This window comes from Nycticebus coucang, chromosome 13 (assembly GCF_027406575.1).
Source record: "Nycticebus coucang isolate mNycCou1 chromosome 13, mNycCou1.pri, whole genome shotgun sequence".
NCBI lineage: Eukaryota > Metazoa > Chordata > Mammalia > Primates > Lorisidae > Nycticebus > Nycticebus coucang.
In genome coordinates, this window is record NC_069792.1 from 70,700,479 (window position 1) to 70,844,657 (window position 144,179).

The window sequence follows — 144,179 nt, forward strand, 5'->3', positions numbered from 1 at the left end:
AGCTGGGCACATTGGAAAGTGGATGTTGTCACTTGAGTCTCTGGAAGTTGTACAGTCTTGCTCCCACCAGCACTGAAATGGGTTTCTGGAGCACCTGCTTCTTTGCAGCAGTAGTTTCAAAATAATGGGCTTAAGTCACATGCTGGACAAGTTGAACACAGCAAAACTCGTTGTAATTTATGTGAATGCCATCTTCTGAAGTTGTGCCGAACGAGTATAAAAGTTTGCAGAAGCCCTGGCACATACTGAAAGGTCAATTTCTAGATTCTACCTTCAAAAGGTGTGGACCCCTGAAGTGGGAAACTCCTTAAATACAGGCAGGGTGTTTGACAGTGTTGGGTGTCTGTTGTGGACTGAATTGTGTCCACCTAAAATTCTTATGTTGAAGCCCTAAACATGCTCAAGACCTCAGAATGTGACAGTAATTGAAGACAGAGCCTTTATAGAGGTGATTAAGTGAGAATGAGGCTGTGAGGGTGGGCTGTAATCCATTCCACCAGGTGTCCTTAGTTGTTATACGAAGAAATTTGGACACACGAAGAGTCACCAGGGATGCGTGTGAGCAGAGAAAAGACCATATTAGGACACAGCGAGAAGGTGGCCACGTGCAAGCTGAGGAGAGAGACCTCAGAAGGAACCAAACCTGCCAGTACCTTGACCTTGTTGAACTGGGAGAAAACACTTCTCTGTTGTTTAAGCCACCCAGTCTGTGGATACTTTATGATAGCTCTAGCAAACAAATACAGTGGCCAAAAAGCGTTCATTGCACCTACTCACAAAAGGAAAAAACAGAGAACAAAAATTACCAACCAGCACTGATTAGCTTTGGAGAAGTTTGCCTTGCAGGGTGTTGTAAATGATCTACATTTTGATTTGGGTTGTGGATACACAGGTGTATGTGTGTCTATGCACAAGTATAATTTCACTGTGCTGGGTATTTTAGGTTTAAGCACTTTACCATGTGTATGTTTTGTCTCAAATAAAAAGTAAATTTTTAAGAACCACCACAAAAATGATAAACGCCAATTTTACTGGAAAAATCTTTCATATTTTCAAAGAGTAAGTATTTCGCAGGCAACACAAACCATTACAGAGTTTGTAAGTCAAGTTATTGAATTAATTGTATGAAATTAGCCTCACTCTGAAACTGAGACTGGATAAAGAAGTGGACCAATTTCATTTAGGAATAAAGATTTTTAAGTCAGTGAATTACTAGCGATGCATTACAGCAGTGCATTAAAAAATAAATCTTTCACAAGGACATGGCAGGATTTATTCCAGGAATAAGGATGGCCCGCTTTTGAGAAATTTATTAGCATATTCTACCACGTGTATCAGTAGATGTCAAATGGCATTCCTCACATCTAAAATCAGATTTCTGACTTCAGAAATAATCAAACAAGAAAAAATAGAAGTAGCTTTTCAAGTTAAAAAAAAACACATGTGGTAAAATAAGGAAAGTTAAAGGATGCTCCCTATTCTCACCACTGGTAAACATTGCATCATTCAGAGTGCAGAACAGTGAGACATGAAATGAAAACAGAAGTAGAAAGAATTAATTGCCAGAAAACAAAAGAAAATCAACTGTACAAAGTTCTAAAATTAATAGGTTTTCAGCAAATTAGCAAAATCTAAGATAAATATGCTGAAAGTAATAGCTTTCATTTCCATGCACTCAAGAAGCAATTAGAAAGAATGATTCTTAGCCGGGCGTTGTGGCGGGCGCTTGTAGTCCCAGCTACTCGGGAGGCTGAGGCAAGAGAATCGCTTAAGCCCAGGAGTTGGAGGTTGCTGTGAGCCGTGTGAGGCCACGGCACTCTACCGAGGGCCATAAAGTGAGACTCTGTCTCTACAAAAAAAAAAAAGAAAGAATGATTCTGTCTACTTCAGAAAGAAGAAACATAAAATAATCCTAATGGAAATTAGGTAGGGTTCATAAAACAAAACAATAGCACTTTTTTTATATAAAATTCCATTTGAATGCAGAAGCATACCATGCTCCTGAAGAGATGAACTAATTTTGCAAAAGTATCATTTCTTCCCAAATTAACTTAATATAACTAGGAAAAAGTACCCTGTGTTTCTGTAAATAAATTCCTCAAAACAAATAAAATAGCTGAAAAACTGGGCAAAATATGAATTGGTATGTTAAAAAAAATTGTAACTAGCCACTAGACATATGAAATCAATTTAGAATCCAAATTTTATTTAAAGTAATATAAATTTACATTTAACATTGCCTACATGATTTAACAACTATACTTTACTAAACTGTTAAGAACCAAGGTCTAATTTCACATACTGTTAATGAGAAAGTAAATTGATAGGTGGTTTTCACTGGTCAATTTGGCAGACATAAGAGTATCAAGAATCTTGGGAGGCTGGGTGTCGTGGCTCATGCCTGTAATCCTAGCACTCTGGGAAGCTAAGGTGGGAGGATTGCTTGAGCTCAGGAGTTAGAGAGCAGCTTGAGTAACAGCAAGACCTCGTCTCTACTAAAAATAGAAAAATTAACTTGGTCACTGTGGTAGGCACCTGTAATTCCAGCGACTCAGGAGGCTGAAGCAGGAAGACCCCTTGAAACCAGGAGTTTGAGGTTGCTACAAGCTAGGCTGACATCATGACATTCTAGCCTGGGTACCAGAGGGAGACTCTGTTTCAAAAAAATAATAAAAAGCAAAAGAACCTTGGAGAGAATTATGAATTCCACTTCTAGAAATCTTACATGGGAATAAGTTAGCATTTGGATAATTAATGATATATAAAGATGTTCATATCTTTATATATACATAGCAGTATAACCTATGCTAACAAACCATTGCATAAACAATTATCTACAAATATGAAATAGGTTAAATATATCATGATATATTCATAAAATGGAGTCACCTCCATCAAAGTTACATATTTGAAATATTAAAATAATGTCCATAATATAATGCTATGTAAATTAGTCATGGTGGCCCACAGCTGCAATCCCAAGTCTTTTTCTTTCTTTTTTTTTTTTATTAAATCATAGCTGTGTACATTGATATAATCATGGGGCATCATTCACTAGCTTCACAGACCGTTTACCAAGTTTCACATATACCCTTGTAAGATGCACCGCTGGTGTAATCCCATCAATCCCCCTCCTTCTACCCACCTCCCCCCTCCCTCCCCTCCCTTTCCTCCTTCCCCCTATTCTTAGGTTGTAACTGGGTTATAGCTTTCATGTGAAAACCCTAAACTAGTTTCATAGTAGGGCTGAGTACATTGGGTACTTTTTCTTCCATTCTTGAGATACTTTACTAAGAAGAATATGTTCCAGCTCCATCCATGTAAACATGAAAGAGGTAAAGTCTCCATCTTTCTTTAAGGCTGCATAATATTCCATGGTGTACATATACCACAATTTATTAATCCATTCGTGGATTGATGGGCACTTGGGCTTCTTCCATGACTTAGCAATTATGAATTGGGCTGCAATAAACATTCTGGTACAAATATCTTTGTTATGATGTGAATCCCAAGTCTTTGAGAGGCCGGAGTGGGAGGACTGCTTGACCTCAGGAGTTTGAGACCAGTCTGGACAACATAGCTGAGATCTTTTAGGGAGGTTAAGTAACTTCCCTCAAGCCACACAATTTATAAATGCAAAGAAGGATTCACACCTACTTCTAAATCATTAGGGGGAAAAACCCCAAACTGTGCTTATAACTGTGTAGGGAGGATAAGCAAAGGGACAGGGAAGGGACGACCCAGGGCTGGCACATTAGAAAGAACAGAATGGACAGTGATAACAAATAGGGATTGGAGTGGGGAGGAGCATGGGAGCAAAACGAGAAGAATTCTTTGGTTTTTGTATTTATTAAGGCAATATCTATGATACTAAGTAAAGAAAATTGGGAAACTTAGACTATACTAAATCAATTTCTCATCACAGAAGAATCGAATGCTGAAGGTCAATAACAATACTTATGAGACTGGTCACATTCTCGGTCCTTCCTGGTACTTAATTCTGCTTTCTGGGAAAGTTACATCAAACATGGAAGGTAACAAGAACACTTTCCTTTCTTTGACACCAAGGAAATTTTCGAAATTTGGTAACTTTAAAAAGGCTAAGGGTTGGCTCAGTTTGATGAAATGAAGTTTAAAAATGAGAACTGACTATAACCAGTATTTCCTTAAATTCATCCATGAAAATACACCGTTTGGGACCCAGTGCAGCAGAGGGACTCAGAGCCTGATACTGCTACACAAGGCTTCCCTCTTGTTGGTACACACCTGATTAAAGGCTGCAGGATCAAAGAGCAAACCACTTACAACAGCAAAGGGCTGCAGAGCTAAAGGCTCATCCTGAATGGAATTACTTAAAACTATTTTAAAGGGTCATCACAAAGAGGGTGCTTATTTTTAGAAATTAATTTTCTTTTGATACAAAGAAAAATGTTGGCCATTTTCCTTATGTTTATAACAACATTCCAATTTAATCTTCAGTTTAAAATTCCTTAATTATTGCACAACAGTGTTTTGTTGATTGCACAACACTCGCATCTCGGTTTGATACTAGAATCCAGAGTTTCTATAAGAGAGAGTGTGTGTGTAAGTACATGCGTGCGCATATATGCTCCTTCTTTTCCTTTATGGTAATGATACATGTTCAAACTATGGTTTATAATTTTAATTCTGCTCTCAGGAGACAGCTATAAACATGAATGATAGAAAAAAGTCTATTATAAAACATTTTTAATCAATTTATTATTACTTGCCCAAATCCCTTTCTTTTTTTTGAGACAGAGTCTCACTATGTTGCCCTTGGTAGAGTGCCGTGGCATCACAGCTCACAGCAACCTCAAACTCTTGGGCTTAAGCAATTCTCTTGCCTCAGCCTCCCAAGTAGCTGGGACTACAGGCACTCGCCACAACTCCCGGCTATTTTTTGGTTGTAGTTGTCATTGTTGTTTGGCGAGCCTGGGCTGGATTTGAACCCGCCAGCTCTGGTGTATATAGTTGGCACCCTAGCCACTGAGCTACAAGCACAGAGCCCCCAAATCCCTTTCTAATAACAGCAATAGTGCTAGAAAGGAACATGTTATTTTGCAGGTATTATTTGATGGTGCTCTGAAAGTTTATTCTTCTGAATTTCATGTCCCTATTCTGCACCATTAAAAGTCATTGACATGTATACACATAAAGTCTTCAACCAAAAAGAACCAGTAGGTGTTGGAATTTTTCTTAGGGTGTGATTAGAATCTGGTACAGAAAAAGACCTTCCAATCTAAATTTCTGTTGTTGGTTATCATGAGTATCACTGAAAAATTTGGAAAAACATATGCCAAAGCATACAACCGCATGTTTTTTTGTCCAGTCATACATAACAATCCAGCATAATTATTCTTGAATTAAAATCAAAATCAAGTTTGTAAGAAGAAATCTATGTTCTTTTAAACATCGAGACCTCAATTGCTATTCAGCTGATAACACTGTACTTACTTCACTCTTCTAATAAAACTAAAAGTTGAACGATTTTAAAAAACCCTACCAATTTAAATAAATTACTTAGAAAGAAACCCTGCGTACCACTTTGTACCTTAATATTCCTTTGGCATTTCTATTTTGAGCAAATCAAATACTTACAAACATTTAAAGTTCTAATATAACTTTTTCATTTTGTCTCATCTTATCTTGCTTTATAAAATGTAACAGTGAGCTTTTTAAAACAAACAAGCAAACAAAAAACAAAAGGAGTTTGTTCACTCCTAGAAGACAGAACCAGAAAAAACATTGGGTAAATTTAAAAAAAACACACACACATTAGTTTTTCTTCTCTACAATTTAGTCATTATAGTAGAATGTAAGTTTCAAACACACAAAACCTCGAGTCTCCTGGTGCATCTTGTGTTACCATCTTTTGTTCCACTGGCATTCCTATGTTAGAGCAGAGTGTTCTTAAGATAATTTAGCTAAAACAAAAAATAAAAGCTACAGTTCTTCCTTGTTGTCTATTCAAATATTCAGAGATGCCAAAGGGAGTTCTTTTACTTTCTTTCATTAGATGCTCTAGAAAAGAACAAACTGTTTCAATTATTTTTTTAAATACTGATGGTTGATATCCCACCCAAACTTTTACCCTGTTTTCTAATAAAGAATGTAGCATCTTATAAAAGACATAATTTTGTGAGTATGGCATTATATATGTATTTTTCACTTTATAGTCAACTGTTCTCAGATTTCCTTAAGTCGCTAATGGTCAGATGAGGAAAAAGTTGCCAAATGGCCAACTAGGTAAACCTTAAGATTAAGCCCAACATATTTTATAAGGTCGTTCTGAAACTCACCTGAAATAATGTAAATCAAGACAGGTGACTGTTAAGTAAAAGTGAAATTATAAAGCAAAAAAGCATTATTGATTGTTAGTGAAATCTCATTTGAGCCCTTCAAATCCTCAAAGAAGTAGACACAGTTCCAGGGCAAATCCCAGGGGGAGAGAGCTAGACAACTAAGAATATCATCTAATCACGTCATCTATTAACACACCAGGCACACTGCTTATGTACAGCTCTTGACGATTTCTGAGTCAGTGAAATTATCTACATTCCAACCACTATTCTCTAGTCCTGGTAATAGTCACTTGACAGCAGAAATTTAACTTCGTAGGTAAATTACAGCAAAATGATAATAAAAATGATGAGAAAAGCTCCATTATCCAAGTTTGTCACAGTTTCTTCACTTTTGTTCCTATCATATAGCAGCACAAGTGGTACAAACGCATTGACCTTCAAATACACAAACATAATACTTTTGATCTGCCATGAAGGGTTCATGCCTTATGCTTTACGTTGCTTTAAAAAGTTGTGCTGCTTTTAAATGGATCTATCTGCACTCTTTTGAGGTCTCCCTCTCCAAGGGCGTGGACTTAGGAAACAGCTGGCAAAGGTTCAAGGTGCAAATCTGTGGCGCAGAGTGCAGAAACACTCACTGGCTTATGCAGAGAGGGACCAATAGCTCTGGCCCAACTAGCCAAATGAAGAAAGACCTTTATAGCTATTAATAATAATGTGCTTCCTTTTCATGCAGACCATTTGTTTTTAAAATGAAATGAAAAGCTGCATACTCCCTCAGTAGAGGGACTCAGGCACCATTATTGCTGTGTTCTTTCTATCTTACTGGGGCTTTAATATTTCACAAACATCACCTCCCTACCTAAGCAAGTAGACAGTGAACAAGTAAACATCTACTATATATCTCTTACAATGCCTTCTGTTTAGGGAATACAAAGTGAACAAATTATACTTACTATGCCTAACCAGCAATGTAAAGGCAAGATAAAAAATATCCACAAACAAATGCAATCCAATTGTTTTTTATTCTCCTAGGAGAGCTGCCAGATTTTAAATCCTGTTTAAACAAGACTGTCTTTCTGGGATCTAATTATATTTTTTCCATGTCATTCTGTACATAAGCCATGCCTCTGGTCCTCAAACTACTGCCTTCCAGCACCAATCAGAGTGGAATCTTACAGGTATACTTCTAAGCAATTAGACACACAAACACATTTAAGTATACTTAGCTTATTTACCTGGAACACTGCCTAAGTATCTGAGCTATTTCCCAGTTCAAAATGTCAACTTCAAACAACATCTCCTCACTCCTCAATTGTCTTCACAACACTTAAAAACAAAATGAATCAATCTGGCACAATTCTTCCAATCTCATCAGACTAAATGGAAGTTGGCACAAGAGTCACAGTTCCAGAACCAAAATAGGAGATGCCTTAGATTAATGTTATTTCTTACAGATTCTAACAGTCAAACAGTTTATTAAATACATGAGATGAAAAATTAACAAAACATAACAGTGTTTGTGCTACCCCTCCAAGAAGTTAGCACTCTTTCAGAGGACGGCTTGATCACTGAGAGAATTAAAAATGCATGGGAGTAAATTATGCAAGGGAAACAAGGAATCGTTCAACAGTCGGCTGTCTTTTTGAAGAGTCTTTTTAAAGCTATTTGAAGCTTTAAACATTTCCCTCTTGCAGATAGTTTGGCCTTGACCTTGACTACTCTTCTTACTGCTGGGCAAACCCGATTTAGGCTTTCAATCGGTCCTGTTGTTAGCAGTGGCATGAGAACCAAAAGGGTTCACTTCCCAAGTGACCTCTTCAAGGTACTTCAAGGGCATTTGAGGATACCTGTGCCACTGTGCTTTGTTCACATATCCACCCGCTGAAAAGCAAGACAGCGGTCATATTTGGGGATCAACCATAGGCTGGCAAACAACAGGCGCTGGGAGGATTATGTTTTGTATGCAGTCCAGCTTTGTCCTGACAACTGGGTAGGTGAGTGGAGGGAGGACATCCAGGATCATTAGTATATCCGCCTCTCTCTGTTTTTACTTCCTTACCAAGACAGCATCAAGACCAAGAGAAAGATAATTTTCATGAAACTTTGCAAAAATTGCCATATCTTGATGATTTTATCAAGTCCTCAACTGATTTTAACCGTAAAAAGAATGTACCTTACAACAGCACTTGCTGATGTTTTCACGTATGGTGATACTTATCATACTGTTATATGTGTGTGTCTGTCACAGGTTTATTTACTTATTTATTTTATTATTTATTTATGAGACAAAGTCTCAAGTTGTCAGCCTGGGTAGAGTGCCACGGTGTCATCATAGCTCACAACAACCTCCAACTCTAGGGCTCAAGTGATCCTCTTGCCTCCGTTTTTCTGTTTTAAGTAGAGACGGGTCTTCCTCCTGCTGGTCTCAAACTTGTTAGCTCAAACCATCCAGAGTGCTAGGATTACAGGCATGAGCCATTGTGCTCCACCTCTGTCACAGTTCTAAACTCAAGGAGTGAAGTGAGATCCGAGAGGGAAGTGGTGTGTGGGGCTTTTTGTTTCTTTATTTACTTACTGGTGCTTAACCCCAAATAGCCAGGCACCAAAGCAGTAAACATTGTCATTAGACAGATTAGGAAATCAGGGAATAAGAAATATATAATTCTAGTCAAGATTACCTGACAATAACAGAAATTAAAGTTTTCTGACAAGTACATTTGTTTTTTGATCTTTTACCTTCAAGTCCACATTTTTTCCATTATACCATTCCAAAGATTCAGTCATCGATTCACTCAATAATTTATTTAGGGTCTAAGATAAGCCTAAGGGCCTGAGATTAGCGATTCAGTACTGAGTAAGACAGACACCATCCACAAACAAATGAAAATGACAGTGGAGAGCAGGCACCAACCAGCTACAATTGATCTTTAAACAATGTAATTTGAAAAAACTCAAAGATGAACCACATAGCCTAGGAAGATTGAAAAAATTAAGAAAAAGTTATGTTGTCAATGCATAAAATATAAGTAGATACTAGTCTTTTACTACTATAAAATATACACAGATCTATTATTAAGTTAAAATTCATCAAAACTTAGAGACCATACATTGTGCTATTTGTGATTGAGAGAAATGTAAACAAATGCAAAGATTAAATAATAAACTTAACTGTAGTACATTCCATACTACTCTGATAATTTTGTAGCCACCTCCTAACGCTGGTTTTTTATGTACTTCAAATGTCACGTGATGCTAATCATCTAGTGCGCAGTCCCACTAAGTTGTATATTGCAGTCAAAAGTGATCTCCTAGGGTTCTCGCGTATTTTTCATTGTGTTTAGTGCAATACTGGATACCTCAAATAACACCATGAGCAGCACTATATAAAGTGCTCCCAAGCAGAGAAAATTCATGACATCACAAGAAAAAGTGGAATTGCTTGAGACAGGCCATACATAGACTGAGGTGTGCAACTACGGGTGCCCACCATTCCCAGATACATTAATCCATTGGAAGGACCACTGTGAAAAATGTAAATTCAGAAAGCCATCGTTATTACACCAGCAGGCTGCAAAAACCTGGCACTTTATGTAAAATAATTTTTTTTTTTACAGTTTTTGGCCAGGGCTGGGTTTGAACCCACCAACTCTGGCACATGGTGCCAGCACCCTACTCCTTTGAGCCACAAGCACCGCCCTACGTAAAATAATTTGTTATCTCATATTGAAAAGACAGCTTTTATGTAGGTGCAGGATTGCTATAAGAAAGGCATATTCCAGAAAAAGCAAAGTCATTACATGACAAGTTAAAACATGAAGGATCTAAAAGCTGGAGAATTTAATGTCAGCAAAGGATGGTTTGATCATTTCAGAAAGAGGTTTGGCTTAAAAAGATGTCCAGTTAACAGAAGCAGCTTCTGTCAACCAAGCAGCAGCAGCTGAGTTCCCAGATGTCATTAAGAAAATCATTGAAGAGAAAGGGTATCTGCCTGAACAGATTTTTAATGAACAGGTTTTTAATAAAAAGTGCCTTATTGTGGGGGGGAAAAAGTCACAAAAGGATATTTGCTAGTGAGGAAGAGAAGTGAGCACCATGATTTAAGACAGGAAGGCTGAGGTTAACTACTGTTTTGTGCAAATACAGCCTGGTTTATGATCAGGACTGTCATTATCCATAAAGCCACTCACCCAGAGTCCTGGAGATAAAAGATAAATGGCAGCTGCCAGCCTTTTGGCTGCATAAGGAGATGTAGACAATTTACACACTTTTTCTGAATTGGTATTTTGTCCTTGAAGTCAAGAAGTACCCTGATGGTAAGGGTCTGCCTTTTCTTTTGATATGTAAGACAATGCCAAAGGCCTCCCAAAAGTCTTTGCGTTAAATACCAAAGGCCTCAAAGTGGTCTACTTACCCTCCAACACAATGGCTCTAATTCTGCCTCTAGATCAGGAGGTCAGAAGGACCTTTAAGGTTTATTAGACATAATGCTTTATGCAAAGTATTGTCTAGCAGAGAGAACATCATGAAAATTTGCAAGAATTACACCATTGAAAACGACATTATTGTTACAGAAAAATCCGTGAAAGTCATCAAGAAGCTGAGAAAAGTTATCAAGCCTGAAGCAGTAAGTTTCTGCTAGAGAAAATTGTGTCCAGATGTTGAGCACAACTCCACAGGATTTATAGCAGAGCCAATATGGCAAATCATGTTAAGAGATTGTGGGTACCGCAAAAAAGGCAGGCGCTGGGGTGAAGGGAGGTTTCCAAGTTATGGATTGTGGAGAAATTCAAGAGCTAATAAGCCACAGTAGAGCAATGAAAAGAAGACAACTTGATGTTGATGAGTGCTTCCGAGCAAGTACCAGATGAGGAAGAGTGACATTCCAGGGGTCTCCAATCTTTTTTCCTTCTACTGCACAGGGGAAGAAGAGTTGTCTTGGACTACACATTAAAGACACAAACATTAATGAAAGCTGATGAGCAAAAAAAGGTGCATGCCCAATTTTCACAATATCTAATACCACTGATAAGCAAAACACGCCTCATATAACCTGTCTGTGGCCCATGGGCTCTGAGGTTGGACACCACATGGCAGAAGGGTTCTGATTATTCAAGAATCTTTTGACTTCTTTTATGATGTAGACCCTTTGGTATGGACACTGAATAAAGCACATAAGGAAGGGCTGGTACCATCTATTAATAAAAATATTTTTAAATAAATGAAAAAACGAGTCAGAAATTACAATGTATTTCTCTAAAGTCACACAAAACATGCCTGCCTCTCTTACCTCTTCTGCCACCTTGCCCCCGACCCCCCCAGGACAGCAAGATGGACCCCTCCTCTTCCTCCTTCTCCTCAGCCTACTCAACATCTAGATGACAAGATGAAGACCCTCAAGATGACCCACTTCCACTTAACAGTAGACATATCTTCCCTTATTTATGATTTTCCTAATAACATTTTATTTTCTCTAGCTTTATTCTTAGAATGCAGTATGTAAAACATATGACATACAAAACATGTTAACTATTTGTTACTGGTAAGGCTTCCAGTGAATAGGCTATTAGTAAAATTTGGGGGGAGTCAAGTTATATATGGATTTGGTAGCGTACGACAGCATCCGTAACCCCTGCATTGTTCAAGTGTCAACTCTGTGTGTGTATACATGTGTATTTGTGTATTAAGAAAAAGCATAAACATGTTTATGAATGCATTAAAAAAATAAAGACCACAACTTTTTTTTTTTTTTTTTGTAGAGATAGAGTCTCACTTTATGGCCCTCGGTAGAGTGCCATGGCATCACACAGCTCACAGCAACCTCCAACTCCTGGGCTTAAGCGATTCTCTTGCTTCAGCCTCCCGAGTAGCTGGGACTACAGGCACCCGCCACAACACCCAGCTATGTTTTGGTTGCAGTTCAGCCGGGGTAGAGTTTGAACCCGCCACCCTCAGTATATGGGGCCGGCGCCTTACCGACTGAGCCACAGGCACCGCCCAAGACCACAACTTGTTTTTGAGACAAGGTCTTGCTCTGTCACCCAGGTTGTAGTGGTGTGATTACCAGTCACTACAGCCTCAAACTCAAGCTCAAGTCATCCTCCTGCTGCAGATTTCAAACAGCTGGATTATTGGTGTGCATTGCAATGCCTGGCTAATTTTTCAATTATTTTTAAAGATAGGGTCTCATTCTATTGTCCGGGCTGGTCTTGAACTCCTGGGCTCAAGGCATCTTCCTGCATACCTCCCAAACTGTTGGGATTACAGGTGTGAGCCCCATGTCCGGCTATAGCAACTTTTTAAAAATAAGCTTCACGAATGCTTGTTCTTTGATGTGCTTGTAAAAACTTGTAAAAGCTGCTGTCACATAGAAGAGTCTCATTATTTACTGAAGGGAAAAAAAAAGAACAAGAAAATTATGAAGTACTTATTTTGTGCTCCATACCTTATTGGAACATTTTACCTGTCATCAAAACTTAATGTTAACCCAGAACCAATTAGTTTTTAATATAGACTTCAAAAGGTCATTTTAGATTGCTAGAGGGACTTTACCTAATAAATACAATAAGTGTAACCTGGCTTATTGTACCCTCAATGAATCCCCAACAACAACAACAAAAAAAGTACCAAACAAACAAAAAAAAACCAAAATGTCATTTTAACAATAAACTGAACGGCCATTAGTTATATGTGCATTTTTTCCAACTGATACTAGTAATCCATAGTGGCATCACCTTTCAAGTTCAAAGGGCAGGAGTATGTGAAAAACAAAGTGGCAGAAAAAGTGAGCATTACTTATTCATACGATGGATGACCTTGAAGGAGCAGGATATAAACAGAAAATAGTAAGAGATGTACTTCAGAGTTTTGTGTATTCTAATAAGTATCTTTGTAGGGTCACGGTTAGCCAATGATTATCATCAGTAGAAAAAATGGAGTACCCTTTGCTTTCATGGGAAGATAATGGCTGAGACCAGATGAGTTTGGTAGATAAACATGTTCATTCACAACTTACTAACAGGTACCCCCTGAATCTTTGCAAATTTAATCTGAAAGGATTACAAACAAAGCAACAATGATGTGAGGGGCAGCGTGACATACAAGAAATCATTTTCTATTCCTTGTTTTAAAGTTTAGCAGGTAGGACCTTGGGCAACCATGTGAGTATGCTTTCTCATCAGTCTCATAGAAATAACATCAACCAACTTTCAGTACTTCCAGGCGTTAAGTAAAACATCCAAACACAGTTCGGTCTTTCTCTTTATGGTCACTCAGAAAAACAGAGGGCATGAAAATGCCCAAGACATGGTAAATGTTTACTATTACCGTCCTGTATTTCTTACCTGGGTTTTTCCTAGTCCATTAGGGCATAATTAATAACCCTTTTAAAATGTGGTCTAAGTAATCATCTAGAAATCTTTGTTTGCTATTAATGTGGCTTGGTTGAGCTATAGTCTTTAAAAATAAACAGTGAATATTAATCATACCTCTATAGAAGAACTTTTGGCCCTTGGGTTATGGAAGAGGGAATGATGGGGATTGTAACATCCTTCTCATTTCTACATCACCTTGGTAATGCATGACATTTTACATAGTTTTGTATGTAACTATAGCTCTATTTGTTATAAATTGGGACTACTGATGCATAGAATTAGCTCCTACACATAACAAGGGCCTACCTTGTTAGTGAAGTCACTCTTTGATACTTTCTCCATAAATCTTGGCCATTTTATACTACCAATACGCCTCTTTATATATCTATGTATTTTTCTCTGCCCTACACTTGGCATTTTTACAACACTGGCCACAGAAGAATAAGTAATTATCACTTGGCTTACCATGACCAGTCATTTTTCCTTTAGTTTCAGTACTTTTGGACTATAGCTTAGAAGTACCAACACCCCAAGTCGTTGGAAACCATAGCAGGTGAGACAAATCTGGCCCTTAGCCTGTTTTTGTAAATAGTTTTATTGGAACACAGCCACCGGCATTCATTTACATACAAAGGCTGCTCTTGTGCTACAGGACAGAATTGAATAGTTGTAACAGAGAACATATGGCCTGCAAAGCCTAAGATACTTAATATCTGGCTTTCTACAGAAAAAGTTTGTGGACCCCTGCTCTAAGTTTAGTACTGGGAGGTCTCTATGCTTTGTCAATGACAGATACAATTTAACTACTGCAGTCTCTAAACTTAACTGTACAATGAGGGTGGCACGACATGCATTTATCTTTGTACCACTTCTTGAAAGCAGGAACAGAAATTTCTATTATCTGACTGGGTTGTAGTTTAACCAAAGTGAAAAATCTAACCACTTCTACATTAAGAGAGAGTCTATGTATGAAGACTTTATATTTCTTAAATACTGTAGGTTACTAGCAAACAGTGTGGATGTATGTAACATTTAGAGAGGAATTTGTTAAATTGAAATTATATTCCTATTTAGTCTCTGTAACTGTACAGTAGGTGACTAAGAAGCCACTTTAAGAAAATAAGGAACAACAGCTGTATTTGTAACAGACCCTAACTGGAAACAACTAAAATAGCCTTCAACAGGTACAGGGTTAAACAATGTGGTACATCAATACCAGGGAATATTCAGCAATAAAAATGAACTAACTGCTGATGTACATGACAACTGAGATCACAAGGACATCATGATGAATAAAAAGAGCTAATCTTAAAAGGTTACATGTTGTATAATTCCATTTATAGAAAATTCTCATAATGACAAAATTACAGAGATGAAGAACAGATTAATGATCGTCAGGAGTTAGACCTGGCAGGGATGGGTGTGGCCACAAAAGAGTAGCATGCCAGAGATCTCTGTGATGATGACAGCTCTATCTTGATCAAAGTGTTGGTCATGCAAATCTACATGTGATAAAATGGCACAGAACTACTACACACATTGTATGGATGTCAGTATCCTGATTTTCATATTGTACTATAGTAATGGAAGATGAAAAACTGGGTAAACTGGGTTGGACCTCTCTGTATTATTTTCATAACTTCCTTATTCTAAAATAAAAACTTAAAAAGAAACAACACACTTGCACATATGAGAAAATTCATAGCAAAATAAAATGAATCATAGACAATTTTATTCAAATTCTCCAAATTTGTATTCAATATTTAATTGTTTCTAAAATGTATGTCACCCCTTACTATATAATGGTTTTATTATTTCATTTTCTTTTATAGAATGTTTTTATCTTTTCTTTATAGTTCTTCAGTAGAAGCCAGAGTCTTGAGTTGCCCAGTTAGGAGCCTAAAAGAGGCAGAGAGAAATCGACAGGGTGAAAAGAAAATACCTTCTGAAACAGGTAACAGAAGAAAATGACACAGCATTTACTTTAGCACTACTCTGGTTGAACCAGCTTAAGATCTTAAATCCTACAATTACTAAATGTCAGATGTTCCACTTAGAACAAATGAAGCACATCAAAATATATACTTTTAAACCATTTACAAAATGTAACAATTAGTTATCACCAAACACTGAAATAATAATGAATACAAATTGATCCTGAAGCATAAAGAAAAAAAAAAACAAGTAAATGTTATTTTCTGGGTTCAGCTATTCTAGACTTGCATCTTTCTCTTTTGACTATTCTAAGTACACCAATCTGTCCCTAAAAGTTCCACAACTGCTTCCTAATAACTTTCTACCCTCTAGTTACACATAATCATGTATAAACAGTATATTAAATACAGTTTAGGATTCCAAAATTATAAGGCCATCCAAGTTCTTCAGCATCTAATATGCAGGATCTCTAGCAAAAGGGGGGATTATTTTCCATATGAACATCAGATGAAAGAAATGAAAATTTGTATAAGATCAGCACTAATAGATATAATAAGATCAACATTTTTACAGAACTATTTCTTTAGTTTTAGAAAGAATACACATTGCAAGTACTTGAAAGAGGGCTACACATGTAAGTTATCATCTGCCAGTATCAAAATGATGTGTTGAAAACCCTGAGGAAATGAGTTAATGAAGTCACACAGGAAGAGTAAAAGGAGAAAAAAAAGTTAAATAAACTAGGAATACAATTTTTTTTTTCAGTTTCTTTGACTAATGCATAGTAATTCATGTAAGAAAAAACTGATATCAGTTTAGTAATCTTAAACAAAACGTTCATACCTTTAAATAGCAATAAAAATCAGATACAACTGATACTGATTATGTTCTCAAAAAAAGTTCATGTAAGAATTATGTTTCATTGTTCCTAAATCCCAGACAGAGTAGAAAATGTATGGTTCTTACCTCCGATCTACTATTCTGATTAAGTTTCTTCTCAATATTCATGGCCAACATCTGGCTTCTAAAAGAAAGGCTTTTGGTCTTTTCAATCACTTGCTGATAGGGTGAGACTGCGTTGTTACCCATAACCACATGACCCTGAAATGAAACAGAGGGAAATTGATACTCTAATGTTAAGGACTAAGCTTCCCAGATACGCAATGAGCATGATATAACAGGCTGCATCACTGCTACATGTATTTTTCTATGCTGTATAGAGATGACATTACTTATCTAGCAAGAAAAAGGGTGCTGTTGCCTTCAAAGAACTATTATACAAGATAAATCTAGCAAGAAAAAGGGTGCTGTTGCCTTCAAAGAACTATTGTACAAGATAAAGTCTTAATGAAAACTGTAAATGCCCTAATTAAAAATTCCTAAAGTACAAAATAATCAGCAATTGTACTCACTAATTTAGAATCAATCTTGGCATCAAGTCTTGCATTTCTGATCAAATTCACAATCCACCTTTCAGCTTCTTCTGGAGTCATGTTCAGTTTATCTGCCAACATGCTAATGAAAACAGTAATGTTAATTAATGGGGCTTAAAAACCTAGCTTTTATGTACATGTTTGATACACACTCTACAAAGAGAATTTCAGGTATGTCTGGGTCACCCTCAAGACTCTCACTAGCTCATATGTTTGGACCTACTGTCTTGCATCACGCATGACTCATATCGCATTTCACCAACCAGACTGTAAGATCCTTGAGGGGAGGGTTCCATATTCTACATTAATGAAATTCTTTCTAGTTTCTAGAACATAACTTTACATTTAGTAGGTGCTCAACAAATAATGATCTAAAGGAGAAAAATGTTTTACAATGCACCTTCAGCCTGCTGAATCCACAGGTCTGCATTCGTGGATTTAACTTACTGCAGATAGAAAATATTGGGGTGGGGGGGTACCCCGATAAAAAATAACACAATGGGTTGGATTCTGTGGCTCAAAGGAGTGGGGCACCAGCCCCATATGCCAGAGGTGGCAGGTTCAAACCCGGCCTGGGCCAAAAACAGCAAATAATAATACTACTACTAATAATAATACAATGATAAACCCAATTAAAAAAAAATACAATGATAAAAAAAATAAAGCGCCAATAGAACATAACAACTACTTACATACCATTTCCATCATCATTATTATTATAAGTAATATAACTACTTACATTATAAGTAATGTATTATTATAAGTATCATTATTATGATCAGGATAAAGAGGGTTGTTGCAGCGCTCAATTTATAGGACTAAAAAGCAAGCACCAGCCTTGGTAGGTAGGGTAGGTCGGTCAGTCAGCTAATGGAAGAGCATCTATTATATTAAATATAATGTTTAAGAGTATCTTATAATTAAAAGTATATGGTACATATGGGTATGTATATATGATAGCATATATGGGTATTTATACACAAACATCAATTGTTCTTTATTTTCACTAAAGATGTCATATGCCATCCAGCATTTTAGTGCTCACTAATTTGATGAAAACAACTAGAATATCATCAACAAAATCCTTCTTTGGAATATTATAAACTAAAATTTCTGATCTGCCAGAATTCTCAACTTTAAAACAGCCACTAGTAACTGCATAATTAATTATATAATTCCTGAGCTTCTGATCCTAATATAACCAATCTAGTTAATAAAAATATCTTTATGGACATAATATAATTGCAGTGCTATCTCTATTTATTGACCATCGTTTCATTAATAGAGTTTTGTTCAAAATGTAAAAATAAGTTAAACTATCGACAAAACAGACTAAAACTAAATCTATGAAGATAATTATTTTAAATTATAAGAAGTTTGGAATTAAAAACAAGATAAATATAGAATAAGCCATAACATTTCCTAGATTTACATGTCAAATTATGTTTTTTCCTCCTTTATCAGCATTGTTTTAATAACCAATTTTGTTATAAGTACACATTCATAGCAAGCATAATCCAACAATTATCACTTTGCATGGACAAACTTTATTATCTCTTTATCAGTGTTATCTAATCCCAGTTTTTAAAAGCCACTAAAAACAGAGAAGCATCCATTTTACTTAATTAGTCCTTTTTTAAAAAATTCCTACAACTGGTGTTTCCTATGGCTTCCGGAAAAACTCCTTGTGTTTCTTGCTGATGTCCGACTTATTTTAGAAACAAGTACATTTCACTCTCATCAGTGCTAACAAAGGAAGTATATGTGTCTGTCACTTTTACCTGAAGCTGCTAATTGTAAGAACAGATTTTCCAGCACATATTCATGATTTTACTGATTAGCATAAATAAAACAATCTGTTAAAAAATATATATTAAAATCCCTATCTTCAAGGTCTCTAAAGCTCACTGCAGCCTCAAAGGATCCTCCCATCTCAGTCTTCTGAGTAGCTGGGACTACGGGACTGAACCACTGCACCTGGCTTTCTTTGTTTGGTAAAGATTGGGTCATGCTATGTTGCTTAGGCTAGTTTTGAATTCCTAGCCTCAAGTGATTCTCCCATCTCAACTTCCCAAAGCACTGGGATTATAGCTGGCCAATTATTTCTTTAATCATTGCTTTAAAGTTTCTTACCAATCTACTCTTATCTTCAGAGACTCTTCTCTCTACCAGCCATACTAAACCCCTCTGTTCACCAAACACACCATGTTCTTAACCACTCAGGACCTTTCCATATGCTGCGCCCTCTGTCTACAAGGCTCTTCAACTCTGTTTTTTCATAGTTAGTTAAGTTGTTTTACTGACTATCAGCTTCCACGGTACACTGTATACAAGGACACAACCAAAGAGCATGTACTGTCTTCCTGGTTCACGGCCATACATCCAGTGGTAAGCAGCACAATGCCCAGCACAGAGGAGACGATTAACATTTACTGCCCAATTAATTCCTATTCTAGTTCAGGCTCCACTGCTATTTCCTAGTTTTCTAACTAATTTACCTCATAAGTCTCTCCTTAACATTTTATATGGTTCCCAGTTCAGTTCTAAAACCCAACTATTAGTAGTCACTCACCCCCCTCTTGTCTGCAGTTCCAATTCCTGTGTTTCAGTTACTCGTGGTCAACCATGATCTGAAAATATTAAATGGAAAACTCCAGAAATAATCCCTAAGTTTTAAATTACATACTGTTCTGAGTAGCATGATGACATTTTGCACATGCTGTATTCACTCCTTGCCTGTCAATTATTTAGTAGCCCCCTCAACTGTCATATAGATAGTCCCCCATCACAGTTCTTGTTTTCAAGTAATGCTGATTTTAGTTAATAATGGTCCCAAACTGAAAGTGTAGCGATGCTGGTATATTGTTATAAATGTTCTATTTTACTATTTGCTGTTAATCTCTTACTTTGCCTGATTTACAAGTTAAACTTTATCATAGTATAAGAAAGCTGTGGTATATGCAGGGTTTGGTACTACCCTTAGGTTCAGGCATCGGGGTCACGGAATGCATAAACCTTGGAGGCAAATATTGTAACCAGTTCATTCCCAAATTCCTTTCAAAACTTTCAAGGAGCAATTATACTAAAAGAATAAAATTCAAACTTCAAAATTACCATTCCTGACTCTACAATTTAGCTTCAATTCCAAGCTCCCGCCATTCTCATAAATGCCATATACCAGCCAAAACAAAGCAATTCATTTCCTTTATTGTCATTCACTCAACAAAAATATAAACTATGTTAGATGCTGCTGACAAAATATTGTCTGTTGTCAGCCTTTAAAGAGTTTAACTCAGGGGTAAGGGTGGCAGACAATCACCTAGTGTCCAAATACATAAACTAGTGTGTGTCTGATGAAGAAAAAGTAGAAAGAATTATGTGAATTGCAAAAAGTTTATCAGCTCTAGTCTGGGAGTTTGGGAACAGCTTACATAAGGAAATAATATTTCTTCCCACATTTTTAAGAAAAAACATAATTCCATCCTATACAAATACAATGAATAGAAGAATACTCTATCCCTCTTTTTTTACATCCACATTCTAAGTCTCACATTCTAGCATGACTAGAGCAATTTGGCAATACACATCAAGACTCAAAAATGGCCGTGTGCTTGCAACCATAATCCTACTTTAGAAATTTATTGTCTGCACTGTGCTTGCAGATTTTTTACTTACTCAAGTAAAAAATAAATAAATAAAATAAAACTTGAAATAAGGTCCAAGAAGTATTAGTAAATTACTAGATGGCACCTCAGGCTATCTAAGGTAACAATCGCTCTAAAGTTAAAGAATGTGGTAATAGTCCAGTTTCTTTAAAGTAACATAAAAATACAGTAAAAAAAACCTAAATGAGTAACAAAAGATATCTTCAAAATCCATAATTCTTTGCTAATTGGGCAATTTTATGCAAAACAGTATAAATTTAGAAATAAAAATGTAATCCTACCAAAACTTAAAAGATGAATAGTTGGTTGATTAAGCTATTCTACAATATGCTTATTTCATGTTACTGAAAAAAATGCAGTTTATTCATGAACTTGACAAAATGCATCAAACACAGAATTTCTGAGAAAAATTTCTAATTTGATCCAGATTTTAAACATAAAATATAATTTCTGGGTGGCACTTGTGGCTCAAAGGAGTACAGCACCAGCCCCATATACCCAAGGTGGTGGGTTCAAACCCGGCACTGGCAAAAAAAACTGGAAAAAAAAATATTAATAATAATAATAATTTCTAATAATTTTATTATAGATTGTATTAAAATTCTTAGACAAGGTAAAGGATTTAAATATTTTCTGTAAATCCCTTACATACATCTTTAAGCTCATTAGTTCTGTTCAATTGACACAAAAACATGATATTGAGTATGTTAAACAAGATGTGCACAAAATCACATACTGTTTCCAAAAACATAGCAAAATTAAGTACTTCATCTTCAGTTCACTTTCTTTAAAAAGTTCATGTTTCCAGCACAAAATGGTGTACTTGTTTTTTGTTTCTGACCAGTAAATAGTACCAGTGGTACCAATTAAGGACACAGAGGGTTTCACTGGCTCTAGGTTGACTTTCTTCTTTTTGACACTTTTTATTATTTTAAGAGATGAAGTCTTACTATGTCGCCCAAGGTGGTCTCAAAACTCCCAGCCTCGAGAGAGATTTCCTGTGTTCTTTACTAGGTTTCTCCTGTTGGTAACGTCTTGCAAAACCACTGTGCTGGTATTACAGGTGTAAGCTGTGCCCAGCCAACTTGATTTTCTATCAGTTTTTTTTCAATCATAATGTTTAAGACGTTGTTCCTTCTCTGAACCCTTCCATAGCCACCTGCCATCCTCTCCCCACTCTTCCATCTAAATAAATAAAGATGTGGGAAAATAAGGATTTGAGGTCCTACATTTCGCATGTCTTATTATTACCTCTTTAAATAACTTAGTTTTCCAAAATTTATTTGACAAGAATAATTTATTTCAAATACTCATTTAAGCATTAAATATATGAGAATCTCCTTTGGTCTGGTTTTCGCTGAAGAAGATAAGCCAACTATTCAGCGTATCCAAAAAAAAGTACTCCAAATCTTTTCTAAGACTAAGATATGTTTAACTGACGAGAGTATGAAGAAACAGGTACGAAGAAGAAAACAGGATAAAACAGAAAAACCAAATGCTGTGTGTGACAACTGACAATTCTCAGTATATTTTCTAACATCTCTTTCTAACCTTATAGTTAACATAACCTCACAGTTAATGCAGAAATGCAAGATGATGATGGCCTTTGAAACTATTTATTGCCATCTGGAAACACACCTTTCTATTTCTCTCTACTATTGTAGTATAATTTAGTATAATATAAATATAATTCTAAACATAAATTGTTATGTGGTAATAAGAACCTTAAGACAAATATTAAGATTTTTGTTACTTAATAAAATAATCAAAGGATAATAACTTCATGACAAAGAAATGCAAAAGTAGTTGGCAAATACCTTCTTCTATAAAAAGCCAAACCAATTCCCTACAGGGAAATTATATTAATGTAAGCTTCAATGTGTTTATCATACACATCCAAAATATTACTTCCATACTGTTTTTATCTGCAATTGAAAACTGGTACAAGAATTATTTTAGAACAGCTTTTAAATTTCAGATACATACTATATCTGATAAACTGCACAGTTATATTAAATTAAGCCCCACTATAGTAATCTTTTTTGACTGATGTTGCACTTTATGGTAAACAGATTTGGAACTTATCCTACAAATCTACAGGGTTGTATATAAACTGTTAAAAACATTCTCGATGTGCATTTTTATAAAAATGTGGCTATAACATGTGCTTACAGCCATTTAGTTAGGAAATCTGTTAACAGAGAATGTTCCTAATCATAAATGAAAAGACTTTAGTTAATAAATAATCATGGTTTTATTCAGCATTTGAAATGTATCCTTTGGGGTCAGAAAACAAGGTCAGAGATGTATCCTTCCTCTTCCCTCTCCACAAAGATAGAATATCAATTAATTTTAGACTAACTAAAGGCAGGGATAGGCCAGCATAAACTAGTGAACAGGATAATTCTTCATAATTATTATAATATTCAGTGGAAAAAAATAAGTTTGGAGCTTACGGTTATTCCATTTAGTGAGTTGTCAGGGTTCACTGTATCATCTATCTAAATTACTTCTCTGGTTTTCTATATACAAAGTATGCCCATGTCATTCTCTCCAGTCATTCTGCTTTGTACTTCAAAACAACTATCACAATTTGTAATTTTATATTTATCTGTGCACTTATTCGATATGTTTTCTTCCTCCAGATTTTAGCTCTTTGAAGGTGTCCTCATTACTTTCTAACTAATGTTTAGCGAGAAGAGGCGCACGGTTACATTCGTAATGTTTTCTTCTTTAGACAGCTGTACTACTATGTTGCTATTAATTAATTGCATCTTAATTATGACATGTAGCATTATTTGCCCTTTTTTTGAAAACTGGTCACTGCCTTTGAGAAAATATTTTGCACTTTCCTGAAGTGATAAAAATACAGAAATGAAGAACAGATCATGTGATTGGTTGCTGGGGATTCATGAGGGTGAATTCACTGGCAGGGAAGTGGGTACAACTATAAAAAAACCAACCTGAGGGATTCTTGTGATGAAAATGTTCTGTATCTTGAATGTATCAACATCAATATCCTGATTGCTATATTTAGCTATGGTTTTGCAAGACATTACTAATGGGAGAAACCTAATAAAGAACACAAGGAATCTCAATTATTTTCTAAAAACCCATCTATAATTATCTTTAAAGTTTAAAAAATGGTTCTCCATCACAATCATGTACAGGATTTTTTAAAAAAAAATACAATTGCTGGGGTCTCCCTTGGGAGAATGTTTTTGTTTTTTAGGGATTAGACTCAGTTATCCATTATTTTTGTTTAGTACATTTTAAAGCTTCCCACTAGATTCTAATGAGCTGCCAGGACTATAAATCACTAATTTGGAGGAATGATTCCCCAAGGCTAACTGCAAAAGAATCACCTGGGAAGTTTTAAAACCAGATTCTCAAGCCTTGATCCCAGAGATTTTGATTCAGAAGGTCTGGGGTAAAACCAGGAAATATATTCTTTTTAAGTTCAAATTGTTGTTTAACTTTTCCAGATGGTTCTGATGTACACAGCTAGATTTAAAACCTCTGGATTAGAGAACAATTATTTATCTTCTACATATTGTTTAAAGGTAATTGTTAAGCTCTACAGGTCATTATCATGGATTCCAAGCTCCCGGAGTCTGAATTAAGACTGTGTTAATAAAATCCCAACATAAATACTTAACATTTTTTTCAGCCACTATCGTACTAACCCATTAAAGCAGCTTTAAAACACGAAGAAGTTTACCTTCTTAATTTATTATATACTATAGGTATTTAGTCACTGATTTCACCTCACCACTCTAGAAGGCTATAATTAGGCAACCTAACAGAGTGGCTTCTGATTATAGCTGTGCTTTGGAATAACCACTCTCAAGATCCAAACAGTGCAGTAGCCCTGCTCCACACCACAGGATAAGATTTACTCAGTAAATCTGGTTTGGAAGTCTCAGGTGGCTACAGGAATCTGTATTTGTAAACACACACACACACACACAAATCACAATGACAACAAAAAAACTCCACAGAGATTCTGAGACACAGAACTGAACACTGATTTAGGGTTTTCATCATTATTCTTTGGCTCAATTGATACACTAAATAATAAATTAGTCAAAATCTAATATTTATGAGAATATAAATTGTTCACAATAAAAAGGAAGGAATTCACAGTAGGACACAGCACAATGAATGTTGGACACCTATTTGTCCAGGTTTGGTCATTACGTATGACCCAAGCAGTTTAATAATCCCAAGACTCAAGTTTCCCAGTTACAAGATACTAGAGTTGTTCTGGGTCAATGGTGTGCAGAGCTGTGTTTCCAGAAGTCTGAGGGTTCTAAAGAGGTATCTTAGTATTCATGAGAATAGTTGAAACAGAGCCACAGGATACACAGGGTGACAGGGCTCTACTTAAATACACACACTCATATATACTGATAATTATAATTGTAATGATAATTGTAATTATATATATATAGATATATATATATAATCACATTTGGAAGTACTACCATATACACGTGCACCCACACAGATTTGAAAGCCACGGTTTTAGATCTTGAAATGTGAACCATCTTTCAAGTATACTCTACTGAATAATATAGAAGGTCCCTACTTCCAGACTGAAAATTCTATCTTAATATTTAAAGAAAATATATTACATTTCTAATCTACATATTCTAAATCATCTAAGTAAAACATTCCACAAGTAGTCAAAAAACGTTTAAACCACCTAAGTGATATGAAATGCCACCACTGAAAGAAAAAAAAGATTTCTAGACTTTGGAAAACCATTAGAACTTTAGTCTGAAAATGCTTTGTTGACTTTATCTAGCAGAAAATTGGGGGGGGGGGGGGAGGTCAAAGAAAAAATAACAGTTTATACCAAGGTAGGTAGTAATGTCATATAAAAGTTTATGAAGTATTCCCACTCCATTAACTTTGACCCTCACATCTCTTGAGTAGGCATGACAAATACTTAATCTATTTTACTGTTAAAGATAAACTGAATCCTAAGAAACAAAATAATGAATCCATGGCCCCAGAGTTAAATAAGGGAAAGAGCTAGAATTAGAACAAATCTTACTGATGGTAACTCAGAAGTAAATATCAAAGTAAGGAAGTATTATCATAAATAAAAATGCAAGTTCACTAATACTAAGGACAAAAGAATTGTATTTACATGACAAATATTTATACTATATTCATACTATACTGTACAAAGCACATCAGTAGTAAAGTTAGCATACTAGGCACTAAAGATACAAAAAAGAGAGCCCTCTTTCAAAAGGCATGACAGGGGCAGTTAAGTAAGTTCGGAACCAAGAACACATAAGTGACCATATTCTAGTGAGAAATGGGGAAAATTCCAAATGAGAAACCAAAATACTAACATCCCTCTTTCATAAATCCTAATTACAAATCTTAAAAACAAAGAACAATGCAAAAATTATGACATCTATTGTCCACCAGAGCACCAAATATGACGTACCTACCTCTTTATTTCAAAACCAACATATATTAAGAATTTGCATAGATTCTTAAAGAGAATCAGGTTTTTAAAATTATGTCTGCAAGCTACAGTAAATTACTAAGAAAACTGAAGCCAAGGATTCAGTTCTCCTAGGTTTTAAAAGTCCAATGATTACACTACACTTCTGACTCTAGACAATCACTTCTTGACAACCCACTAAAATTAGGCAAGGAAGTATGAATGAGCAAAAACAAATGGCATTAAAGAAAAAGGATTTGGGGCGGCGCCTGTGGCTCAGCGGGTAGGGCGCCGGTCCCATATGCCGGAGGTGGCGGGTTCAAACCCAGCCCCGGCCAAAAAAAAAAAAAAAAAAAAAAAAGGATTTGTTCTACACACAATTCCTCAGAGGCAAACATTAAAAGTTGTAAGTTTTTACACACCGGACTTCATCTGTGACCAAAGGATGCTAGTTATTTTTCAAATTCTAACATGTAAAATTCGTTTCTAATAGGTTATGCACATTTCACAACTTTTTCCCAATAATTTTCTCACAGAAGAGAGAAAATTTCAACTGACATTCATAATTGTTCCATGTTTCAACATTTTAGGATTTCAGAGGAGTTTACTATAGATTTCAAATATGTAATTAAATAAAACAAACTCAATGGAAATGATTACCAAATGTAGCAGTCTTTCAACAGAATTTCTAATTTACTGGCTATATCTTTATTTGAATTCCTGTTAAAAACCATTTTAAAAATGGTTACTTCAATTTTCTGAGTAATGGTATAATATTTACTCTTTAAAAAAAAGTTAACTGACAATCATATACTGCCCTCAAAAGTAGGATTTTGAAAACCCATGCTGTGTCACAGACCAAAGTCAAAAATATTTGCATGTGTAGCATTTCAAAATTCAAAGAAAAACTTATTGTTTTTAAATAAATCATTATCAAATTGTTTCTTCTTACTTCAAAAAGCAAAAGGAAAATCTAGTTAACTAGAATTCTATTAAGTGTAGCTTTACGGTAAATGGAAATTTCCATGAATTTAAGAGCACAAAAATACAAATCAAATTTTAGTGTTCTTACTTAATGCTGATACACTGGTGGATACGACAAAAAGTCTCAAATATGAAGAGACGGGCATTTTCAATGAAATCCTCAAGACAAGCCACCAAGAAGAAGTCATTCACAAGTACCTATATGTAAGATAGAAAAAAGAAAAAAGTTATGACACTGACAATTTTCAGAAACCTGACTCAAATATTTCGCCTGCTTTAATGTTCCATTCAGTATAATTCTGCCATCTAGTAAGAGTTCTACACTACAGCACTTTCTAGAACACTATGTTCAAGCCTTTAAACAATTTACAAAAGTAGTAAGAGTGCTACCAAAAAATGACCTAAAAAACTACGTTTCCCTGTTCCAACCTGTCCATTATTCTATGTTTAAGTGTTCTGTCGACAACATTATCCTTTCCAGCTATTTAAAATAAGCAGTTGTAAATGGACTAAAGACATGAGTATTTCTGTGACTTAAAAAATTACAAAGGAAAAGAACGCAAGAGGTGGTTCCTATTCCACAGATGTCACAACTATAAGAGAATATTTAACTTTAAGAACAGCAATCAAGTGCCCTCTGACTCTTCTGGATTCACAGCAAGGCCTATATACTGAATGCAATGAATATATACCAATGTTTACTTTAATAATGTCACATGACAGCGGCACCTGTGGCTCAGTGAGTAGGGCGCCGTCCCCATATGCTGAGGGTGGCGGGTTCAAACCCAGCCCTGGCCAAACTGCAACAACAAAAAAAAATAGCCGGGCGTTGTGGCAGGGGCCTGTAGTCCCAGCTGCTCAGGAGGCTGAGGCAGGAGAATCGCGTAAGCCCAAGAGTTAGAGGTTGCTGTGAGCCATGTGACGTCATGGCACTCTACCCGAGGGCGGTACAGTAAGACTCTGTCTCTACAAAAAAAAATAATAATAATGATAATAATAATAATAATGTCACATGAGCACAAAAACATTTACTACTATACTGGATTCTAATTTTCTATTTTGCCTAATGTTTGAAAATCAACTCTGAATGTGTATTTGCTTGATTATTTTTTTCTTAGAAAAATAAGTCTGTCAACAACTTTGCCTATTTTGTGCCAAATTTTTTGTTCAAAAGATTAAACTGATAACTAGTGACTTGTGAATCTGGTAAATGGGCTACTTTCAGCAGATAGATCCCTAGTTATTTAAAACTTCCAAACTAACTGTTGAAAACAACCACAATTTATTAACTCTCTGACTCTGAAAGTACTTTAGTTTCTACTAAACAGAAAGCATTACAGTTATAAAATTCATAACTACAGTGAATTGCCTACTTACTGCAGAGCAAGTAGTTCTCAAGCTGTGAATCACGACCCACAGGAACTGTATTAAAGGGCCGTGGCATTAGGAAGGTTGAGAACCACTGTTCTGGAGATAAGCTCACCTATGATACTAAACTTGAAAATCACAGCTGTGATGTGCAATTTGGTACCCAGGCCTGTATGTTGAAATATTTTAAGTATTTACTCATTCATGGTAAGACATGAAATTACTGATGTATCTCTGAATTCAAATTATCACCAATGTTTTAATCAATTGCTGTAACAAAAGGGATACACGCGGCAACATAAAGTCTTCAGCCTAACACATTCCCAAACAACTTATGTAAACATTTCTGATTCAACTATTTCATTACTTTTAAGCCTTCCCGAGATAAACTGTACAACAGCCAAAATGTTAACAAATAAGTAAAAATTCATACTTACTGATTCACATTCCCTCAGCTTTTTCTGTGCCCCATCAAAGTCAAAGTTAACATATAAACATTCAACAAATTCTGTAATTGGGTCTTTGTATGTATAAGATTCCTGTAAAATTAAGTCAAAGTTCATGTTAGATCTGGCTCCAATTGTTTAGCAGATTGCTCCGACAATAACCCAACCTTCCTATTTTTTTTTGCCATTAATTTCTAGCCAAACTACCTAAATTACCAAATTATCTTTTCAAAGCAACTGCTTCTATCCTGATTCCATACTGCATCTTGAGCTTATCATACCTTTCGAACCAAGTTCTCTAAATTCTCATCCCTGAATCATTCCAACAGTTTTCAAATTCCCCTGCTACCAAAAGTCTCCCTTAGCCAATAAACAGTGATGTACTTCCCCAAAGAATGACATCCCTACTGAATGACAATTACTTCTTTGTATTTTACTCATTCTTAGATCAAATAAATATTGTTCTTTCTTTAATTTACAGTTTTTTTGCTGAGAAGCTCACTATATATTAACTGGCAAGGCTGCAGCTTTGACCCAACTTGGGAACTATTAATCCTGTATTTATGAAATGGTCACCCCTCTGGAATCATACAGGTAATGATCTCCCCAACAAGCAGCCTCAGGTTTCAGATCTTCTTTACTCTTTGCAATAAGAGCAACACAAATATATAAAGCATATTAAGTATCCACCTAGCATACATCAATAATCATTCACACACATCTCACGTAATATGTGTCTTGGACTTAAAGATGGCAAATGTCCATTTGAGGCTCTTCTGACTTCTAAACTTCAGTATACCCCCCATTTTAAAAAATATTTTTACCTTCTAAGAGTCTTACTTCAGAAAAAGAGGTTACACCTAAAGTTTAGGTGCTTAAAAAAAAAAATCAGTACAGACTTTAGTATTTACCTGTTGAATAACTTTGACAAGATCTTTTAGCACCTGACGGCGTTTTCGAACATCCTTGTTTGTTATGACTGCTGTAGTCAAATAGCGAAGGATATGTGGACACATTGTCTGAATTGCATTAAGATACCTAAGGTAAAAAAATATAAACTCTGTGAGCTAAACACTTGAACAGCCCATTTATACTGCACTGTTTCATTAGCCTAAGACTGTAAACATTTAAGAAGAAATATTATAAAGGCATCTCCTCCAAATAAATAAATAAACAGAATCCAACTTCAGGAATATATGTAAGGAGAATACCAGCCAGTATCCCCCAATTTATAGTGAGGTGGAAGACTCATTTAAGAATGCTATTATGACTTTTGAGTAACAAGATTTTGGAAAGCTTTTCTATATGCTGTCAGTCTGTTCCTAAAGACTAACCAAGCTATGACTTTCATTCATCTATGAGAACAAATAAATGTGTGAAAACCTTCTACGTGCAAAGCATTTCTCATAATCAGAAAATGAGGCACTTAAATCAGAGGATGGAAGACTGGAAACAGGGAAAAGGAAACTATTACAAGACCGTGGTTAAATAGACAGCAGTGGTAATTAGAAAGGAAAAGATGTCAGGTAAATGTCAGTAGGGACTTAGCTAATACTTAGCAAATCTTGCTATTCTGATGACAGACATCAACTCTCTGTCTTTAGGTGTTTATCCTATTATTTCTCCTCAATTCTCTTAAACAGTTCTCTATAAATAATAATCGAGTACTTCTGAGTACCAGACACTACCCCAAGCTCAGAATTATCTGTTAACAAAGTCTATTTCTCTTAGGTGGACAGTAAGCCTCAAACTAACCACCCACCTCCACTCACATCATACCATTATTGATTACTTCCTGGTTTTCTTCTTAATGCTTATGCCACATGGATTGCTCTCCCCAACACATACCCCTGAAAGCCTAAATCTTAGTCATCCTTCAGGGTCTAGCTTAGATACTTGGTTTGCCAAGTTCTTCCAGACTATGATTAATAAACACGTAGCACAGCTAAGGATACAATAAACAAAGAAAATGGACAACCTTCAAAATGGGAGAAGATATTCTCATATTATGAATCTGACAAAGGCCTAAGAACGAGAATCTACAAAGAACTTAAGTAAATCAACAAGAACAAATAACCCAATTAATCACTGAGCAAGAGACAAGAACAGAACAAATATCCAACAAACACACCAAAAAATACTCACCATTCCTAACCATCAGAGAAATGCAAATCAAAAGTACCTCAAAATACCACCTAACCCCAGTGAAATACCCCATATCACAAACTCCCAAAGCTGCAGGTGCTAGCATGGGTGCAGAGGGAAGGGAACATTTATATGTTGTTGGTGGAATTGCAAACTAATACAACCTTTTCGACAAAAAGTTTTGGAGAATCCTCAAAGAGCTAAAAGGAGACCTTCCATTTGATTCCACAATCCAATTACTAGGCATCTACCCAGAAGAAAAAAAAAATCATCACAAGGATGTAAACTCGAATAGTAGATCCATTCACAATTGCAAAGATGTGGAAACAACCCAAGTGCCCATCAACCCATGAATGGATTAATAAACTGTCATATGTACACCATGGAACACTATTCAGCCATAAAAAGATGGAGACTTTACATTTTTTGTGTTTATGTGGATGGAGTTGAAGAATATTCTCCTATGTAAAGAAGTATCTTAAGACTGAAAAAGCAAGTATCGCATGTACTCAATACTAATTTGAGACTAGTAGATGAACAATTATAAACCAACAAGAGAAAACACAATTAAATTCAAGAAGTGGGGGGCTTGGTAAGCTCTCACCTAATGGGTATACTGTAGGGGTATATAGCTTATATAGCATACAACCTGGGTGAAGGACTCAAGTACAACTGGGACTTTACCTAAAAATGCAAACAACGTAGCCTAATCATGTGTCCCCTTATGTTAATCCAAAATTAGAAAAAAAAAGAGAAAAAGGAAAAATAATCTATTTTATTGTATTGTAGATTCCCACAAAATGTTGCTCCAACTCTTTAGAAGATCCTAGTATCTAACACCTAATGCTATCTAGTCTCACCCTATCTTGAATGCTCTCTAAAAAAAGTTAAGGTATACCCACTTAAGAATAAAACAATTTCTAAGAAAAGATACAGCACCTGTACCACAGTGGTTATGGCACCAGCCACATGCACGAAGGGTGGCCGTTTGAATCTGGCCCGGGCCAGCTAAACGACAATGGTAACTGCAACAAAAAAATAGCCGGGCATTGTTGCAGGTGCCTGTGGTTCTAGCTACGTGGGAGGCTAAGGCAAGACAATCACTTAAGCCAGCGGTTCTCAACCTGTGGGTCACGACCCCTTTTAGCAACCCTTTCACAGGGGTCGCCTAAGTCCATCGGAAAACAAATATTTCTGATGGTTTCAGGAACCGAGACACCACTCCCTCTATCCATCTCCAGGCAGGTCCGCCCACAGGCAGATAGGCCCACATAAGAGTACCTGGCGTGATGACATCATTGTGCCAACCCCATCACATACACCCCGTACAAATACAGGCGTATGTGACAGGGCTGGTGCCAAAATGTATTTATTCGGAACAGTCACACATGTGTAGAGAGCAGCTACTGTGTAGAGAGCAGCTGCTGTGTTAAAAGCAGATACTGTGTTGAAAGCAGCAGTATTGGAGGTAAAATGACACTTTATGAATTATAATTATTGGGTAAATGTAAAATCTTGTACTATAAAATCATCAACTACTGCAAAAAAAAAAAATATATATATATATATATCTGTACCATGGGAACTTAATCTGGATGCTAACAGGTCTTTTTATATTCGGCTGTGGTTGATGTGAATACTGCCCCCTTGTGATAGTAAAAGGTATGTAAAAAAAAAAACAGAATGGTAAATCATAGGAAACTTTAATGAACTACATTGACTGAACTATGCCATGTATCATCTTTTGTATTATTAAAGCTATTATCATATATTTTCATTAGTAAACCATCCCATGAAAATGAATCATGTAGAGAAGAACATTAAGAAAAGAAAATATAGTGAGGATTTTTTACAGTATGGTTTTACCTCAATAATTACAGCAGGAATTGAGAAACCACAATGTGCTATTTGTTGTGAAGTTCTATCAGTAGAATAAATGAAGCCGAACAAACTAAAACGCCATTTTGATAGCAAGCATCGAGCTTTGCCAGCAAGGATACCAACTTAGAAGCAAAGCTGATGGACTCAAGAAAGCCAGACTTGATACGGGTGGCAAGTCGGCAAACAAAGCGTAGCAGCCATTGAAGCTTCAGATTTGCGGGCACTCAAAATCTCCAGAGCTATGAACCCTCACACCATTGCTGAGGATTTCCTGTTGCCAGCAGCCAAAGACACTGTTCGAGTTATGATCAGAGACAAATTTGTTACGAAATTGAGTGCAATTTCCTTACCTAACAACACTGTCTGCAGAAGACCATGTTTCCAGGTAATCCAGGAAACTAAATCTGCTCCACTTCCAATGTTTAGTGTCCAGCTTGATGAATCTACAGACGTTGCAAACTGTTCACCATTACTGGTTTACATGAGGTATATTAATGACGGCGACTTTAAAGATGAGTTTCTTTTTTGCAAACCTCTTGAAACGACTACTGCACGTGATGTATTTGACACAGTTGGCTCATTTCTGAAAGAGCCTAAGATCTCTTGGGAAAAGGTTTGAGGTGTTTGCACAGACGGTGCTCCAGCTATGCTAGGATGTAGATCTGGCTTTCAACGTTTGGTACTGAATGAGTCGCCAAGTCATCGGAACTCACTGTATGATTTATCGGCAAATATTAGCAACGAAGACGCTGCCACAAGAGTTATAAGAAGTAATGAAAAGTGTCATAAGTTCTGTCAATTTTGTAAAGGTGAGCATTTTAAACAGTCAACTGTGTTCACAACTGTGCAACGAGTTGGATGTGCGGAACAATGCTCTGCTATTTCACACTGAAGTGAGATGGTTGTCGAGAGGAAAAGTTTTAAAACGTGTTTTTGAGCTTCGTGACGAACTCAAAACGTTTTTTAATCAGAAAGTAAAACCGCAGTTCGAAGCACTTTTCAGCGACAAAAGTGAACTGCAGAAAATAGCTTACTTGGTTGACATCTTTGTCATCTTGAATGAGTTAAATTTATCACTGCAAGGACCAAATGCAGCATGCCTTGATTTGTCTGAAAATATCTGATTATTCCAAATGAAACTACAGCTGTAGCAAAAAAAATTGGATGGAAATAAAATTGACATGTTGCCTACCTTATCTGCTTTCTTTGAGGAACATGACATTAAACCAGACAAAAGGATTACGATGATAATTTCTGTGAAAGAACACTTGCACATGCTTGCAGACGAAATTTCATCGTACTTTCCAAATCTACCTGACACCCCATTTGCACCTGCCAGAAGCTCATTCACAGTCAAAGTTGAAGATATTTCTGAGACAGCACAAGAGGAGTTCATTGAACTTATTAACAGCGCACGATGCAGCGAAAACTGATTTCTCTACAATGCCAATTACAAAATTCTGGATCAAGTGTTTGCAGTCATATCCTGTTCTGTCTGAGACTGTGTTACGCTGCCTTCTTCTATTCCAGCAACATATCTTTGTGAAATAGGGTTTTCCAGCTTGTTGGTTATCAAGTCTAAATACAAAGTAGACTTGTTGTGGAAGATGATCTTCCTTGTGTTCTTGTAAAGCCTGCCCCGAAAATTTCTGATCTAATGAGAAAGAAGCAATCTCAACCTTCACACTGATGTTGGCTTTTTATGCATACTGTTACAAAATGTAGCAATGTAGTTTACTGTTATATTAAGACTGTTACCCATGCTACACCATGCTTCAAGACAAAATTTCATTTATTTGTAATTAGAAATAAATATTTCACAATATATAATTACACATTTTTGTGATTAATCACTATGCTGTAATTATGTTCAATTTGTAAAAATGAAAATACATCCTACATATCAGATATTTACACTACGATACATAACAGTAGCAAAATTACAGTTGTGAAGTAGCAACAAAAATCATTTTATGTTGGGGGTCACCATAACATGAGGAGCTGTATTAAAGGGTCACGGCATTAGGAAGGTTGAGAACCACTAGCTTAAGCCCAAGAGTTTACCAGGGTGACATAGTGAGACTGTCTCAAAATAAAAAGACACTTAAAATGTATCAGCTAAAAGTTTTATCATCTGAAAAATTAAGCCAGAGTTTCAAACGGAAACTTTTTAATTGCAATACTATAATAGTTCACAACAATGATTTATTTCAACAATATCTTGCAAGAGACCTCATGTACAAACACAGGAGAGCATGACTGTTTTTCTTAATATCAGTTTGAGTAGATTATTTTAGTAGCCATGTAAGGGACTTATTCACAAATTATTTAAAATTATACATGAATAGAAAGCTCTATATTTTTTGTATAGAATTTCCTTTTACTTATCCTAACTTTATACTACTGCACCATATATATGTTCATTAATTTTACTGCAGTATAACTTCCTTGGGAAACCCACTGTTTCCCTGAATATATGCTACAGGCTAGCAAAATTTTATAAAGAATCAGATAGTAAATATTTATGGCTTTGTAGTCAACAGGTAAAATTCAGAATACTTTTAAAGAAAAAAAAAATTTCCAAAATATTTTATTGACAAAATTCAAAATAGGGCGGCACCTGTGGCTCAAAGGTGGGGGGCAATGGCCCCATATGCCGGAGGTGGAGGGTTCAAACCCAGCCCCAGCCACAAACTGAAAAAAAAAATTCAAAATACACTATTTGGGTATAATTTAAAAAATATAAGTTCACTAATGGGAACAATGGAATTTTTTCATTGAGGATAACTCTGCTTAATTGAATTCAAGTTTAGAGATCTCTATCATTAAAATTTATTGCAAATGTTTATCTATTAATGTTGATCTGCAACGAAACTTAACAGATTGTCTTCTCCTTTTTTTTTTTTTGAGACATAGTCTCACTATGTCACCCTGGGTAGAGTGCTCTGGCGTCACAGCTCACAGCAACTCAAGCTCTTGGGCTTAAGAGCTGTAACGCCCAGCTATTTTTTGTTGTTATAGTAGTTGTCGTTGTTTAGCAGGCCTGGGCCGGGTTCGAACCCATCAGCGCATGTAGCCAGTCCCCTAACCACTGAGGCACTGTGCCTACATATTCAGTCTTTGAAAATGTTTTTTTTTACACAGATACTACCAACACTGCCATAAGTTGACAAGCATATTATTTTAATTTAGCACATTTATTATTTGGAAGGCATCTGAATAATTCTATTAAAATTTCTTGATACTGTCTTTTAGCATGTTATTACACTGCAGATTAATCACTTCCAATTCAACTGCAGTTAAAAAAACTAGAAATACAGAAATTTCCTTTGTACTCACAATGATATCTAAAACTTTCTAAAACTTTATTTGAGCTTGAAAAATATATATGCTGCAAACTGTATGCAAATAAACATCTTGCTTCTTCTGACAAAACAAAATATGTGTAAAGCAAGTAGATGTTACTTGTGGTTCACATACCATTTTAACTGTCAGCGAAATGACTTTACTGCAGCGTGAATTTCACATATACACTTTGTCCTGCTTTGTAATTTTAGGATGAACATAGTAAGAAACTTATCAAGTCTGCAACAGAAATTAATCTCCAGGGCAATTCAGTGTTTGATGATGGGGTTTAAGGGCAGTTTTGACCACAGGAGGCACATGCTCTCAATATCCTCAACTGAGTCCTCAGTGAAAATGTAACGGCTTTATCTTCTCTGAACACACTTCTTCACTGCTGCGCTCAAAAATTATTTAACTGAATCTCTACTAGTAAAATGACATTCCTTACTTAGCTAATGAAAGAACCACTCAGAAACTGTTGTTGAAGCTTCACCATCATTAATTTTGGGGGGAAAAATTCTGCTATGATGTGATACTCCATTTTAAATTTTCTAATTTTTCTGACACTTGCTTTCCTGTCAGTTGAGAACACTGCAATGGGTGCTCACAGTCCACTAATGCAGACATACACTGCATTCTTTTTGCGGACTTCAAGTGTCAGTTGAATGCATTGCTTTCTAATTCAATGCCAAAAATCCCCACTCCACTATGCCTTAAAACACATTTGAAGCCTGCTTCTCTCAGTTTTGAAATAACAACTATGCCCTGGCAATAAAAAATATATGAACAGGCTGGGCACAGTGGCTCATGCCTTTAATTCTAGCACTCTGGGAGGCTGATGCAGGTGGATTACTTGAGCTCAGGAGTTCAAGACCAGCCTGAGCAAGAGGGAGATCCCATCTCTACTAAAAAGAAAAACTAGCAAGGCGTGATGGTGCAGGCCTGTAGTCCCAGCTACTTGAGAGGCTGTGGCAAGAGGATCGCTTAACCCCAAGAGTTTGAGGTTGTCGTGAGCTATGATGCCACAGCACTCTACAAGGGTGAGAAAGTAAGACTCTATATCAAAAAAAAAAATTATATCTGTAAGAATAAATAAATTGCTGCAATATGGCAATACATGTGGATGAGAAATACTGTCCAGGCATAACTGGAAACACTGGGATTTGTAGTGCATCGAGTAGGGTAGTACACAAGAAAGTGCAATATTAGACCTCTATCTTTACTACTTAACTCTATGGTCACAGTTCAAAAGCAGCCAGATAACACAGTGAGAGACACACATCAATGAAACTGGTCGTTTTCCAAAAAAAAAATTATGAACATTAAAATTGGAATTTCACATAACTTTCACATCATAAACAATATTTTCTTTCTTTCTTTTTTAGCTATTTAAATGTAAAAGCCACCAGGCATGATGGTTCATGCCTGTAATCCCAGAGCACTTTGGGAGGCTAAGGTGAGTGGATAACTTGAGGTCAAGAGTACGAGATCAACCTGGGCAACACTGACAGACTCCATCTCTCAAAACAAAAAAATTTAGCCAGATGTCATGGTATATACTCTTATAGTCCTAGCTACTTGGAAGGCTGAAGTGGGAGAACTGCTTGAGTTCAGAAGTTCAAGGCTACAGTCAGCTATGACTGTGCCATTGCACTCCAGCCTGAGTAACAAGGTTCAATCCCATCTCTTAAATAAGATTATTGTTTTAATGTCTTTTAAAGGCACTAAGTAATTAAATATTAGGTAGAAGGTAGAGAAATATACACAAATGACTTTAGGAAGGAAGCAAACCTGAGCCAGACCCGAGCCAAACAGGTAGCTTTTAGGTAAGAAGAAAAAAAAAGAGAAGGGCAGTTCAGGAAAGAGCAGGCTTTTTGAAAAACAAAACAAAAGCACAGGACACTAAGGAGACTTTCGAGGGGACAGGGACCTCAGAGATAATCCTGAGCTAAAGGAAAGTAAAAATACCTGTATGCCTGCGTGTGCACACACACACACATACACACAAAGTTTTCTTGCCAGGATGTAATTAGAAATTATAAGGAAAATAAATGCAGGAAAGGGCCATCAGGTCAAATAATTCTGGACAACATCTAACTGATCTGTTAACAGCAAAACTTGAAATTTCTTCGAAAATTCATATTACTTTTACTTGGAACACAAATTAAATAGTCTTTTACCAACCAAACTTTGCATCTTTGTAAGTGGGGAATAATATGGCATTGTATTACAGATGCATTCTTTTCCCTAATAGCATCTACATTTAGTGGCAAAGCCTCATCTCTAAATAGCCTATGAACACTTTCTACCTTACAACTGATATCCTATATATTACATTTAAAGGTTCAACATTGTTCAAATGTATAAATAATCTCCATTTTAGATTCAGAATCAATTATGACCAAAATGGTAATACACATGACCTAAGAGACTTAAACCTGCACTAGCATCTGAACTTTCACCTCAATGACAACTGTATACATTATCTCCAAAGTGCTTTACATTAGGGGAAAAAAGCCTACAATTCACAATCTATGTGAAATATCAATTTAACATGCGCTCACCCAACCATATTAAACTGTAATAATGTGCTACTTAAGAAAGTAAAAATAGAAAGAACATGATACTCCCTTCATAAATCTGTACTGATTATAGACATACAAATACAAATTATATGCTAACAGTTGAGCATAGTATTTTTGAGCCACTAGAGGCATATACTACTGAGTAGTTTCTTTTTCACATTTTGCTAATAGGTTATTTCTATTTAAGAAAAGTTCCACAGGTGTGAGGTTCTTACTGGGGACATAAAATGTTCTAAAATTGATTGTAATGGTTACATTACTAAGTTAAAAAAAATTATTTTACTATAAAAACAAGCAAACTCTTCTGTACCTCAGTACAAATCAAACTATACCATAAGCTGGGTGCAGTGGCTCACATCTGGCCTGTAATCCTAGCACTCTGGAGGCCAGGATTCCTTGAACTTATGAGTTCCAGACCAGATTGAACAAGAGAGAGACCCCTCTCTACTAAAAGTAGAAAAATTAGCCAGGATTCATTGTCCCAGCTACCTGGGAGGCTGAGGGTGGAGAATCACCTGAACCCACTGAGGTTGCCGTCAGCGAGGCTTGAGGCCATGGCACTCCAGCCTGGGCAACAGAGTGAAACAATTCTGTCCAAACAAAACAAAATAAAAATAAAAACAACAAAAGATCAAAAAAAAAAAAAGAGAGAGAGAGAGAGAGAGAGAAAGAAAGAGAAAGAAAACTATACTAGTAGTTTTTTTCCCACTATACCTTTATAGTTTCATAAAGCTAGTTCCAACTATGGGGAATCCGGTCAACCAGGGAGTACAAATTATTGATTTCTAAAAAACTTAACCACATTGTAATCTTTCTAATCTTCTGTATGACTAAAGGGTAAGTATGTATAAAGTGCGCCTGCTCTATACTACTTCAATGTCATGGCTGTCTCAAGAGAAAATACTAGAGTGAAGACTGAGTCACAAGATGAACTAGTGGCTCTTCTCATAGAATACTATTTATACTTGCAAGGACGACAGACAAACAAAAGCTATTCATACTTGAGGATTGGCAGACATTTCCTAGAAAATGACGTGAGCCAGTTCTTCAAGGAAAACAAATGATAAAATTAGAGCTTTCAAGAAAATCTAGAATTTTGGAAAATTTTTATCTGCCAGAGGGAGCTTGACAGCTTTCCAATACTGAAATCATTTTCCAATGGGTTTGTTAGTAATGTTAATAAATATGGTTTTTTGGTATTGTATAATGCCAACACACTAGAATATTTGCATAATTCATTGCATAGGTATTTCCTAAGGACTGATGATGACATGAAATCACACATGGGTAACAGATCCATTACAAGTACCAGACACAACAATATAATCTAGAATACAATACAGTTTAAAATCCATACAGCTCAATGATAAAGTTTCAGATTCCACATTACAAATAAATTACTATTATTCTGTTAAGTGTTACTGCATTTTATTGTATTTTTATTATACAGTATTCACAATTATCTAAAAAGACTATTAAAACACACCTTTCTTTTCCAACTACATGTTGTGAGGCTAGGTTTTCTCCATATACCGCAAATAAAATAACACATCACAACAGATGGCAGTTATAAAAATTCAGCTGCCAATTAACCCAGCAATTAAAGGTCTGCAAAAATGTAAAACAATGTCAATCTTCTAAATTCTTTTGCTTTAAAAAATTATTTTTCATAAAAACCCATAATTTATGTCAAATCTAATCAATTCACTATTTATTAATGAATACTTTTAATGTGCTTTCATTTCTAACACAGGAAGACTTAACATTGTTGATGAGTTCTTGGAAACTATGACTTTAAATGAAATGACTTACAGCGGGTCCTCAATAACACTGTTTCTTTATAACATATGTGAGAAAAAGACTGGTTTCATTCATTATTCATCATTTTGCTTAAAGCTGCATTTTCCAAGAACCTATAAACATTGAGGACTTACTGTATATACCAAATAGATATACTCAATGCAAAAAATAAAAAATTACACTCGTTATAGTGTGAATCGGTTCCAAGACCAAAACGTCTAAGAATCACTGTCTTGTAAAAATATTCCCGAAGATAGTCCTGATCCCATTTCTTTTTTCTTCCAAATATCCAATCGCTGTTTAGCATATATTTGCAATACTCAACATACTCTTCTGAACTACCAAATTACCAATACATTTATCAGGACCTAAGTCCTTTTAATGGAATCACTTAAAAACAAAACAAAACTCCTCACAATTCCTCTCTCAGTTAACTGATCTGATAATGTCACCTAAGGCATTTCAGGTTTTAGAGCACATGATCCAAGTATAAAGTCACCATAAATAGGGAATACACTTCCTTATTTCCCATTTTCCCTATGTATGGCAACTTCGGGGATACCCTGTATACAGTATTTCCTTATGATTTTACATTTATTGTTTTCATTTTAACTTATTTTCCTTTTCTCTTCCATTTTTGAAATGAAATTCAAAAATTGTAAGATTAGTAATTTCAACATTTTCTAACATATGGCTAATCTTACTTGCATTGCTTTTGCTGTGCTTTTCTGTACTTTTTGTTGTTGTTTTTTTTTTTTTTTTTTTTGAGATAAGGTTTCACTATACAGCCCAAGCTGGAGTGCAGTGACGATTCACAGGCATCAACACAGAAGAACGCAACCTCCAACTCCTGGGCTCAATGAGTCCCCACCTCAGCGTCCCAAGGAGCTGTGATTACACATTCTATTTTTTTCTGTACTTAAAGGTTTTAAAAGTTAAATAAGTACTCAAAGCTATGAGATTACATCTAAGGGTTGCTTTGATATTTATTCAGTATATATTCTCTTCTATTAGTTATTTATAATATTTTAAATTAAGTTTTCTAAAGTTTACTTTTTTGTTTATCTTACATTATGAGTTTTACTATATGTTGCCCAGAAACTACAACTATAAACATAGTTTTAAAATTCACTGTAGGTTTCTTAGTGGCATAAGATATTTAAGAAGCTAATAAAAGATATTAACATATTTAACTAACTACTGGGCAGGAGAAGGGAAAGAAAATAGAGTAATAATCTGAAATGGAATCATGAAAAAATAAAAAGCAATTCTGGAAATGCTCACCCAAATGTTTGGGTGATATCCGTGACAAAAAATGTGCCTGGCCCTAGTGGCAGGAGTATCCCTATTGTGAAGATAGTTAACGTTAGGCTAGTTTTACCTGACGGAGCAATTAAACATTCCAATCATAAACCAACTCTCTATTCTGATTCCAAGTACTCATAAAGCAAGCTTCAGCTTATTCTAGGGCTTCCAATGCATTAAATCTACAGTGTCAAACAAATTGATCAAATGTTCCGTGTATCAGTCCTCTTAGCACTTGTATTTCTCATTATAAATTACCGATGGCATTCTGGCTTTATACATCCGTCTTTTTGAGCTTGGTTTTTAATAAATCTATATGTAGGATACTACCAAACAAAGCTACTGAACTCATTCTGCCAAAGGCCAGAAGAAAGAAATGCCTGGAATTATCTTCTAAGATCTTATTTTAGTGAGACCACTGGCCTTTTTTCAAAAAAACCTTTCCCACTAACTTTTTACTTACTTCAACATATGATTTATAATGCTTTTCATATTATAAACAACCTACCATAGCATAGCAAAGAGAACACTTTAAAAACTGCATACACATAATCTTAGTACGGAATTTGTGACAAATAGGATTTAAGATGGAACAACTGCTCAGACATAGTAAGACCGTATCATTAGCGAATAATATGAATCAAGAAGGCATACTTGAACGCTACAAAAAAATCTCCAACAATAAAACCAATCACTACAATGTTGTGTAAATTATAAAATTTCATCTCTCACCAATTATTTGCATATACAATTATAACTTTGGGAGCCAGGCAAAGATTACATTGTCTTCTGGCTCAGTGCCATATGGTTTTGTGTTTTCTTTGTTCAAACGACAAAAAAATAATTTTCTCTGTTACAGAAACTCTTAAGCCCATGTTTAGTTTGAACATACCAGACCAGCATTTCATGCAAATAGTGACTAAATATATCAATACTGAACTTTAAGCTACAATGTTAATGTAAAAATTAAACAAGGATGCTTTAAGTTCTTCCATTAACCAGAGTGAGGGAAAGTGAGCATTTGATGCGCAGAACATACAACAGCCCTTTTAAGAATTGTTCCCTGCAAAAAAATTACTGGTACTTCTTTTCTGAGTATTTTTCCATCTGTATTAGTAACTTAAATTTCTCTTAAATTCAAACATCTAATTATGTTAACAATTTAACTGAAGAGGTAAAATGTTTTAAGAGTCTTAAAAATTTTCCTAAAACACGCTTAAAGAGCATGCTTATCAACGTGACTCAGTTTAGGTTGTAATATCAACCTATCCAAAAATATCACTATAGTGTTACCTATTTTCAAGACTTGGAAAATAATAGAAATAATTTAAAAACGAATTGTTTTCTCTGTCACCAGGCTGGAGGACAATGGCATGATCGTAGCTCACAGCTCCCTCAAACTCCTGGGCTCAAGAGATCCTCCTGCCTCAGCCTTCCAAGTATGTAGGACTACAGGTGCCTGCCACAGGGCCTAGCTAATTAAAAACATGTTTTTTAATAAGCTCTTGCTATGATGCCCAGACTGGTATCGAATTCCTGGCATATAGTCATACTCTCACCTTGGCCTCCCAAAGTGCTGGGATTACAGGCACAAGCCACTGTGCCCTACCAACGTTATTTCTAAACTATACTCTCCTACATTAAAATACACATTTTAGACAAATGTTAAAATAATAATTTGACACATAACAATCAGCAGAGATCAACATAAAATACGGCAAAACTATAAAATCTTTATTTAGGCTAACAGATAAGAAAAACGTGGCTCAAGAGTTTAGATGATACTTGATTAACAATGTGGTCAAGCCAGGTGCAATGGTTCACAACTGTAATCCAAGCACTTTAGAAAGTCCTGGTAAGAAGACTGCTTGAGGCCAGGAGGGTCATGTAAGTCCAAGAGTTCAAGACCAGCCTGGGCAACACAGAGAGACCCCTAACTCTACAAAAAAATAAATAAATAAAAAATTCAGCCAAGCATAGTTGGGCATGCTTGCAGTACCTCCTACTGGGGAAGCTAAGGTGGCAGACTACTTGAGCCCAGGAATTCAAGGTTACTATGAGCTATGATTAGTCCACTGCACTCCAGCCCAGGTGGCACACAAGACTATCTCTTAAAAAATAAATAAATAAAAATAAGCAATGGTCAATATAAGCTATACCATAAATTGCTAACATGTTATTACAAAGTTGGGCTATATTAATACAAGCATACGTACAAGTAAAAGGAGTTGATATTCCCACTGTAATCTATAAAGCTTATATAATAATCTTAAAATAAGGTTTAAATTTTCAAGATCCGGACTTTGAAAAAGATACAGATAAGTGGAAATTATTCAAGGAAGGCAACCAAAACACTAAGAGTCTGAGAAACTCTGTTACTTAACAAAACTAGAGATAGCCTTTTAAGCCAAGAAAAGTAAAAAAATCATCTTTGAATAATCTGAAGTATTTCCACAAAACAGTCTCGTTTCTTGTGGTTCCAACCAAACAAGAAATAATAATCAGAAGTTTCTGAGGTACTTGAACTCAACTGGAAAAAGAAATTTTTTAAAATGATGGCTAGGCCAAGCACAGTGGCCCATGTCTATAATCCTAGCACTCTGGGAAGCTGAGGCAGAAGAACTGCTTGAGCTTAGGTGTTTAAGACCAGAATGAACAACTGTGTCTTTACTAAAAACAAAAAAATTAGCCAGGCATTATGGTGGGCACCTATAGTCCCAGCTACTTAGAAGGCTGAGGAAGGAGGATTGCTTGAGCTCAGAAGCTTGATGTTGCTGTGAGCTAGGATAACACCAAAGCTGTCTAGCCAGGGGCAAGAGTAGGACTCTGTCTCCAAAAAAAAAAAAAAAGAGAGAGATTTCTAGCTAACAGATGATCTAGTCCATAAATCAGTGGATCTGTTATCATCAAAACAATAAAGAAATGCTCCATGGCAAAGCAAAGGTGATATAAAAAGGATTCTTCCACAAGATATATTCTTTTAAATTAATACGGCCTACTATCTTATTTCTACTGCTTTGATGTATATATTGAGTTTCCCAAATCTTATTAAAATGCATGTTCTGTTCAGTTCTTCTAACGTGAGTCCTGTGACTCTACATGATGCCTATGCTGCCTAGGAAACATGCTTTAACTAGTACTTTAAAGGGCCTACGGTACACTTTATCCAATAATTACTTACAAGTTACATTTAAGCTTTTCAATTAATAAGCAAATCTACCACATGAAGGGAAAAAACGAGTGACAATAAATTCAAATGTTTAGAAATAAGTACATCTTAAGTTTAAAAAATTCGATACAGGCTCAGCGCCTGTAGCTCAAGTGGCTAGGGCACCAGCCACATACACGGGAGCTGGCGGGTTTGAATCTAGCTCAGGCCAGCCAAACAGCAAAAATAGCCAGGCATTGGGGCAAGCACCTGCAAGTCCCAGCTACTTGGGAGGCTGAGGCAATAGAATCGCTTAAGCCCAAGAGTTAGAAATTGCTGTGAGCTGTGATGCCACAGCACTCTACCAAGGGTGACAGCTTGAGACTCTGTCTCAAAAAAAAAAAAAAATTCGATATAATTTCATATCATACAGGTAAAGTTAAAATTATACAGTGAAGTAACTTACTGTGGTTGGTAAAGGAAGAGATCAATAATATTATCACGACCTTTGGGATGGTTGAAGAAAACAAACAAAGACCAGTGAATGAGCCATGTTCGCTGCTGAAGAGACTGGAGTGGAGAACTCACAGACTAAAGGATTTAAAAAAATGGATACACAGGAAATATTAACATACAAGAAAGAGGAAAGGGAATAAACATCTCTGATTTCAAAATTGTAATGAAAAACTAGACCCTACTAAGGCAGGCACTGGGGTCATTATGATCAAAGTCTGGCCCCCTGTACCTTCTCTCCCACATGATCCTAAATGTTCCATATTATTACACTATTCTTAGATAAAGATTCAATAATGCCCACCAAACTTATGGCAGTTTCAAATTATAATCATTTCAGAAAGGCATTTACAGGCAGGAATTGAACTAAACATCCACAATAAAGTAGTTTTATTAGACATTAACTATGGATGAAAACTGTCTTCTGCATAAGACTTTAAAAAACAAGTGGGACTAATAGAATAGTGTCATTTTCACTGGCATTAAAAAAAGGGACTAGCTGTAACAGAAAGACTTAAGTTCTTTAAGAGCCAAAAGAAATTTTATAGTTTCCTTCGCAATTCAGAAAAACTAGTCAACCTACTAATAGACTGTGATTTTTTTTTTTTTTTGGAGAGACAGAGTCTCACTGTACCGCCCTTGGTAGAGTGCCGTGGCGTCACACGGCTCACAGCAACCTCCAACTCTTGGGCTTACGCGATTCTCTTGCCTCAGCCTCCCGAGCAGCTGGGACTACAGGCGCCCGCCACAACGCCCGGCTATTTTTTGGTTGCAGTTTGGCCGGGGCTGGGTCCCAACCCGCCACCCTCGGCATATGGGGCCGGCGCCCTACTCACTGAGCCACAGGCGCCGCCCAAGACTGTGATTTTTTATCAACAAAAAGGTCAACAAATAAAAGTTAATCTGAAAATTTTAGGCCCCCCCAAAGTAGACAGAATTATTCTTCATCAGAAAATATGAGGATATATAGAAATTTCAAAGAATAACTCAGAATAAGCGTCACTCACATTATTATCTATGGTCTCTTTTAACCGTGTCAGGTCTTCCATGGCGGCATCCCAATTTTGCATTAAGATTTCAGATGCAAGTTTTCCCCAGAGTGAACTTAAAGCATTTCTATCTGTTGCTGGAACCTGTTAAAGCAATTATAAGTAATTACATTGTTGAGTGCTCTGGAAGGGAAAAAAATGTGTATTTTATGCCTCATATATCCATCTAGCCTACTAAAAGACCTACAGCTTTCTTCCCAAAACTCCACTCCTTACTGCATCACACTGGTTTAACTGTTTCAAAAAATTTACACTAAAAATAACTCAGATCTTTAATATTCAGTCTAGATCAGAAACTAAAGAGTAATTTTTAAAACTAGGAAACAGCAGCACCATTTTGGCATAACCCATTTCAGATATTTGATACACAATTTAAAGCAGATAAAACTTCAGAAACCAAGTCAGAGTCACAGAAAATTTGTCACTGAAATCACTGGAATGAAAATAGGGAACACTGAAAGTTGTGGAGAAATGATGTATACAACAAAAAAGAAATTCCAAATTATGACACAAATGGAAGGGGTTGTGGAAATTGGGGGGGGGGTTGACACCAGACTCATCATCTGATACAATTATTAATAATAGTTATCAAAGGATTATGTATGTACTGAGCAAAAGTTAACTTTCTCATATAATCCTAAGAAAAACCCTATAAGGTAGATGATTATTTTTAAGCCCCATTTTCAATAGGGGAAACAATGCATAGAGAATGTACCTTGCCCCAAATTACACTTCTTTCTAATCACAAAGTATATAAATTTTATATCACGGTATTAGCCTAGCAGAAAGGAAGGCTGAAAGCCATCCCTACTTTTCTCTCCACTTGTGAACGAGGTTCACAAACTAAAAATACTCTTAAGGACCAGGCTAATAACAAAAAACAAACCAGGCTAAAAAAAAAAGTAGGACTCCCACAGAGGTCCTCAAACTTTTTAAACAGGGGGCCAGTTCACTGTCCCTCAGACCATTGGAGGGCAGGACTATAGTTTAAAAAAAAAAAAAAAAAACTATGAACAAATTCCTATGCACACTGCACATACCTTATTTTGAAGTAAAAAAACAAAACGGAAAGAAATACAATCACACCGCCTCATGTGGCCCGCAGGCCGCAGTTTGAGGACCCCTGCAAGCCTAAAACAAGGCAAGAGAACGGAGGCCAAATGACTCCGAACTGGTAGTACGTGCTAAAGCACCAGCAGCACCTAAGGAAACACCCCAAAATGGAATTTCAAATTTAATCTTTCACTGAAGCACTTAAGTATAAATGTCAAACATATATCACAATTACAAGTTAAATAAAATTGTGTGCATCTTATTACCAGGTGTTCTGGCTCTACCCCTTAACAGTGTGTGCTTTAGCTTCCTCATCTGTAAAATGGGTAGAGTAACAGAACCCACTTCAGTTGTGTTGTTTGAACGACACAGTATGTGTAGAGATTTCAGTGTCACCTGATAGTAAGAACTTGGTAAATCAAGATAATGCATAATAAAAATGATGTCAGAGAAGATATAGATATATAGAGATGCATCTATATATTTATCTAATATGGACAGAAATAAATAAATAAAAATAAAGATGGATAGATAACCTAAACTCTGGGGACCATAATACAAACTCAACCTAAACTCTGGGGACCATAATATGAACTCAGCCTGAGACTCTAACTTCGATGGCAGTGACTAATTTTAATATACTAAATAACATGTAACAAATTCTAAAAACAGGTAAATAATAGAGATGTAACCAGTAAATTATATTCTGAAACATATCCATGAAACCCCTCAGTCTAATTATCACAAAGTATACCCACAATACCACTGCAAATACATATTCTAACTTTATTTGTAATAGACAAAAAACTATAAGTAAACCAAATGTTCAACAACAGATGAATAAACAGATTATGATATAGTTATAAAATAAAATACTACTGAGTAATAAAAGAGAATCAAACTCCTGGTACACACAATATGAATGAATCTCAAAAACTTGCTGCTAAAAATAAGCCAGTTACAAACATACTTACGGTATCATTCTACCTGTATGAAATTCTAGAATAGGTAAAACTATTCTATAAGGACAGAAAGAGATGAATGAATACCCAGTACCAGGAGTGGAGTATGAGTACAAATTGGGCACAGAGGGTCTTTCGGGGTGACAAGAACATTCTTTACCTTGATTTAGTGGTAGCCACACAAGTATAAGCATTTGTCAAAATTCACTGACATTAAAAAATACAATTATACAAATCCATAAAATCATTGCTTTGATTATAAAGGATAAAATATTTAATCCTTACAAAGGACATCTGAGTATTAAAATATATCGCATCTAAGATGCTTTCAGTTTCCAGGTACACTATTAGTCTATTCCAAACCCCAAAATAACCTAGTCAAGATATGTTCATATATTAGAATACGAAAAACCATGCCTAAAAAATGATATTAAATAGACATCGCTTACACCAACATTACATCAAGGTATGTCACAGTCCAAACTTCAGTTAAGATCCTAAAGCTTCCAAAACTCATCATTACTCAAGCTGCCTTGAAACTCAAGTAAAAGTGCTTTTAAATAAGAATAGTATGTAGAAAACAGTAAATATATTTCAAATCTAAAGTAGGAAAAAGTAATAGCTACAAAAATATGATCACAATAGTGTTAGTATCTAAAATCACTTTTATTTCAAATAGCTGTTGAATAGGGAAATGGGTTACATTTTAGAGCTACATCAAAGGCATAGCAAGGGAAGATTAAAAAACAATTAACAGTGTAAATTTTTTTTTTGAGAGAGAGTACAGTGTCATCATCATAACTCACTGCAACCTAAGACTCCTGGGCTCAAACAATCTCACTGCCTCAACCTCCTAAGTAGCTATGACTACAGGCACGAACCACCACTCCTGGCGAAATATTTTATTTTTTGTGTAAAGGGGGATCTCACTATGTTGCCCAGGCTGGTCTCAAAGTCCTGGCCTCAGGCAATCTTACTGCCTTGGCCTCTCAAAGTGGTGGGATTATAGGTGAGTCACTGACCCTGGCCATTGTTAGTAACTTTTAAAACAAAAGTGTTTAAAAAAATCCCACCAAACCTGCTCCACCGCTGCATTTCAATTAACACATTTCTCGGAGTATAAATTAAAGAGGTTTCACAAACAGAGTATACCTAAACATTCCTTAATGTTTCTAAAAATCCACCAAGTCTTTTAAAAATAAAGGCAGATTCTAGGGTCACACAGCTTTAATTTATACAACACTGACCGACAATAGGTCACTTGGAGAGTCAAATTCTAATCTGAGATCATAGTTACAATGGCTCTTTCATAGCTTATGTTTCCCTAACCATAGATTTAAAAGAATAACCAACCACCAGAAAAGAATTCAAAAGTCAAAAAAAAAGCCAGTGCAAAAAATAAAATTAAGTAACTAAAGTAAAACATTGACATTTTCCACCTCAACTCTAAAAGAAAATTTTTAGATTTGCTATTAATAAAATTCAAATACATACATTTTATGTTAGTATTTAAACCAAAAGAAAAAAAATAATATATAATCTACTCTTTTAATTAGCTTTGTCAGCCTGCTGTTATGCCACTTAAAAGCAACCAACTCCTCACCTAACTCAAACGTTTTGCGTATAAGATGGAGCAAAAAAATTAAATATGAATTGCAAATAACATTAAAAAAACTTTCAAAAACTATATATTGACTGCTCTTAATGTAAAGCATATTAACTTTGTGTTCATTATCATAGTATTCAATCACTCCATCTAAATGTCACTTACGCTCCAGCACAAGATTTTGAGGGCAATTCAAGAGGTTAAAACTAACTCAGAATTTTTCTAAGACAGGAAACTGATTTAGATCTTCATATTTTAAAAAAGTAAACATAAAAATTCCCCAAACCTTTAAGTATAATATCTATCACTTGCAGACCTTTTCAGACTATGAGACTATACTCCATAATAAACATAATGAAGCTATTAAAACTATAATGTGTTGTATGTATTAGGATAAAAGCTTTTTGTCACAGTGCAGCAAGTTTCTTAATCCTCAAAAGGTTCATGTATACCACTCTGGCTAAACTCCATGTCACTACAGTTGGCTCTTCATACCAACCTGCTTTCAGGTGGATATGCTAGAAGCATTTCAATATCTGGATTTCCAGCAGTTACCTTCAGTTTCCATGTCTTAGCAAAATGGCACAGTCACTCACTGACCAGCAACAATAAATTTACTGTGCTGCAACTCTAACATGACACTAAATCTTCATTCTCAAAATTCACTCTCAGCATTAACAAATGATATGAATAACCAACTCTTTTCAAGTACCTGTAATCATATACCAGGCTTCTGATTTTACAATCCTGGTTTAAGGTGTTTACATTTCCAAAGTAATCAACTTTTGCTCTCCTAAATCACTCATAATATTCAAAGTAAAACTGATGGAATTTTCTGATAAGTCACTGCAAATTTAACATCACTGATTACCTTCAGTGCACTTGCAAGCTAACCACAGCTAATCTGCAAGAATTAATTTACAAATGACAGCAAGAGAAAAATAATTTTTCAACTCAAAGTTGGAAATAAACATAAAATCTTAATTTCTTTGAAGGAAGGTGGATAGTTTTTAAAAATGAAGTTGTCTATGCAATTTCAGTACAGGAATTACCAGAAATAATACCAAACTCTCTCTCCCACCAAAGGGAAAATTTAATTATTAGAAAATAGTCGAAGACGGCAAAATGTGTCTTTTTTGTGGCACGTGGAGCTGAAAATTAAGAAAAAAAGCACCAGAGAATAAAGATAAAAGAAAGGGACTCTTCCAAGGTTGGAAGACAAAAGGGCTTTTTTGAGAATTAACTAGAAAACCAGAGACTTACGTACTTGCTTCCTAATCCAAATTAAAAAACAAATTTTAAGTTCTCAAATGAGAAACTAATTAAAACAAGAATATCTTGATAACTATAGAAGGCACTTATTACAGTGACCTAAACAGAAGACAGAACGAGAAACAAGTATGTCAATTTGTAGTATTTTAATCTGGCTTCACAGGACTCTTCCCTAACAAAAGCCCTGCATCTACAGACTTGTCAAACATACGAATGACAGTAACAGTGCACTTAATAGTGCCATTTGAACTCATCTACACCCCACTAATCAAAAAGCCACTGAACTTTATATTCTAATGGCAGAGGGCAAAGGTAAACAGAAAAAAGTTACTATTGAGGCATAAAATATTTTAAATGCCATTAGAATTTCACAATAGTTTAGAACAAGTTCAAGGAATGTATACAGCATAAAAGACTACAGTTAAGCAAGGAATAACATACCTATTCTGTAATACTGATTAAGGACCTACACTGTCCTGTCCTGTGCTGTAATGTTGTAACAACAAATCCATTATGTGTTAGAAGTCTGTTAATGCTAAAAATCATACATAAAACAAGGGTAAGTTAAATCTTTCCCCAAATTTGAGATTCTGACACAAGGTTTCCTGTTTCTGTCCATTGTTTTCTTGCAAACAATTTCTTTACTCCTGTTTTTTTTTTTTTAGACATAATTTCATTTTGTCGCCCTTGGTAGAGTGCCATGGCCTCACAGCTTATAGCAACTTCACTCTTGGGCTCAAGTGATTCTCTTGCCTCAGCCTCCCAAGCAGCCAGGACTACAGGCGCCCGCCACAACGCCTGGCTATTTTTAGAGATGAGATCTTGCTCTGGTTCAGGCTGGTCTCGAACCCGTGAACTCAGGCAACCCACCCGCCTCAGCCTCCCATAGTGCTAACATTACAGGCGTGAGCCCACCGTGCCTGGTCAGTTTCTTTTATTCTTAATATACAGACTGAAATGTATACACATGTTACAAGAAATCAAGGTAAACTATGTAAGAGAGAAGAAAAATAAAAACATTACTTACCAAGACTCTAAAAAAATAAAGATATTCTGCTGCTCCTGAGTAATTCCCACATTCATACTGGAACTTGGCATACCTGTAGAGTGTATCTAAATATTCCTGCCTAAACTAAAGAGAAAAAAAAAAAGTTGTATTTGTTATTGAGTTATAAAATTACAATCCACTTCTTTAAATGAACCCCAGAAGTCAGTTCTTTCAAAGTCTCCCAAAAGCTGCCTCCAAAAATAAATACCATACAATGATGAAAAATAATATACATTAAGAATCAGTCAATTTAACATTCAATTTTGACCTCAAAGAATTGTGAATTTTAATAATAGTTTGTTATAATACAAATTTGAATTACAGCTAAAGGTTTAGCCTATGAGTCCCTTAGCTGGTGACAATTTAGCTAATTACTCAATGTACATATTCTTGTAAGTTTCTGTGGTTCTGTACAAGTAACATGTATAGTAAACTTCTGCTCTGTGGCCCCCAAATAACACCAACTTTTAGTGTTAACGATGTAAGCACAGTGAAAAATAAAAGAAACCTAAAAGAGGGGCTCCAAACTAGAACATGAACAAACCCGCCAAACATTATTCTGTGAACACCAGGAAGTTAAGTAACGTGGCACAGTGGTCAGAAAGTCTCCTCTAACAGTGATTGATAAACAAAGAGAGAAAACTCATATGCAAATTAAAGAACTAATTATATGCAAAGCCTCACACTTCCAGTTAACATAAGGGAAATCAGATTGGGAGATAGCTAGGAAAGCTTAAAACACTTATTTGTGAATTGTGAAGACCTTGATAATTTCAAAGGCTGCTTTGTATTCCAAAAGCAGCTAAAGTATTAATATCACTTAATTCTACTTCTCAAAGCATTCCTAATTCAAATGTAGTTTTATCTTTATTTACTACTTATTAAACCACAAGGTAACCTGTACCCTATAATAACTAGTTTGCTATTGAGACTAATGTAAAATGCAAACTATTATAATTCTGGAATAAATAAAAGCTTTGAGAATTTCTATTACCTAAAGGCAAGTATAAGTATGTATTTTTTTTATTAGTACCATTTCTAAACCAAAATTTTGAAAAATGTATCAGATATTACATTTAATAAACTAATGTGGAAACTATATTCTTAGGCCAAGCTATAAACCTATTTGTACAGACTAGTCTTTAATCAGCCTTATTAAAATAGGACAACTTTAGGCGGCGCCTGTGGCTCAGGGAGTAGGGCGCCGGTCCCATATGCCGGAGGTGGCGGGTTCAAACCCAGCCCCGGCCAATAACCACAAAAAAAAAAAAAAAAAAAAAAAATAGGACAACTTTAAAACATTTTAAAAGATAACACTTACGCCATGCTTGTCTGCCAGGTAGTCAAACAGCATCCGACCATCCCTTAATAATAAAAAACAAAAATTATTATATTTTATAGGCCTCAGAAAACAAAATAAGCAAATCCAACTTCTAAGTTATTAGCTGCAAAAGGCAGTTTAAATATCTAAATACTTAAATACTTGAATATAAGACTTCTGGAAGAAAACATGTTTTGAATGTAAGTAATAGTAAAGAGCGGAAATAAAATTCATTTCATTTCTTTAGCTCAAACTGAAAATTATGTGTTCTGTTTTACCACCCTCTAAGTAAGGCCTTCAGAAGTTTTTTGAGTAACAAAACCAAAGCATTATAACTATTTTTACAGTAAGGTCGATAGGCCAGTTAGGTGTTACTCCCTGAGAATTGTATTTGTTCTATGAGATTATATTTCTGATAGATAATATATTCTTATTATAGAAGAGAGACTCAAAAAATTGTACTACACAAACAGAAACTAATCCTACATATAAATTTTGTTCCCTTCCCCAATCTGTTAATACTTCTCACAACGACAATGATTTGGCAAATTTGCAAGATTAATAAACCACGCCCGACTTAACGTATCTATGCTATATGCCATATATAATTATTGTCTGTAATCAACTGCCAAATTACTCCATGGAGTTTGTCTTGAATTACCTTTATCCTAACTTGAGATGTTGGTGACTGGTAAAGACAAACTTCCAACAAAGACACCACGGGACAAGGGACAGATGGGCAGAGTGCCCATCTTACAAGCATTTTTTTTTAAATTAAAACATTTTCTTATCCTTTTCACAAAAGGAATAGACTGCAGCATGTTTTTGGGAACACAATTTTACTTGAAGATTTAATGGGGAGGGGATATGCCTCCATTAAAATTAGTTTGGGTATAATATTAAATACGAAACATGCATGAAATTTTAACATAAAAGAATTTAAAAAAGAATTTTACACTAGCAAGTGGAAGCCAGGAATGCTCATAATTAATCATAATGAGTAACTTTGTGCTATACTCCTCACACCACTCACTTATATAATCATTATATTCACCAGCTGATTGAATTTTTCTGTTGAAGGATAATACTACATGTTCAATGAAATTAAAAAGGGAGATTGTCAGGGAGATGTTATTACTTTGAAAGCAGGTGGTTTATAGATTACATTACAAGTGATTTATCTCCAATTTGGCACTGATCAAGATACAAGGAATCCTCTTTCTATTATTTATTGAACATATCTACCTTTACATTATTTATATCCTAATTCTATTTCTTTCCAGTGTTTGACTAAACTTAAGCATCCTTAATTTCTTATTGTACTCTTACATCTGGATTATTGCAGCTGTCCCTTTGTGATCACTTAGATCTGACTCTGAATGTCTATAATTAATTACTTCTCATATTCTAAAAGCATCCAGTTTAGTATAACACAGACACACTTAGAGCTATATAGCTGTAATTATTAAATACTAATAGGTATATAGCTCTGTGTGAATATGATGTGTGTGTATATACGGTCATCCCTTTGTATCCATAGAAGATTGGTTCCAGGATCCCACATGGATATGGATAACAAAATCCAGACTTCCTAAAGTTCCTTATACAAAATGGTACAATATTTTCACATAACCTGCACACACCCTCCTATATACTTTAAATCATCTCTAGATAACTTACACCTAACTATGTGAACAGTTGTTATATAATATTGTTTTTTAATTTTGGGGGTGGAGGGGCATACTGTTGTTTTTTTATTCCACCAAGTCTTAACTGATCTGTGGTTGGATGACTCTACAAAGAACCCAAGGATAAAGAGGGTCTACATATATATGTATACACCTGCATATATATGTAGTATGATATGGCATAGTATAGTATGGAATATTATGGCACAGTATTGTAATTGTGTAGTATTGTTGCTTTTCTAAGAACAGCTGGTAACACTTTCTCAAATCGCAAAGAAAAACTAGGAGCTAACCACTAAAAATCTGATTTGAACACACCTTAGAGAAACTAAAGGTGCAACGTGGCAAAATCTTCAGCAATTCCTCAAGTAAATATATTGGTAGCCAAGATTTATCACAATGCTAGTCAATTTTAGTAGATTTTGTTTTAAACATTTCTAATAACTTAAAGGGGTTCAATTAGTAACATGTATTAACTTAAGTCAGACGAAGGTAACAGGCTTTCTTTGAAAACCAAACTGTAATTCCATTTCTAGCTGAAGGGAAGTTAGAAATAATCTTATCAGCTCCACACTAACCCCCTGGGCTAGCCAGCAGAGGTAGGAAAAATATAATCTACATCCTTATTAGCAAGTGATAAAGTGAGCTCAGGTTTCTCTTACAGTAAATGTCTACTGTGCTCTAGTTATTGCTCAGCGCAGGGTTTCTTCACTGACGTTTGAGTTAGGGGAGGGGTACTATGCATGCGCTGTAAGATGTTTAAGAGCATTCCTGGCTTCCACTTGCTAGGCGCCAACAACACCCCTCCAATTTTGACAACCAAAAATGTCTCTAGACATTGCCAAACCTCCCCTGGCAAAGTGGAAATGCTACAGCAAAATCAGGAAAAGATAACTGTTTTTATAAAAAACAGCATTCACTTTTATTAAGAAATACTGGCACCTACAAAGTGAGATCAAATGAAAACAAATAGACAAAGCTATTGTTTAAACTATGAATTTTTACTGTAGGATACTAGATAAAGTTTGAACTAACATTTTTATTAATCCAGAAAAGATAATTTTTAGAATTTAAAATTAAGAAGAAGTTACCTGGTTGACTGCATTTGCCTTGTAGTTTCTGGATCTTCAAACATCTTCACAATTGGTTCTGTTTCTGCCTGAAGCTGTTTCAGTTGTGCAACAACTGTGGTTCTTTTTTCTCTCAAAGCTAATTAAAAATGTAGAAACATACAAAGTTAAGGAATGTTAAGCTGAGGCTGGCGCCTGTGGCTCAAAGGAGTAGGGCGCGAGCCCTGTATGCCAGAGGTGGCAGGTTCAAATCTAGCCACAGCCAAAATCTGCAAAAGGAATGTTAAGCTGTACTGCTCATTGTAAGAATGTCTAGAAATTTTTCAATTTAAACTATACATATATTTATTTACCCCCAATATATTCAGAGGCTGAAAACTGACCAACTTTGGAATTTCCCCAGATCAACAATTTCTTCTAATGCTACAAAGACACAAAAAGAAAGAGGGAATACTCTTCCTGCTCTGAAGGGACACTGGAGAATATACAGCCTGGGCTGAGGGTGGGGATACAAAAGAACGAGAGTTGGAAACTATCTGAAGAAGTGAAAAATCCAGCTCGTATGTTTATATCCATTTCAGTACCTATTCAATGTTTTATCAAGCAGTGTTTCATAAAAATAAAACCATTGGACAACCCCTCTCCAAAGAAACAACTATATAACTATCATTTAGATCTCCTTTTCAGAAACCTCATTCCAGGTGTTTTATATTTGTTCCCATTTAATTTTCTTAGGTTAATATTATCCCAGAGTTTCTGAACAAAGGCTAAGAGGGCCTCAATAGAGGTTATCAACTAGGTTGAATGGAATTTAAATCTAGTCAATAATCTCTTTTCTTTTTGTTTAATAATCTAACTATAAAGTCAGTTCTCTATCATCTTAATGTCTTATTGTGAAACTAACAGCTTACTTTTTTTTTTTTAAGAGACAGAGTCTCACTTTATCACCCTGGGTAGAGTGCCATGACATCACAGCTCACACCAACCTCCAACTCCTGGGTTTAGGCGATTCTCTTGCCCCAGCCTCCCGAGTAGCTGGGACTACAGGTACCTGCCACAACACCCGGCTATTTTTTTTGTTGCAGTTTGGCCGGGGCTGGGTTTGAACCCACCACCATTGGTATATGGGGCCAGCGCCCAGCTCACTGAGGGCGCCGCCCCTAACAGCTTACTTTTTCATCATTCACTCAAGTTTAAAGAGCTAATGCTATTGTAAAAATTTATAAATCAAAAGTGACCGTGTTTAATGCAATAATTTCCGTGTTATATATCAAAAAGTATATTTAGAACAGTGTTTCTCAATCACAGAAGGGGATCTATGATCAAACTCTGAAAAATATCAATTTTAACACCATGAACTCTTTTTTTCTCTCCTGTCAAAGTGCTTGGGATTCTCTTTCTTTTACTACATGTGTAAAAGAAATGATACAGTATTATTTCCCAAACTTATGAGACCACTTTAAAAAAAAATCTATTATCACAGTGCTTAGAGAACACTGTATCACAGTAGTTCTCCAAACTGAATTGTAAGCATGACTTTTATAATAATAATACATACTATGAACTGAAGATATTGACAATCATGCTTTAAAGTAGTTTCACATCTTTCACAAGACTGAAAATAATATGTTTTAGAAGATGCATTCAAAATTTTACATTACCTTTCACCCAAAGAATTTTAAAATCACTCAAGCCCTTTGGCTAAAACTCTTTAAGAAAATCACAAAACTTTAATACACATATCCTCAGTTCGGAAGACAAACCTCAGTTCTAATGACAAAACTTACCATGAGGAATATCATCAGAATAAAGGTTTTTGTATACATCCATAGCAAAGTCTACCATGTTGGTATCACTCAGAAGATCCAATTTCCCTTGTAATAATTCTTTTTCATTATAAATCTGCAAGAGAAAATACTTTCCAATGAGATGTTTAAGTTCCCCAAATAAACTGAGTGAAATTAAGACTACTTTATCTGGAAACCTACTTTAAGAACACTTTTTCCCACCTACTTCTGGTTTACATTATCTTATTTTTTATGTGTCTCTATAAACCATCTCTTACCTTTTCTAGAATAAACTACAACAAAATATCACACAATCTCTATTAAAAAGCACATATAACTGTCTCCTCTCCATATCCAGGTAATTGGGACTAGACTCAAATTTACCTTTTTAGTATTTATCATGTCCATATGCCTACCCACCTCTCCTTGATGTGGCTTCTCCTTTACCCCCACACATTTTTCTCTTATTAAATAGTAGCAATCCTTTGTAATACTTCCTGATCCACATCCTTGAAACAAAACCAGTACCCATTTTTTTAAGTCAACCATGTCAATAACAGGTTTTGGCATTGCAGAGTTCAAGAAACATAACCCTCTATTCAGAGACCAAATAGATACACACCCAAACTCACATAAACATGAAGTATATTGAGCAATACATTAAGATTTTTTTATGGAAGAAGCTCAAGTGCCCATCAACCCAAGAATAGATTAATAAATTGTGGTATATGTACACCATGGAATATTATGCAGCCTTAAAGAAAGATGGAGACTTTACCTCTTACATGTTTACATGGATGGATCTGGAACAGTCTTCTTAGCAAAGTATCTCAAGAATGGAAGAAAAATATCCAATGTACTCAGTCTTACTATGAAACCAATTTATAGCTTTCTTATGAAGGCTTTCTTATGAAAGCTATAATCCAATTATAGCCCCAGAAGAAGGGAAAAGGGGAGAAGGAGGGGAGGGGAAGGGGGAGAATGGGTGGAGGGAGAGTAATTGGTGGGACCACACCTAAGGTGCATCTTACAAGGGTAAGTGTGAAATTTACTAAGTGTAGAATATAAATGTCTTAACACAGTAACTGAGAAAATGCCGTGAAGGCTATGTTAACCAGTTTGATTAAAACAGTTCAAATTGTATATAAAACCAGCAAATTGTACCCCATGACTGCATTAATGTACACACCTATGATTTAATTAAAAAAATTTTTTCTTTTAAATCTACTGTAACAGTGTTTAGAAAACACTGTATCATAGTAGTTCATATAACTGTCTCCTCTCCATATCCAAGCAATTGAAAGGATCAGTGCCGGTAGCACAGCGGTCATGGCTTCAGCCACATACACCGAGGGTGGCAGGTTTGAACCTGGCCCTGGCCAGCTAAACAACAATAGCAATGGCAACAAAAACTAGCCAGGCGCTGTGGCAGGCGCCTATCGTCCCAGCTACTTGGAAAGCAAAGGCAAGAGAATCGCTTAAGCCCAAGGGTTTGAGGTTGCTGTGAGCTGTGATGCCCATAACACTCTACCAAGGGTGACACAGTGAGACTGGTCTCAAAAAAAAAAAAAAAAAAGAATTCTACATGGAAATGTTCAGAGATGCTTAGGAAGAGACAAAATTTCTATGCTGAACTTAATTTTGCAAGGAAAGACAAACCTAGAAAGATGCCACAATATTTTATTGATCATGAGAAGATGAATGTATGTGGTCAAGTGGTACAGCCACGAGAATAAAATCAAACCTTCCAAACTGAAATGTTCACAGCAGCACTATTTGTGATCAACAGTCTTATCAATGTTAGGAGTAAACACTGCAGTATACCCATACTATAGACTGACATACATTACTGAAAAACCACTGCTAAAAACTTGCATGGCTCTCAAAACAATGCTGAGGGAAAGAAGTCATACAAAGCAGTACATGGTGATGAATGCTTCTTTCCATTTCCACGAAAATCAAAAACAGGAAAAATGAATCCTCAAACTAGAGAGCTTACCTTTGGGAGGTGTGAGCAATGAATGACTGAGATGGATCAGAAAGGAAGATTTAGAATGTTTTAATATTTTACTTAATGATCCAGTCTTTACCTCATTTCCCAAAACCCCCCACTGCCTTTTGTGGTTACAACGTATGTGTTCACTGTTCACTTTGGAAAAAAAGGTCATAAAAAAAGTATGTTGGTGTACTTTTATGAATTATACACCTAATAAAAATCCTATACTTGAAAAATCTTAATTTCCTATCAGTTTGTCCTGAAGAAACCCAACCTTAAATGTAAGCATCTTTCTTCCAGCATGCCACCCTCTCTGCCCCACTAATAGCTTTTAGCGTGCATGCCTGTAGCCACAGTAGATCCCAGGGCATGGCTCCTCTGCCATCAGACCTTACTGGCCTGTTCTTAAATCTATACTTGCCTCTCAATTCAATCTCTCAACTCCGCCTCATAGGCAAAAAGGGTAGAGAACAAATAATTTAGACTTTGTGAAGCAAAAATCGAGGATTCTAAGTACTTACATGACAAGAGAAAAACCAATTTCTACAATTTTTTAAAATTTTGAAATAACAGAGTAAAATTTTTTATACTACAGGTCTACTAATGACAATACATTTCTAGTTTTGGAAGAAATATTTCACTTAATTGTAGTATAAAGTTTATGTTCTATAATTACAAATGTTCATCTGTTAAAAACTACTGTTAGAGCTCACAAAACAGCCTGTTTCGGTTCCGAGGCTATAGTTAGCTGATCCCCCCCAGTCTTTTTTAGCAGATTAAGAAGCTTGTCTTGCCATCTCTTCCTTTGCTGTCATCCTTCACAAATATACTGTCTTGGTGATTCTTTAAAAGCTCATGCCTTAAAATTCCTTTTTTGCACAAATTATAATAGCTTTCATCTAGTATCTTATCTCTAAGAATTTCAACTTAAATGTATCACTCCTTCCACCATTACCATTCAAATGCTTTGTTACTCTCAGCGATCTTCTGCCCTTTCAATTTTTAAAAACTTTCTGATGTCACTTTCCACCTTAGTTTGGATATTAGCTATGTCAAAGATTTTCTCTTTTGCTCTGTCATTGATTCCTTTGGTCTATTTTCTCTAACCACACACAATTCAATGTCAGTCTCTAGCTCTGGAGAAAAATCTTCTATTTTCTAGGTTCTGGATAAAAACCAGAAGATGTTTCAAAACTAGGCAATGTTATTTGATCACGTTTCTGCTTTTCTTTAATCAGCAATCCTTTTCATTAATCTCTAAATGTCATTTATCTACAAGACCACCCCCCAAACATTTCTACACTACTCTAATAACCTTACATTGCTACCCTCAGTCTGAGGATAACAGCCATTGTTAGTTTTATAATATACATATGATTTCCAATCTCATTTGGGCCCTCCATTTTTACTGAGTCTTGTACTTGTCTTTGATCAGTTTTCTTAGTCACCACTTCCAGTTTTTACCTCACTCCCAAACCCAACTCTTCCTCCCAATACAGAAGGCCTAGTCTCCTACAGAATGCGAGTACACACTCTGTCCCAGAACTCAGTGCTTTATATGCGTTATTTCATGTGATTTTTCTAACAACCCCATGAGACTGGTGGCAGAGTCAACATTTATTCATGAGAAAAGTTTTAGTTAAGAGGTTAAAGGAATCTGTTCTCAAGTTTACAGAGCTATCAGATGACAGAGCCAGAAGCCCAAAACAGGTTCAAATTCAGGGCCTAGGGTCCTGAATGCTGTATTATCTGGCTTTCAACTTTACATGAGAATAAAGTACAGTGACACACAAATATGTCTTGATTCTATCATTTATTAAACAATCATAAAAAGCCTTTATGCCAGATTTTATTTTATATGCTGAGAACACAGAAGAGAACAAAACAAATTCTCATGGAGTTTATGTTCTCTAATACAACTACAAATATATAAAATTGTTATTCTTTTAATGCAGTACAGTACTTCCCCCTCATCAACAGGCAAAACAGTCCAAGATCCCAGGTGATACCTAAAACCCCAGATAGTGCTAAACTCTATATATACTATTTTTTCCTATACGTACATAACAATATAAATTTTAACTTATAAATCAGGCACAGTAAGAGGTTAACAACAATAGAAAAATTAAGCAAAACAAGGGTTACTTTAACACAAGAACTTGGGAAACAAGACAGTAGATCCGATAACCCAGATACTAAGAGACAGTCTAGTCTATCTATATTAAGGGCAGATAGTATACACAATGGGAAGCATACACAGAGCAGAAACTTTGGACAAAGGGATGATTCAAGACTGATGAAGCGGGAAGGCAAGAGATTTCATCTACTACTGAGAACAGTACACAATTTAAAACTTATGAATTGCTTATTTCTGGAATTTTCCAGTTAGTGTTTTTGAGCCCCAACTGACCACAGATAATTAAACTTCAGAATCAAAACCATGAGTAAGAAGGGACGGCTACATCCTTATGTATCATAATCATTGACTCTATCCTTACTTTTCAATCCTTTCCTCCTCAAACTCCTTTTTGCTCAGTGAAGATAGAAGAATCTCATTTTTTTTTTTTTTTTGAGACAGTCTCACTGTGTGACGTCACAGCTCACAGCAACCTCAAATGCTTGGGCTTAAGGGATTCTCTTGCCTCAGCCTCCCAAGTAGCTGGACTACACAGGTGTCTGCCACAACACTCGGCTAAGAATCTCAATTTTGGTAACACTCATTATCCCTCTGAAATTTATTCCTTTTTGCCCATTACTATAAACACTCAACTCTAAAGAATAGGTAAGATTTTTAGTTCTGGGATGTGAGGGTTTAATTTTGGATTTCTCAATCCAATTGAGAAATTTCCAATTGGAGCATGGTGAGAACACTTGAACAACATGAATTGGAACTGCTCATGTCCACTAATACACAGATTCTTAGTAAAAGTGATACTGAGTGTGCCTGCTTCCCTTTCCACCTGTTACCCTGGAGAGAGCACATCAACCCCTTCTCTTCCTCCTTCTTAGCCTATACAATGTGAAGATGTGAAGAAGACCTGGATAAAGACCTTTATTATAATTTACTTTCACTTATTGAATAGTAAATATATTTTTCTTCCTCACAATTCTCTTAATAGCTTTCTTTTCCCGAGCTTACTTTAGAATACAGTATACATAATACATACAAAATATGTTAACTCTGTCATTGGTAAGGCTTCCAGTCAACAGCAGACTAATAATTAGTACAATTTGGAGGAAGCCAAAAGTTATACCCAGATTTTTGACTGTAGGGGGATGGTTCCTCTATTGAGGGTCAAACTGTACTTAGTAATTGCTAAATTAATACTCCAGTATCTGTCTTCCTCTTGGTGTATGACAGCCATCTTACCAATATTCAGGTAAAGGCAGTCATTTTTAACTGATTCTAAATGGCAGTTCATAGTTTTGGTTTTACCCTATGAAAAAGTATTTACACTTACATACTTTTCCCTTTCTTCTGTTTGCTTTAAAAAAATCAAAGTGTACAGAATGCAAGAATATTAACTTCAGAAGCATTTCTATAAGGAGCTATAGTAAAGAATTTCAAGATATGGCACTTTTCTTTTTCCTTGGTCTTTGGTGAATTATCTACACTTAACTCAGAAAGGGAAACAAGTACTTGAAATGGTTTTATTCAAGTACTAAAACTTAGTGTTAAAAAAAAATCAAGGCAAAATTATATCTTTTGAAAATAAAAGTTTTATATAGCAAGACATTCTTGGACATTTAGTGAAAATGAACTCTGCTGTTCCCTAACATCAAGTTTAGAGTTGTCTACATATCTTTACAAAAAGTTTATAAAGATTATATCCATAATGATTCTAAACTATCTCAAAGCTTTGAACATTACCGAAACAATTTAATGTGTATTTGTTGGACCTTTGTTTTATTGCTGTTGAGACATGTAAAATCGACTCCCACAAACTAGAATTCTCAAATAGACTTGTAGTGTACTTCCAGAAACAGAACTCATTTATTTTTTTGGACAAAATTCTACTTCCTTCATCACAACAACATTAATTTGGTGTAATTATTAAAATACGTCAAGTTCCAAAATACTCAAGGTATAAGTAAGCTCAATTGAGTATTTCTTTTAGCCCAATTTTTCTTTTAAGACCAATAAAACTTTTAGAACTGAGATATCTTTAAATGAAGTTCCAGAACTTATTATTCCAGAACATACTTATTCACGGTATCTTCAATGGACAAATAAACACGACCAATTCAAATCACAAATCTGTACATCTAAACATTAGAAAACAAGCTCTAAGTTAAAGACTGGGGGATTTTGGAGGGTCTCCTACCCGTCTGACTTAATAATACTACTTTTCTAGGAAATGGCTACTTAGTAAAGCCAAGGAAAACGCATCGCAAAGAACTCACATCTTCAAGGAAGATACAGTGGTAGATGTTTCTTGTAATTTTAAGAAAATCAGTCCAAACGAACGAGAGCATGCAAAAAGCCCCCAAACAAGCCCACCCTTCTCGCAGTTCTCCAAAGAAAAATCAAAAGTTCCAACAACACTCAAAGCTGCTTTTCAAGAAACCGGCCTGAAGTGAAGTTCTACTTGCTCCAGAGAAGCCAGGGAATCAACTTCCGAGAGGAACTGACGCAAACGTCTCTAGGGTAATGGTATCTCAGTATGTGAAGCAGACAGCTCTTTCTCCGCTGATTTCATACTGTCATTTCACACCATCCCACCCCCCACCGCCGATGTCTCGGGGGTTAGAAACTGGGACGACGCTAAACTACTGTAAGGTCCTTCCTGTCCGAGCAAGAACCGTACTCCGGACCCCTCTCACGTGTACCACGCCTAGCGCTATGGCCGCGGCCTTTTCAGTCTTGCCCATTACCTCCCCCGCGTCCGTGCCTTCCTCGCACTCAAAGAACCCTCTCACCTCCTTTACAGAGAGAAACTCGAGGAGCGGAAACACCAGATGCCGATCCAAAAAATGCGCGATGCGAGTAGTCAAGTCGTACTCCGCCATCTTGCCAAAGAAAAGAAAGTCTGTGCTCACTAAAACTTTATTGATACCGCCGGTAAACGCACAGATCCGAACTGCGCATGTGCAACAATGCAGGTTTCCTTTCCCTAGAGAAAGGGGCGGGGTTCAGCCCAGAGCGAGCTGAGAATAATGCGCATGTGCACGGGTGCTCCTGCGGTCTGGGCGAGTCTGTTTTGGGGCGCGAGTTGCCGCAATGGTTTCTTCGTTTGTAGGTTGTCGATGTCCTTTTTCTACTACTGGCCTATGATCTACCAATCAGTAGTGGCCTGCAACCCATTCTGTTAATAAGTATTGAAAGCTGAGAATTGATTGCTGACCCAGTGTCACTGCATTGCGGTGCACCGAAGGACAAGGCGATGAGGCCCTGCTCTCCCGGAAGTCACGTACCGGCTGGCGGGGAGAAATAGTTCAGCTTTCGTTTGGCATACAGTAATTGTTTCTTAAGCGTTTAATTTAAGGTGAGGATGGGTTTTTAGACTAGAAAACAAGTGTAAAAATTTCAGGTCCTAGTAACAGCCGTAATTTGGTAGACTATTGTGTTGGCCCTATTTAATTAGGGTGGCTAGAGAAAACTCAGATGGGAATTAGGGTGATTAGAAAAAGTTCAGACGGGAATTAAAGTGGTTAGAGAAAACTGTGATAGGGTAACAATTTAGCTGAGGGTTGTAGTAAGAAAATGAGGCGACTTAAATTGGAGCCAGGATAAAAAACATACCTATTGATAGGTACAGAAAGCCAAGGGCCATGAGGCAGGAAAATGCTTGGTGTGCTTTAAAAACTTAGCATCCTGTGTAACTGGCAAGTGAGATTAAAGAGGTTAAGAAGGGCCAGGTCATGATACTAGTAAGAAATGTGGGTTTTTTCTAAGTGCTTTGAAGGCTCCTTTGGTAGTTAACTTCTCTTGCCCTTTTCATTTTGGCGTTCCCCAGGATCTTAGTCCTCTTTTCCATCTAGACCAGTGCCCTAAATGATCCTGTCTAATGACTAATTGCATGAAGCATGCAGTGTACAATTGATGGCTCTCAAATTACAGTCTCAATACTGTTAGTTCGAGACTCATGTGTACCCAGCATTAAGCATAATTTTGTCCCAAACCAAACGCACACTAATGTAGCTTACTAGAACCTGTTCCATCTGCATTCTTCACCTCAGTGAATGGCAACTCCAGACCCCAAACGTCAGAATCATCTTTGACTTTTTTGTTTTATGCTCTATGTCAAATCCAACAACAAAACCCTTTGTTTCTAACCTTTGCGGTGCATTCAGATCCAATCAGTTCACACCACCTCCAAAGTTATATCCCTGGTCTAAACCACCATTAGCTCTTGTTTAGATTTTGGAGTAGCCGCTTCACTAATCACCTGCTTCCCTTCTTTTCCTCCTGGTTTTTGTTTTTTTTTTTCTTCATACAGCAGCCAAAGTGACTTTTTGATGTTCCTAAGTCAAGGTCTCACTGTTAGCCAAAGCACTGTGGCTAATCAGCTCACAGCAACCTCAAACTCCTGAGCTCAAAAGATCCTTCTGTCTCTGCCTCTCTAGTAGGTGGGACTACAGGCATGCACCACCACACCTGGTTAATTTTTCTATTTTTTGTGTAGATGGGGCCTCACTATTTGCTCCTAGTCTGAGGCAGTCCTCCACCTTGGTCTCCTAACTACTAGGATTACAGGTGTGAGCTAACATGCCCCACCCAGAGTGACTTTTAAAAGTCAAATTATGCTTAAAATTCCCAGGGTTGCCTAACCTGTTTTCTGCTGCACATTGAAAGAACAGGAGTTGTCTTGGGTCACACGTCAAAGGCACAAACACAAAAGCTGGTGAACAAAAAAGAAAAAATAAGATCCCTGTATACTTTCCAGACACCCAGCATCGCAGATAAGCAAAACAGTCCATGAATAACCTGCATGTGGCCTGCAGACTGCAGGTTGGATATCCCTGCCCCCAAGCCTTGCTATCTCATTCAGAATAAAAGACACAGGTATTATACTGCCAAAAAAGCCCTAGATCATCTGGACCCATTACCCCTCTGACCTCATCTAAGTCTCCCCTTCTTGCTCACTTGACCCCAGCCACACAGATTTCCTTTCTATTCCTCAGATACCGCCACGCTGCTCCTATCTGGCTCTCTTTTATTTGCTGTTTCTTCTACCCAGAATGTTCTTAACTCAGTTATCTGCATGGCTCTTTCCCTCCCGCCTTGCTTAAATATCATCTGCAAAATGTGACCTTCCCTTGCCTGACCAGTCTATTTAAAAATGTAATTCACCTGGCTACAAGATTTCTCATCTCCCTTTCCTGATTTATTTGTTCACCATGTTTTATTTACTTGTTTGTTGTCAGTCTCCCCCAGTCATCACATTGTTCAACAAGTGGTTTTGTCTATTTGGTTATAACTGCTTCCCTAGAGTCTAAAATAAACAATATCTAGCATATAGTTGGCACTGAATTAATATTTTTGAATAAGTATATACATGAAAGAAGGAAGGTAGGCTTTTACTTTGCAGTGTGATATGATACAAAGATTTTCTAGTAATTTAAGTTTATTTTGGCTATTGTGTGGTAATGGATAGTGAAGTCACAGGAGCGAAAGCAGCTGGATCAGTTTGATGTTCCTGCAGGTTGGGTGGGGGCTGGGGTAGTTTGGACAAGCATATTAATATAGAGAGAAAAGACTCAGGATGTACTTTGGTGGTAGATCTGACAAGACTTGCGCTTGGATTGGAAATGATGGATAAAGAAGAGTAAAAATTTGGGTGGGCCAAGGGGGATGCATTGCTTGAACTCAGGAGTTTAAGACCAATCTAAGTAAGAGTGAGACCTCTGTCTCTACTAAAAATAGAAAAACTAGCTAGGTGTTATGGCAGGTGCTTGTAGTCATAGCTACTTGGGAAGTCAAGGCAAGAGGATTGCTTGAGTCTAAGAGTTTGAGGTTGCTATGAGTTATAATACCATGGCATTCTATCCAGGGTGACACAATGAGACTGTCTCAAAAAACAAACAAACAAAAAACCAATCAGGGTGGAATGGAAAAGGGAAAAAAAAAATAAACATCAAAATAATTCCACACTTACCTGGCAGGGAAGATACCATGATCACGAAGGTGGTTTTCCCAGGGCAAGGCTTATCCATTGCACTCCTGATGTGCTGAGCCCTGCAATTTCCCCAAATGTGGGAAACTTGACTGCATAATTTGTGGTAGTGGGGGACTGCATTGGTGCTTTCCCCTGTGTGTGTGTGGGAGGGGTGGGGGGACATCAAAATAATTCCTAGAAATACTACTCAGCAATAAAAAAGTACAAACTGGCTGTACACACAACCTGGATGAATTTCTTGGGAATTATGCCCAGTGAAAAAAAGTTAATTCCCAAAGGTTACATATTATATATATACTATCTATATAACACTCTTAAAATGACAAAATTATAGAAACAGAGAATGGATTACTGGTTGCCAAGGGCTAAGGAGGTGTGGGGATGAGAGGGAGGGGAGAGTGACTATAAAAGGCCACAGCAGGGATCCTTGTGGTGATGGAATGTTCCAGATCTTGACTATGTCATTATCCTGGCTATGCTATTATAATACAGTTTTATGTTTTGTTTTCAACAGCTTTATTCACATGCCATACAATCCACTCATTTAAAGGGCATAGTTCAGTGGGTTTTCTTTTTAAGTATATTCACCACAATTTTAGAATATTTTCATCATTTCAAAAAGAAACCTTTTACCCTTTATTATTCCCCTATATTGCCGTCCTCCGCCCTCCAAGGCCAAGTAACCACTCGCTATTCAGGATGCTCATAAGCATGGAATTACATAATATTGGTCTTTTGTGTCTTTTTCTCACCTGGCATAATGATTTTGGAGGTCATCCAAATTGTAGCGTTTATCACTATTTCATTATCTTTAATGGCCGAATAATATTCCATTGTATCGATATACCACATAGTTATGCATTCATCTGTTAATGGACCTTTGTGTAGATTCCACCTTTTGGCTATTATGAATAATGCTCTTGTGAACACACTGGTGTGCAAGTTTTTGTGTGGACGTATGATGTCCGTTTTCTTGAGTATATACGTGTATGTAAGAATGGAGTTGTGGGGTTAGATGGCAACTCCGTGTTTCATTACTTGGGAAGTGCCAGACAGTACTATAGTTTTGCAAGATGTTACCACTGGAAGAAACTGGCTAGAAAGCATATGGGATCTTCCTGTATTATTTTGTACAACTCCATGTGAATCTACTGTCTCAAAATTTAAGTTTAATTAAAAAAATGAATCCTAGACATTGGGCTTGAGAAACTAGATATTTTCTGGTGATCAGGATAGCGAGTAGAATGGCAAAGGAATATGTGTAAGTGCTTAAACCTGGATTTCTGTCTTGTAAGCAAATAGAGGTACTGTTCTGGATCAGCTGAATAGTTATTGACCATGATGTGTGGACCTTGTATCCTACATGCTTTTGAGGATTTGGGAGTATGATATGATCTCTGCCATCATGACATTTATGATATTGTTGGGAAAGCAAGGCCCACAAAGCAGAGAATATGTGCCAATACAGGCTGCTAAATTGGGGGCGAATAGCCTCTATGGCCCCTAACAGTTGAGAAATGATGGTTGTAATTTAAAGGGTCCAGGAAGCCTAGATACTAAAGTTGTGATCAAATGTTGACAGAACAAGGGACAAATAGGGAGAATCTAGGCTCCCAGCGTAAGTGAGCTGGGACATAGGAAGGAAGGAAGCGGGTACAGTGTGGAAACACCTTGTCCGTGGCCACAGGAGCTGCAATCGAAGAAGAGACAATTAGTTATTCATTCATTCAGCGAAAATTAAATGCAAACCACTGTTCTAGGTCCCGGGAATACAGCAATAAAGAATATAAACAACACTCTACAGAAGCTTGTAATTCACTTGGTAAGTTAAGTGGGCTGCAGTTTAAAAAAAAAAAAGCTTATATTAAAGGCGAAGCTGGTCAAAAACATTAACAATTATATACTTTGCTAGGTGGTTATAGGTCCTGTGAAGAAAAATGACTCAAGGTAAATGTTAGAGAATGATGGGGAAAAGGTTGCTTACTTGTATAAACTACTTAGAGGTGTGTGATAGGTGGAATAAGAAAAGAAGCCTGAAGGCGGAGAGCGAGCCTGTGGCTATCTGGAGGAGAAACAGTCCAGGTGAAGGAACGGTAAGTACACAGATCCTGAAGCAGAGGTGTGCTTGGTGTCCTTGAAGAGGAGCAAGAAGGCTGGGGACACCACAGCTGACTAAGTAAGAGTGAGCCGGGTAGACGAATGCAGAGGGACAGTTGTGGGCCAGGGGACGTCGTGCTCTGCAGCCCTGACAGGGACTTTGGTTATATTCGGGAGGAGGTGGGAAGCTATTGCAAGGTTTTGAACAAAGAAGTTACATAATCAGGGTTAGACTTTTTTCTTTCTTTCTTTCTTTTTTTTTTTTTTTTTTTTTGTCCTGGAGGGGTTAGGTTCTTAAAAGACCATGTTGGGGGTTGAAATAATTCAGGCAAAAGATGATGGTGGCTTAGACCAAAGTGGTAGCAGTGAAAAAGCTGTGGATGTAGTAAAATACCGAATATGTCTGAATGCTGAGCTAGCAAAATTTGCTAGTGGATTGGATAAAAAGAGAAGGGTCAAAGATGATCCTAAGGGGCGGGCACCATGGCTTATGCCTTTAATCCTAGCACTCTGGGAGGTCAAGGTGGGTGGATTGCTTGAGCTCAGGTGTTCAAGACCAGCCCGAGCAAGAGTGAGACCCCATCTCTATAAATAGCCAGGTGCTATAGTGGGCACCTGTAGTCCCAGCTACTCAAGAGGATGAAGCAGGAGGATCGCTTGAGCCCAACAGTTTGAGGTTGCTATGAGCAATGACACCACAGCACTCTACTGAGGATGACATAGTGATATTCTCTCAAAAAAAAAAAAGAAAGAAAAAGAAAAAATGATTCTAAGATGTAAAACTGCTGAGAGGCCATTTACTAAGATGAGGAAGATTATGATAGATGCAAGTGTTAGGGAGGAGAGAAATCAAGAGTTTAGTTTTGGACGTTCTGTTTGGAATGCCTATTTGACATCCAAATAGAGAATCTAGAATCAGGGGAAAGGTCAGAACTGGAGATAGAAAATTAGATCTTGTTAGCCTGTTGATGAAATTGAAAACCATGGAGCTGGATGAAATCTGAGAGTATGTTTGAAAAAAAAGATGAGGAGGGTTAAATCTTAGGCACTTCAACTTGTAGAGGTTGGGACAATTCAGATCAAACGGGGAAGCTGGAGAAGGACTGGCTGGCTGATAAGTAGAGGACGGAAGAGGAGGAGGAAGAGAAAGTGAAGAACCAAAGGAGGAGAGTAGTCCACCCAGCAAGGAGCCCTTAGTTATGTCAAATGGCACTGTCAGCTCAAGGTGAGGACTGAGTACTGCCTGTTCACTTTTGAAAATATGCAAGTTGGGCTTTAGGTACTGCAGAGGGGAAAAAGAGGAAAATATGCAGATTATTGATGACCTTCAAAAACACTTTTAGTACAGGGTGGATGAAAATTCATTTGTAGTGAACTAAAAGATGGGAGGAGATGAATTGAGGCAACATACATAAACAAGCCTTTTGAGGAGTTTTACTAAAAAAGGAAGCAGAGAAATGGAGCCATAGATGTGGGATAGAGAGAGCACATTTTAAAGGATGTGGGTATGCTGGCAGACATAATACAATACGAGTATAAATAACTGTGATGGAAGAATAGTGTTGTGAGAAGCTGTAAGGAATATGGGAAGAGGGAGAGGTACCAAGCAGACTGGTCCCAAACAAAGACTGGTTATCAGTGGACCAATCAGACTGGTCCCAAACAAAGACTGGTTATCAGTGGACCAATCAGACTGGTCCCAAACAAAGACTGGTTATCAGTGGAGATAGAGAACACAGAGAAAGCTTAGTGGACTGGGTGTCTTTTGTATTGAGACTGGTAACTTACAGCTACAGGAGAGATATGGACATATGTGGCAGAGAACATTGCAGGTGGTTCAGGAACAACTTGAATGCTGTGAAGACATATAAACAAGAAAATTAAGAAATGTTTGTGAAGGGCAACTTGGGAAGATTTGGGGTTATAGGGGGGATATGCTGGAAAAGAAAGAGCAGGGCCAAGTACAGTAAGACCTCACTTAACATCATGGATAGGGTCTTGGAAACTGCAACATTAAACAAAATGAATTACAGCAGTCCTCAAATAACATCATTTCACTCAAGGGCATTTCCTTATAACCATGAGAAAAAGTGGTGCCATTTATTTCGCTTAAAGTTGTAGTTTCCTATTAACGATGTTAAGTGAGGATTTACTATAATAGAAAACTAAAGTGAGGAATTTGAAACTTATCTTAAGTCATGAAACTTATCTTAAGCTGTAAAGAGAATAATCCTATCTGTGTTTCAGGACGGTAATTCTGACATTGTGTGGACACTGGATTAGATGGACAAAAGGAAGCCAGACATGGAAAATCTTCAAAACCAGACTGGGAAAACTGATTTTGATCAGATATACAAAGGGAGCCACTCGTGAAGTTCTTAAATAAAGAGAGACATGAAGATACTGGTGTATTGTCCTTTAAAATTAAACTGGAAGTGATTTACAAGATGGATTAAACTGGTGACAGATAAGAAACTCTGCTGATTTGCCTGGCTTTTCCCCTGGAATTTTCCTTGCTGGTTTGTGAAATATCTTGTTTCTTTTTATAAGAGAGATTTAGCTCTAAATATGGAAAATATGACTTCCTTGCTTTAGTGTCCTCCTTGTGTTTTAGTTAAAAAGAGGTATTGGTGAGGAAGCACCAGGAGGGCCTCACCAGATAATGTGTAGGTGATATCAAGCATAGATTTCTTCTTTTTTTTTTTTTTGAGACAGAATCTCACTTGTCATACTTGGTAGAGGGCTGTGGCGTCACAGCTCATGGCAACCTCCAACTCTTGGGCTTAGGTGATTCTCTTGCCTCAGCCCCCCAAGTAGCTGGGACCACAGACGCCCACCAGAATGCTCAGCTGTTTTTTGTTGTAGTTTGGCCGGGGCTGGGTTTGAACCCGCCACCCTCCATATATGGGACCGGCGCCCTACTCACTGAGCCACAGGTGCTGCCCATACATTTATCAAACATTTATTGAATGCTTTCCATTTGCTGAGCACTGTGTCAAATTTTGGGGAGACAAATAAAACCAATCCCACAAAGAATTTAGGATTTCCTTGGGGTGGCAGCATGTAGAACACAAGCTAACCATCGCACCACGTAGGAGTGTCCATGAACAGAGAGCTCCCAGGATTCAGGGGAAGGAGTAACTTGCTGCCAGGGAAAGGGAGAGCTTCAAGAGGAAGGTAATTTGACTACCTTGACCTGAATAGATAGATGTTCAGCTGGAAAGGAGAAAGAATATTGCAGGCAGAGAGAAGTGCAGGCACATCAGCGTGGCCTTGAGAAAAAGCCTGGTGTGATTGGAGACTGATGTTTTTGTGCCTCCAGAGTAGTGAGTGATAGGTTGAGTGAATAACACAAGTCTGCATTGATACATGAGGGCTGAATTATCAGAAGCTTTGTGGACTATCCTGAGGAGTTTGAATTTTATCCTGCAGGCCAGTATTTCTTTTCTTTCTTCCTTTTTTTTTTGTCACCCAGGCTGGAGTATAATGACACCATCATAGCACACTGCAGTCTCAAATTCCTAGCCTCAAGTGATCCTCCTGCCTCAGCCTCCCAAGTAGTTAGGACTACGAGTGGACAATACCATTCCTGGCTCATGTTTTTGTTTATTTTTTGTAGAGACAGGGTGTCACTATGTTGCCCAGGCTAGTCTCAAACTCCTGGCCTCAAGAAATTCTCCCTTCTCAGCCTCCCAAAGTGCTTGGATTATAGGTGTGAGCCAGCAGTGGCCAGGCCATTGATTCTTAACAACATTCTCCCACTGACTCTTTCAACCTCTCCCTTTGCCATGCCTGCTCTGTCTCTCCTGTTCAAGCTCTGATCATCTCTCACACAGACTAAGACCTCCGATGGTCTTCCAGAGCATCTGCCTGCTCCTGGTCTTGCACCTGTTCACACTGCTGTCTGGGTGATCTAAATTGGATATATCCCTGTTATAGGCTGAATTATGTTCCCTCCAAGTTGAGATATTGAAGTCCTAACTTCCAGTACCTCAGAATACAACTATATTTGAAAATAGAGTTTTTAAAGAGGTAATTACATTAAAATGGGCTTACTAGCATGAGCCCTAATCCAATATAACTGATGTCCTAATAAGAAGAGGAGATTTGGCATAGATACCTGCAAAGAAAAGACTCTGAAAAGACAGAGAGATGATAGAGCAAAGGAGAGAGGCCTCTGAAGACACAACCCTGTAAACTCGTTGATTTTCTACTGCCAATCTCCAAAATTGTGAAATGAATTTCTGTTGTTGGAGCTACCCAGTCCATGGTACTTTGTTATGGCACCCTAACAACATAACATATTCTGTTACTTCCTGCTATGTATACAAGTCAGAACTTCTTAGCCCGTTATAAAGTTCTTTGGGACCTCACCTCTCCAGAACCTTATACCTTTTCCACAGTAAGCTCGGCTCAAATAGCCACCAAGGCTACTGCTTCTGTAGTAAGGTTCCTTCAGTCTAAAATGCCCTTTGCCCCCTCTCAACTGTTGACCACCTCTCCACAGTTGAAGATTCCAATGACCCATCATCTTTCCTCTCCTGTATTTCCCATTAGCAGAACATACCTGAATTAATAACTCTTCCTCCTCTTTCTACTGGCAACAAACTTTCATCACAAAGCCTATATAACATTTTAGTCCACCTTTTTTATTGTTTCCTCCTACATCTTGATAAAAGAGTGATGAACATCTGTTGTTATAGTTCTGACTTCTGTCAGAAATTATATTTCTGGTATAATATAATATACCAGATATAATATAATATAATATAATATAATATAATTTCTGCCAGGTATATGTTATTACCTGGCACATAGCAAGTACTCAAGAAACACTGTAGAAATGAACAAGTGTCCATAGAACCTAGATATCTAGAACTATATGTTCATAAAAGAAATTAATTCACACTTTGTGTTTTTTTTTAAGTTGGAAATATTTATTGGAAAAAAATATAAACAAAAGTCCCAAAGAAAAGAACATGTCAGTAGAGCATAACTGAGCATTATTTTCCCTAATCAATGTAATTATTAAGTGATGGGTTGCTTTACTGTATCTTCATACCAAGCAGAGGAATCCTTGTCTCTGATCATGAGCAGAAGGGGATTCCTGTAGATGACGCTGGGCTCACAGGTTATGTCCTTGCCCAGGAGGATCTGGAGGACAAGCGGTTCCTGGATTCCTCACAGGACACTCAGGAAGCCTTGAATAACATTCACTACATCTACTCTGCTGGGAACTCCCACAGTGAACCTTCCTCAGGTCATCAGAAATGAGATGGTTGTCAGCTATGTCCACATCCAAGGTCATATCCACTTGGGTCTTCCTCATTCTGGGGTTAATCTGCAGTACATCTCTCAGCTGGTTTTCCTGGTTCTTCACGTTGGACTTCAACTCCCCCAGCTTGGCAGTGGGCCCGATATTACTCTTCTGAGAGACTTTAGGGCAGAGGGGATACAGCAAACCCTCCCCGTGGTGCTCCTTCAGCAATGAATACATGTATAGGAGGAAAAGGTGGTATCCACATTTCCAGTGTTCGGGATTATCCACATAGTCCAGGCAGATGGGACATCTACTTGCTTCTTTAAGGTGTTCAGCCACAACCCTGTCTTTCCTCCACTAGGCTCCCTTCTGCCTTTCAGCTGTGTCCAAGGACAGCTCAGATCTCCAAGTTTTGGAATAGTCTAACGAATACCTATCATTACTGTGGTGGACACATTTTTAATAATCAGAATTCTCATGTCTGCTGTTTTAGTAGCTCTCTTAGATATTAACAATACCAGGCCAACATTTTAAATCCAGTTGTATGCAGATGCCTATTGTGTTTTAATACGTCTGCCTTTTTCTTTGTTGTTGTATTTCCAGTTCAATGAGTAAACATACATTTTTCATCCTTAGTCTGTGCCAGACCCAGTACTAGATTCTGAAGGTAAAAAAAAAAGACTAACATACTATTCCTATGTAGAAGAACGCTCAGCTAGGCAGCAGGAGCAGATAGAAAAGCCAGCAGTCACCCGGCAGGGTGGTAAGAGCAATCACGGGAGGTGTGCACCACGAGGCACTAACAGGGCGGTTGGTTAGACTGTAAACATAGACACGTCTTCCATGTCTGTGTTTTCTAAGTCTTTTTTTAAAAAAAAATAATTGTTAGAGTGTGTGTCTTCAGCAGATAACTTTTTCCTGACCTCATTCCCTTGCCCTGGAGGCACCTTAGTGGAACTCCCTTTGTGCTGATTATACCTCTTGCCTGTGTGAGAATCTCCAGAAGCCCCAGTCCTGCTGTCATCCTCATTAAAGAATCACACCGAGAGAAGTCGCCTTCGGAGGACTTTAATCCCCTTCTTTCTTCACTTATCACCTCATATAAAGCTAAGATCGACAGCTAATTCTCCACAAGTTCCTGGGCCTGTGATATGTGAAGGGAAGGATCCTGGGGAAGGAGAACCGTCACTGTTCTTTCTCATCTGTCCCCAGCACTAGGACCTGGAATGTGGCTGTGCCATTCTTTGGGGGAAAGTAGCAATTCCAAGTAATCAGGAGTATCTCAGAGGAATCTGAAAGAATTGGGATAAATCTAGAAGAACTGACAAGCTAATATAAACCACCAGCCAATGCAGAACATAATTAAAATACCTATGCATCTGTTTAAATACTTATAATTCTGTGTGTCTCTTACAGAATATTCTGTGTCTCTCTTACCTGTCTTTAAACATTCCTGCAGTTCAAGTGAGCACTCTGCCTGATTACCAAACCAATGGGGTTGCTTAATGTACTGGTAGAAATACAGTGAGACAGAAATGCAGTGTAGGTTTCTAATAATGACACTTGCCAAGTGGGCACATTCTCTTGGGCGATAAAAACAGCTTCAAAGAGCGAGCCAAAAATCTTACTCAGCATTCATTTGACAAATTTGGTGTGAAAAATATGGGCTCTTTAAGAAAGTAGTTTTAAAATAAAATTTCCAGATTACTTTAAGTTATGTATCTCAAAAGCCAATGCTGGGATCGACTGGCTGTGAAGGAATTAAGCTAGTATTGCATGCAAGTCAAATTACTTCTGATCTAGCCAAAAAATAAGAAGTAAATATTAAGATGCTATAGGGAGCCAGGCAGAATATGCAGTCTGTAACCCAAACAGGAAAACAGGGTTTTCCAGGGACTGCACAGGCCAAGGCAGAGGAGTCAACTTTAGATACTGTTCATAATTGTGGTGTGTGCTTTGCTACGTTGTCTTTACTTATCTCTTTACCCATCTGCTCTTTCCACTAAACCGTGAGATCTACAAGGTCAGGAATATTTACACCTATCCCCCACATACCTTTTGGAAGAAATAAAGACAAGGGAAAGAGGCCTGTAAATTGCTCCAAAGAGGAATAACCACTGGGACTCACAGGAAGGTGCCTGAACATTTTAATGCTTTATGGAAGTAGCAGTGAGGCTATGTATATGGTTAGAGAAGTCTTCCTTGACTTTCCTGTCTAGAGTGACTAGCCCCAGTTTCTCATCACCTTCCTTTTTTCCTTCCTAGTGCATATCCAGTCTAAAATGGCCTTATTTATTTGGTTACTGGATTTCATCCTCCTCCTGAAGGCAGGAATCTAATCTGGGATCTCTTATTCTTTACTGCCTGGTGAGTATTTGTTGCTCAAATAACCATTTGCCAAATGACTTTTTGAATGAATTAATAGCTGTGTAGGTCAAATGAGTGTAAGTGTGTGTCCTAAAAATGTCTTTACAGTAGCAAAGTATATTTACATTTTAGGACAGAGTGGGCAGAGGGGATGTAGAACTATTCAAAAGGAGAGAACAAGGGAAGGCCTGGAATCCTGATGTTTGATCTTAGAAAGGGAGATCTCTTCTTCTTTTCCTTCTCCTTCTTCTTCTTCTTTAACAGAGCCTTGCTCTGTTGCTCCAGCCTAGTTCATGGCAGCCTCCAACTCTTGGGCTCAAGTGATTCTCCTGCTCAGCCTCCCAAGTAGCTGAATCTACAGGTGCCTGCCACAGTGCCCCAGTAATTTTTCTATTTTTAGTAGAGACAGAGGTCTCACTCTTTCTTGAACTCCTGAGCTCAAGCAATCCTCCCTGAGTGCTGGGATTACAGGCATCAGCATGCTGGCCCCTTTCTCCCACTTGGAAGTGACAGTGGAAATCCACCCCATGCCAGGGTAGGAAGGGAGCTGGGTGTGTGGTATTCTTATCTGTGAAGGCTTCCCTGAGTCCTGGAGATGAGGAATGAAGGAGTTGTCACAAGGAGCTAAACACCATGTATTGAACAAAAGTAGTCTGTACCTGCGGTGTGACAAAAACTAAAAGAGGCCAGGAAGACATTTAAGAGGGCAGTTGTAAGGCAGCAACGGTGCAAAGCAGAGCTCTCTGGAAAAGATGCATCTACAGTCCAGCTTCACTTTCTTCATTTCTTTTTGAGTTTTAAAGTAATTCCTTTTTTACATTTTTTTCTTTTTCACATCACATTTCCTTTAGGGCATTATCTGCTGTGTATGTGTGTTCTGATATTCCTTTCAGTTGCATCTTTGTTTCTGAAATAATTTTTTCCCAAGTATTTATTTTCTTTTTTAGTCTCTCCTTCATTTCTGAGATTTCCTTCTCTCTCTAATTCTTTGTAGTGCTGTCGCTTCAATGCTGAGGTTTTCTAATTGTGACTTATGATGTTCTTCCACATCTTGAACCATTTTTTTAATGTCTTTAGGCTTGTTTTAAAATGTCAAGTTACACTTTTGAGCTATTTGGGGGGGCACATCTTCCCAGCTGCTTTCATTGTCTATAGAGATGTTCCTTATTCTTTTCTCTTATAATAATGCTATGTGTGGAATTTTCCCTCCATACTCATCTGCTGCTCGTTTCTATGGGAAATTAGTTTTCCTGGAGTTTTTACGATGAGGTAGAGTGGAGGAATTTTTTCTGAGTCCTCCTTCTGTTGTTCCTGGGTGGTGGTCAAAACCTCTGTGGCTTGTTTTCTGGGAAACCTGGCCCTGTTCCCCTCTCCTTCCACCTTTGCTTCTTTTTATCACAATTTTTTTCCTGGTACTGCTGAGATGCTCGCTGTGAGGCCAGGTCCCAGATCTGGAGCACAGGTTTGGGAGTCAAGGGAGTAGGGAAGGCCTTGGCCAGAGCAGACAAACTGCTCCCTCCCACAAGGACTGTACAGTGCTGAGCCTGCCCAGTGCTGAGCCACAGCTGTTCTTCCCTACTGGCGGCAATCTCAGGGTCACCTTTTTCTTTTTCTTTTTCTTTCTTTCTTTCCTTTCCTTTTTTTTTTAAGATAGAGTCTCACTTTGTCTGCCTTGGTAGAATACCCTGGCATCATAGCTCACAGTAACCTCAAACTCTTGGGCTCAAGCGATTCTCTTGCCTCAGCGTCCTGAGGAGCTGGGACCACAGGTGCCCACCTCAATGCCTGGCTATTTTTAGAGACAGGGTCTCACTCTTCCTCAGGCTGGTCTCGAACCTGTGAGCTTGAGCAATCTACCTGCCTTGGCCTCCCATAGTGCTAGGATTATAGGCGTGAGCCACTGTGCCTGGCCCCTAAGTTCTATCTATTGTAAATGTCACCTGGGCACTTTGGCTTCCCTATCTAGTTGCTCTAGGTGTGTGTGTGTGTGAATTCAGAGATCAGCAACCTGGGCTGCTGCCAGCTTCCTCAGATGATCTCAAGTGAGATCATTTAGTCAACACCTGCACATGTATGCCTCCAAGGAATTCAAAGTCAAGATCTGTCCCAATGGCACCCTGTTGAGGATGCCAGAAAACCAACTTGTTCTCTTTTGTTTTGCTTTTACGTTTTTTAGAGATGGGTTCTCACTCTTTTGTCCAGGCTCAAATGCAGTGGCTTGGTCATAGGTGGCTCACTGCAGCCTTGAAATTCTGGCCTTCAGAGGTCCTCCCACCTCAGCCTCCTCAAGTGCTGGCTGGGATTACAGTCCTGAGCTCACCACACCCAGCCTAAACTCCCAAACATCAGGTCTTGTTGATTCCACTGCATCTCTCAGAGCCATCCTTTCCTTTTCCACTGCCACTGCACTGGTTGAAGCTATATAGTCTCTGACCCGGAGCCAGTGAAAATAAGATTCCTCACTCTATTCCTGTATCCACTTTTGGTTTCTCTAATCTATTTTACACATGACAGGCAAAATTACCCTTCGAAAATGAAAACTTGATTATATTATCCTGCGCTTAAAACCAATCAATGGCTTTTGTTGTTCTTAGCATGAAGCCTGAAAATCCTTAAACTGGCCTGTGTGGCTGTTCTTCCTCCTGCCCGCTGCCCCATCATCAACCAGCTCCTTCCTATCACCTAGTTCTGCTGTTTCCTCTGCCTGGATGCTCCTATGTATTCTCCTTCCCACTCACTGGGCCAAACTCGTAGTCTAGCTTTAAAATGGTAACTCTCTCTCTCTGCTTTTCTTTATCGTTATATTACTTATGTATGCACACCCCAAAGCAAAGTTGTTTAGTTTTGCTTGTTTTTGAACTTTACCTAAATGAAATCATACTGTATACACCCTTGTGTGACTTAAATTTTATGTTCACCATTACGTTTAAAGGATTCATCCATGTTGCTGAATGTATAGTTTATTCATTTGCATTGCTCTATACCAGGGGTCCTCAAACTGCGGCCTGCGGGCCACATGAGGTGGTGTGATTGTTCCTGTTTTGTTTTTTTACTTCCAAATAAGATATGTGCAGTGGGTATAGGAATTTGTTCATAGTTGTTTTTTTTTTTAACGATAGTCTGGCCCTCCAACGGTCTGAGCGACAGTGAATTGGCCCCCCATTTAAAAAGTTTGAGGACACCTGCTCTATACTATTATACTATTACACATTTCTATAAAAGCTGTTCTAGTATTTACAATTTGGGGCCGTAATGAACTATGAATAATGCTCCTATGAATCTTCTTGTATATATATTCTGGCTTACCTGTGCACCAGTCTCTTCAGGTATATACCATTGAACTTTGGCAGTTAATACCAATATGTCTCTCCTACTAGGAGTATAATGAGAGTTATTATTGCTGCATGACCTTGATGACACTTTTTAATTCATGCCAAACCAATGGAAGTATATTTTGCATACTTTTTTATTGTAAATTGATGTTTTATAAAATAAAAATATGGCAATATGTGGTGAGTTATTCCCAAAGATATACCCTTCTGTAATGTGACTTTATAGCTTCTCCATTGTAGAGTCTTGTGACTCTTCTCCCTAAATAGCAACTGGCCCCATGACTTGCTTTTACTACTAGCTCTAGATCTTAAGAAACTTGAAAGCTTTCACTTTTATTCTTTTGGGTTCAGTCACCACATGAATAAGTTCAGGCTAGACTGATGACAGACTGTGTAGAGAGAGACCAAGTCAGCCCCAGCTACCTCAGCTAAGGAGCCAGATCCATGAGCCAAAGCCATCTTAAGCATTCCAGCATCTGTGGAACGTTCAGCTGAATGTGGCTGTATAAGTGACCCCAGTCAATACAATGCAGAGAAATAATACATGGCTGTTATTTTTCCTAAAATTTTTATGATAAATTACAATATATTCATAAGATAGAACACTAGACAGACAAACCTACCTGGAAAGGATTTTAAATGACATTGGAATATGCTAAGACCAACATTAGGTGGTAATGGACAAATATGTATATGTACATATATTCATTCTATTCCTGACTTGTTAAGAAAAACTACATAGAAAAATATTGGGAAAAATAAACATATTAATGATGGTATGATGGTTTGGTGTTTTTTTTTATTATTAAATCATAGCTGTGTACATTAATGCGATCATGGGGCACCATACACTGGTTTTATAGATCCTTTGACATATTTTCATCACACTGGTTAACATAGCCTTCCTGGCATTTCTTAGTTATTATGCGAAGACATTTATATTCCACATTTACTAAGTTTCACATGTACCCTTGTAAGACGTACCGTAGGTGTGATCCCACCAATCACCCTCCCTCTGCCCATCCTCCCCCCTCCCTCCTCTCTTTCTCCCCCTTCCCCATATTCTTAGATTATAACTGGGTTATAGCTTTCATATGAAAGCTATAAATTAGTTTCATATTAGGGCTGAGTACATTGGATACTTTTTCTTCCATTTTTGAGATACTTTACTAAGAAGAATAAGTTCCAGCTCCATCCATGTAAACAGGAAAGAGGTAAAGTCTTCATCTTTCTTTAAGGCTGTATAATATTCCACGGTGTACATATACCACAATTTATAAATCCATTCAGGGTTCGAAGGGCACTTGGGCTTTTTCTATGACTTAGCAATTAAGAATTGGGCTGCAATAAACATTCTGGTAAATATCTTTGTTATAATGTGATTTTTGGTCTTCTGGGTATATACCTAGAAGAGGAATTATAGGGTTGAATGGCAGATCTATTTTTAGAACTCTAAGTGTTCTCCAAACATCTTTCCAAAAGTAATGTATTAATTTGCATTCCCACCAGCAGTGCAGAAGTGTTCCCTTTTCTCCACATCCACGCCAGCATCTCTGGTCTTTGGATTTTGTGATATGGGCTAATCTTACTAGAGTTAGATGATATCTCAAAGTAGTTTTGATTTGCATTTCTCTGATGGTTAAGGGTGATGAGCATTTTTTCATATGTCTGTAGGCCATGCACCTATCTTCTTCAGAGAAGTTTCTTTTCAAGTCTTTTGCCCAGCCTGCGATAGGATCACTTGTTCTTTTCTTGCTCATATGTTTGAGTTCTCTGTGGATTCTGGTTTTAAACCTTTGTTGGAGACATAACCTGCAAATATCTTCTCCCATTCTGAGGGCTGTCTGCTTGCTTTATTTACTGTGTTCTTGGCTGTGCAGAAGCTTTTTAGTTTGATCAGGTCCCAGTAGTGTATTTTTGAAGCTGCTTCAATTGCCCGGGGGGTCCTCCTCATAAAATACTCACCCAGACCGATTTTTGGTCTTCTGGGTATATACCCAGACCGATTTCTTCCAGAGTTTTCCCTGCACTCTCTTCTAGTATTTTTATAGTTTCATGTCTTAAGTTTAAATCTTTAATCCAGTGAGAACCTATCTTAGTTAATGGCGAAAGATGTGGATCCAGATTCAATCTTCTACAGATTGCCAGCCAGTTCACCCAGCACTATTTGTTAAATAGGGAATCTTTTCCCCACTGAATGTTTTTAATTGGCTTGTCAAAGATCAAATAACAGCAAGTAGCTGGGTTCATCTCTTGGTTCTCTATTCTTTCCATACATCTCCATCTCTGTTTTTGTGCCAGTACCATGCTGTTTTGATCACAATCGATTTATAGTATAATCTGAGGTCTGGTAGTGTAATTCCTCCTGCTTTGTTTTTATTTCTGAGTAATGTCTTGGCTATTCAAGGTTTTTTCTGATTCCATATAAAACGAAGTATTATTTTTTCAAGATCTTTAAAGTATGACAGTGGAGCTTTAATAGGGATTGCATTAAAATTGTATATTGCTTTGGGTAGTATGGACATTTTAACAATGTTAATTCTTCCCTGCCATTAGCATGGTGTGTTTTCTCATTTGTTAACATTGTCAGCTACTTCTTTTCTTAGAGTTTCATAGTTCTCTTTATAGAGATCTTTCACGTCCTTTGTTAGATAAACTCCCAAATAGTTCCTCTTCTTTGGCACTACTGTGAATGGAATAGAGTCCTTAACTGTTTTTTCAGCTTGACTATTGTTGGTATATATAAAGGCTACCAATTAATGAACGTTGAATTTGTCAACCTGACGCTGCTGTATTCCTTGATCACTTCTAAGAGTTTTTTAGTAGAATCACTGGTGTTTTCCTTGATCACTTCTAAGAGTTTTTTAGTAGAATCACTGGTGTTTTCCAGATATACAATCATATCATCTGCGAAGAGCGAAAGTTTGATCTCTTCTGACCCTATATGGATACCCTTGATTGCCTTTTCTTCCCCAATTGCGATGGCTAAAACTTCCATTACAATGTTAAAGAGCAGTGGAGACAATGGGCAGCCTTGTCTGGTTCCTGGTCTGAGTGGAAATGATTCCAATTTAACTCCATTCAATATGATGTTGGCTGTGGGTTTGCTATAGATGGCCTCTATCGGTTTAAGAAATGTCCCTTCCATAGCAAGAACACTTTTCTTAAGTGTTCTGATCATGAAGGGATATTGGATATTATCAAAAGCTTTTTCTGCATCAATTGAGAGAATCATATGGTCTTTGTTTTTTAATTTGTTTATGTGCTGAATTATACATATAGATTTACGTATATTGAACCAGCCTTGAGACCTGGGATAAAACCAACTTGGTCATGATGTATAATTTGTTTGATGTGTTGCTGGATTCTGTTTGTTAGGGTCTTGTTGAATATTCTTGCATGTATATTCATTAGTGATATTGGTCTATAATTTTCTTTTCTTGTTGGGTCTTTTACTGGTTTGGGGATCAGGGTGATGTTTGCTTCATCGAACGTGTTGGGTAGTCTTCCTTCTTTTTCTACCTTTTGGAACAGGTTGAGTAATATAGGTACTAGTTCCTCTTTAAAGGTTTGGTAGAATTCTGACATGAAGTCATCTGGTCCCGAGCTTTTCTTTTTAGGGAGATTTCGTATGGTTGGTGCTATTTCAGAACTTGACATAGGCCTGTTCAACATTTCCACTTGATTCTGGCTAAGTCTTGGAAGGTGACGTGCTTCCGAGTATTGTTCAATTTCCTTCACATTTTCATATTTCTGAGAATAAAGTTTCTTGTAATATTCATTAAGGATTTTTTAAATTTCTGAGGAGTCTGTGGTTATTTTGTCTTTGTCATTTCTGATTGATGAAATTAGAAATTTTACTCTTTTTTTCCTGGTAAGGTTATCCAGAAGTTTATCTATTTTATTGACCTTTTCAAAAAACTAACTTTTTGATTTATTGATCTGTTGTATCTTTTGTTTTCAATTTTATTTAATTCTGCTCTAATTTTTGTTATTTCTTTTCTTCTACTGGGTTTGGGGTTGGAATGTTCTTCCTTTTCTAGTTTCTTGAGATGTCCCATTAAGTTATTAACTTCCTCTCTTTCCATTCTCTTAAGATAGGCTTGCAGTGCTATAATTTCCCTCTTAGGACTGCCTTTGCGGTATCCCAGAGTTTATGATAATTTGTGTCTTCATTGTCATTTTGTTCCAAAAATTTGATAATTTTCTTCTTAATCTCATCTATGACCCAGCTATCATTCAGCATAAGGTTATTTAAATTCCATGGTTTTGTATGAGTATGCAGATTCCTGTTGTTACTGAGTTCAACTTTTATTCCATGGTAGTCCAAAATGATGCAAGGAATAATTTCTATTCCTTTAAATTTACTGAGGTTTGATTTGTGACCTAAGATGTGATTGATTTTGGAGTATGTTCCGTGGACTGATGAGAAGAATGTGTATTTAGTTTTGTTGGGATGAAATGTTCTGTAGATGTCTGCTAAATCCAAATGTTGGATGATTAGGTTTAAATCTAAAACTTCTTTGCTCGGTTAATTATTGGAGGATCTATCCAACACTGCCAAAGGAGTGTTGAAATCTCCAACTGTTATGGAGCTGGAGGAAATCAAGTTGCTCATGTCTGTTAGAGTTTCTCTTATAAATTGAGGCACATTCTGGTTTTGTGCATAAATATTAATAATTGAAATCTCATCATATTGAGTATTACCCTTAACAAATATGAAGTGACCATTCTTATCTTTCCTTACTTTTGTTGGTTTAAAGCCTATTGTGTCTGCAAATAGAATTGCAACACCTACTTTTTTCTGATTACCATTTGCCTGAAATATGGACAACCAGCCTTTCACCCTGAGTCTATATTTATCTTTTAAGGTAAGATGTGATCCTTGTATGCAGCAAATATCTGGCCTGAGTTTTTGTATCAAGTCAGCCAACCTGTGCCTCTTTAGAGGACAGTTTAGGCCATTCACATTAATGGAGAATATTGATAAGTCTGGTAAATTGATAATTCTGGAAAAACTTTTGAGTTTTTCAAACGTCCAGTGCACATTTTTAATTTTTTTGCCACTGTGGAAGTTGGAGTTTGATCAAAAGTTTCTGAGTGAGTTTACTTTTGTGGTAGAGGATTGGGCTGGTTATTATGGAGGATAGATCTGAGAATATCCTGAAGAGCTGGTTTGGTTATGGCAAATTTCTTCAACACGTGAATGTCCTTAAAGTATTTAATTTTTCCATCATAAATGAAACTCAGTTTAGCTGGATACAGGATCCGTGTTGGAAAATTATTTTGTTTTAGGAGATTAAAAGTTGATTACCACCCTTTTGTGGCTTGAAAAGTTTCAGCAGAGAGATATGCAGTCAGTCTAATATTCTTCCCTTTGTATGTAATGGTTTTCTTATTTCTGGCTGCTTTCAGAATTTTCTCCTTCATATTAACTTTAGTGAAGTTAATTATGATGTGCCAGGGGGATGTCTTATTGGGGTTGAGTCGTGCTGGGGTTCTGAAACTGTCTGCTGTCTGAATTTCAGAATCTCTTGGCATGTCTGGAAAATTCTCTTTCATAATTTCATGGAGAAGGGCCTCTGTGCCTCACAAGGCCACTTCATCACTTTCAGGGATTCCAATGAGGTGCATATTAGCATTCTTCAAATTATCCCAGAGCTCGCTGAGAGAATGATCCATTTTTGCTCTCCATTTCTCTTCCCCTTTGAGTGTTTGGGAGCATTCAAAAGCTTTGTCCTCAATGTCTGAAATCCTTTCTTTTGCTTGCTTCACTCTGTTACTGAGGGATTCTACTGTATTTTTCAGATCTTTGAGGACTGCAAATACTTGCTTCAGTGTGTCAAAATCTTTGGTAGTTTTGTCTTTAAATTTGTTGAATTCTTGAGACAACTTTTGAATTTCTCCTCGAATTTCTAATTCCGACTTTTGAATTGCTCCTCGAATTTCTAATTCCAAATATTCCTCCATTCTATTAATCTTGTTTGCAATCCAAATTCTGAATTAGATTTCTGACATCTCGGCCAGCTGTTTATGAATGGGATATTCAGTTACATCTGCCATATCTTTCTTTGGGGTGGTTTTTCTACTCTGGTTATTCATGTTAACCAGAGTTTTCCACTGATTCCGCCCCATGATTATTTTACACTGTTTGACTTTTCCCCTGGAGCTTTGCTGAGGACCCGTACCGTGGTACGGCCTGAGAAGCTTGGGACCTTAATGATGTGGTGGGACTAAGTGGCTCTGTCTTGTTTTCAGCTGGTCTCTGTCTTACCCTAGTGAAATAGGTACTCTGGGTTGAAGTTTAAGCTGTGGCAAAATACCAGCAGTTAAGTCCCCCACCCCACACAGGCAACAATTGGAAAATGAAAATCAAACCTTCCTATATCATACACCCAGGGCACCACTTGGATAGTCCTCAGGTGATTAGCTCAGTTCAAAAGGTCCAAATCAATTGTCTCAGTCAGCACCTGTCTCAGGTAGAAGAGTTTAAAAGGTCTCTAGTAACTAGATCGCAGGGGTCTGATGACAACTCAAATATGACTTGCTCCGGTGCTCCATGGTGTCAGGAGGATCCACTCACCAAATAGATTTGTCTGGGAAGGGTGATGCACCTCTGTCACACCCCATCTTGCACCCCTGTCACACCCAGTCACGATAACCCCACAATGCTATGACCCAGTTGCCTCCAATGAGCAGGTACTCTAGGGGTTTGCACCTGCCTGAATCACAAGGAAATCTATGTCTCCTCAGCCAGGCCGCTGCTGTCTGCCTCTATCCAGCAGAGAGAGGTGAGGCCTGACAACCACAGGAGGCTAGGTTTGTTCACTCAGTTCCAGCCCCACCCCTGATTGATGTTACTGACAGAACAGAACAACTTTGTGGGAATTTGTTTCTGTCCCTGCTAAATTCCCCTGCAGAAGAGAAGCTGATTTGAGTTCCCAGAACCTGTGCCTCAGGCCCTGTCTGTGCCGCTGTAGTTTGTATTTGCAGCACTGTTACCTGTCAGTTCCAGGCTCTGCCTGCCCTCCTTTGTTTACATTGATGATCCCGTGGGGGCCTGGTGCATCTTAGGCTCAGTAAAGCAGTCCTCTGGGTCAGCCCCACCCTGGGAATCTCCCGGCTCTGCACGTGTGTTTTCTAGTCCCGTGCTCCACCCAGGCCGGTACCACCTCAGGCAAACCCTTTTATCACGGGGCTTGCGGTTCCGTCCCAGATCTGTTTCACGGTGGTTGCCACCTGAGAAGATGCCCGGCCTCCTCTGGTTGCCCAGAGAGACAGGGGGTGTGACTCCAGAATATAAGGGGGTGAGCCTTATTGTTGCCAAAAATAGCTGCTGCTCTGCACTGCAGGGCACTGCCGCTCTAGTGTGGTTCTCTCTCAGCCGACCTCTTCTCACTCCTGTGCTGCAGAACCAGCACTGACCAGCTGCAGTCCAGGCCCTATCCACACCCCTCAAGAAATCACCCAAGAATCCAGACTCCTGGGGAACAGGCCTCTAGACCTCAGAGTGAGAGTGGAGGGGAGTGCTGGGAGCTCAGAATTGTAGGTAGAGAATATATACAGTTTTATACAGTTTTATGCCTGGCAGGAGAGTGTCATGGCACCCTAGTAGGGGAAGTAGGTCCAGTTTTTAGAGGGTCTCTCCTGTGCAGTATAACGGAAGGACTTTTGAACTCTGCTTGTTTATTTATGGGGTACTCTGAGCCATTCTCTTGGGGGAGGGGACTCCGTCCACTTGGTGATGGATTTTGTACCTTTTGTTTGTATCCTTGGGGTCGCAGCTTGCCTCAGCAGGGTTGATGTGCATTCTTCAACCTTCTCTCTTGGCGCATCTCTAATCCACCACATTACTTGCTAAATTTCTGTCCTTTAACTCTCCTTCTGGATGGGAGCCTCTGTGGAAAGCTGGCTTCAGTCAGCCACCTTGTCTCTGGTTTGGTGGTTTTGATTTAATTTTCCCATTCTTGGAAAGTTTTCTATAGAAAGCATATATTACTTATATAACGAGAAACGAGGCTAGTTTTTAAAAATTTTCAGATTAATGTGAGGGTACAAATAGTTAGGTTACGATGTTTGCAACTATTAGGTAGGGTCCCTGTTGTAGTTGCATCCTTCACCCAGGAGGGGTGCCAGGTAACCCATACATTGTGCCCATTAAGTGGGAGCACACCAATATTTTGATGTGCAGTCAGGTACTACATAGTGACGGTTGGTCAATAACAGGACTGCATATACTCTCAGAATCCCCTAAGATTACAATATCTTACTGTGCCTTTTCTATGTTTAGATAAACACTTACCATTGCGCTACAGTTGCCCTCGTTATTCAGCCAGTAACATGCTGTTCAGCTTTTGTCTACATCAGTGGGCTGTGCCATGTACCTGAGCTATGTGGTAGGCTGTACCAAGGCTGTACTACCTAGGGTTTGTGCACTATGATGTCTGTACTGTGATGAAATTGCCTCAGGACACGTTTCTAACAGCACATGCCCATTATCCTCATCATCAAGTGATAATGATTACAGTAGAAAATCTGCAGTCACATTTGACTGCCCTGGCAAGGAAATGCCCCCCTGTTGAAGTCCTATTGGCTGTTGGTGCTTTCCTTCCCCGGTGGCTGTCAGTTTACCTTTGAGGAGCAGCCCTGAAGGCTTGGCATCCCAGATTGTTGGAATTGAAACAACTGAGTTTCTAACTCTTAATTTTTCAAAATTATTAAGAATAAACCCACAATTTTACAGTTGGAATTTTTTTCATAAAAGAGCATTTCAAAGTCCTGAAAGTAGGAAGAACACAATACATGTATCAGAATAAAGGGCAATCTTTTAAATACATTTAACTTTATGAACAACTAACTCACTATGGTCTTCTTAATTTTCATTTTGCCATAGACTGGTGGAAACTTGATGTGAGAGACTAACTTAGCTCAAAGAAGGAAAGAACACTAAAATTTACAGTTACACAGGGACAGCAAGTGTCATATATATTCTTGCTCACTGAGAAAGCACTTAGGGTTCCTATTAAATTTGTCTGTGAAGTGGGCAGTGATGAACTTCTAGAGCCGTAAGGTAAGTTAGACTTCTTTCTGCAGCAAAGTTTCTCCAAGAGGATTCAGAACCCAACTGACTGACACTGAATCTCTGGCAGTGGCCTAGGGATGTATATTTTTAATAACATCCTCAGGGGTGTCTTATACCTAAACTTGAAGGAAACATTGTTGTTAAAGGTTCTCTGTCTTATCTTGCTGATGGTTACATGGCTATAACTATGTAAAAATCTATTAGGATGCACACTTGTGTACTTCATAGAAGGCACAACTCATTAAAAAGTAAGAAGAAATGGGCAGTGCCTGTAGTTCAAAGGAGTAGGGCGCAGGCCCCGTATGCCGGAGGTGGTGGCTTCAATCCCAGCCCCAGCCAAAAACCGCAAAAAAAAAAAAAAAAAAAAAAAAGAAAAAAAGTAAGAAGAAACAAAAATACTAGGAATTCTATAATGCTTTAGCAAAATAAGTAAATTTATTATCTAGTAAATTTTAATTAACACTAGAGGCTGTAATTTATATAGAGGAGAACCTCTGTCAGTTGACCACCCAAGAGACTGTAACAAACTGATCAACATAGGGAGGTGGGCAGCATCAGGAAGGAGGCCTCCTATACTGGTAAATGCATGTGCTCCACGTCTATGAAAGTCAGGTCAGCCTACAGAGGTGGCCGATGAAGGGAGGTGGTCACTGGGGAGGTTTAGCTATATTTCTGGTATACTGAAGCAGATTGGTTTGCATTTTTATTAGGAGACAAGCGCCAGTCATTTTATAAATAATCTTCTACATACTTTTTGTAAAAATTGCCTTGAATTTTTTACTTTTTATATATTTCAGATTGATAAGTGGGTACAAATGTTTAGGTTACATTGTTTTCATTTCTAAGGTAAAGTTCAAGTTGTAGTTGAGCCCTTCACCCAGGGGGTGTGCTGAACACCCTCACATTGCGCACATCAGGTGAGATCCTGCCAATCACCTCCCTTCTTCTCCCCTTCCCTTTCTCTCCTTCCCTTTCCTCACACTAGACTACACTTGTGTTTTTCTTTTGTGTGGGTGTGTAGTTGTTTATATATTGGTTTCATATTAGTATTAAGTACATTGGGTACTTTTTGTTCCATTCTTGGGATTCTTTGCTGTTTCTTTTTCTTTCTTTCTTTTTTTTTTTTTTGTGAAAAACATTCTAGTTTATTGCCAAATTTGTTTGGCCACTATTTTGTCTTCATCGATAGAGATACAATTCATAATTTTAGGTTTTTAGACTTGTATATTTCCTTAGAAGGTTCATGTTTCAAGTAAATGGTACTTTTAAAACACTGTAGTCTTTGTTTTGTGAATATGGAGAAATGAAAACTTCTGAGGAAGGGAGGGAGAAAGGAAGGAGGAAAGAAGGAAAAGAAAAAAAAAGAAGGAAAGACTATGGAAGAAACCATTGCCATAAGGACCAACTATTTCTTCCTATCCTCTTGAAATAAATTTCCTCAAAGCTTAAGACATTTCACATTTGGACCCTTAGTTTTATTTCTAGCTATTTATTCTTCGATTCCCATCCAGAACAGCTTTCTTAACTGCAGTTTAACTATACAAGTGCAAACTTAATGTTTGAACATATTTTGTTGTTGTTTCTGCTGGTGTTGTCTTTGTGAACTTTATTATTATTATTATTATTAAATATTTGACTAGTTCTGTATTTAAAAAAAAAATGGAATGGGGACTCACTGTGAAAGGTAGAGTACCTTTGCAAGAGGGACTTTGCCTAACAATTGCAATCAATGTAACCTGGCTTATTGTACCCTCAATGAATCCCCAACAATAAAAAAAAAAAAGAAAGAAAGAAAATACAGCTCTGTCCAAAGGGGGGGGAAAAAAAAAGAATTTGTGGTCTCTCATTTTGATCCCTGATTTATCACACACCTTCACAATTTTACTAGTGTCAGAAGGAGGCCTGTTTTCTCTTGGAATGCTACATTCTTTGGGGATGAAGTGTTCAGAGTCTTTAGCACTGTACTGGAGTGTCTCTGGAGTATTCAGCATCTGGATGCAGTCATTATCACAGTAATGAGAGATAGAGCAGGCCAGAGCTGACCCTGTCCAGGGGAAAACCAGGATCAACACTGAATCTACCATGGCTCTTTCCAGTGTTGCAAAAATAATGGGTCAATAAGGCATCTGAATGAGATACTTGTGCAGCCCTGCATGTAATTTGTGTTGTTGTAACCCACTTTGTTTCAGATGTATAGTTAGGAAATGACTCTAATAGTTAATGATATTATTATAAAAATGTCATAGGATTATGTGATGATTTTTATAACAAGAGTTACAAGGTTTTTTTTGGAGACAGAGTCCCACTTTTTTGCCCTCGATAGAGTATTGTGGCATCACAGCTCACAGCAACCCTCCAACTCCTGGGCTTAGGCGATTCTCTTGCCTCAGCCTCTCAAATACAGGTGCCTGCCATAACACCCGACTCTTTTTTTGTTGCAGTTTGGCTGGGGCCGGGTTTGAACCCGCCACCCTTGGTACATGAGGCCGGTGCCCTACCCACTGAGCCACAGGAACTGCCCCAAGTTAGAGGTTCTTATCATAAACTCTGTTTTTCTCATACATAACTCATATGGTAATATCTTTCTCTTTTTTCAACAATATTGATAACAGTATTAAAAGACTTCTGAAATAAAACAAATGGTCCTTTGCTCAAATATGATTTCCTGACTATCAATAAGAGAGACAAACTTCTAAGCTAGATGGACCATATGACTTACTTTATATGCATAAAAAATTTGTTGCTTTTATTTTAAAAATTGTATATACATGTAAATAAAAAGAGAAACTGAGAAGAAAATAATTAAAATTTCTGTTAAAACAGCCACTTAGACATAATCCCTGTTAATAGGCACAGATGCTTCTCAACTTATAGTAGGACTATATCTTGATAAATCCATCATAAATTAAAAATAGTATAAAACAAAAATACATGTAATCCCCTCCAAAATCATTGTAAAGTCAAAAAGTCATTTGTTGAACCATTGTAGGTCAGGAATAATCTGTATCTGTAGAGAGATACACTGAGTGAGATCAATAGGTCATTGCATTTTTTAGCACTAACAAGGACGACATCTTGATTTATGAATTTTAACTCATCCAGGTAGTACTGTTATAAACCCTACTCTATAGAGGAGAAAGCCAAGAGCACACTTAAATAACGTGCCCCAGGTCACACCAGTACAGTTGGCAGAGCTGGGATTTGAGGCTGGTGAGTGTGACTTTGCAAATTTGTATTCTTAATCACTTGCTAAAGTTAACAAATACCAGATACCTAAAATATACAATTTGATAAGTTTTTTTTTTTTTTTTTTGTAGAGACAGAGTCTCACTTTATGGCCCTCGGTAGAGAGCCGTGGCCTCACACAGCTCACAGCAACCTCCAACTCCTGGGCTCAAGCGACTCTCCTGCCTCAGCCTCAAGTGTATAGTTCAGTAGCAGTTCAGTCTATTTACATTGTTGTATAACTGATCTCCAGAACGTTTTACCTAAACAAGACTGAAGCTCCATACCCATTGAACAACCCATTACTACATCCTCTCAGCCTCTAGCAACCACTGTTCTGTTCCATGAGTTTGGCAACTTTGACTATTTTAGATAGTGGAGTCATATAGTTCTTTGTCTTTTTGTGACTGGTTGATTTCACTTAGTACAATGTCTTCAAGGTTCATCCACATTGTAGTTGTGTCAGAATTTTCTTCATTTTTAAGGCTGAATAATAATGCATTATATGTATATATCTGGCTCAGCACCCATAGCTCCGTGAGTAGGGCGCTGGCCACATACCCCGAGGCTGGCGGGTTCAAGCCCAGCCTGGGCCTGCTAAAACAACAATGACAACTGCAACCAAAAACAGCGGGGCATTGTGGCGGGTGCCTATAGTCCCAGTTACTTGGGAGGCTGAGGCAAAAGAATTGCTTAAGCCCAAGAGTTTGAGGTTGCTGTGATCTGTGATGCCACAGACTCTACCAAGGGGAACAAAGTGAGACTCTGTCTCAAAAAAAAAAAAAAACAAAAAAAACCCCAAAACTATATATATGTATATGTGTATTTCACAGTTTGCTATCCATTCATCTGTCAATGGACAATGGGTTTCTTCCACCTGTTGAATAATGCTGCGAAGAACATGAGTGTGCAAATATCTCTTTGAAATCTACCTTTTAATTCTTTGGTATGTCTATGCAGAGATGGGATTGCTAGATTATGTGGTAATTTTATTTTTAACTTTTTGAGGGCCTGCCATACTGTTTCCATGGTAGTTGCTCTATTTTCCATTGCCATAAACAGTACACAAAGGTTCCAGTTTCTCCACATGCTTGCCAACACTTGTTATTTTCTGGGGTTTTGTAGACATTCAAACGAAGGTAGGGTGATATCCTATTGTGGTTTTGAGTTGCATTTCTCTCAGATTAGTGACATTAAGCATCTTTTCATATGCTTTTTGGGCATTTGTCTATCTTCTTTGGTATATGTGCTGTACTACAAAGCAAGTACTATATACCATCTTTGGAGAAATGTCTATGCAAGTCCTTTGCCCATTTTTTTTTTTTTCTTTTTCCTTTGCCCATTTTTAAATCAGTCTATTTGTTGTTACTGAGTTGGAGAAGTTCTCTATGTATCCTGGATATTAACCCTTCCAATTTTTTTTTTTTAACAAATACAGAATTATATGTAATACTTTGCAGGCTGTTTTGCAAACTTCTTTTTTATTTTTTATATTTTGAATATATTATTTAACATTATTTTGCTAAAAGATTTAGATGGTTATAATATACTTTTTAATGATCCCTCTATTATGGATATCTTGTTTTCATTTTTTGCTATTATTTATTTTTTATTTTTTAGAGACAGAGTGTCACTTTGTTGCCCTTGGTAAAGTGCTGTGGCATCACAGCTCACAGCAACCTCCAGCTCTTGGGCTTACGCGACTCTCTTGCCTCAGCCTCCCGAGTAGCTGGGACAACAGGCGCCCGCCACAATGCCCAGCTATATTTTTTGTTGTTGTTGCAGTTTGGCTGGGCCAGATTTGAACCCACCACCCTTGGTATATGGGACCAGAGCCCTAATCACTGAGCCACAGGCACCACCCATTTTTTGCTATTATTAATAAAGCTATACTGCATATATTTATTGATTTTATGATCGTATCTCTATTAGTTTCCTGAAAATGTTGTAACAAAGTACCGTAAACTCAATAGGTATAAATAACAGAAATTTATTTTCCTATAGTACTGGGAGCTAAAAATTTGAAATCTGGGAGGGCCACACTAATCTGGAGACTCAAAGGAAGAAGACATTCCTTACATTTTCAAGTTGATGGCCATTGGAATTCCTTGACTTGTGACCATATAATTCCAATATCTATTCCCTGTTCCCATTGCCTCCTTCTAATCTGTCCATGTAATCTCCCACTATCTCAGTCTTATAAGGACCCTTGCATAATTTGAGATCCACAGCACACTTCATATGTGTGTACATACACACGTGTTTGTTAATCCACTGAAATTTTGGTGGGGCAAAATTTACAGGTAGTTCATTCCTGTAATCCTAGTACGCTGGGAGGTCAAGGCGGGTGGACTGCTTGAGCTCAGGAGTTTGAGACTAGTGTAAACAAGAGTGAGACCCTGCCTCTACTAAAATTTGAAAAACTATCTGGGCATTGTGGTGGGCTCCTGGAATCCAGCTACTTGGGAAGCTGAGATGTGAGGATCGCTTGAACCCAGGAGTTTGAAGTTACCTTGAGCTGTGATAACTTCATGGCACTCTACTCAGGGTAATAGAGTGAGATTCTGTCTCAAAAAAGCAAAATCCACTGAAATTTTAGGGTTGTTTTGTTGCAGTAGCTTGGCATAACCTATCCTAACACACTGTATCATCAGAAGAATTAAATAAATTCTGCAAATCTATGTTTGCTGTTGTTTAACCTTTATGGAGTTGCCGTCAATTTACCAGATTTGTTTGGAGGACTGAATGAAAATTACAACCGAAAATCTTCAACATTCCATTTGCTGCCTAATAGTCTGTAGCAAATGAGAATGAAATTTAATACTATGTCCATTATGAGTATTATTTTGATTCTTATAATGATCTTATGAAATTGGTGTTATTATTATTTCCAGGTTACAAGTAAGAGCAATGAGGCTTGGCATGATCTTTCTCAGGCAAGAAGTATGTAATCACAGGTCAGTACAGTAAGTTATGTGATAGCAGGAAGCACAGGATTCTGAGGGGAGCGCGTGTCAGAGATGCGGATGAGGTCTGATTAGGCTTCAGGGAGTTGATGAAACCTGAGCTGAGTCCTAGAAGTTGAATGTGAGTTGGTCTTACTGAGATTGCAAGAACAGGCTGGATATTCTAGGCAGAGGAAACTTGCACTGAACATGCACAAGCCAGTTTGGTATTTTGAGGAATTGTAGTTATTATAGTTTATGCCCAGGTTACAACTATGGAGTGAGTTTGAGACTCCTGGGATAGGATCTGTCCAGAGGGACAAAGGACTTGTAGCCACCACCAGAGATGCTGAGGTACCACCCAAATCAGGGAAAGGTATAGAAACACCGTTGTTCACTTCCTCCTCCTGCTCCATGATCTCCCACCACTGCCTCCAATTGGAGAACCTAACTAGAAGCCAACTGGCAAGGGTACTGAGAAAATATAGCTTCAAAGCCAGCTTTCTGCCACGTGGACCAGAATGGGAGAAAAGTAAGGAATAGAGCTGAGTACCAGCAGACACCCAAGAGTATCACCTGGGCTCCACACATGTCTTAACCAGCCCCACCTCCTCTTGATACTCAGGGGCCATTTTCTTTGTAAAAATGGTGACTCCTTATCTTTCTGGCAGGTTCTTGAACTCCAGAAGCCCAGTCAATGGCTGTAGTTCATAGTTCCGTTGGACTCTTATTGCATCCATGGTGGAAAAGTTCTTTCTTTGGGAATCAGAATCTCTAGAACCACAAAGCCCAGAGTTCTATGCTGCAGTAATAAAGAAATCTCACATTTCAGTGAGGGTCAATCTTTGGGACACTTAAAGATTTTAAGGACAGAAAGGGTGGAAAAACTTAGAAAGGGAGGACCAAAAAGGAAGTTGGTCAGTTATGAGGAGGGAAAACAGAACTATCTGATGTCTATGATGCCAAAAGAAAAACATATTTCAAGAAATAGAATTTGAGCGATTACTATCAAATGCTGCTCCAGGAAAGGGTTGAGGACTGAGGGTAGACCACTGGATTCAGCAAGAATTCGTGACCGTGAAGCATGTATTTTCAGTGAAGAGAAGGAGATGGAAGCCTGAACTGTGAGGGAAGAAAGTGAAGATTCTGAGTATGGATGCTTTTAAGATGCCTTTCTATGAATGGGAAAGAGTAAAAGAAGATAGCTGGAGGGAAAGACGCAAAGGATTTTTTTTAAGGTGGAAGATATTATATCACGTTGATGGAAATGGCCCAGTGGACAGGAAGGAACTAAGGAGGTGCAATTATTTTTTGTCATAGATGTCTAACAAGAAGTATTCAGTAAATATGTTACTCTTAATTATTTTATACTTTTTAAAAATCAGACTTCGATAATGATAACATTATCTGCTCTCTTATCTTATTGAATTTTTTATTTCTGGCAAGTTTCCAGGTAATATCAAAATATCCCAAATTTCAGATATCCATGAATGTTGCTATGAAAAATAAGGAACAAAAACATTTGTTTTGACCAAGTGAAAAAAAGTTACCTACATTGTTTTGAAGGGAGAAGGTTATGCAAACTAACCATAATTCTGAATATAAACTTGTTATTCCCCCCAAATCACTTAGAAGTATAATAAAGTTTATTATTTGAGCAGACTTTCATTAATAGTCAGCGGTGGATGTGTAGGGGGCACAAACCAAAGGGTAAAAATACAAACAGGAGCAGCACAGAACAGAGAATATCGTCAGGGGAACTGTTGTAGAACATGAGGCACAATTTGTGCTTCAGATAACAACTCTTCCTGCTCAAAAGCAACTATGGTGAGTGGTTTGTCTGGGATTAGATTTAGAACTATAGTGAATCTAGGACAGAAACAAAGGGAGGGTTTGGTGTTACTTTGAGCAAACTTGAAGAAAAAAATGACTCTCTTGTGAAATTATCCTATTTGTGCGCAAGGCCATGTCTATCACCAATCAGAGCATTCATCCAAGTGAAAGATTACAGAGAATTATTGTCAGATGCTGGATTTTTCCTTCCAGAGAAATAACAACCCTATACATTGAAAATTCAAAAGCAGTCTTCCAAAACCTCTATAAAATATTAAACTAATATATTTGCCATTTTAGTGCAAATCAGGAAATACAGAAATTACAGTACTCATATTAACTGAGTTCACAGGGCACACATGCAGAAATTGTATTCCAAGGCAGCCCAGTTTGAGGAGGTAATATTTCTTTAGGGACTGAATATTTGTATTTTCCATCTTCTCTGAATTAAAATTAGAAAATGAAAATGAAGGTTTGCATACTGCATTTAAAATATAATTTCTTAGCATTGCCAAGATGTTTGGCTGACCTCTGATTTCCTATCAATATTTAAGGGAAAATATTAAATAGGAAATCATCCTGAGGCAAATTCAAAGACCATGTCATGTAAGGGCTTTTATATATTTTATATTTATAATACAGTAATTTCATTTTGTGACTAGTTTGCAAACCAGGTTTGTACACATTAAAAGGCAAAAATATTTAATTTACAAGGGCAAATCTCCCACTGTTTTCCACTTTTTTATGTTAAAACTTGGAATAGATGAGAATCATGCAGGCTATTTAACATTTAATTGCCGTATTTTTCTCAGTAAAATTTTTATTGTGCTGTGTTTATTTTTAAAATTGTCCAAATATTTTAGATTGCGTTAAATATTTGGGCAAATACACACATTATCTTGAGACCTAATAAAACACTTTTGAAAGTCATAATGGCGTGTCTACCTGCCAGTATAAAAATGGATATAAAAATATCCTTAAATCCTACTTTTAAACTGAGAAAAACATATGTTGGTTTTTAAGAAATACAGCATATTGGTGGGGTACAGTCGTTCATGCCTATACTCCTAGCACTGTGGGAGGCTGAGGCAGGATGATCATTTGGTCAGGGGTTCAAGACCAGCCTAAGAAACATAGTGAGACCCCCAATTCTACAAAAAATAGAAAAGTTAGCCAGGTGTGGTAGCATGTACCTATAGTTCCGCCTACTCAGGAGGCTGAGGCAGGAGGAACACTTAAGCCCAGGAGTGCTATGATCATGCCACTATCCCATTGCCCTCACACCCAGGCAACAGAGCAAAGCCCTGTCTCAAAAATAAATAAATAAATAAAAGGAAGGAAGGAAAAAAGAAAGGAAGGAAGGAAGGGAAGGGAGAAATTTGGCATAATGTAGGGACAGGGACAGTTTGAAAAGCTGTGTGGAATAATATACATCAGAATTGTCAGTGGTCGTGGTGGCTTTGGTGGCAGCCGTGGTGGTGGTGGATATGGTGGCAGTGGGGATGGCTACAATGGATTTGGTAATGATGGAAGCAATTTTGGAGGTGGTGGAAGTTACAATGATTTTGGCAATTACAACAATCAGTCATCAAATTTTGGACCTATGAAGGGAGGAAATTGTGGAGGCAGAAGCTCTGGCCCTTATTGGTGGTGGCGGCCCATACTTTGCCAAACCACGAAACCAAGGTGGCTATGGTGGTTCCAGTAGCAGCAGTAGCTATGGCAGTGGCAGAAGGTTTTAATTATCCCCAGGAAACAAAGCTTAGCAGGAGAGGAGAGCCAGAGAAGTGACAGGGAAGCTACAGGTTACAACAGATTTGTGAACTCAGCCAAGCACAGTGGTGGCAGGGCCTAGCTGCTACATAGAAGACATGTTTTAGACAATACTCATGTGTATGGGCAAAAAACTCGAGGACTGTATTTGTGACTAATTGTATAACAGGTTATTTTAGTTTCTGTTCTGCGGAAAGTGTAAAGCATTCCAACAAAGGGTTTTAATGTAGTTTTTTTTTTCTTGCACCCATGCTGTTGATTGCTAAATGTAATAGTCTGATCATGACGCTGAATAAATGTGTCTTTTTTTTTTTTTTTAATGTGCTGTGTAAAGTTAGTCTACTCTGAAGCCATTTTGGTAAACTTGCCAAAAGTGTGAAGCTAGAATTCCTTCAGGGTGATGCCAGGTTCTGTTTGAAATTCATTTACAACCTGCTTGGGTGAAGAAACCATTGTCTTCATAAACCCTGGTGTAGTTGAACTGAGGGTTACTGTTGTGACCTGAAGCTCACCATTTAAAGGGGTCATCCAAGGAAAATCATGGAATTATTGGTTATAAAGGTGATTGTTGGCATATCCTATGCAATATATCTAAATTGAATAATGGTACCAGATAAAATTACAGATGAGAATGAAGCTTGTGTATCTACCATTATCATGTGTAATCAATAAACGATTTAATTCTCTTGAAAAAAAAAAAAAGAATTGTTCACCCAAAGGATGGATGAGGGGGAACCCTTGTGCCCCATTGTTTTAACTCCCATACACTTCCTGGTTTATGTGTGAATCAAAATAGCTGAGCAGATTCCCACACTATAACAAAAATGTTCTAATGTAGAAAGCAAGAAAGTTTTATTACAGTGAGACAGGGTGCTGTCACATTACACTTCTGCACAACTTGTTATAGCAACAACTGGGCTGGAAGTGCATTAACAAGACATGAGGTAGGATATAAGTGGTGTCTAACCCCTCTCTTATGATCAACTTTGAAAAAATAATATAACCATCAATAAACGTGGTTGCCTGCAAATGGATAGTTGAAGTGTTACATGAGCACCTGATATTTATCAAGGGTACATAAGTATTGGTACAAATAAAAATGCCTAAATCTAATCAATCATATTGTGTTTGCATAAACAAAAGATAGGCTATAGGCTAAAGATACTCTTATTTCTCTTCTCTTCTCTTCTCTTCTCTTCTCTTCTCTTCTCTTCTCTTCTCTTCTCTTCTCTTCTCTTCTCTTCTCTTCTCTTTTCTCTTTGACTGTCTCACTCTGTTGCTCAGGCTAGAAGTTCCCTTTTGTCATCACAGCTCATAGCAAACTCAAACTCCTAGGCTCAAGCAATCCTTCTGCCTCAAGCCTTCCTACTAGCTGGGATTGCAGTGGCCAGCTAACTTTTTTATTTTTATTTTTGCAGTTTTTGGCTGAGACTGGGTTTGAACCTATCACCTCCGGCGTATGGGGCCAGCGCTCTACTCCTTTGAGCCACAGGCGCCGCCCAAACTTCTTTATTTTTAATAGAAATGGGATCTCACTCTTGCTCAGGCTGGTCTTGAACTCCTGACCTTAAGGGATCCTCCTACTTTAGCCTCCCAGAGTTCTAGGATTGATTATAGGCGTGATCCACCACACCCAGCCATATCGCACATTTTCAAGTGTGCACAGGGTCTATTAAGAGGAAGACAAAAAAAGCCTATCAAAGTTGTGTGTACCTTCAGTGTAGCTATAAAGTGTTGTCTCCTGATCAACTGGTCAAATAACTAGTCTGTTTAGCAGAATGGCCTTTAGGGAAGAGGGCGTAAAACAACATTGCTCAAAGACACAAACTAAGAGCGTGATCTAACTGACTTCACCTATGATGCTCCCATGTTCATCAAATAGCTTTCTGATTTGATTCTACTGAGGCATCCTAATAAATTGGCATGTAGGGATGGAATGCACTCGTTTTCAAATGAGTAACTGCATTCTCTTCCTGGTCGTATTTATCATTGTGAATTTAAAAAATAGAACCGTAGTTTATACATTGGTCATTTGTGAATATGAGTAGTGGGAGGTGAAGAACATCAAACACAGCTCAGGATGTTGTTTAAAAATACATCAAGCATGGATGTAACAAGGAAGCCAAGATGGTGTGACAAGAAGGGGATTACATTATGTTCTAGTAGGAGAAGCATCTGAGCACAAGTTTCTAGTGAAATGATAAACAGCTTGGAAGAAGCAGAAGGAGCAGTGGAAGCTTCTCAATAGGCCAAGAGAAGGTGGTTTAAGTTTAGGAGATAATATAGTTTTCAATTTAGGGGAGCTGGGCAGACTGTGAAAAGTTTCAAAACTATGCTTGGCAGTTTGACATTGGAAGGGACTGTGCAGGAGATTGCAGACCAAATTATCCTAAACTTTCCATTGTAATATAGTGTAATGGTGCCTTCCACTCTAGAAAAATTACTTCTTCAGGTTGGTGACTTAGTTTGATCTGTTATCAGAAGTCATTGGAGATGGGAGAGAAAGGTGATTGTAAAGCATTTGGTAAACATAAATTAATATAAAACTCAACATTAGCAACTTTCCAGCACATGTCTCTGAAGTAAGTGGCGTGTTTTGTGTAAAATTTCATAAAGTGGTTCCTTAATACATTAAAATGTTTTTCTCTTATTACCAATGCTTTCATAGTTGGCTTGATTCACTTGATATCGATGATCTACACTGTAATAAAATTTAAGCAGAGAAACTTAATACAGTCTGAATTAGGAACCACAGCTTCACTGGGACTGAATGTATCATGTTACAGCATAACATTCTAATATACATAATTTCCTAAATCATGCATTGACTTTGGGGAGTACTTAACTATTCAGCTCAATTCTCTTTTAAGTGTGCAGGATATAGTTAACAGTATGATATTCTGCATGTAGAGGGTAGAAAAGCTTCCCTCCACACCCGTATTCTCCAGCAGAGCCAGAAAATGAAGCTACAGCTATGTGAAAAAGCTCCCTCACAGAATTATTTCCAGTGTATTTTGATAAGACACAAAGGAAAGAAAAAACAACATTTTTTGAAGGCCTAGTATGTGCTAGTCCTTTGACTAGTATTTTAATACACTTTAATCATCTAAATATATCTGTAAGGATAGATTATTTATTATTGTCATTGTACTTTCAAAGAAACTAAGCTCAGAGATGTTGCCGAAGTTAACACAGCTGTGATGGAACCGAGAGCAGAGTACAGTATTATCTTTGATCTGTTCCTCCACTTGACTCCATGTCCAAATCTATGAATGTGGGAGAGGCCTGCTGAGAATCCTATAATAGGTATTTCAGCACATTCCTCTATCAGACAATTCTATCACTGCTGTCAAAGTAGACAAGCATTTAAAGAAGGACAAAATCTCTTCCACCTCCCTAAAGGAGGTTGTCAGACCAGTCTTTGCTTTCTTACTGACAATAGTCATCGTTTCAGGAACCAACCAAGCTCTAACAAGTTCACTGACTGTAAACTCTTGAGTGGCAGAGGCTATGACCTTGACTTCCAAAATCTTCCAAAATCTAATTTATATCTGGCTTACAAAAATCTTGCCCAGAGTTAAGCCATGATAATATTTAGTAGGGTATGTTTCCGTTAGTGAATTTTTGCTTCCTCTAAACACTGAAGACTCAAGCCTCAAATTGTTTCAATTGTTTATGAAATAAACCAATGTTTACATTAATGCAATTCTTTATTTGATAAAAGTAAATGAAGAAAACATTTGGCAATTGCTTACTTCTACAGTGAATTGGGTTTGGCTTGCTGACTGAGTGAGGGATTTGGACATGAATATTTCCAGTTGGCAGTATGCAGGAGAAAGAACATATTTTCCTTTTGACATTGTGAGTATAAGGCATGCTTTGTGCTGTTATCCTAACGGTCTTACAAATCAAAATAAGAAAGCAATGGCAACTTATAGCTTTCAGTGGAAGATAGTAACTAAAGAGAAAGACAAGTATATTTTCATTCTTAAAAGGTAAAATCTGTCAGTAGAGGAAGGGGAACTCTCATAAAATAAAATATTAACTTCATATAACTTTATAGGCAGACTGATCAGAATTCACCCATTAGAATTCACTCTAACTTCCTGAGGGAGTTAATCTTATAATGTAGATGTGCAAATGAAGGCAACTGCTTCAAATACGTAACCAAGTCTCTTTATAAAAAGATGTCCTCCAGCACAGCACCCAGCCACTCCCTGACTCTCGGTATCCTCATCTTTGGGTAATCCCCTCCCATTGAATGCAGGCTAGACTTAGTGACTTTCATTTAATGACTAGAAGAAGATGGAACTAATGGTGTATGTCCCTCCCTCGCCTTCTTCCCCACACCTCTTCCCCACACTCTCTCCCCGGCCCTCTCCTCTCTCTCTAAGATCAGTCACTCTGGGGGAAGCCAACTGCCTTGTCATAAGCAATATCGTGGTGTAAGACATGAGGCTCTTGCCTAACAGCTGTGTGAGCTTGGAAGTGGATCCTCCAGCCCCATTCAAGCCTTTGGATGACTGTAGCCTCAGCTCACAGTTTGCAGCCTCATGTGAGACTCTGAACCAGAATCACCCAGCTAAGCTGCTCCCCAGTCTCTGATCCTGATAAAATCAATAATACAATAAATATTTGTTGTGTTAAGCCAGTAAATTTGTGGCAATTTGTTGTGCAGCAATAGATAACTAATAGAGGGTGTCCCAAAGGTTACCATACATATATCCATAGGCAAAATGGGGAATTGTAGCTAAATGTAGCTTAGTTTACAAATATTCTTTGCAAAATTTTATAAGACATTTCTCTATTTACATGTAAATATAAAAATATATACAAAATATAAAATGAGTTTGTTAATTTTCTATGTATGGTGTCCTTTGGGACACCCTGTATGTATATAAGGGGGCAGAAGTTACAACATAGTAACCTAGCCTGGAAAGGATTTCCAGGAATTCATTTCAGCAAGAAGACTAGTCAGAAACATATTATGTTTAAGTAGGTCAATTAAAGTAGATCTCAATAGTCAGTATGTCAAGCCTGGAAGATTAGAAAGCCAGAAAAATGGGCATACTTTTAGAAAAGTTGGTACCTAAATATTTAATCCCAAAAGCTGGTAGAAAGTACAGGTGAATTTGACCTTCATGGACACAGCTAGAGAGAAGGTAGGATTACCTTACACACTGAGAGACACTGTAAGACATTTGATGTAGAAATTGTCATAGTTATCAGAGTTCAGTCAATTAAATAGGCATCATTGCTACCCTATAGGAAATAATATTTTTAAATGGATAAACAGATACAGGCCAGCATATAAAAGGATGTAACTCCAGATTCCAGAAGCATATTCCTCCTTCTCTTCACCGTTCTCTCTGCCACCATCACAGCTCGGGCTCTCAGACCTCATGTCTGTCAGTGAATGGCACCCAGGTTGTTTCAGCCTTGTCTCCTTTGCTAGATTGTAGGCTGCTCAAGGAAAGGATCATGTCTCCATCAATGATCCCCTTCCAACCACAAGTTCTTCTTACTTGAAATGTGAGTCTATGTTATTTCTGTATACCGTCTCTGAAACCACAAGGAGTTTGGATCACTGTACATGAGTTATTTCAAGTTGCCACCATCTTTGCTGTAGTGAGATTCAGAATCCTCTGGGCTATTTGGTTCTGCCCTCTTGTGCCTCTCAATACCACTGGTTTTGTTCTCTCCAATTCTTACGAAGATGTTTTTATTTCCTTTTATTTATATTTATATATTATATAATATATTATAATAATATATTATTATAATATTATATATTATATATAATAATATATTATTATTATTATATATTATTAAAATAATATATTATTTTATATAAGTATATATAAATATATGTAAGTATTATATTTATATATAAACATATAAATATTTATTATAAGTATTATTTATATTTATAAGTATATATAAATAAATAATATATAATATATAATAAGCCATATATAATATATAATACATAAATAATATATTATTATATTTATATATAAAATATATAAATATTTATAATAATACTTACAAATATATATTTATATATAAAAGAATACATATGTATATCCTTTATATATATTTCCTTTTATTACTGTGGATATTAACAGGTGGTGCAAAGAATGATGCTAGGTGTTGGGAGGACATTACCATGGAACAGGTAGACATGAATGCTGCTTTCCTTTCATTGCTACCCATGTAAGTCTCTGTGGTATTGGAACAAAAGTAATTATTAAACAATAATACACTTAAGCTGTGGCCTTCCTGAGAATGTGCAAAGCCCATACCTGTCTTGTGTCCTGATGCTGCCCAGTGCAGGATCCATTCTTTGGACTGACATTATACAGTATGTAATGTTACTTACCAAAGAAGACTTCATGGGAACTTGTATACAGAATGCTTTCCAGGATAGGAAAATATACTTACATAAAAGGATCCAAAACACAAGAATGTTAGAAAGACAGAAAAGGTAGTATTTCAAAAGCAGATGGCTAGCAACTGTCATAGTATGTTAAAGTGAGATAAAACCTTAGAAACTAATTCCTAAAACCTTTATCTCTAAAACTTCTCAATTGAACAAGTAGATATATTAAGCATACTTCTAAAAGACCTTAACTCGTGTCTTAAGTGTTTCAATTAAATTTTATAAAATGGCTTACTTTTTAAAATTCACTAGGTATCTGTTTAAAGTTGTTTCTTCCAGGAATCTCTCCCATATAGTTGAATAGTTCCTTATTTTAATCTTAATTTAAAATAATTCCATATTTAATTCTCTATTTCTCCATAAATCTTGGGCTTTTACTGATATCAGTGACCTTTCTTGATTAATTTTGAATTGGCAGTCCCTAGTATAGTGCCTCACATATGAAAAGTGACCTAAAATTATCTGTGGAATAAATAAATGGGGGTAAGAAGGGGTTATTAAAAAACAAAACAAAACCCGGGTTTGGTCCCCATAGCACAGTGGTTACAGCGCCAGCCACATACACCAAGGATGGCAGGTTCAAACCCGGCCCAGGCCAGCTAAACAACTACAACAACAACAACCAAAAAATATCCTGGCATTGTGGCAGGTACCTGTAGTCCCAGCTACTTGGGAGGCTGACACAAGAGAATCGCGTAAGCCCAAGAGTTGAAGGTTGCTATGAGCTGTGATGCCACAGCACTCTACCAAGGGTGACATGGAGAGACTCTGCCTCAAAAAAAAAAAAAAAAAAAACCTAGTCATTATATGCATACTTTCTTTAAAAAGATAAAAGACCTAAAAGAAATGAAATCAATGTGTAGGGCTATTCAAGCATGACTGATGATAAATAATCCTGCAGGGGCAAAAGCATTCATTAGTTATTTTACATTCATTTCTTCATTTATTGCCTTCCTCCTTCAAACTCATCAAAACTGGATTTTTTTTCTCTCCTGTTTGGCCCCTGAAACCTGCCTGGGGGACTGTCCCTGGGTTTGGCCCTGGCAGAGAGACTCAGTATTCCCAGAATTCATTCTTTTATTTATTCATTCTCTCTTTTGCTCCAAAGGGTCTGATATTAAACAGCCCAGATTGTTCATTCATAACAGGCTGAAATGTTTAAAATTTATCCTACCAGTAATAACAACCATAAAAGATGTATGAGCAAAGAAGCAACTTTGGGAAGCAGGGTTCAGGAAGATTCTTCTTTTGATAGTGATTAGAACTGCTTTTTCTCTGGAGGGTCTGAGGTTGAACAGCCATGAATGTTACAGAACAACTTGATTGTAGCAGTGGTTCTTAATCTCAATTTCTGATTTACTTGAGCTCTATAAAATGAAAATTCATGTGTTTTGTCAAATGCCTTTCAGCCTAAGACCTCTAGGAGCACAACTGTAGTCAGGGTTGAGTTTATAGAGTCATTGCTAACAGGGAAACCATACCATGGAAACCAAGGAATATCTCAGTAGGGGGGTGTTAGGAAGGGTTTGGACTTGTGCTACGTGGTCTTGTTGGGGGGGGGGGTGGTTCAAAGAAGCAGGGCTTTGTTCTGGGTTTGATACTGTTAGGAATGAGGGATCATTCTACGATTGGGGACCTAAACAAATTTTACCTAGAAGGTGGGAAGAACCACCCAATGCTAAAATTGTAATTGGCAAAGAAGAAACAATCACACTAGCCAGGCTGGGAACAATCGCAGTAGCCAGGATGGGAAATATTTAGCAGTTCTTGTGGGTTCAGGCAATGTTCCTATTTTTGTCTGTGCTTGTACTTGATAGCAAATTGTTCATTAGGATCACCAAGGGGCCTTGTCTAACACGGGCATTCTGTGAAACTGCTTACACGTATAATCAACAGAAGAACACCGTGGCCTAGCTGTGAGTGCTAGGCCAGCTCTTGGATGTCAGGGACGGCTTTCCAGTTTCTCAGATGCAGGGCTGGATACTGAGTCATGGGCAGATAAGAAATCTGTGTCTCTAATAGGATACCCATGTGATTCTGATTCTGGGAACCTGAAGACCAGGCTTTGAGAAACCTTCTTATAGTAGGAAATAAGTTTGAAAAAGGAGGAATGGATTGTAGAGATCCTTAAAAAACAGTTTTGAACAAATTCTGCCAGCAATAAAAACCATTAAAGGCTTATGACAAGAGAAGAACATTGCAAAGCAGGGTTCAGGAAGATTCTTCTCTTGGTAGTAAACAGAAAAGTTAGAGACTAAAGAATAGAGGCAGGTCTGGGGATGAGCAGGAAGAACAGAGGCAAACAGACCACCAGCTGGGAAACTCCTGCCAGGGGTCAGGCCTGAGAAGACTATGAATTGGGTTACAATATGGCCAGTGCAAAGAGAAAGAACAGAATGGGCAAGGGGTTCAACAAGAATCTGAAATCCATTCAAGGGCAGGGACTTCTCTGGATAAACTCTTAGCTCTCAGCCCTGTGCTTAGTACAAAGTGAACATCCAGTAAATATTTAAGGACCAAATCAATTAACCAAGTGATAGTGATTATGTAACTGACTGGATGTGGGGGAAGAGGAAGAAGGAAAAAACAAAGGTGATTTAGAGAGTTTGGAAGGGGAAATTATAAGTTCAGTTTAGCCATGTTTAATCTCTGTGATGGTGAAACACCCAAGAGGAGACATCCAGCCAGAAGTTAGCAACGTTGGTTTGGAATTTGAATCCAAGAGGGAGGTTAAGGTAGGGCTTGCAGGATGAATAAATGGGAGGACTGACGACATCATAGCACACAGAATTTCCAAGGGTGGGTAAACGAAAAAAGAATGGAAGTCAGAGTCAACGTTCTGCTGACTTGCCATGGTAATTCTTGTCCTCTCACTCTAGAAGAGGAGTTGGAAGTAGGGGGAAAAAGCTTATGTCTACTTCCGGAATACAGGGTCTTATAAGCATGGTTTCTGGAATCATCAGACAGGGATTCCTGGACATCTCTGGCCCACTCAAGCTGTGACTTTTCATGTACTTAAGTTGACATTTGTTTATCTGCAAAAAGTTGATAAGAAATGTAAAGCTAAGCTCTGAAAAATGGGCTCAGAAATTAAACTAAAATACAAACCTCTTATAGAAATGTGTAAGTGAAGTAAGTTAAGCTTCAGTTTATTGATGGGGATATTTTAGTTTTCTCAGGACATGATCCTTTAAATAGGAGTGGCCGTCTTCAGTGATTATGACCTTTCATATCCTAGAACAAAGACTAAGAATTTAAACTTACCCAGTTGCTGCCAAAATAGTAGCATTGTTAGAGTATTGTCCAGAAACTAAGTCGAAAATGAGGGAAAACGCTTTTGACTTGACCTGAATACAGTACCTGATCACTAATAGAGTTGTTAAATAAAAGTAGATGTATTTGAGACAGCTCTTGCTCAACACAATCTGAGTTTTGTAAAACATGTTTTTAAGACAGCTCAGTCACAGTGGATGCCTTTCTCCTGAAAACCTAACCAAAAGGGGGCGGTATTTTATTCTAATGCTTACTAGCCCTTAACTATTACCTGTATGTTTTGTAAAATAAATACCACACAGTATACACTGAGGATCAAATTATTAAAAACCAGAAGAAAGTTACCAGGCTTCACTGAGGTTTACAAAAAAAAAAAAATATTTAAAATGCGACACAGAACACAGCACAGAGCGTTTGAGAACTTATATTCTCACCAAGATTCCTGTGACACCCAGAGGCCAGAGATACAGGAGGCTGAGCATCATTTTCTTTCTTAGCACATATTCATCGTTCTTTGGGCTTATCATACTGACCATCTGAACACTCTAAAATTGGTTAGTGTTTTCTTTTTTTAAGAAGAAAAAAATAAGATGAAATTGATCAGCACTTCCTTTTCCCAAGGTAACTCTTTATTCCCCAGCTACCTCCCCTGAAGTGGCCCTCCAGCTTATCAACAGTTCGTATAATCTATGGGAAAAGAGCACTGGTCTGCTTTTTAGGATATCCAGGTTTTAATCCGGTCTGCTTCCTAATCATAGAGATGAAAGAATAAACATTACCTGAGCATCTATCATGCACTAAGCCAAGATATATGTAATCTTGCTTGCACGATAAAGAAAACCCAACAGGGTAAATATCCTGAATTCCACTTCTTAGACAAGAAAAACTAAGGCTGGGAGAAGCTAAGTAACCTGTCCAAGATCATTGATTGGCAACTATGATGTAACAGTTAACCAACTTTGAAAATTCCAGTTCTTTCCATTATATCACCTTCTTTAACTAGACACTACTCACGTTTCCAGGTTGTTATTTGATATTGTAATTGGGGAAAAGTTACAAACATTTTCCAAGGTGTTAGGATATTTTTGTAAAGATGATTTGTAATAGTTCGCAGCATGAATTAGACGTGAAGTAAAAAGATCTGGAAGTGTGTCTTCTAGTGAGTATATTTTAATTACATTGGAATAAAGTAATCAGCAACATCGTAACATCATTCAGTTTTATACCTAAAGCTTACTGTGTGAGAAAAAAAAACTGCATTACAACTTATGATCATTATTCATACCTTATTTTTATGCATAATCCTACATTTTTTCCCTAGGAGCTAATTTTCCAGTGCTGTATAAGGATTTTAGATTTTCTAGTATTGTGTTTTGCCAGCCCAAGTCTTTGACAGTCTCAGACAAAATTCAATTGATGTCGTGGCTTGATTTTTTTTTTCCCCCTAACTTTTTGTTGAAACAGTCTATTTCTCTGGAATATTTTAAGGCTGTTCTTACCATTTCCTGCTGGGTGGGACTTTTTTGGCTATGCTGTTTGCTTAAACTATGAAGCCATTTCAAGTAGACGTGTTTTATCATCCTTTTTTCCCCTTTGGAGGAACCTCCCTATAATTTAAGGTTGTTAATAACCTCACCAAAGTGACATTTCTAATATTTATTTTTCTCATTGGAAACAGAATGAAGGAGAGTGGTTTTTCTGCAGTAGTTCTAATTCAAAGCGATTGACAAGCTACAATGAATTGTGTTTCTTTCTTTTCTTTTCTTGTTTTTTTTTTTTTGTAGAGACAGAGTCTCACTTTATTGCCCTTGGTAGAGTGCTGTGCCATCACAGCTCACAGCAACCTCCAGCTCTTGGGCTTAGGCGATTCTCTTGCATCAGCCTCCCCAGTAGCTGGGACCACAGGCGCCTGCCACAACGCCCAGCTATGAATTGTGTTTCTTAACTTTTGACTTTTTATTTATTTTGTTATTTGATATATAACAAAATAAATAATTTATAAAATAATAAATATAAAATAATAATTTATAAACTACTGGTACTATTAGTACTGACATTATTGGTACCTGAATTATGGACTGAGTACTCTCTCAATGAAATTGTGTAATTCCAGAGTGATATTTTAATCATAAATATAAATAAAGCTAATACTTTGTTAACATACATGGAAGGAAATAGCTAACATTAAATAAAGCTAATGATGCTTTAAAATATAGCTTATTTAATTTGGGGACCGCAAAACTAAAACATATTTCCTAAAGTCACTTTGGAGAGCAAAAAGCATTGGGATTAAATCACTTAAATGAGTAGTTAGGACATGTTGTTATCTTTCCCATCATCATTCTTATCAAAGAACTTTATTCACAAAAAGAATGTTGTAGCCATTTCCTTCAACTCTTGGGCTCAAGCAATCTTCAGCCTCAGCCTCCCACATAGTCCCACATAGGTGAGACTACAGGCACCCGCTAGTTTTTTTATTTTTAGTAGAGATGGGGTCTCACTCTTGCTCAGGCTGTCTCTAACTCTTGGGCTGAAGCAATCCACCCACCTCGGCCTCCCAGGCTGTTAGGATTACAGGCGTGAGCCACTGCACCCAGCCCTCTCTCATCTATTTTTTAATTTAGTTTTTTGGAGACTTTGTTTTTCATTTTTTAAGCCTTTGCTTTTTAGAGCAGTTTTAGATTCACAGCAAATGAAGAGAAACATGTAGAGATTTCTCCTGTGCATGCCCCCCAATCCCATGACTCCACAAATCCATAGATTCCACGTTATCAATATTGCTCCCAACTTGTATGTTTGTCACACTCGATGAACCCCCATTAGCACGTCGTAATCACCCACAGTCCATAGTTTACATTAGGCTTCACTCTTGGTGTTGCACATTCCATGAGTGTTGACAAACATAAAACCACATGTATTTATCATTATAGTGAAATACAGATTTTTACACGGCCGTGAAAATCGTCTGTGTTCCACCTCTTCATCCCTCCCTCTTCCCCCAACCCCTGGCAACCACTGATCTTTTTACTGTGTTCACACTTTTGCCTTGTTCAGAATGACGTCTAGGTGGAATCACACAGCATGTAACCTTTTTAGAGTGGATGCCTTCATGTCTTTTCACAGTTTGACGGCTCCTTTCTTTTTAGTGCCAAATGCTATTCCGTTGTTTGGGTGTGCTGTAACTTACTTATTCAGTCACCTTGAAGGTCACCTTGGTCACTTCCAAGTTTTGGCAATTATGAAAAAAGCTGCAATAAGCATCAGTGTACAGATTTTTGTGCAGGCAGAACTTTTCAAGTCCTTTGTGTAAAAACCAAGGACTGTAGTTGTTAGATTCCATGGTATAAGTGTTTGCTTAGTTTTGTAGAAACCATCAAACTGTCTTCCAAAGTGGCTGCACAATTTTGCATTCTGACCGGCAGTGAATGAGAAATCTTGTTGCTTCACACTGTTGGTGCTGTTGGTATCCTGATTTGGGTCATTATGACAGGTATGTAGCATTATATCATTGCTAGTTTAGTTTGAATTTCCCTAATGACATGTACTGTGCACAATCTTTTCATATACTTACTTGCCGTCTGTATGTCTTCTTTGGTGAGGTATCTGCTAAGGTCTTTGGTCCATTTTTGGTCCATTTTTTAATCAAGTTGTTTTCTCATTGCTGAGTTTTGTTTGTTTGTTTTTCTAAAGACCAGGGTCTTGCTCTTTTGCCCATATTGGAGTGCACTGGCATCATCGTAGCTCACTGCAGCCTTGACCTCCTGGGCTCAGGCAATCCTCCTCAGTCCTGAGTAGCTGGGACTACAGTTGTGCACAACCATGCCCAGCTGATTATTTTTTTAAATTTTTGTTGACATGAGGTCTTTCTATATTACCCAGGATGGTCTTGAACTCCTGGCCTCAAGTAATTCTCCTGCCTTGCCTCGTAAAGTGCCCACATATAAGCTACCACACTCGCCCTATTGTTGAGTTTTAAGGGTTCTTTGTATATTTTGGATAATAGTCCTTTCTGTATCAGATATGTCTTTGCAAACATTTTCTCCCAGTCTTGGCTTGTCTTCTCATTTTCTTGATATTGTCTTTCACAGAGCAGAAGTTTTAAATTTGAACAAAATCTAGCTTATCAGTTATTTCTTTCATGGATTATGTCTTATGTGTTGTATACATATCTAAAAAATTATTACCATACCATCTAGGTTTTCTCTTATTTTATTGTCTAGGAGTTTTATAGTTTTACATTTATGTCTATTATTCGCTCTCATTTATTTTTATAATTAAGAATAGGAAATACTGACTTATACTCAATACATTTAACAAGTAGGAAGGAGCAGCAGAGATTAGAGAGGCAACAAAAGATGAAAATGGAGGAAAAGAAAAATGAGGCAGAAAAAAATATTCACAAAGCTAGACAGAGAAGCAGAGAACCCAAGAACAGATTAACAAAGGAAAGCATCAGGAAGCCCCTCCCAGAAGCTGATAAGTAGACCGGTAAAGACAGATGAACACTGTCATTTGGCACACAAATAACAAATTTGTGGACAAATTTGTTCACAAATGGAACATAGGCTATTCTAAGAGAAAGATGGAACATGGATCATTCTAAGACAAAGATTTTCAAGGAGAAAGAGTTTGATCAGTGGCTTTTTAAAAATTTCAGACTATTACTAGGGTACAAATGTTTTGTTTACATGAATTGCTTTTGTACAGTTTGAGTCAAAGTTATAGGTATGCCCCGTACCCAGATAGATCATTGGCTTTTAATGAAACAGAGTTCACGAACACACTAGCTAGTTTTAAGCAGTAACAAATACATGGGTGATGATAACTTCCTGGTACTTACTTCTGGCCCAACTGAAGAGGAATTGAAAACTAAATCAAAGATTCCCCACTGTTATTTCAGGTAATTAAAGTTAAGTTCTTCCATGGGTATTCCTTATGTTATTGTAACACATAATGATGATAACTAACTAGAAACTTACGTCTCTTCTAAAAACGGGATGAAAAAAATTCAGGACCATAAAAAACAATTGTTAAAAAGCATTTCGTTCTCCATGGGAAAAAGAAACCATTTAAAAAATTTTTCATGAAAGTGATTTATTCACAAGACTAAAATAATATATAACAACTGTTAATATCAATCTCTTTTATACTGTATTTAATAATTCAAAATAGAATATTTTTGATATTGATGAATTTTACATGTTACAGATGACAGAATAATTGTTGTTTTTTAATATCCTCATCAGCTAGAGGCACTGTAGACATATATGAGTGAAATTATATGGTTTACTTGACTACAATCTGGTATAAATTTGTGTGGGGCAAATAGATAAAACAATTCAAAATATTGAAAATTGATGAATCTGGGAGGCAGGTACATAAAGATTCAATGTACTATTCTTTCACATTTTGTGTGTGTTTGAATTTTTCTATAACAAAAAGTTAAAATGTTTCTCTTTTAACTGAGACAATGAAGCGTAAAACATTTCATTGTGTTTGGAAGTAACTCGAATGCAGAATCTCAGTTTCAGGGTGTCATGAAACAATCTGAAGGAAGTTTTGCTATGGAAGTTACTTTGCTTCCTACTTTTTTTTTTTGTAGAGACAGAGTCTCACTTTATGCCCCTTGGTAGAGTGCCGTGGCATCACCCAGCTCACAGCAACCTCTAGCTCTTGGGCTTACGCGATTCTCTTGCCTCAGCCTCCCGAGCAGCTGGGACTACAGGCGCCCGCCACAACGCCAGGCTATTTTTTTGTTGCAGTTTGGCCAGGGCTGGGTTTGAACCCGCCACCCTCTGCATATGGGGCCGGCGCCCTACTCACTGAGCCACAGGTGCCGCCCTGCTTCCTACTTTTTAGCAGTGACTTCTACTACTTTATTTTTCATCAACATCTAAGTTTTATTTTCAGAAGAGCTCAACTGTGTTTTTATAAATTTCCATTTTAGAAACCCGGGAAATCTTAGGAGATGGGTAAGAAACAGGTACATAGAGTATGGTTTTCCATTGTATTTTATTTAAGCTAAGTCCCAGATTCTAAAGACAGAAATGGAAGTGCTGTTATGCCCTGGGTAAAGATGTCTCAATTACTCCATGAAAAACCTGGAGAAAGAATTGCATCTGGAAGGCTTGCTTTGGCTATCACCTGAGATTGGCATCCTAGGAGTGCAACCCTTCATCTCCTGGAGAAGAATGCTTTCTTCTTACTCACACATTGCTTTATTTGCAAGTCGAAGTCTCAGAGGAGACGGCCTGTCTACCCAGCTGCAGAATGTGTATGCAATGATTGCATCTGTTGCCATGGAAACTGAAATATAACTGATAAACTACACACCCCAAACAGATTAAAATTGACTTAGGATAACTATGTAGAGTTATTACAAAATTTATGATAACACATCTTTTTTTACTGTACCTCCCTCTATTTAAAATCATAGCTTATGAAGTAGAATTTTCACAGAACTCATTGTCCCTAACAGTTTGTTGGTGGTAGCAACATTACTCCTGAATAAATCCTTAAAATGGTATAAAATAGCTGTACACTACAGGAGATGGATGAGTGGTATAAAAACATATGCTAAGCATGTATAAATAAGAATAGTGACATACTTAGGAAAATTACGAGTCCCCAAAATACATTGAACACGATTGCAAATAAAATAGATTTGTTTTAACATGATTTACTATTTTAAAGATGTTAATTATCTTGTTTAATTACATCAACCTAAACTTAATAATAACTACTACTTATTCTCAACTTACTACTTGTGGAAAACTAGGTTAAGCTTGTCTTATTTAATTCTTGCTGTAATGCAATTACTGGAGCCTTTTATTTTTACTCCCACTGTAGATTAGAGCTGATCTCAGAAAAGCAAGATATCCTGGCCCATAGTATGGGATGTGAACTTCTGTCTGGGTACTGTAGCAAAATGCAGCCTCAAACTCCTGGGCTCTAGTGATCCTCCTGCCTCAGCCTCCCAAGTAGAGATGAGGTTTCACTATTTTGCCTAAGTTGTCCTTGAACTTCTACCCTCAAGCCATCCTCCCACCTTGGCCTCCCAAAGTACTGGAGGTGTGAGCCATCACCCCCAGGCGGCATAGCTTTAAACTTTAGTTGTATGAACTTGATTATTCTTTACTGACTCTCATTAGACTAGGATAGTAAAGGCTTACTGTAACACTGGTAGCCTATAATGGCAGTATTAGAAGAGCTTCCAATGGTATAAGTGTGGCATTTTTGCAATGCCCAGTTTAAATTTAGCTTGCAAGTTCCTCTTCCTAATACATCATATTGTAAGCTCTCAGAGGATAGGAACTGAAACTTCTCTAGTATTTCACAGAGGAAAATGTATAAGTGCTGCTTGAAGAATACCCATAATGATAAAAAGTATAGCTATAGAGAAGGAATAATGGACATTGTTATAGAATATTATCTGGTTAAAATGGAGATACACTTTTCTTTTCTTCCTGATGTGAATATTATATTATATTTGTCATTTGGGGAAAGTGAAAAATTAAGGTCATTTGAGAGCAATAATAAACTTTTTTAAAAAACTCAAGGAAAAATAATTAAAGGTAGCATACACTAAAGAGCAAATCTGGGTTGTATGTGAATACTTTTGGATTTTCATTATTGAAATTGTTCTGTATTAGGAATTTTTAAAAAACAACCCTCTATATTAGAAAGAGCAAACTGATAAAGGACACATGGAAGTTCAGGACAGTTTATTTTACCATCTTTCAAGTCAAAGAACTGGGCTGGAGGATCCATCTTCCCATTTGTTGCTCTGAAGATTTGTAGGAAAGGGAAGGTTATTTTGGAGATGCTTGAAACAAAGTTCCAAAGTTCTACATTCTGTCTTTGGAAATGAATTGTAGCTTCTCAAGTCAGTACTTCTAATGGTGGTATGTAGATAGTGGATTTTGAAATGGCCTAGCCATTTGTAAAAGCTGGATCTTAGTTTAGTTTCTGGTTAGTCTTTACCTGTCTGTGGATCTCAGATATTTCCAAGCCACTGTTTTCTCACCTGTCAGATCTCAGTAGGGGGTGCCAAATAATCTTTAATATTCCATTCAACTCTAATTAGAATCAAACCTTGTGGTACAGAGTTGCTGGCTGACATAGCCCCTATGCACAATTTCTTTCTCTATAGCTATCTTCTGATATTGGTGCAGGGGTAATCACGTGTCCAGTTCTGATCAATGATACTGCCTCAGATCAATCTGGCTCAGATTCCAGGAAGCCTTTTTTTAAAAAAAGGACTGGGCTAGAATGTCCCTTTTGGTTATTTGAAGCTGTCACTGTCTTGCCTCCAATGAATGCAATGCCTAGAGGGGCAACAGGCATGTTGTGGCAAGCTAAACACTGACAGCAGCAGAAGCAGAAAGATGGAAAGCATAAAGCTGTGCCAACCTTAGACTGCCTATATCCATATTTCTTGTTATAAGAGAAAAATAGAGCCACAGTGTAAGCTACCGTGATAAGGGTTACCATCATTTGAGCAGAACTCAGACCTAACTGACACAGACTAACACAACAAACAAAACCAAAATGCCCAAGATGAAAAAGAGTTCTCCTGAGAGATAAGAAGGTAAAATACTATATAGCCACTTCTCTCAAGGAGCTACTAATTAATACAAGGCAAAAGACAAGCACTGAAACAGGCATGATACAAGACATTAAGAAGAGCATGGTACCAACAGCAACTTAAACAGGTTGCAGTCATATTTGGAAAGGTGTGGGGAATCAGAAGTAGAGCCTTACAAATATACATTTTAGTATTCTCAGAGGTTGATGCTGCCTCCTAATAATTACGTTATTACTCATTAAATTATTAATCTAGAACTATTAATTGGGCATACTAAGTATGCTGACCTAGAAGGTTATACCGATCTCACTAGGATGTTGTGTTGTCCTAGCTTGACCTTCAAACTAAAATTATAGCAAAATTTTGTTTTCACATAGTATCTTAATAATGAAAATTTCATATTTCTGGAATGAAATTGACCATGGTGACCCATTTCCTTTGGTGTGATCGGCTGCTGGCTTATGCAACTACTCCTTGTCCCCTGATAATAATATGCCGTTTGATAAAAATATGTATTAAACTCATTGGGTAGCGCCTGTGGCTCAAGGAACAGGGTGCCGGCCCCATATACCAGAGGTGGTAGGTTCAAACCCTTCCCAGTCCAAAAACTGCAAGAACAACAAAAATATGTATTACACTCAGAGCCTGTCTTTTCATTTTTTACATAGACTTTCTTCTACCACTGCCAATGCCACCCTTACCTTCCCCTACTGTCAATATCTTTTCCCAGACTGTATCATCTGACAAATGATTTAACACAGATGAGTTAGTAAATGAAAGTGGCTTAGTGTGCTAGCAGCTCTCCCTCAGTGTTTGCATTTTTATAACACCTAACGCAGTGATGATAAACCCCAATCTCATTTCAGAATCATCAGAGAAACATGAAAGACTACCAATCCATGTGCCCTCCTGTCCAACCCAGTTTGAAACTGATGAGTCTGGCAGTGGCATGCAGGTATTGGCAGCTTTAAAAAATCTCAAATATTGCTAATGTGAAGCCAAAGCTAAACCCCAGTGGCTTAATGTACATTCAACATCTGTCCACCAGGTGCCTGACATTGCAAGTTACTCAGAAAAGCTACTCTTGGCCTTAGGGGATTAGATGACTAAAACAAAGGTTCTTTGGCCCTTGCACTAAAAGAGAAGTTTGCTGAGGGAGTCCTTGATTTTCTCAAGGAAACCATAAGCAATGACGTCTGTATGGGGACTATACCCACTTTCAGGAAAGCCTATAGGAACCAGGCAGTAGCGTAAATATCCTCTCATTCATATATCTCTATTTCCCTGAATATTTTTGGTTTAGTCTTTGTCCCACCCACCTAAATATTTGGTTTGCTCTGTTTTTTCTACAGCCCAACATTCTTGGCCTTTCCTGCTATGAAGGAAAACACTATGGCTACCCAAGGTCACTGCATACGTTTGTGCCCTGCATCCAAAGCTGCGCCCACCTAGAAGGCTGCCTTTTCCCAATGCAAACACAGATCCCACTGGAGGGACACATTCTTGCATGTACGTCTGTACTCATAATTACAGACAGTAGTTCTCAGGTCCTCCATTTAGGAAACAGCTGAGTTAGGGGGCTTTTTTGTTACACATACACGGTCTCTGGGGAGGACAGTCTAGCCAGCCTAGCACGGTTAGGTGGCCATTCCTGATCTTATTGACTTACATTCCAAGAAGCTAATATGGTAGAGGCACAGCTGCAGAAGACTCAGCTTTGTATGGGGATGAGTACACTTACTCAAAAATGAAAATAATTTATGAAGTGGGCAGTTAGCTGAAAATCTCTACTGGATCTCTCAAAGAGCTAACACTTGAAAATGGGAGAGGAGTACAAAGCCCAAAATGTCTCTCCTAAGCTTTCTGTCAGTGGGAGGAGAGGGGTCATTTCTGACTGGGGTGCTCTAGGGAAGCATTGTGAAAGAGACAGAATTGTTACAGACAATGTAGAGAAAGAGGCCACCAGAGAGGCCGAGGGATTCTTATGAACAAAAACTTAGAGGTGAGAAGGGCGACTATTTCAGATTGACTGGATCATAAAATTTAGAATGTAGTAGGAGATAATTTTGGGCCCAGATTGTGGAGATTTTTAGGATTCCTTCTATAAAGTGTATGGTTTTTGAGCAAGGGAAATATACTCCATATAATCAGACTGATATTTTAGGAAGATGGATTCCCCGAGAAGATCTGAAGGCAACTGAGTAGATCAAGTAAGAGGCAAGACTAATCTAGGGTCTAGGCTAGGTGGTGGCAGGAAAAATAAAAAATAAAGAAATAGAAGGCATTCTTGAGAACTGTGGGAATTTTAGGCAGCATGCCAGAAGTCAGAAGAGAGACATTTGGATTAGGAAGTGTATTGCCACTCCTCTGGCTGTGTTCGAGTATGATAAAGCCAGTTCACTCTAACAAGTTACTTTTCATTTATTTCACTCAATTCCTCCCATCCTACACTCATTCAGCAAACATTCACTGAGTGCCTGATTTAATCAGGCCTTATTGTAGAATACGGTTGGGATAAGATGCATGAGATGGTCTCTTCTAATGAGGAGATAGACAGGAAAACAATGACTGAGAAGACACCAGGAAAATGCCACATTACCTCATTGGGCTGTTGAGAAGATTAAATGAGATCACGTCTGCAAAATGCTTAGTTAGGCACAGTGCCTGGTACCTAGTAAGCGCTCAATAAATAGTCGTTATTATTCCACATAAAATCCTGTGAGAGGAAAAAGGAGTGATGAACTGTTTTAGGATGTTGAGGACAGCTTCAGAGAAGAAGTGAGATAATTAACCAGGCAGAGACAAAGTTGCATATTCTAGATGGAAGGACCCCTATGAGAAAAAGCAGGGTCAAAAAAAAAAAAAAAAGAGAGAAAGAAAAAGAAAGAAAGAAAATGCAGGGTGTTTTCTGTGAAGACCAACTATGGCCTGAATAGAGTGGCAGGAATACAACTAGCAAGGTAGGTTAGGCCTAGATTTTGGAGACCCTTAAATGCCTAGCAAAGTTTAGATTCTGTATTTTAGGCCAATCAGAAGCAATGATTGGTTTTCAAGCGGAGAAGGAGCAAGCGGATTATTTATCGTAAAGATCACTCTGGGGATGGTCTAGACTGGAGGATGGATTAGAGGTAGGAGGCAGTAAATAGGTCAGAGGCAAAGAAACCACTAAGCTGTTTATTGGTAAGTGGTGCTTGGGCTGAATAAATTAGAGGTTAAGAACATGGGTTTGGGAATGGGGTTGAATTCTTGCTTGTTCTTGGGCAAGTTGTTCAGATAAGTCAAGTGAGGTAAGGGCATGAATCAAGATAGTTGCAGTGAGTTTTGATTCAAGCATCAGGGGAAAAATAAAACGATTGCCATGGGAATGCAGTAGCAGAAAAAATATATATATGTTCTTACTTTTACAACTTTGTTTTGAAAAATAATTTTATTAAACATTTCCAACAATTTATATACTTCTAATGCTCTAAAATTTTATAAGGTTATGTTTGAAAACTTTTTGTCTAATTTAAAATGTATTGCATTTTTATCAGCTCATTATTATATTAATCTCTTCTAAAATATAGAAAAGGCTACAGTTTGGAGCAAAGCCAAAACAAAATAAAATAAACTTTCACAAATACAATTATAATATTATAATGTTATAATTATAATATTATATATTATTAAATATAATTATATTATAATTATAATATTCTAGGTTGGACTGCTTGCTTATATAGTATGCAAAAGTTAACTTGAGCAAGTATTTTAACATTGTGTTCTAATTTTGTGTATTCTTAACAATCTGGCCTTTACATTTCAAGAATGAAGTAAGATACAGGCATTTTCTGATATCTTGAAATTTCAAGATACAGGCAAAATCTAAGTATTCTGGTGTGCTGGTGAAGAATATCCATCTGCATTGCATGGTATCTGCTCAGATGACCTACATATAGGTTACACAGGATTCACCAGGCAGTGTTCCAGGCTGACAAGCAACTAAAGGTTACCTTCTTGGCCTCTGGAAAAGCATACTAGGTAATTGCCAGAACTATTGAGGTGTTATTAATGTGATCCTTGTATGTAGTCAATGAGCATTCATTGAAAAATCCAATTAAGTAGAAATTTCAAATAATAAGACATTTTTAAAGGTCTTCATGATAATTCATCATCATAATGAAAATCCCCCAAACTGTAAAACCCTGTATTTTATTTTAGGACAAACCAGAAACATATTTCATTCTTTTATTATTTTTGTTGTCTTTCTAAAGTTAAACTTTTCATTTCGAGATAATTGTGGATTCATATTCAGTTGTAAGAAATAATACAGAGAAATCCCTTGTGCCTTTGCCCGATTTCCCTCAGTAGTTTGCATTTGCAAAACTATAATAGAACAACCAGGACACGGTGATTGTAGTGTTTATAGTGTAGCTCTGTTTCTGGGTTTTCCATTCTATTCCATTGATTTGTCTACATTTTCCTCCATCAATAGCACGTTGTGCTGATTACTGTAACTACATGATAGGTCTTTATGTTGAGGTAGAGTGATACCTCTCACTTTGCCCTTCTTTGTAAAGATAATTTTAGGTATTCTAGGGACTCATTTACCGTCTTTTATAATATCCTATTTGTTTGAAAAATTAGAAATCCAGGTATGCAATACATGGCAACTCCTACTAAAGCCAGAATATAATTATTAATATCTCATCTACCCAAATTATGAAAGGACAGGACTTCACTTTTGTCCTTAATTTTAAGGATAGAATTATCATAAACTAGATCACAAAAGCAAGTTATAGAATCTTCTCTGCAAGCATTTAAAAAACATGTATTCTCATTTAGATATGTCGTGAATATCTTAGGTTTAATAATTCAAAGATATTCATCCTTTAAAGTAATTTTAAATGCTAAAAATTTTAATATGTTAAACAAATAGGGTGTTCTGTAAAATGTTCTATTTTATCAACCTTTTGCCATATTTACCTACCTATAACCTTTATAAAGTAATAAATAACTGCCAGCGTGAAACAAGAACAAATCCCAAGTCCAGCTTATTGAAATGCAACTTTGTCTTTAAAGAATCTGCTGTGCCATTTACCTTTGGAGAAGAAATGCCAAAAAGCACAAATAAATCTTCAGAAATCGAAGCTCTGATATTAAATGTGTTTAAATGTGGCAGATATATCTTTATTCATGAGAATGCACCTGGGGTGCTCTTTCATAATTGCCTGTTTTAACAGATGGATCAGGATCCCTGAGATAATCTGCAGACTGTTAATTATACTTGCCAATTATTGAATCTTAAAACAATCAGCATTGTAAAATTTTATGCAGCCTTCTTTAAAACATGGTACTCCTCATTTCTTTTTGAAGTAGAAGGTGCTTTTATTTTCTCCCAGACTATTAAAATATTTGTAGTGTCCTTAAATAGTAAGACAGGGCTTTAACAAAGTAATCTTTTATTGCTAAAAAATAAGAAGTCTAACTCTATCAGAAATCATTGCAGCATATCATCAAAAGAAATATAAAACAAAAATATCACCACCATATGAAATGCTGCTTCTACTTAAAGATGAAGTCCTAAGGCAAGAAAAGTTTTTTTAATTTATTATAAAAATTAAATAAATTTAATTTTATTTATTAAATAAATAATAATTGCTGGGTTGCTGGTGCTATAGTGTAGAGGCATCATCATAACTCACTACACTCTCAGACTCCAGGGTTAAAGTGTTCCTCCTGCCTCTCAATTAGCTAGGACTACAGTGCACATCACCACACCTGGCTGATTTTTAAATTTTTTTGTAGAGATGGGGTCTTGCTATTTATTACCTATGCTTTTTTTTTTTTTTTTTTTGAGACAGAGTCTCACTATGTCACCTTTGGTAGAGTGCCATGGCGTTGCAGCTCCCAGCAACCTCAAGCTTTTGGGCTTAAGTGATTCTCTTGCCTCTGCCTCCCAAGTTGCTGGGACTACAAGTGCCCACCACAACGCCTGGCTATTTTTTGTTGCAGTTGTCATTGATGTTTAGCTGGCTGGGGCTGGGATTGAACCCACCACCTTCCATGTATGTGGCTGGCGCCATAACCACTGTGCTACAGGCACCGAGCCTACCTATGCTAATCTTGAACTCCTGGCCTCAAGTTATCCTGTTGCCATGGCCTCTGAAAGTGCTAGGATTATAGATGTGAGCCACCACGCTCAGCTTTTAATGTTACTTTTTAATAGCTTTGAGTATAACTGACATAAAACAGACTGCACACATTTAAGTGTATAAAAAGTATACAATAGTCAGAAGTAATATATCTTACACTTCAAAATTTAAGAGGGTAGCTCTCATGTTGTGTTCTTATCAAAATAAAGTAAAAAAAAAAAAAGTAAGTTTTCACATATAGTTAGTCTGTGAAACTATCACTATAAGCCAGATAATAAACATAGCCATTATCTTCCAAATTTTCCTCATGCCTCTTTTTTATTCTTCTTACCTCCTCTCCCCCAGCCTAGGCAACCACTGATTTGTTTCCTGTTACTAGATATTAATTTGCATTTTCTAAAATTTTATATAAATGGAATCATATAGTATTTACTCTTTTATGGTTTGGTTCCTTTTACTCAGGATAATTATTCCGAGATCCATCTATGTTGCTACATGTATTAGTACCTCATTACTTTTTATCCCTGAAGTATGGATTTTCCAAATTTGTTGATCCACTCACCTGTTGATGGGGTATTTGAGTTGTCAGTTTGCAGGCTACCTACTGTTTTTTCCAGAGCAGCTCAGCCACTTCAGTTTCCATTGGCAGTGAATGAGAATTTCAGTTGTTTCACATCCTCGCCAATACTTGGTATGATCATTTATTTTAAGTAGCTTTTCTCGTGGGTGTTTAGTTGTATTTCTTTGTGGTTTTAGTTTGCAATTACTATAGTAGTGCTATGATATGTTTCTTTCATACGATCATTTTCTATCCATTTATTTATCTGGTAAAGTATTTGTTCAAACCCTTTGATTTTTGTTTGTTTTAAATTGAGTTGTTTTCTTATTATTGAGCTATGAGAGTTCTTTATTTATCCTGGATACAGGTCCTATATCATATATATTATTTAGAAATAATTAAGTTCCATCTCATTGTTCTCTCTTACGGATTGTGCTTTTGATGTTGTATTTAAGAAATATTGGTCATACCTAAAGAATAAAGTCCTAAAGATGGTTTAGAAGTTCTATAATTTTAAGTTTTATGTTAAATCTGTCATCCATTTTGAGCTAAAAATGTCATCCATTTTTATACCTGCTGAAGGGTATGGAGCTAAGTAATTTCTTTGTTTTTACATATGGATATTCAAAAGTTCTAGAGCCATTTGATGAAAAGACCACTTTTTCTCCATTAAATTTCCTCTAACCCTTCTCAAAAAACAGTTGCCTGGACACATGTGAGTCTATTTTCGAACTATCTATAATTTTTTCCATTTATTTGTCTATCTTTATGCCAATTCTCAACTGTCTTTATTGTCATAAAATTATAATGTTTTGAAATCAGATAATATTTGTTCTCCAACTTTGTTCTTATTTAGTTTCCCAGGTATTATGGTAGAAAATAGCTATTTTTTAAAAAATGTTATTGTAGTCTGTCTTGAGAAGATGGAGCCAAAAGTCCAATTCAAGATTTTCCTGTGAGGGGTGTGCTCCCACCTAATGTATGTGAAGCTTCGTCATTTAATATCTTGGACTTTGTTGAACATAGGCTATGTTCCAGCTATTATGACGGGAACCCATATTAGTACAGTTCTTGGTAAATACTAACTATTGTAGTATTCATAAGTGAAAAGTGTGTGCTGAGGATAACTTCCAAACATTATCAAGACAACTTCCAAACATTATCAAGACAACTCATTATCTCAACTTCCAAACATTATCAAGACAACTCAAACTCTATCAATAATTCAGCAGGTTTTTGTTTCTGGTCCCTATCTTAAACCGTTATTGTTGTTAAAGTTTAAGCCTTTTTAATTTTGTGAAGGCAAAAAGTGAAAGCCTAATGAACACATGTATATGTGAAAATAATAATAATAGGGTAGTGCCTGTGGCTCAGTTGGTAAGGCACCGGCCCCATATACCGAGGGTGGCGGGTTCAAATCCGGCCCCGGCCAAACTGCAACCAAAAAATAGCCGGGCGTTGTGGCGGGCGCCTGTAGTCCCAGCTACTCGGGAGGCTGAGGCAAGAGAATCGCGTAAGCCCAGGAGTTGGAGGTTGCTGTGAGTTGTGTGAGGCCATGGTACTCTACCGAGGGCCATAAAGTGAGACTCTGTCTCTACAAAAAAAAAAAAGAAAATAATAATAATAATAATATTCAGCAGGACTGAGAGCTGCTGGGTAACATGGCATGACATATTCACAGATGAGAAACATACCTAATCTTATTATCTAATTCCCTGAAATAATTTTTAGTAAATTTTATAGATGAGAAAACTGAGCTGGACATTAAGTATGTTGAATTTATCCAGCAAATGAAGCTGAAAGGATAAATACTCAGATTTGTTTGATTCCAAAATCCCACTTTTGACCTTTCCTCAATCAAGTTTCTTAGAGAATCATAAATTCAGTTTTCTAAAATGTAAATCTATAGCAGAAATTGTACTGTAAATATCTGTCCCAGAGTTGTGACTAAAGAAATAAGGGACCTGGAAACACTTTGAAAGGTTTGTGAAGGAGCCTACCACAATCCATTAAGATAAACATTGATATATAATACCAATAAGAATTCTTGATCAAGTTTTTACCATCATATAACCTGGAGTTAACTTTGTTAGATTATATGCTGTAGCTTGATATGTGCTTTATTTTTTTGTAGCCTTTGCAGTAGCCAAAATCCAAGCCACTAGTCAGAGCTTTTACCCAATGTTTTTCTGAGAATAATTCGCAGATGTGCTGCATGTACAATGGCCAAGATAACCTGATGACTAGTTTCTGGAATAATACTGTGTTTGCAATAAAATGCGTTCCTATGGGCATGTAATTTACTCCCTACACACCTAATTTAAGACATAGATGAACCAAGATCACAACTCTAGTGGGAACACTACAACTGGTTTTGGTATCTAAGTGGCAGATGGCTCTGGACATCACCATTGGCTATTGCTCTTTCAGGCTTGTAAACAAGTTACAAGAACTGAGAAAAAAAATAAAAAGAAAAGAAATTACACTTCTGCAGACATGATGACATAATTATGGGTGTACACTTAATCTTAGAAAAGAATCCCCAAAGAGCTTATATCAACACAAACTGTAAAGATAACTGCCATAGGGTATTTTTAGGCTCCCTATACTCCCATAATAAATGCAAAAAACCTCAATAGTATTTGACAATGATTCAATTATTTTGAGAACTTTCCGCTTGACTACTAGGCAACTATTCTTTAGTCCTACCTGGCACTTCGAGGCTGAGACCTCTCCAGGTTTTTGAAAAACAGTGTTTGTATTGAGTGAAACATACTGATGCAAATCAAGAAGTTAAAAATACTTTGGCATTCTGAAAAGTGTCCCCCCCACCCACCCGCCAAATAGTTCCTAAATCACCAGATGTTATTTTCCAGTAGGCAATATAGTATTCAGCAAGGTTGATTTTTTTAAAATTTAAGATTTTATTATTTCAGAAGCAAAACAGCTTTATTTTCCTCTTACATTTACAAAAATATTACATCTACTCATTGTAAAATATCTAAGCCACACAGAAAAGTACAATGCAGAGAGAAATAACTTGAAATTTCCTTCTACAGTGACAACTTCTAGGTATACAGGTTTTTCTTGTTCCTTCCTATCCTTGCTCCCTTCCTGTTATCTATTTATCTACCTATTTGTCTAAAAAAAAAAAAGGCAAAAAAAGTCTGTAAAAAAAAAAATCTATTATTAGAGAATGACATAAAACAAAATGCAAAGTTCCCTGCCTCATTCTTTTTCATCCCCAAACCAGTTTCTTACAAGTTAGATGCTTATATTTTACTCATTTATTCATGATGCAGATAATTCCAAATATAGCTTTTGCTGCTCTTTTTTTTTTTTTTTTTAATCTTCTCAACTTTGGCATTATTTGTTGACTTCAAGATGTAAAGAATAAAGATTTAGCTTGGTGCAGATGGCATGTGCCTGAAGTCCCAGCTCCTCAGGAGACTGAGTTGGGAGAACTGATTGGCCAATATTTCTCCTTTTTTTTTTTTTTTTTGTAGAGACAGAGTCTCACCTTATCACCCTCGGTAGAGTGCCATGGCATAACAGTTCACAGCAACCTCCAACTCCTGGACCTAGGTAATTCTCTTGCCTCAGCCTCCTGAGTAGCTGGGACTACAGGCGCCTGCCACAACGCCTGGCTATATTTTTGTTGCAGTTTGGCCAGGGCTGGGTTTGAACCCGCCACCCTCGGTATATGGGGCAGGTGCCCTACCCACTGAGCCACAGGCACCGCCCAATTGGCCAGTATTTAAAGACCTAATTTCTAAAAAAATGTTTTAATTAAAAAAGCAGTAACGGGCTTGGTGCCTGTGGCTCAAGCAGCTAAGGTGCCAGCCACATACACCTGAGCTTGGGGGTTTGAATCCAGCCCAGGCCCACCAACAACAATGACGGCTGCAACCAAAAAATAGCCAGGTGTTGTGGTGGACGCCTGTAGTCCCAGCTACTTGGAAGGCTGAGGCAAGAGAATTGCTTGAGCCCAGGAGTTGGAGGTTGCTGTGAGCTGTGATGCCACTGCACTCTACCCAGGGAGACAGCTTGAGGCTCTGTCTCAAAAAAAAAAAAAAAGCGGTAAGGATTTAGTTCACTAATTTACTTCCTACTTCTTTTCCCTTCCTACCAGGTTTAATAATCATATTATTACTTTTATTTCTATTTATAAGTTTTAAACTTTAAATATTATACTGAAATGACTATTCCTATTCCATCACTGTCAAGTTTATCTCTTTACTTTTCATGTTAGTAGGATGATATTAACATCACTATTCAAACTTCCACCTTTCCTGGCCATTTGTCAAGTCTCACTTTCTATATCTTTGCAGTGTGAAGATTTATAATATTTATTTTTGTTTTGCATGGGTTCACAATCAAGAGATCTTCACTAAACCCATCTCTATATTACATCCAACGTGTGTACTACAATCCTACTAGGCCTTAGTGAGTTTGTGATTTACCTTATAATTTTTTTTATTATTAAATCATACCTGTGTACATTAATGCGATCATGGGGCACCATATACTGGTTTTATAGACTGTTTGACACATTTTCATCACATTGGTTAACATAGCCTTCCTGGCATTTTCTTAGTTATTGTGTTAAGACATTTACATTCTACATTTACTAAGTTTCACATATACCGTTGTAAGATGCACCACAGGTGTAATCCCACCAATCCCCTTCCCTCTCCCTCCCCTCCCTTTCCCCCTTCCCCCTATTCTTAGGTTGTAACTGGGTTATAGCTTTCATGTGAAAACCCTAAATTAGTTTCATAGTAGGGCTGAGTACATTGGGTACTTTTTCTTCCATTTTTGAGATACTTTACTAAGAAGAATATGTTCCAGCTCCATCCATGTAAACATGAAAGAGGTAAAGTCTCCATCTTTCTTTAAGGCTGCATAATATTCCATGGTGTACATATACCACAATTTATTAATCCATTTGTGGATCGATGGGCACTTGGACTTTTTCCATGACTTAGCAATGATGAATTGGGCTGCAATAAACATTATGGTACAAATATCTTTGTTATGATGTGATTTTTGGTCTTCTGGGTATATGCTTAGTAGAGGAATTATAGGATTGAATGGTAGATCTATTTTTAGATCTCTAAGTGTTCTCCAAACATCTTTCCAAAAGGAATGTATTAATTTGCATTCCCATGAGCTGTGTAGAAGTGTTCCCTTTTCTCCACATCCACGCCAACATCTCTGGTCTTGGGATTTTGTGATATGGGCTAATCTTACTGGAGTTAGATGATATCTCAAGGTAGTATTGATCTGCATTTCTCTGATGATTAAAGATGATGAGCATTTTTTCATATGTCTGTAGGCTTTGCACCTGTCGTCTTCAGAGAAGTTTCTCTTCAAGTCCCTTGCCCAGCCTGAGATGGGATCACTTGTTCTTTTCTTGCTTATACGTTTGAGTTCTCTGTGGATTCTGGTTGTTAAACCTTAGTTGGAGACATAACCTGCAAATATATTCTCCCATTCTGATGGCTATCTGCTTGCTTTATTTACTGTGTTCTTGGCTGTGCAGAAGCTTTTTAATTTGATCAGGTGCCAGTAGTGTATTTTTGAAGCTGCTTCAATTGCCCGGGTGGTCCTCCTCATAAAATACTCGCCCAGAGCGATTTCTTCAAGGGTTTTCCCTGCACTCTCTTCTAATATTTTTATAGCTCCATGTCTTAAGTTTAAGTCTTTAATCCAGTGAGAGTCTATCTTAGTTAATGGTGAAAGGTGTGGGTCCACTTTCAGTCTTCTACAGGTTGCCAGCCAGTTCACCCAGCACCATTTGTTAAATAGGGAATCTTTTCCCCACTGAATGTTTTCAATTGGCTTGTCAAAGATCAAATAATGGTAAGTAGCTGGATTCATCTCTTGGTTCTCTATTCTGTTCTAGACATTTACTTCTCTGTTTTTGTGCCAGTACCATGCTGTTTTGATCACTATCGATTTATAGTATAGTCTGAGGTCTGCTAGCGTGATTCCTCCTGCTTTGTTTTTACTTCTGAGTAATGTCTTGGCTATTTGAGGTTTTTTCTGATTCCATATAAAACGAAGTATTATTTTTTCAAGCTCTTTAAAGTATGACAGTGGAGCTTTAATAGGGATTGCACTAAAATTGTATATTGCTTTGGGTAATATGGACATTTTAACAATGTTGATTCTTCCCAGCCATGAGCATGGTATGTTTTTCCATTTGTTAACATTGTCAGCTATTTCTTTTCTTAGATCTTTCACATCCTTTGTTAGATAAACTCCAAATATTTCATCTTCTTTGGCACTAACTGTGAATGGAATAGAGTCCTTAACTGTTTTTTCAGCTTGACTATTGTTGGTATATATAAACACCACCAATTTATGAATGTGGATTTTCTAACCTGAGATGCTGCTGTGTTCCTTGATTACCTTATAATTTTCTTAAAGTTATCTTCAGATAAGCAGAATTTTCTAATTTTGGTGAAGTCCAATTCATCAGTTTTTTCTTTCATAGTTAGTGCTTTTACATATCAAGAGATCTTTGCCTATCCCACTGAATGTAAAGCTAGTCTTTATGTTTCCTTCAAGAAATGTTGTAAGTATGGCTTTTACTTTTAGGTTTGTAGTCCACCTGTGGTTAATTTTTCATATGTTGTGATGTACACGTCAGAATATATAGATATCCAGTCTTTCCAACATAATTTGCTGAAAAGATTGTTTCCCCATTGAATTACTGGTATCTCTGTCAATTCCCTAAATATTTGGGAAGGTAAATTTCTAGATTCTATATTCTTTCCAATCTATGTCTTTTCTTAAGCCAGTATCTTACTGCCTTAATTAATGTAACTCTATAATAAGTTTTAAAATCAGGTAGCCCAAGTCTTACAACTTTTTTTTTTTGACTTTTACAAGATTATTTTGGTTCCTCTAGGTCCCTTGCATTTGCATATAACATTTCATGTTAGATTGTTAATTTCCAGCTAAAACCTCATTCTGAATTAGAGATACATTGATCTTGCATATCACTTTGGGTAGAAGGACAGCTTTACAATATTGAGTCCTGAGACAATGTCCATGGTATATTTCTCCATTTATTTAGGTCTTTCTTAGTTTCTTCCTTTAGTTTTGTAGTTTTCAAAGTAGAGATCTTTTTTTTTAACTTCTTACATTTATTCTTAGTAATTTTTATCTTTATTGACACTATTATAAAGGGTATTTATATCTAACTGATATTTCCTAGTTGTTCATTGAAACAATATAGAAATTCTTTGTGTCATATAGCCTTGCTGAATTCACTTACTAGATCTAATAGATTTTTGGAGAATCACATAGAATCATATTGATAGTGTTAATGAATAAAGGCAGTTTCATTTCTTCTTTTCTAACCTTTATTCCTCATTTACCCATTTCTTTATATTTATTATCCATCATTTTCTGTTTTAACTTATTTGTCAGTTATTTTGAAGTCTTTTTCTGCCAGTTCTAACACGTAGGTCCTTTTTTGTTGGTCCCTTTATATTAACTATATGTCATATTTTCACTTTTCTTCACATGTCTAGTGATTTTGTTTGTTTTGTTTTGCAGTGAGTAATACATTACAGAAACTCTGGACCTTCATTTGAAGGGTGTTGAGTTTTATTTAAGCAGGCAGTTAAATTATAGAAGCCCCCTTCAACTTGGAGAGCCTTGGTTTTTCTTTTGTTAAGACAGCCCTATGTTTTGGTTTGGTACTCCTTGAATGTATGTAGTTTTTATTCCTAACCAAATGGAAAGTCCAAGATATTACCAAGTCCTTCTGGACTTGTTTGGACTTAAATTCAGAGTCCCTCTTACCTGTGGTGGGCAGCTCAAATCTTTTTTTAGCTCTTTTGATCTTCCCTAGCTGTCATCTTCTGCTAGGGGTCCTGAGATTCTCACTGGCAGAATCACAATTGAGTCACTTAGCAAACAATTTAGTTTTCACAGAAGCATTAAAAAAAACCCCAAAACTAAGGAGTAAATTTTACAAAGGAAGTAAAAGATGGATACTGAAAAACATACAATATTGAAAGAAGTTGAAGATTATGCAAGGAAATAAAAAGATATCCCATGTTTATGATTGGAAGTATTAAGATAACCATACTACCTGAAGTGATACACAGATTCAATGTGATCTTTTTCAAAATTCCAATGCAATTTTTTATAGAAATATGCATCCTTGCAATATGCACCCTTTTTGAATAGAAACATGTACCATTAAAATATGCACCTATTTGCATATTGCAAATTCCAATGCAATTTTTTATAGAAATAGAATTTCACATGTACCCTTGCAATATGCACCTATGGTGTATTTAGTGTAGAATATAAATGTGTTAACACAAGAATGAAGTAAGTGAGGTGAAGGCTATATTAACCAGTTTAATGTAAGCATTTCAAATTGTATATAAAATCAGCACATTGTACCCCATAAATGCATTAATGTATACAGTTATGATTTAATAAAAAAAATTTTTTAGACTATCTTTTTTTTTTTGCAGTTTTTGGCCAGGGCTGGGTTTGAACCCGCCACCTCCGGCATATGGGACCAGCGCCCTACTCCTTGAGCCACAGGCGCCACCCAAAAAATTTTTTAAAGAAATAGAAAAAACAACCCTAAAATTCATATGGGATCACAAAAGACCCCAAATACCTCAGGCAATCTTGATCAAAAAAGAACAAAGCTGGAAGCATCGCATTACTCAATTTCAAAATATATTACAAATCTATAATAATCAAAATAGGATGATATTGGCATAAAAACAGACACATTGACCAATAAAACAGGATAGAAAGTACAGACATAAACCCGTTTGTGGTCAATTGATTTTCAACATGGGACCAAGAACACAGGATGGGACAGGTGTTGAGAAAATTGTCTCTCCAAATGCAGGAAGATGAAATTGTATCTTATCTTACACCACATACAAAAATTAATTAAAAATAGATTAAAGACTTAAACGTAAGGCCTGAAATTGTAAAACTACTAAAAAAATATGAGAAAAGTTTCATGATAGTGGTTTGGGCCAATATCATGGCTATGACACCCAAAGCACAGGCAACAAAAGCAAAAATAAATTGCATCAAACTAAATGAAATTTCATCAAACTAAAAAGCTTCTGCAAAGCAGAGGACACAGTTAACAGAATGATGAGACAACCCATAGATTGGAACAAATGTTTCCTTTTTATGGGGAAGTATTTAATTGTTAAAATTTCTAAAAATAGGCCATAAAAGCCAAGTACTATCTTTAAAACTTTAATAGGAGTCTCTTTTTATAAATTGCTTCACTCTAAAGGAAAATTATCTATTTTATCACAAAATTTATAAATATACAGTGTTTTTCTTTCTTTCTTTCTTTTTTTCTTTTTGGAGATGGGGTCTTGTTCTGTCACCCAGGCTGGAGTGCAATGTCTTCATCGTAGCTCATTGCAACCTCAAACACCTGGGTTCCGGTGGCATCCCACGTAGCTGGGACTACAGGCAGGTCCACTACACCTGGCTAATTTTTCTATTTTTTGTAGAGATGGAGCTTCAGTTTTTCACTCAGACTAGTCTTGAACTTCTTGGCTTAAGCAATCCTCTTGCCTCGGTCTCCCAACGTGCTGGGATTATAGGCAGGAGCTACTATGCTCCACCAAACCTACAGTGCTTTCTTTCTGAATAATATCTGTTCTACATGTGACCAATCAAAATAGAGACTCAGAATTTTCTTTTTGATATTTCACTGAATTCAGTTCAATTCAATCTAAGTATCAACTAAATATATGGGATTGTGAACTTAAAAATTGAACAATGCTTCTCGAAACTCTGCAGCTTATTAAATATTATCTCACTTTGTACCCATTTTTTAACTGATTTCATCCAAAGCTATTGATAGGAATAATACACATTTATTAGGGTAGTGCATGTCCTGTAGGCCCATTACCCTTCTCTCCACACACAGATGCAACTTCAGTGTTTTGATATTTTTATTCTTTACCTGCTTTCTAGAGCACCATTCATATCATTTGTTCAAAATGAGAACCTCTTTGTCCAACTGCCTTCCTCTCGTTGTTCAGCAGAGAAGAGGATAACATCAAAAATGTTACTATGAGGAATCAAGCTAGATAGCTCTTTTTTCCATTCTTAATTTTTTTTTTTTTTTTGTGACAGAGTCTCTCTTTGTAGCCCTCAGTAGAGTGCTGTGACATCACAGCTCACAGCAACCTCAAAGTCTTGGGCTTAAGTGATTCTCTTGCCTCAGCCTCCTAAGTAGCTAAGATGACAGGTGCCCACCACAAATCCCAGCTATTTTTAGAGATGAGGTCTCTCTCTGGCTCAGGCTGGTCTCTAACCTGTGAACTCAGGCAATCCACCCACCTTGGCCTCCCAATTGCTGGGATTATAGGCGTGAGCCACCACACCAGGCAATCATTCTTAATTTTTTTTTGTATTTTGACTTTCTATCCTAGATATTCATACACAAAGTTTCAGGAGTTAAATGGGTCCACAGTACAGATCTTCTTTTACTATTCCCTTATTTCTTAATTCACAGAAGCAACTATTCTATTTTTGATATTTAAAATTTATGTGCATATTTTTAAATAACATGATTTTATTGTTGCATCTTGATTTTTGAATTTTAGACATTATCTTGTGTGTTCTCATTCCAGATGATGAGGATGTGGCATTAGTTTTTGTTTTAAGCCCTTCACCCTATTATTTCCATCTCTATCCTCCCACCTATATATATTTTCCTCTCACCGACATATATTAGAGGATACCCAATTTCTCTGCTATCTATTACAACAGAGACCTGTTTTACCCTCTTCAAAGAAATGCCTTCAGTCCTCTACTGAAATTGAAGATGACTGTAGTTGACCCATATTTTACATTGGAAAAGGGGATGTGGGATCTAATTGTTTCTTCAACAGACTTGCAAGTAATTCTCTGTATCTAACCTCACTTTCACTGTACTTCTTCATTTGCCATGGTCCAAGACTGATAATGATTTACTGTGGCCTTAACTATAAAAGTTTGGCTGTCAAAACAGAATATTTGGATAAAAATATTTATAGCTTTTCTTTATCGAGTATCTGCTTTATACCAGCTTCATTATAAATACTATTTATAATTTTCAAAATCACTCTGAAACTACAAGTTATTTTCATCTTCCATCGTATGGAATCCAATGAATTTATCTAGAGTTACATAACAACCAAGTAAATGGGTTCAGGATTCAAAAAAAAGTCTGGGCCTGGAGCGGTGGCTCACACCTGTAATCCCAGCACCCTGGGAGGCTAAGGTGGGAGGACTGCTTAAACTCAGGAGTCTGAGGTGGTGCCCATGGCTCAAAGGAGTAGGGCGCCAGCCCCATGTGCCAGAAGTGGTGAGTTCAAACCCAGCCCCTGCCAGAAACTGCAAAAAAACATACAAACAACAACAACAACAAAAACAACAACAAAAAAATACACAGGAGTTTGAGACCAGCCTGAGCAAGAGTGAGACCCCATCTCTACTAAAAATAGAAAACTAGCCAAGTGTTGTGGTCCCAGCTATTTGGGAGGCCGGGGCAAGAGGATCTCTTGAGCCCAAGAGTTTAAGGTGGCTGTGAACTATGACACTATGGCACTCTACCGAAGGCAACCGAATGAGATTCTGTGTCAGAAGAAAACCTAAAACACAAAAACAAGAAACAAAACGCAAGTCTGGATTGTTGACATTAAAACTGATGCTCTTTCAGACATGCCCCAATGCTTTTGTTGGTTTTAGGAGAGGAATCAACCTCGTAAGTCAGAAATACTAAGATGTGGCTGGGTGCTGTCATGCCTGTCATCCTAGCACTCTGGGAAACTGAGGTCGGAGGATTTCTTGAGCTCAAGAGTTTGAGACTTGCCTGAGCAAAAAGGAGACCAGTCTCTACTAAAAATTAGCTGCACATTGTGGCAGGCGCCCGTAGTCTCCTCCTGAGTAGCTTACTCAGGAGGCGGAGGCTGGAAGATTGCTGGAATCCAGGAGTTTGAGATTGCTGTGAGGTAGGCCGACACCCTCAGGCTCTCTAACGTGGGGCAACAGATGAGATTGTCTCTCTAAAAAAAAAAAAAGAAGAAGAAGAAGTAAATACTAAGACTTAGTGGCACAACTGAAATGTTCTGCACTTTATCTCGTGATCATAAGGTGAGTTAAAATTTATAATTCTCACAAAGGCCTTGTATTTAGGGTATAGGTGGAGCAGCCATTTGGAGTGGAGAGTGAGAGACTAAGCATTTTTGGAGGGGAGACTTGAAAAGGTTGATGATCCAGCACATAGTAGGAACTGGAAATGAACTGTGAAAACTTGCAATTGCATTTATATTCTCTGTATTTGGGTTATGATGAAAAACCAAATGATGAAATAAAATATATCCTTTTTCTGGTGTTATGAGTCTTTCTTGGTTGAGTTTTTTTCTTAAGCTAAGCAATTAAGTGATTCTTCCCCTGAAACAAGAATCTAGATGAGAGAATATGAGTAGTAAATTTCAGCTTCTGCACAATTCGGAAATGTTTATCAATCAGGCCATTTTCCCACTCACAAACCTCGACTTCCTCTTTTACAATAACCAAATATTTTGATATTGCTATCATTTGTATTTCACACTTTCACTCTGTGGATGAAGGCACACCTTGTAATTATGAACTGATATCTACATATCACCTAATATGTGTCAGAAACTGTTAGACATGGGTGGTATGAGATAGACTAAGGACTTCCCTACAGAATGTAGAGTTTAATGGAAACTCTTTGATATAAGCTAATAAATAAACAGGACAGAACCCACCATCCTTTCCAAATTTTTCCATATTTTACACATTAAATAATGTATTTTATTAAAGTTAGGCATTTATATCCTCTTTCATTTTATATTCAAAGTCTATATAAATTATCTCCTTAGTCTCCCAGATTTTACTAGCATTGCTCCTCTTTCATCCATTTGGTTTTCTCTTCTTTAACTACAGCCTTTTCTCTCATTATCTGCTTTCTTCTCCCCTCTCCCACTCACACTCTTGATTCTTAGTATAATTGACCCTTGAACAACTCAGGGTTAGGGACAGTGACCCCCACCCCCATGCATTAAAAAAAAAAAATCTGTGTGCAATTTTTGACTCCTCAAAAACTAAACTACTAATGCACTACTGTTGACAGGAAGTCCTACAGATAACACATCAATTAACACATATTTTATGCATTATATGTATTATATACTGTAATCTTATAAAAAAGTAAGCTAAGAAAATGTTTTTAAGAAACTCACAAGGAAGAGAAAATATATTCCCTATTCATTAAAAAAAGAAAGAAGATCTTTAGCCTCATGGTTGACTTCACGTTGAGAAGGCTGAGGAGGAGGAAGAGACAGAAGAAAATTTGCACCTAAGTGGATCTGCACAGTTCAAGCTTGTATTGCTCAAGGGTCAACTGCAGATCTTCCAGGTTCACTCAATTATCCCTCTTTGACATCACTTGTCTTTTCTAGTCATCTCAGAGAAAGTGCTGTGTTTCTTCATTCAGATTAATGTCCCCACTTCTACCCTAAAAATGTTCCTGACTCCTCATATGTATCAGTCCCACTCAGCAGCATTATTCCTGGACTGTTGCTGTTGGGATATCCTCATCTGTTTTCACTTGTACCCCGGTTTCTCCCACTATTGATAGTTTTTTGGTTGACACAGACAACACATGGAGCAACTTTGATCCTCCGCATCAGATTTTCATTTTCAGACAGCTACATAATGTTTATTACCTGTAGTTTTGGTTTCCCTCTAACACCATTTTTTTAGCCTCTGCCTTGTATTTTCCTTTAAACCATTCCATCAGAACTCATTCAAGGTGACTACAGATTTCTTACTACACCCAGTGACCTTTTCCAACCCATTTTCTTCGTGGCTTTGGCCTCCTTGACATTTATGCAGCAGGTGGCCAGCTTGTCCTTGTGAAACACGCTTTATGGTTAGCTTTTACAATCTCCTCTGTCTCTGAACTTCCATGATCACTCCGATGTGGGGAACCCGTGGCCTTCTGGGTGCAGCCTTTTGGCCGAATCCAAACTTCACAGAACAAATCCTTTTAATAAGGATTCTGTGAAGTCTGGATTCAGTCAAGGGGTTGCACTTAAGGATCTGGAGGGCATGTGGCCTTGAGGCCTCAGGTTCCCAGCTCCTGCATGATATTCACTCTCAATATTCTTATTAATTTTTTTTTGTTTGTTTTTTGAGACAGTCACCCTGGGTAGAGTTCATAGCATCATAGTTCACAGCAACCTCAAACTCTTGGGCTTAACCAATCCTCTGGACTTGCCTCCTGAGAAGGTAGGCGTATAGGAGCCTACCATGATGCCCAGCTAGTTTTTCTATTTTTAGTAGAGATGGGGCTCACTCTGGCTCAGGCTGGTCTCTAACTCCTGAGCTCAAGCAGTCCTCTTGCCTCAGCTTCACAGAGTGCTAGGGTGACAGGCGTGAGCCACTGTGCCTGGTCTTTGCTTTTTCATTTTTGATTGACTCTATAGCTATTACCTCTGTTACAACATATCTCATCCTGCGTTTTCAAAGTGTACCATAATATTTGCCTAAGCAAATTTATATAAGCTTTGTACAGGATCTTTCTGAATGTTCACTAATCTAACATACATTGTATGTATCCAGGAGGGAGCAAAATTTCAACTTAGTTTTATCTCAGAATCCTCTTTACTGAGCATCTTGTGTGAATAGCATTTAAAGATTACATTTTGGGAAACACCGTTCAATATTTTAAGTGCTAATGTTTCACTGTAATTTAATTCTGTGCCAGCAACTGGGCATGAGATATTTCTACTTGACTGTTTTACCAACTTAATATGTCCAGAACCACATCATCATCATCATCATCATCTTTCAACCCAACATCCCTCAGCTTTCTTCTTTCCTCCAGTGTCACCACAATTTTCACAGTTATCCCAAATTGAACCTCAGCATCATCTTTGGTTTTTCTTCATTTCCTTTACACAATCTGTCATCTCTTAATTATTCATCAGCTAGTTTTTGAATTTGTATGTACTGTCTCCTCCCTAGTTCAAGATCTCATAACCTAATACCTAAAAATCTTTCCAGACGGTTCTGCTGTGCCAAGTTTTTCCTCATACCAATTCATAACAAACAACTACTTTTGTTAAAATACTGATTTAATCTTGTTAGAATCTTCAGCCAACTTCTAGTTGCCTCTTGAATAAAATCTGAGCTATTAGCCAAGACATTTAAGGTTTTCCAGAACTCCTTCCTCAATCTAATTCCTTGCTATTCCTCTAATCTCACTATTTACTCCAGCTAGATGGATCTCTTCGTTCTAAGTATGTAAAGGTTGCTTCCAGTTCTGAACCTTATATTGACCATCTGCCTTGCATTACTTCAGGCAGTATTTTTTTTAATGTCATGGATCATGAAATCAATTTTTCATGCGTGTTTAAATAAAATTCTTAATTTTCATTAATTTGTTTAAAGATTATATCTGTATTAGAGTTCTTTATTTTCTTCTCATAGGGAAGTAATTATCTTTGCAAAATATTCTTAGATTTTTAATTCAATTATTTATTGATATGTGACATATTACCTCAAACTTAATTGCTTAAACAAATAATAGCTTATTTGTTCGTGAGTCTGTGGATCAAGTCAGGGATTAGCAAGATAGTTTTTCTTCTTCAGGAGGTGTCATGGTGTCAGCTAAGGTGGAGGTCTAAAATGGTCTCACTCATAGCGTGGCCGTTTTTGTTGGTTCCCAACTAGGAGCTTAGTTAGAGATGGCATTAGAGACCTTAGTTTTTCTCCACATAGCTATCTGTATGTGACTGTTTGGGCTTTCTCCCAGCTAAATTCATGGTAGGTGAATTATAAGCAGCAGAAATAGAAGATGTGTAACTTTTAATGCTGAGCTTGAGAAATCACAAAGCATTGCACTGCACGCTAGTCAAATAGATACTAAGCCTAGCTCAAACTCAAAGGTAGAGGAGATAGACTTCACCTCCTGATAGGACAGTGACAAAGCCACTGCTTATTCCTTTTTCTGCAACAAGGACAGAACACCGTAGACTGGATAATTTATAAAATAAAGAAATTTATTTCTTACAGTTCTGGAGGCTGCTGGGAAGTCCAACAGTATGGTGCTGGCATCTGATGAGGATCTATTTGCTGTGTTTGAAAATGGTGGAAAGACAAGTTGGCGGGCAAGATAGAGAGAAAATGGGGCAGGACTTAACTTTGTATCAGGAGCCCACTCCTGCAATAACTAAGCCACTCCCATGATAACAGTATTCATTCATTCAGGAGAGCTGAGCTCTGGTGACCTAATCACCTCTTAAAAGTCTCACCTCCCAGTGAAATGGCAATTCAATTTCAATGTGAGTTTTGGCAGGGACATTTGAACCATAGCTGCCACATTGCAAAGAAGCAAGTTAAAAGAGTGATATTGTTGTAGCTCTCTTTGGAAATACAATCTACCCACACTATCTAATACTCTTTCTCATTTAATAAAAAAATTATTATGAAAAATCCCCGATATATATAATAATAGAGAAAAGAGTATAATGTACCCCATATATGTGTTCTATAGTTTTGCAGAGTCTATATTTGTTGTATTTAGCATGCATTCATCACAGAACTAATTATATTAGCTACACTATGTATTTCTTTTTCTGTATTCTTGATGTTCTGGCATTTGGGGGATTTACAGACTCAGGAAAAGACTGTCTATCCCAAGATCAGCTAATTTCTAAAGATTGTAAACAACTTAGGAGCATAACTTCCATATACAAGTCAACCTTATCTTTTACCTACTGAACCACTATTTCCCCTGTTCTAAATCATCCCAGGGCAAGGTACTAGGCAAATGGTGACCATCTCTGTAGCCCAAAGTCCACCAAAATTATTCAAACTGACTAATATTAAAGTGTTTTCTCTGGTCTGCCTTTCCCATGGACATCCCAATAAAGGATTTTCCCTTGCTCTTGCCATCTTATGCTTTCCTTGTGGCCCTGTGTGGCATGGCAAGCCCCTTCTCTCAGTAAGTTGAGTAAGCAAAGTCTTCTTTCAATAGCATTAGACTCTGTGTGCCAGCACTTAGACATCTCCATAAATTAATATTACTTGGGTAAAAATGAGATAGTATGCATCACTCAGGTTCAACAATTCAGCATTTAGTTACTCATCATCAATATTGTTCCATCTAAATACCCACACCATTTTCTACCCTTCCCCTAAAATATTTAGAAGTAAATTCCAGGTATTCTATAATTTTTTCTGTAAATATTCCAGAGTGTATGTGTATATGAGTATATTTATGTGAGTGTATGTATATACATTTTTTCTTCAGATAAAATCACAATTTCATCTAGCAAATAATTTTTAAATATCACAAATATCCAGACAAATTTTTTTTTTTTTGAGACAGAGCCTCATGCTGTCACCCTGGGTAGAGTGCCATGGTATCACAGCTCACAGCAGCCTCAAACTCCTGGGCTCAAGCGATTCTCCTGCCTCAGCCTCCCAAGCAGCTGGGACTACAGGTGCCCACCACAACACCCGGCTATTTTTTGGTTGCAGCTGTCATTGTTGTTTGACAGGCCCGGGCTGGATTTGAACCTGCCGGCTCAGGTGTAGGTGGCTGGCACTTTAGCCACTTGAGCCACAGGTGCCGAACCAGACAAATATTTCTAATTGTCACACAAATGTAATTTTAAAAAACAGTTTTTTGCTTGGCACAGTGGCTCATGCCTGTAACCTCATCTATGTGAGAGGATCACTGGAGGTCAAGAGTTCAAGATCAGCCTGGGCAACATAACAAGACCTTGGCTCTTAATAAAACAAAAAAATTTAGCCAGTTGTTGTGGTGTGAACCTGTAGTCTCATCTACTTGGAGGCTGTGGCAGGAGGATCACTTTAGCCCAGGTGTTCAAGGTGAAACCACATCTCTAAATAAATAAATAAAATAAAATAAAATTTATTTTAAAATTAAGTTCCACATGAACATTTCATATTGCAATTAGCTGATATGTATTTTTATTCTTTTTTTTTAAATACAGGTTTCTTTTCTGTTCTTTTTATGGTGATTTTCTTTTTCTCCCTGGATCATTTTGAAATTACATATTTAAATATATAGGATTTCTTTCAAGCATTTGCAGTTATTAGCCTTAGTGATGCTTAAATTCCCAAGTCTGTAAGATAGGTTGTCATCTGACTTTTTTAGCATCTAGTAGTCTTTGATAACTTCCTGCTTTCTGGTTGACAAGATGTTGCGGGCTCATCAATAAATTTCCTTTTTCAGAACTGAAATTAGCCTTCTATCCAAGAAATGCTGGTTTCTGTTAGTGGTAAATGGTATTCAGATACAATATTGTGTTTTAAGGGTGCTTACTGACACTGGGTTCATTGTTTCTAGAAGTTTGTAGCAGACAGAATTAGAAAAAATTTTAAAAAGGGATATCATATGTTTTTAACTTATATCCTGGACTACAGAGATTTTCTTTAAGCTTATATAAATCACATGTGTGTTTCTATGCCAAAAATCCCCTATGCTGATTTAATTAGTCATTCACT

At 37.2% G+C, this 144,179-nt stretch overlaps 1 protein-coding gene, 1 long non-coding RNA gene and 1 other non-coding gene across 3 annotated transcripts; 2 read left to right on the forward strand and 1 right to left on the reverse strand.

Annotated features, from left to right (window-relative positions):
- Positions 1 to 15,406: 15,406 nt before the first annotated feature.
- Positions 15,407 to 65,635, reverse strand: EIF3E (eukaryotic translation initiation factor 3 subunit E). The gene is made up of 13 exons (XM_053558246.1): positions 65,489 to 65,635; positions 58,573 to 58,687; positions 56,807 to 56,924; positions 54,028 to 54,070; positions 52,686 to 52,790; positions 46,724 to 46,849; positions 45,670 to 45,794; positions 29,906 to 30,032; positions 28,986 to 29,087; positions 27,269 to 27,378; positions 17,044 to 17,146; positions 16,598 to 16,732; positions 15,407 to 15,595 (listed from the first exon to the last, which is right to left on the reverse strand). The coding sequence occupies exons 1-13, from the start codon at positions 65,576 to 65,578 to the stop codon at positions 15,557 to 15,559; spliced, it is 1,338 nt and encodes a 445-aa protein (XP_053414221.1). The 5' UTR covers positions 65,579 to 65,635; the 3' UTR covers positions 15,407 to 15,556.
- Positions 65,636 to 65,744: 109 nt separating this feature from the next.
- LOC128563659 (uncharacterized) lies at positions 65,745 to 73,294 on the forward strand. Its single transcript, XR_008373852.1, has 3 exons — positions 65,745 to 66,054; positions 70,449 to 70,510; positions 73,033 to 73,294. It is a non-coding gene; the product is annotated as an uncharacterized LOC128563659 (long non-coding RNA).
- On the forward strand, positions 68,660 to 68,823 carry LOC128564147 (U1 spliceosomal RNA). Its single transcript, XR_008374018.1, has one exon. It is a non-coding gene; the product is annotated as a U1 spliceosomal RNA (small nuclear RNA).
- Positions 73,295 to 144,179: the final 70,885 nt, after the last annotated feature.

Excerpts from the sequence above, each read along its gene's own strand:
- EIF3E (XM_053558246.1), bottom strand. The coding sequence starts at position 65,578 with ATGGCGGAGTACGACTTGACTACTCGCATCGCGCATTTTTTGGATCGG. Across the intron at positions 58,688-65,488 it reads AGTTTCTCTCTGTAAAGGAG|ATTTATAATGAAAAAGAATT; the intron begins GTGAGAGGGTTC and ends TTTCTCTTGCAG. Across the intron at positions 46,850-52,685 it reads TTTATTTTTTTAGAGTCTTG|GTTCCAGCAACAGATAGAAA; the intron begins GTAAGTAATGTT and ends TTGCTTTAACAG.